At 45.8% G+C, this 144,179-nt stretch overlaps 1 protein-coding gene and 1 pseudogene across 1 annotated transcript; one reads left to right on the top strand and one right to left on the bottom strand.

Moving 5' to 3' along the window:
* Window positions 1–24,658: 24,658 nt before the first annotated feature.
* ZNF865 (zinc finger protein 865) lies at window positions 24,659–112,907 on the bottom strand. The gene is made up of 2 exons (XM_069606750.1): window positions 112,799–112,907; window positions 24,659–51,636 (listed from the first exon to the last, which is right to left on the bottom strand). The coding sequence occupies exon 2, from the start codon at window positions 51,615–51,617 to the stop codon at window positions 48,774–48,776; it is 2,844 nt and encodes a 947-aa protein (XP_069462851.1). The 5' UTR covers window positions 51,618–51,636; window positions 112,799–112,907; the 3' UTR covers window positions 24,659–48,773.
* A 4,349-nt stretch (window positions 112,908–117,256) lies between these two features.
* On the top strand, window positions 117,257–117,410 carry LOC138457192 (5.8S ribosomal RNA; annotated as a pseudogene).
* The last annotated feature ends 26,769 nt before the right edge of the window (window positions 117,411–144,179 follow it).

Below are 144,179 nucleotides of genomic sequence, written 5' to 3'. Positions count from 1 at the left end.
CATGCAGACCCAAAGACATTTGGGGCCCTTTTAGAGTTTATTTGTGCAACATGATTCCCGATGATGACATGTCTCTGTAACGTTGAATGTAGAAATGTACTAAACAATGTACCCTTGTTGTATACGTGAGATGAGTTGTGCAATGGTGCCATGTATCTTTTTGTGACCACTAATAAAAAGAGTTAAAAAAAATAATAATAAGGTTTTAGTGTGATTAATTTAATGTGATTTCGTGTTTATTGATTTATAGATAGAAATGTGTGTGTAATTGTAATTGCTATTCTAAATATTTTCTTGTATATTATCTTATGTAAAAAGTTGTATAAATTATATGCACTAACAAATAATAATAATACAAGGGCCAGACGTTCTAGGGGGTCATGTAAGGTCACGCCCCAGTAACAAGTCCAGCATATTAAGGCAGTATTCCGGCAGATACAAGGATAATACACCTTCTTCCCACAGACGGGACAGAGTGGCAGAGGTGCTTGATGGGGATCCGCTCACACTTGTGTTGAGGGTAGGTATTCTTCCTCTTTCTTTGACTCATGTACCAGTGGCGGGGGCGCCCCTGTTACTTTGTCCAAATTTGGTTGGAACTGTCCCAAGATCCATGGGTCTGATACAGTACAGGGTTATCACATGGAGTTCCTGGCAGAGCCCTTCCAAGCCCACCCACCCTCCACCCCCTACCCAGGTTCAGTTTGGAGCAGAGTAAGTCTGTCCAATGGGAAGTTGCACACCTGCTAAGAAAGGATGCAATTCAACCCTGTTTGACTGGATCGGTCGTCTTTATCAGCAATGTATTTTTAGTGCGCAAAAAGTACTGGATATTTCATCCCCTAGTCAATCTGCACGCTCTCTTCAGGTTTGTGGAGTATCGTCAGTTCAAGATGGAGACGATTGCATTGTTGAGGGACGTATTGAGGCCCAGCGATTGGTTAGCCATATTGTATCGCCCACCTGACCATCCCAGTAGCCCAGAAACACAGGACATTTTTAGGGTTTCATTGGCATAGACAAACATCAATTTTTCTCCCTCCCCTACGGCCTCTTGTTGGCCCGTTGGCGTTTTTCCAAGCTTCTTCGACTGGTGGTAGGCAATTTGCGCAGCAGGGGTATTTGGGTTGCTCATTTATCTGGATGATATTCTGGTTATGGTTCCTTCTCAGTTGCATCTCCAGGTACAGCTCCATCTTGCATCAACATATTGACCGCCTTAGGCTTTCTGATTATTTGGGACAAAATCAGAGGGGCACTCTTCCGAGATGGTTCAGCTTCTAGTCTTTACAGAGTAGATTGTGTCTCATCCACGTTGCGTCGGCCTATGGGGCGCATTCAGACTATCTAGAGGGCTTTTCATGCTTCAGGCCTTTCCCTTCATCAGTTGGTGAGAATGATAGGTTTTCTATCAGCATCGATTCATGCAATGTTTCCAGCCCCCCTCTCCAGAGATTAAAAATGTGGTGTCTGCAACAAGGCGCAGACTATGCTTCCTGGATGCACCTTTCTTCTGCAGCATGAAACAAATTACGATGATGGCTCTATCATATAGACACCTGGAATGGCAGGGCCATCCTTGTCATTGCCCCAAGTCTAGTCTTGGAGTCCGATGCCACCTCGGCGAGTGTGGGGCTAGTTGCGGTGGACATTCCACTGGTGGTTGGTGTCCAAAAGAGCCGTCCGAATTGCACTTTAATTGTTCAGATATGCTTGCAGGCTCCTTAGCAGTTCGGAGCTTTGTGACGGGCAAGCGGTGGTGTACCATCAATCTGCGCATGGACAAGAGGTCTCTGGTCCTATACCTCAGCAAACTGGGAGGTACGCAATCCTGGGATCTTATAGATCTGGCAAAGTTGTTTGAGGAGTTTTGTCCGTCACACCAATTTAAGGTCTAAGTGGTTTTTATTCCCCGGGTTTCCAACATGGTGGTGGATTGGTGCTCCTAGCACAGCAGGATCCCTGCAGACTGGGGCCTCCTCTCGCTAGTCTTTCATAGTTTACATGCTCTCTGGGGGCCATTTAAGGTGGACCGTGTTGCGTCCTATCTCACGGCACAACTCCCCTTGTTTTTCAGCTGGCGACCAGACCCCAGTGCATTGGCAAGTCTTTCTACAAACCTGGGTCCCCGGAGCTATGTATGCATTCCCTCGATTTGCTGATTCCCAGCGTTAATTTCTAGGCCCAGATTCAGGGTGCACGTCTGGTTCTAGTCATGCCCTCCTGGCCTTTCAAGGACTAGAATCCACTCATATTGGGAATGCTACTGGACCTTCCTACATATGCTTCTGGCTTTCCCCAATATCCTGCTTGACCCCGGCAGGATGAGACCTCTTCTTGTAACGGAGGGCACTGTCCCTCTCATAAGTTGTGGATCTCTGGAACAGATGGGCCCGCAAAGGCATTTTTCTGCCGGCTATAGCATTTATCCAGCAATCCAGGGATCGAGTACCCACCATTCCTATCGGTCACCATGGGAAGCATGGGTTTGTTGGTGTTATGGGAGGACTGGGATCTCTTTCATGCCCCTGCAGTGGGCATAGACAGTTTTCTGTTGGAACTGACTGGTTGAGCCTTGTATCAGACGTACATTTTTATCGGTCAGCTATTTCTACTTCTCACAATGCTGTGTATGGCTTTCCGATTCGGGAGCAGCCATTGGTTTGTAGGCTTTTGAAAGAGATACGGACGTCTGAGCCTCTGGCAGTATGCTATTCGAAGCTCTGGGACACTAATCTTGTTCTTCCCCTTATCAAAAATGGCCTCCATACGTCCAGTTGTCGGTAAAGCAGTTAGTTGTCTGCGAAGTTGGTAACTTTGAAGGGGGATTTAGGCAGGGTGGTGGATGTTCGTGCATTGTAAATTACCTGTCGAGTATACACTATTTTTGGGGTTTCTTTCTGTTTCAGGGTGATTGATTTCGGCTTTTCCGAAGAATCCTAAATGATGTGTGGTTCAATGTTTGAAGCAATATGAGCTGCCCGCAGTTGGTTTCAGAAGGTCCGCTGGTGTCTTATTTCTGTCAATCCGAAACCCTTTTCATAAGGTTTCTTCCCCCAGGCTTCCTAGATGGGTCATGGGCATCATGGCGGGGTCAGGGGTTCATACAGAATATTTTGATGCCCATTCCTGCAGGGGAGCCATGGTCTGTAAGGCATTCAGGGCAGGAGCCAGACTAGAGGATATTCTCAAATCGGTTGACTGAGAAAATGTTGATACCTTTTATGCATTTTACTGCAAGCCTGTTGTGCATGCTTCGATGGCCGTCTTGGCACAACTTTGAAGTACTGCATAATAGGAGCCTCTGTGCCATGCCTTAGCATGCCGATTAGTCCTGGGCTTACGACAATCGTGATTCCATAAATGGTTCGGAAGAGAGTATTATCCCTCCCATGCTCATTCCCTCCTCACTAGTGATATCTCATTGTTCTTTTTTAGAGGTGGGTTACCCAGAGGGGCAAATGTTTTTCTGAGCTTCTTGGTCGGACTCTCCAAAGATGGCAGACTTTCAGACGTCCTTGGTACATCCATTGATGAAGGTCACCAGCAGAAAAGAGGATGGCATGATATCGGTGGAAGGGGTTATGGGACATGCTGCACACAGATTGTTGGATAGAGAGGAGGCAGGACCAGAGCTGTGCCTGATAGGAGCAGTAGTTTTTTGTTTTTCTTGCTACTATTTTGTAAATAAAGAAAAGAGTAATACTCACCTCTATGCCATTCATAGAATTACAACTGTCTGTCGTAAGACTAGGACCAATCAGCATTATTGCCCTCTGGGCCAATTTGGTGCTGTGCAGGCTTTTTATACAGTTGTACTTAAATATGTCCCAAATACATACAAACTTCCCTTTTTCCAGAAACGAATGATGGAATGACCTTTTGTGGTGATGATCTTATCATATGTGGTGGCAATAGTTCTATCTTTGAATGCATCCTGGGTCAAACATCTGGCTTACATATGGGTTCAAAATAAATGCATTACTCACGAAGGCATGCAGCAAATTATACAATTTTTAGTGCCATCACCCCACATATCAGGAATATTTGTTCCTCTTACACAGTCAGTTTTTGCTTAATATTTGTATGGCCAGCAATGACTATCCATATAAATCTGAAACATCAGCACAGCTTAGTATACCCTCATCACCCAGCCAAGATTCAGGTTCACGGTTTTTCATAACCCTATGTGATGGACTTTTGATCAGAAGCTAATTGACCAATCAGAGTTTTGAAACCAATATTAACATAGATGCCACAAATCTACAGCTCCTCTAGGATACATTAAAATACTATTTTCAGTGTTTAATTACTTCTTAGGAGGCATTTAGCTTGTACCTGAAAACGTAGAGGCAATGAGGGAGTAAATTGACATCACAATAAATGAACTCTTAGCCAATATTCTGATGCAACATAAAACATTAAATAGAAAACCAAATTTGGTAAGCAATGGCTTATTTACTATATAAACATCAGGGACATCTGAAGTTACAGATGTTATATTATTGGGATTAATACCGCACACTTGCCATTTGCATCGTCTCCAGGAAATCTGGTGGATCTGAATTGAAGGTGGGTGAAGTAGGTTAGTGGAGAGAGATGAAAAATGCATGCTAGCATTGCTGCTATGTTGATGCATACAATTCAGAAGTACACAGGTATTGTATGCAGATCTGTTTCTAGGTGGTCTGTGCGTCAAGGGCAAAGAGGCATTTGTGTTCAGATGGGATTTGCATGTACCATAGGTACACGGATGAATTGGCTGGGACAGGGGGGATATAAATCGGTTGGAGAGGTGTAGCCTTTCATTGTTTGAGGTCTGTGGAGTTGGGCTCAGCTGGTCTCTAAATAATGTGCTTGGACGTGGAGAAGTGTGTGTTTGTTGGGGAAAACCATTGATTCTGTGGGCAAACAATCTAGGCTGCCAAGGAGTAAAATAAAGTAGGCAACAATTAAACTAAGGCAAACTTTTCATACAGTGCGAAGGAGCAGTTTAGAAGAGATGCAATCGGATTCCGAGCATTATCTGCCAGTTATTACGCCAACCTTGATACTGATGTAATCCCTGCATATTGTTAATGGGGGTTCTGAATGTGCTAGTCCTTCTTGAATTAACTGCTGCAGCTTTGGGTTCTCTAAGTGAAACCAACAATGTGTCTGCTATAGTAAAGCTATAGGGGCAGATGGTAAACAGATGGACGTATATAAGAGATACTGGGAGGTTTTAGCCAATATTATGCTAGTTATCAAGACCGTCAGAGTTTGGCAAGGCTCAGGAACTTTGGCAGCAGTCATATCATTGTTGTTCTGAAAAATAAGCTCCTGAATGTGCTTTCTATTGCCAAATAACATAGCCTAATGCAGACAGTATGATTTTTTCCCAAGGTCTTGGCCACATGGCTGTCAAATTATGTGTTGCTTAGTTCACACAAAGCAGCATGGGTCGATTCATGGGAAAGGGACCACAGACCATTGTGATGATTCACGTACTTGCATTACTTCTCCCCAGAGGGGAACGCCCTTTCTATGAGGCTAGGGTGGGTGAGCTCGCTACCCAATGGTAACCCTAGGGGTGGTTCAATGCGGGACGACCTCATGGGGAGGGACTTCCCCCCTCTAGGGATAACGACAATCACCTACCGTACAGCCCAATAAATATTGCCACTACCCCAACATTCCTTAGCCCTCTCTAATCTCCAGAGGCACTACATTGAGAACAAGCCTATGTATTGTTGTAACATAGGGCCAAAAGTACTAGGAAGAGGAAGAACAAGGGAGACATAAAGAGCTTTAACTGTGGTAACACTGTTACAAGGTGGCCCCACAGAGGCAGGAGTATCAGTCACGAAGAAATAATGAAGGACTTGTGCATTTCACATGGGAGGAACTGCATACAAAAGTATAAAAATTTACGAAGGACTGTTAGAAGAGAGGAGCCCGGCCATGAAGCCGAAGGCAGCTGTAACGAGAAGCACAGTGGTGGCAGGAACCACAGGATCCAAGCTTGTAGGGGAAAGCAGCTGGCACCCGAAGTCTCCAGCGCAGGAGATTCGAATGCCAACTGAAAGCTGTAGAGAAGCAGAAAGGAGCGAGAGGATGTGAAGGAAGTTCTCTGACTACTGAGTGAAGGCGGACTGCATCCCGAAGCCAGGAAGATGCTGCAAAGCCACAAGTGCACCATAGAGATGCCCACATAGCCGGAGAAGTGTGCCCCGGTCCCAGAAAGTCCCTGCATGGTACCAAAGCCCAGTGAGAGGTAAGGGTAGGTACATGGAAACTGGAGGGGACCTAGGGGTTGACACAGGGGCTAAGAGAAAATCTTCCTCGGCGCAGTAGTAGCGAGGAAACCACTGACCACCAGAGAAGGGTCTGGGACCCCAACAATGAGGAGAAAAGCATCAGAGGAAATCTTCCTTTACGCAATGGTAATGAGGAAACCATTGACCACCAAATAATGTTCTGGGACCCCAAGAGCGAAACGGAAAGTATCCAAGGAACTATTCCTCTACACAGTGTTAGTGAAGAAACCACTGGCCTCCCGGAAAGGCTTTGGAACCACAGAAATGAGAAATAACTGTATCAAACCATACCAGGAAAAGGGAGTCATTCTCTTGGTATCGGGCAAAGAACTTTGATAAAGATGCTAGGGGAAGGGAGTAATTCCCCCTGGCCATGTTGTGAATTGAACCAAACAACACCAGAAGGTAGTCATTCTCCTGCTACAGGTCCAAGACTTGTGTTAAAGATGTCAGGGGAATGGAATCATTCCCCCCTGGCCTTGTGGTGAACTGAGTGGGTTAAGACTTGTGCTGGAGACACCAGGGGAAGGTAGTCCGCCCCCCTGGTTCTAGTGGGAACACATACGTGTACATCAGGAGAAGGGAATAATTCTCCTGGACATTGGATAAAGACCGAGTGGAGCCAAATAAGGGAGGTATTCCCCCCTGGTATTTTCTGTTGAGATAAAACTATTGGACACTAGTTAAGAAGCAGGAGAATGGATCCATTCTCCTGTAGAAGGAACTTTGTTAGTTTACTCTTTATTTTTAGTGTGAGGGTACAAGTAGGATTTGATGTAGACCTATGGAATTTTGATTTGACGGACATACTGACAATTCCTTTAGTTTTAGTCTGGAGCAGGGAAACACCTCTTAGACATAGTGATAGTGAGGTCTTTTACCAAAGAAATAAAGGTTTACAACCAAAACCAAGCCACCTGTGTCAGCTTCCTTCTTTGACACCCTTACACCATACTCGATACTGCATTCCACACCAATCCTAGTGAAGATTCAAGTCAGGTCCCAGCTGGCCCCAATTTTTATAGATACTGGAAACGTTTTGTATAGGGTTAGCTGGCATCTCCTATGGGCCACCCCTCGGAATATGATTATTACATATATGCTTTATTGGGCACTATATGCATCCCTAACCACTAGGATACTGATGGGAGTATAGCTGCCCCTGCCAATTAAGATATGTGGCACTACACTGGGATGCCCCTCTCCTCCCTACTTTTTGCTTCTGTTAAGTTATGTTGATTTATACCGTGCACTGCTGCCATTTGCATAGTCTCCAAGTGCTCATGTGGCTCTGTAAGAAAAGTGGGTTGGGTTGGTTAGTGAGGGAGCGAGGGATAGGATAGAGGTTGTGCTCATCTGTTGATGTGTGCAGAACCAGGAGAAACTGGCATCTGTGCTGTCTGTGTGCTTTGAAATGTGCTCTGGACTTGTGCCCATAAGGGTGGCGCCCAGTGTCTGAATTGTCAGCAGATATTGGGTTTGTAGCTTGATTAGACAAGGGTGTGTGGTTTGTAGGTTTTGATGGGTTGTTTCTCTAGCCCTCTGCATGTATGTAGTACATGAATGTTGTGGGGGGGGTGCAAAAGAGAATGGGGTTGGTTAGTTGGCTTCTGGGGATCTCTGGGTGGTGAGAAGTTTTATTGTGTTTTTCATTCTGAATTGTCCCCGGTTTGCTTTGGTCGAGGAGTATGGCTTGTAGGGCACGCAATTATTTTTATCTCAATGAGTTGCACAGCCAGATTATTAGTGGTTTCCTCCCGACTGTTAGGTGGTCTTCTATCATTCTTATTTCCTTCAGTATAGAGTTCCATAGTTTCGCTATCGGGTAGGAGAAAGTGGTTCCTCTGAATTTCCTTTTCTGGTACTGTCTTATTTCGATTTGGAGGTAATTGATCAATCTTAAGTCTCTTGCTGGTTGATAACAGGTGATTTTTAGCTTGGAGGAATTTAGCTCCTTGTCCATGTAGTGATTTATGGCCAATGCAGAGGGCTTTGAAGTTAATGCGTTTCTTTACTGGCAGCCAGTGTAGACATCTCAGGGCCAGTGTGATGTGGTCTCTTCGGTTGTATTCTAATTGACCTTTTCACAATTGACCTCAGGAGAATTGACCTAATTTAGAAGGTCAATTATGACATATATGTTGGGGGGGGACCCCACATCCCACCCCCCAAGCCCCTTATATTAGTTAAAATCCAAAACCAACCCAATACATATATAAAATAATTAAAATAATATAAAGGTCAATTGTGCAGAAGGTCAATTAGGACCACTATAATTAGTTAAATTGTGCAAAAGGTCAATTTAGGTAATACCGTCTCTTCTATTTAGTCTCAGGTGTAGTCTAGCGGCTGTATTTTGGATGCATTGTAGTTTTTTGTCAGGTATTCTGAGAATCTGGAGGTAACCTTAGCGAGAACATACCCCTGAACATAGTCCATAAATCCTCCATCAACACTACACAAATGCACACCAACACAATAAAACACCCAACAGTCACCTGTGACTCTGGACCGCTCATGAGCGCCCAGAGACTGCCCTCAAATGGTAGCGGTGCACAGTAACATCTAGGCCAGACTGGTGAGCCCAGTGAAGCTCATGCTACTGGCAGTGTAATCAGCAGTAAAACCACTCACTGGTGAACCTGCGCACACTGCGTCAGAACCATATGCGGCCCTTCGCAGTTGCCTCATCTTTTGCAACTGAAACACCCCAAGTGAGGCACCACTGGCGCAACTATGCACTATATCTGTGCAGCAACCAGTGTATTCAACTAGGCCTATTCCCTGCTCCTTTCCAGTAGGGGTCGCAGAAGTTTAGGAAGTGCATAATGGGCAAAGGAGTAACAAGAATACCTGACTGCCAAAGATTAAAATGATCTTTTATGTACATGCAAGTTTTGTGTTTATTGCCAGAATGCAAGTCCTTTGTCAGAAATGTTCCTTACCCATTGAAAAGTCCACTTGAATACATTATCTTATAAGATATTGAGTGATCAGCATGCCCATATTTGTGAGCTGGTCAAAATTTTCGTAATCTGTCCAATTTGTAAAGATGCCAATTGCATAACAAACAGGCAACACTGTTTTTATACATCCTTTGTGTTCAATGCAACCATGCATAATATGGCAGAACTGCTCCATCCTCACTGCAGTATCAAGGTGAACGAATTGCCATTATATGGTATGATGCCCAAATGGAGAATTATCAAAGAGTGAAATGCATGTCAAATTGTTAATGATTGGATAACTTCCAATTAAAAACAATGAAGTTACTGGTTATGATTTGTAATTAAAATACCAATACTCCTCTGGATATCAAGGGTAGAACCTCCAGAATTCTGTAAAATGGTATGTTGCAAGTTGTGCCCATGTTACTGGCTTAACGTGTCTAGAAATATGCAATTTCTCAACAGATTCCCTAAAGTAGAAGGCCTAAAACGTACCTGTAAACTTTCTTTAAAAACGCCTAAATTGGAGAACATTGCCCCTATCTAGATGTACTTAAAATGCTCAATTTGCCACCAAATATTCAGAAGATGTCTTGTGGTGGGTGGGCGGTGTGAGAAACCAGAGGGTGTTTTCCCAGGTAGATCTCGGGAATCCCTTATTGAGGTGGCCTGGGGAGGGCTAGAGAAAAAGCTGAGAATTGAGTGGGCACTGCTAGTTAACTTAATTTCGAGATTCGTTTTTTGATGCAATAGTATTACTTCTGGGGTGCAGCCCACTAGCTTGTGCTACCGTGTTCAAGCACAAAGAAAATAGACGACGTACAAAAAGACCTAGACAATGTCGCGTGGGTATGGGCCGCACAACCTTATATCCCGACGGGATTCTTTAAATATTACAACATCTTAAAGGAATGGTTCGATCAGAAATTTTTATTGTCCCTACGGGTCGGCCATGTGTTTTTAAGCCTAAGTCGCTCGATATTCGAAAAATTTCCTATGGACCTTACCCGAGTTTTCGTCCATTAAACGCACGCGAAAACAGGCACCAGGGCGCTGCCATTTTGTGATAATCCTATCACTTGCCCCATCGCCCTGGGTGACCTGCTTTTGCGGCACTAAATCATATCCCCCGCCCCTGAGCCTGACATTATCAAAACATTCATATTACCCGCCTCTGTCTGTGACGTTACTGTGCTGTGTAGGCAAACGCGCCCAGTCGTCTTCTACGCGACTTCACACAGAACCCGTAAACCAACACAGATCAATTCACAACACAGCGCGCCACAATTCGGAATATGAAACTGTACTTTAAAATCAAACAGCAATACGGTACATTTGGTAAAGTACATTTATTTGACATTAAATGTTTAGAGAATATTCAGCAATTGGCATATTAAATCGGAATGGAATTTTTTTTCTTTGCTCTCGATCTGCAAATCCTCTAAAGTTTATCGTGAGTCACGCGCTGTTCCTTTATGGTACACAGGGTGTTGGTTTTCGTTAAAAGAAGCACTTTGGTTGCACGGTGAACCGCCAGGCTGTTCCATCAACTAGGCACTTGGCCACCGTAAAGGTTGACATGTTGCTTCTAGCCGCTAGTACTGCATAAGGGCATATGGGCCCTTGGCGATCGTCACATAAAATAGTTAATGTAGTGTAGTTGTTTACAAGAAGCTGTGCTGGCGATTGAAGAATCCGTCGGCCGGGGTCTGGAACAGATGACAGTCGCAGTAGAGTAGGATGTACCTGTTTTGAAAACATAAAAATTGAGATTAGTCTCACCAGCCGATCTTTATTACTATTATTAATTTAATTTATCACGGCCGAGTTGAAACTATTTGCTTGCGAGGATAGTGCAATGGAGTATGTTCGGCTCCAAAAGCAATGCGAAAACTGATGAAAGAAATCGAGGTTAACACACAATGTAATGATTTATTAGCGTTGAACCACTGCGAAACAACTGTTTGTCTACATGCGTGTCGAAGGGGCACATGCATGCCCATTTGCCCAGTAGAAAGACGAACCGACAAATGTTTTACTTGCTCTTCATTGTAATATGCCACACAGAACTAACAAGTACAACTTAACCTGCCTTTAACGGTATGCTATTGGTATTATATTCCGGTATAAATTAGTCTAAAGAGTTACTTACATTATATTTGCCATTTCCATTGTGTCGGCTTAACGCAGTCCGTAAATCACACTCTGTTTGTGCCAACGATTTTTCATATACTGAACTAACATGAAACTCGGTGTAGTTTCAGAATTTTCAGCCTTATCGTCTCTTACGTTATTGCACCCCTCCTTCAAATGAAGTCCTTTCGGCATGGTCCCTGTCTCTCAAGGTCAATAAACAATAGAACCTTATACTGCCAGTGCGAGTCGTGGGCCTCTTCAGCCCGCAAGCAAAAAATCAAAACCGCCGGCCTTCACTCTGCATGAGCATACATTCTTACTTTGCAACATCCCGTGTAAAGCCATCTGTGAGAACTTGAATTTTCGACTCCATCTTTGTACTAGGCCTCAATGTGCTAATGCGAACTGGCTTCTCTCCCATCTGCAACACCTGGCTTGGCGCGTTCTAAGGCCCCCAATTTTGTCCTCGTTGTCCGTGAGCTTTGCAGCCCTAGAGAACCATAACTATGGAGACATTGACTTTTTGGGGGACGGTCAGGAAAAGTATAAAGTACCCGAGGAGTTGAGTTAAAAGTGAGATTTATTGTTTGTTTTATTTTTTGCAATGCACAAGCCTCCCCTCAGTTAACAGTGCACAGCATTTACATGAGATTGCGAAGCTTAGTTACAGCAACAAAAATATATACATACACATATTGACAAGGTCAGCAATATGAGGTGAATAGAGAGAGAAGTCAAAGATGACACCCAGGTTGTTCGCCACCCAGGATGGTGGAGTTAGGGGTTAGGGTTAGCATACTTTGTATGTACACTGTACAATAACATTTTTTTTACAAAAAGACAATCAGATTACAATGATTTAACCCGGGATTTGTACTTCTCAACCAGCTCTGCTTTGGGTGGACATGGCACAGTGGCAATGTTTGGTAGCAATGCATCAGTGCTCTGCACAGAATCGCTTAAAATTCCATGTCTGTGCTTCTCTAGTACATTAACAATAAGGCCTTTAACAAAGTTGAACTCCATTTCCTCATATACTGGTTTCACCACCCATTTCTTACTTCTTTTTGCAAAGGCCGTAGCGAAGCATCCCTACATTTCCCGTAGTCCTAAATTGTTCACGGCACACATTCTCGTTATGGGCCAAGACCGCTTGTAGAGTCCTACGTTTCATGCCCTGTATGCCGAAATGCAATCGCTTTGGCCTGTACTTTAGGCACATATTGTGGAACACCTCCAAACCTACTGTGTGACAGAATTCTGTCAGTCCCCTCAAATCTCTTGATAGAGTTTTATCAAAAACAATCTTCTCAATGGCTTTGTCAGTCAAACAACTTTATTCGGCCTGGAAGGCCATCAAAGTGCATCCTAAAAAACAGTTCTAATACATGAACGCATGAAGAAGAAAAAAAAAAAAAAAAAGAAGAACGACAACACACCCATGTAGAGAACCAAACCCTCCATGAGTGCCCCCACACAGATCTCTAGGCCAATAAACAGGAACCCTCAACCACCTTCCCTCAGGTATCTCCCGCAGCGCCTCGGGCCCAGGGCGGTTAGATTTGCCCCTGAAAGAGGACTAAACCCAGAGGAGGCTCTTGCAGGGCACACAAGGGCAGGTATAGGGGGTGCGCTGACAGTGATACCACTTTTCCCTATCAGCCAATGGCCATTACATTTTTCCAATACGGCCCTTGCCAGATGGGCGCTCCCAAAAACTAGTTTGACGATGTCCGTTTTGGCTGAAGGATTGGACAGTCTGGTGCACTCCAACAAAGAGCCCATGGACACAAACTCACACTCCCCCACAGCCCGCAACCAATGTAGACATTTATTCCGCAGGGCGTCCCTTGGTTCTCTTGTGCCAAAAGTGGGTTTTAGAACACCATGAAGGAGGACCATGGAGCTACTACAGCCTTCATTAGTGTGGCGCCCCAACCTCGGCCTGCCCGGACCGGGGATTGAGGCACTTGCCCTCCTCCCCACAGGGTGCTGCATCAAAAGGGGCTTAGTCCTTGAGTCTAGAACAGTGGTTTCACTCCTTCGGGGTGACAGTGGGGGAAAACCTAGCTTTGGTCGGCTCCTCAGGGGCTGAGGAGACCTAGCCACGGAAGTAGCCAGGGACGGACAGGGGATCAGGGGATGTGACCCTTTATCAAAGGCATGGTTAGGACCCCTAGGGCCGGACCCTACTGCGCTCTCACCTTCCCTACCCGTACCCTCCTCCCCCCAGGTCCCCCGTGTCCCCTTGATCAACACTAACAAAAGATTTTTGATCTCGGCCATCTCTGATAACAGGAGGTTCCAGGGACAGCTAGGGAGGGTTGCAGAATCAAAGGAAGTTTGGGCTGGTAGAAAATGTTCACCATTTGGGATGGATTTAGAGGCCAGGGGAGCGCTAAGACGGGGCAAGAAGCCAACCCCTGGGGGAGCATCTGAGGTTGGCTTAGTACCAGATCTGGACGGATGGCAGGACTTCTCTCCCCTGCTCAAGTCGACTGGACCCAAGGCCTCAGGAGCCACAAACATGGGCACAGGGGAGGCGGCGGGATGGGCTTCAGCTTCAACATGAGTAAGAGGAACTATAACCTCATGGTTTCGGCCGGAAAATGGATGAAAAGGGGCCGGCGCCAGAGAAGGCAACAGAGGTGGGACCCTAGATGGGGCCAGCGACACATTCCCTTTGATCAGTTTTGAAAACCCTATTGAGATCCTCTCACATCCGTTGGCCAAAGTATCCAGAAGTCCGGCTGTAGCCACACAGTCAAGACCCCCTCCAGGGGTTAACAGGTTAACAGGGGTCCCAAGGTCATCCAGAAATGGGCTTAAATGTCCAGTTGTGAGAAGAGGGATTGAAACATGATCACAGGAGGTCCCAGAGAGACTAGGTAGGGGCCCCACCTGCAAGCTGGGGGGGCAGGGTGGCTTGTGCAAGGATTCTAACGAGGCTCCCTCTTTGGTGCAAGCAGTGACCGAGGGCAGTTGGACAGGAACTCCTTTCCCACAGAGGCTCCCAATGCCAGTTCCCTTTGCCTGCGAAGCCCCCAGTGCTTTACGCAACATACCTCCCCTCAGCCTTCTGCCCCTAATTGGCTTCCGATTCACCAGCGGGGCCAAGGGTCCCTGTAGACTCGATAGAAGAGAGGATTTAGAGAGGTGAAGTGGGGAAAAAGGAGAGGAAATGTCTCCACCTTCCGTGGCTCCATTGGCGATTTCCTGGGGAAGACCCGCCATAATATGACCTTGAGCGCCTGCAGGGGGGGGGTAGTAGAGGTCTGGCCCTCCACAATACACGCTATAGGCTTTATTGGCTTTGTTGGCCCTCCCCACAGTAAATGCCTCAGTCTCACCTCACAGTCCAGGTGCACCACCACGGGTCCGCAAACACCCTCCGCGGGACGCCAACACCCGCGCCCTTGTCCCCCGCGGGCTTCACCCTGGCGGGCCGAGAGGCGTCGGGAAAGTAGTGGAGGGGGCGTGGCCTGCAGCAATGGAGGCCCTCCTGGGCCAAAACACCCTCCGCGGGACGCCAACACCCGCGCCCTTGTCCCCCGCGGGCTTCACCCTGGCGGGCCGAGAGGCGTCGGGAAAGTAGTGGAGGGGGCGTGGCCTGCAGCAATGGAGGCCCTCCTGGGCCAAAACACCCTCCGCGGGACGCCAACACCCGCGCCCTTGTCCCCCGCGGGCTTCACCCTGGCGGGCCGAGAGGCGTCGGGAAAGTAGTGGAGGGGGCGTGGCCTGCAGCAATGGAGGCCCTCCTGGGCCAAAACACCCTCCGCGGGACGCCAACACCCGCGCCCTTGTCCCCCGCGGGCTTCACCCTGGCGGGCCGAGAGGCGTCGGGAAAGTAGTGGAGGGGGCGTGGCCTGCAGCAATGGAGGCCCTCCTGGGCCAAAACACCCTCCGCGGGACGCCAACACCCGCGCCCTTGTCCCCCGCGGGCTTCACCCTGGCGGGCCGAGAGGCGTCGGGAGAGTAGTGGAGGGGGCGTGGCCTGCAGCAATGGAGGCCCTCCTGGGCCAAAACACCCTCCGCGGGACGCCAACACCCGCGCCCAATGGCTTTGTGTGGAGGTGAAGATGGAACCAACCACTTCTTCTTCCGTGCCTCCTCTGGGAACAAAGGGTCATGTTCACATTGGTGGAAATGTAGGTTTTCTGTCCAACGGTGAACGTTGGTACAGTGGTGCATCAGTGACCGCCATTTTTCAAGTAGGATTTCCACTGACCCTTCACATGTTTTGGAGCTCCACCAAAGATGGTTGCTGTTAGACTGGGACCACTGTGAAATACTTTCCAAACCTTTTTTTTTTCCCCTGCAGCCGAGATTTTCTTACTAATTGATTTAGCAAGATGCTATACGTCAAATTGATGTTTAATATGTGGGAACTGCTCTCTCATTGTCTTGGCTATTGAAACGTGTCTGTCCGTGGCTATGAGGTCGATGTGCATTCCCCTCGATGTAGATATTCCAATGATTTTATAAATCCTAGTTTCTCCATGGCCACTGAGGATTTACATTGGGACACCTGCACGACCACCGAACTCACATTTTTCTTACTATCCATGTCCTGAAAGTGGTAGGTGCAGTACTTTGCAGAAAATCCAGGGCTGTCGCACTGTCCATCGCCGGCTAGCCTGAATCGTTTGCCTTCAAATGTACTTTTTAGAGACAATTGTTCAATTTTACAAGCATCACTAATGGCCGGAAATAGATAATCATGTTGGAATTTGTAGTACTGCGTTTTAGAAATGAAATGGAGTACCACAAACTGAAAGAAAGACTAACTTTCTAAAACTGGACCCACTAAAAAGTGAGGCAGCTGCACACAGTAGATTGCCTGCTAGCAGTTTCCCCCAGCATCGGTTGTGCAGACCATGAGAACGTATGATGTAATGTACAGGCGGCATGTATTTCGACGTTACTGCCTTGTGTTTGACGAGTCACATGAATCAATGGCTTCCCACATACTTCCCCTCTAACTGAATGCCCACATTTCAGCATACTTCAAAAGCAAACATAAATACAACGTTTTTAAAGCTGTGGTTTTATTTCTAAGTTTTCCGGGCTCCTCCAGCCCGGAAAACTTAGAAAAAAAACGCAGCCAGTGCTTATTTTTTTTAAAAAAATAAATAGCACTTACCGAGATTCAGCTGCAGGGTTCCTGCTCTTGTCTCCGGTCCCCGTCCTCCGTGTACAGCACCAATGAAGGAAAAGCCACCCAGTGGTGGCTTTTGTTTACTACAGCTGGCTGGCTTTCCCTTCATTAGTGCCACAAAAGCAAAAGCCAGCACAGGCGGGCATCCATTTCACAAAATGGATGCGCCCATGTGCTTGCTTTTGCGAATTTTGAGCTTGAATAGCTCAAAATTTTACATAGGAAGTTTAAAAATAAAAATAAGTGCTAGTATTATTTTTTAATGTTGTCTATCTATTTTTAAAATACATTTTTTTACTGGACTATCCCTTTAATAGTTCCTCCATAGTGTAAATGGTCTGGCAAGCAACATCTCTCATTTGCTTCACTGTCTGTGTATGTATAGTTCGTACACCCACAGGTAACTAGAGGACAGATTGGAAAAGGGGTGTTCAGTTTAAACACAAGATAAAGTATAGTACAATTGATGGAAAAAAAAACATAATATAGTCCACAGCACAAAACCATTTCTAAAAATATGACCAGTTTGTAACTAACCTGATTTTTGTTTCTTTTCTTTGCAACTTTCTTGACTCGAACTTCAACATCTGCACACTGTTGCTCCGATTCGTTTCCGCATGTCTTCCCTTCCTCTTGCGCTGTAACGACTATATTTTCTGGATCCGCATAGACAGCACGGAATGACGCTCCATTGACTCCCTGAAACATAGTACTTTCATTACTATGTATCACAATATTGAAAACAGAAAACGCACGTGAGGACGACCACACAGGAACATCTCAATAGCTAAACACGAATTAAACATTGTGTAGAACAATCAAACGACAAGTATTCGAGCTCTGATGATCTAGTTTGATGGAACTGTCAGTATCCATACCTCTTGCTCCGCATAGACTGCCATGAATGATTTTATGGGAGAGGGTGCCTCAGCAACTCCCTGAAACACAGTACTTGCATTAGTATGGTTTTCAATATTGGAAACATAACACACACTTGCTGTCGACGGCACAGGTACATATAAAGAGATAACCACAAATGATGCATTGTCTAAAAGAATTAATGGATATCTAAATATGATCCAATTTAATCGACTTATTTCTCTGATTTATTTACATCTGCATCATCTAAATGGGGTGTTGTGATTGCAGGGGAAGCTCCGTCGTCTCCCTGAAACACAGTACTTGCGTTAATAAGGAAGAAAGTATAGCAAATGGAATCACGTTATATAATCACGCTCGATGGAGCTGTCAGTATCCATAACTCGTGCTGCTGAAGAATATCTATGGATGTTGTAAATGTAGTGCGCCACTTCCGAAAGCTGTTGCGCCGATTCGTATACGCATGGTCCTGCTGCCACTCCCCCTGGAATTATTTGAATGTCAGGCTCTGCATCAAGTGCAGGGGTTGACGCTCCATCTACTGCCTGAAACATAGTACTTGCATTAGTAAGGATTACAATATTGAAAGCATAACACAGATTTGGGGTCGACCGCACAGGTACATATCAATGGCTAACCACGAATGAAACATTGTGTAGAACAATCAAATGACAAGTATTCCAGCTCTGATGATCTAGTTCGAGGAGCTGTCAGTATCCATACCTCGTGCTGCTGAAGAATATCTATGGATGTTGTCAATGTGTTGGACGCTTCAGCATCTCCCTGAAAGACAGTACTTGCACTAGTATGGATAACACTAATTATAACTGAAATCAAACACCAGGGGACGACAAATAAGGTGTATATCAATTGGAAAGCACTAACCAAACATTTGGTAAAATAATTACATGATACATAAAAACTATTACTTGACATGCATAAAACAAGTCTGTAGCAGAATAGCGAAGTAAGATTACCTGATTCGCGCTAGAAGTGGTTGATAACTGCGGGCACATCACGGATGTAGAATGTTCTGGCTTCAGATTCAGTGGATAGTCAAGCAGTTGTAAAGGTAAATTATTGTTTGATAATGAAATGCCAATATTAAAAATTGCCATGTAAGCCGACAGAATACTTGAGAATAATGCTATTGAAAATGCGCAATATAGCACATTTCCCTGTGCCCATAAATAGATTTCCTTTGGGGGTTAGAAAATCGAAAAATAATTTATTGATAAATGTCAATATTCAAAAAGCTATACGTTCATATCAATATCAAAAATATTACAAGGGACATAACACCTAAAATATCAATTAATCCATTCGGCTACCTACACACTACCGCAAGGCCTAAAGCTAAATCCGGGTGACTCACCAGTGGTGGAATGTGGACGAATAGAGTTGGAATAGCGTTTGCGAGCAATTTTTGTGTCGTTCGCCATTTATTCTTCTTTGTTACCCAAGATGTGGCGTACATGTTTGAAGAAAAGTGCTGGCTGCAGATGCAGTATCGATCACCCCTCTTGTCCTCAAAGACTTGTTGGATTCTACTTTCAAGCTTATCCAGTGGATATCTGCAATGTCTGACCCATTCTCTTATTCGATCAACAGTTTTAGGAAATACATGCATTGTAGTGCCTTCAGATTTTGCATGGGTCTTCGAAGGGCAACCGCTAATCGAACAGGCAGGCATTGCTGAAAATTCTGAAAAGTAAATATGAAGATCATTATAAAACCTTGATGAATAAAAATGTCATAAAAAAGTAAATGGACCATACCATGTTCAATGCAAGGTTTGTTTTGGTTGCCGGAACTATACCAGTTCATCAAGTGCTGCTTAGCATTTGCATTACTTTCACAAATTAAAATGATGGAACTAAACTCGGAACATGTGACTCGTCACTTGGATGTACTGTCTTGCACGAGAAGGAAACATGCTTACATTATAGACACGACCCGCGAAGGATGCAATTCGATGACAATTTACACAGATGAAAATAAATAGGTCTATTGATAGCATAACAATTGAAACTCAAGTCAATAGCAATGAGACCAATGAACATAGAACTATTGAGTACGCGCAAATAGATAGAAATTTAAAAATGACCGAAAAATAACTGATACATGGCTTTACCTTGACCAACAAACAGTTAGATTCAGCAAGCCCAGTAGTTTGTGGCAGGAGAACAGGTAAATGGCCACAGCTAGCACACTAACGAGTTTGCTCGAAGCGCTCACAGAAGTTCACAGATAGCACGACGACGAGCAGATTAGCATCAATCTCAGTGGTTCTCAGGTAGCACGTTCAGGAGTTGACTTGCAAAGCACAAAGAGGTTCTCATAAGACATATCAAGTGGTTTATAAAGTATTAGAAACAGGGGTGTGTTTGTGAATGAATGACGTGTATATGTTGTGGTATTATGTGGTTTGCCGGGGGGCGGTCAGCGTGAGGGGGGGATCCTCGCCGGAGTCACAGGGTCTGAGGAGGCCATGTGAGCAATGGCCCCTGGGCGTGGGATACCTTTTGAGGTGTACTTGCTGTTTGGCACCTTGGCCGTTTGCGCCCCTGACAGCCCCCCATGGCAGCGCACATCCACTGACACAAACCGCCTTTGATAGAGGGGGGTGGGATGGATGGGCCGGGGGCGTGCAGGCAAGGCACAGGAAGACTCTTGAATGGAGACACACTTGATTCATTTAAAAAATCGAAACAACCGTTGTTAAAATATATGTGGTGTTTTATTTTGTTTCTTATTTTGATGGCACAAAAATACAAAACTTTACACATTGTACAGGTCAGTTTGCAGCACAGCGAGGGAAAATCCCCTGTACTGACCGCTGTCACTGGGGAAAGTTTGTCTTATGGCAGCAACGGCACAGGCGGGTATTACTCTTCGAACGCGGTGTCCAAGCCACCCGTAAAGCCACCACGTAAAGGAACGATAGGCCACCAGCCTGTACCACCTGTGAAAAAGAATGATACAAACTGTTTTTAAATGACCAAGACACATTTCCCCCACCTGTCTGCCCCTGAGGCAGTCATTGTTGTGCCTTATTTGGCCTACCTCTTTGAGAGGTGGCTGATACGCACTTTTGCTGCCCTTGATGGTACTCCCTGCTGCGGTGGGAGGATTGGTAATTTCTCTTGTAGCCTAGAGAGTAGTATCCAGGTCTACTGGATTTTTTGTTGTCCCTTGAGGACGAGAATCTTGAATGACCGGAGGCTCCTTGAAAGGAGCTAAAGGACTGCCTGCCCTGTAAGCCAGTAAGTGAATTACCAGTGCCTGAGTCTGCTTTCATGGTTTTAAGGGCCATATCAATCTTGTCCCGAAACGGATTGTCCCCTTCACATGACATATCGATTACTATGTGCTGTACCTCCTGCCGGAAATCGGTGCCTGCCGGCGAAGGACTACCCCATTGCCAATCTGTTTGAACCCCGTTTCAGCGAGGTCTACAGCGATGCTAATGCTGTGATTCGAGGCTTCCTCCCCTTCACGCACTAGTGTCATGGCTTCCTTCCTCTGCTGCTTTGGCAAGTATTCCAATATAGAAGCCAACCGATGCCACATGTCTCAATCATATCAAGCAACTATTGCACGGACATTTACTGCTTTGACAGTTGTTGCCCCAATAGTGAGTTCAATTTTTCTGTTTTCATCGTCTGCCGCTGATAACACTGATTATGGAGCGTGTTGTGAGGTGAGGAATTTTGGTGTTGTGTCTGGTGCCTTAAAGCTTTTATCTAGCCTACCTTTAATTGCCGGCTCTGTAAATGGATGTTTCAGAGTACGGAGGCCCTCCTGCCAAACATGATCCAGGATAGATATGGAAAACACTGCCTTCCTGGATTTACCCATGTGGTCAAAGAGGAAGCAATCCTTTTCCTCTTCAGGAATTAAACCAAACTCTTGGCATGCTTTAGACATCATGGAGTGAAAAGCCCCAATGTCATCTGAAGGCGAAGGCTGAGCAGGTCTACTCTGCATATCTTGGTCAGAATCATCCGTGTCGAGACAAAGAGGTGGTGCAGCTTGTATCCCGTGGACCAGTGTCCTGGTCTTTGTCAACCAATTCTCCCTCTTCTTGCTCTCATGTACGTGGATTATGTCCTCGTGGAAGTGGAGGTCTAGGAGGTGTTTGAACTCTAGGAAGCTTATCTTGGTCTCTAAAGGAATGGCCTGGGCCCCTTTGACACTGCGGTGTAACTTGGTCTTCTCCGAATTGTCTGTGGCTGCGGGAGCGGAAGCCTGGCATCGAGCTGTCCCAATAGTGATTGTAGTGTTGTAAGCACTTCAAGGGAGAGCAAGGATTGCCGGTTTAGAAAGGGGTATTGTGGATTCATACCGCCCATTCCCAAAGGTGTTGATGGTAGAGTAGGTGTCTGATTTCCTAGAGGTATGTCTTCCCCTCTTGATGGTCCTTGGATAGGGGGCTGGGAAGTTCCTTCCACAGGATCGGAGTCAGGGACACCTGGTTCTTCTGGCGGAGGCTCAAAATCTGACGTGATTTCATGCTGCAAAATATCTTCTGGCATGATGTCTGGGTAACTTATAGGAGACATTCCTAGAGGAACCCAGCCATGTTCTACCACGTCTCCTTTAGGGGTTTTCAGAATACCTTTGGGGGGAAATATACTGTCCTGTACAGGTAATCCCAAAGTCTCAGTCGAGATAGCGGTCAAAAGTTGTGTAGGTTCAACTCCGGCCGATTTATGTTTTTTGGTCGTCAACGAGGTGGTCATCAACGAGGTATGGCCCGTTGAGGAAGTGGTCATTGTCGAAAGTTGTCTCATGGACGATTCATGCCCGGAGGAGGATCTGCAAAACTCTGATGACGAATAGTGTTTCTTTTTTATCGAAGATGAAGCGGAGGTCCTGTTAGCCGATTTTGATCTGTGTCTGACCGTCGTCAGAGCGGATCTCCTGGACAGGTCGGACGTGGGTTTTGTCGACGGGTGTGAACCTTTAACCCTTGGTTTTTCCGATGGTGTCTTCGTCGACGGGACTTTGGCCAAGTGCTTTGACCTATGATGGAACCCCTCACAACTACCTGGTGGTTTTTAACAGGAAAGGAATATTTGGCCTTATCGTGACCAGTGGAGGACTCTGTCTCACCTGTTTTTTCGCTACCCGTTCTTCAGACCTGGATATCTGACGTGATAGTGACCTCTTGTCAGAGGGAGTGGTAGCTCTCCCACTCTGTGACGAACCCACTTCCGACGCCGGGTACGCTCCCGCATTGAGCCAACAGATTAGGCAACAGTTTATGTCCTTAAGGTTTTTTTGTGAGAAACCCTGGCAGATGTCACATCCTTCCACGGAATTATTAGGTTAAAGGCAGTAAAGACATTCTGCATGTATATTGCCCTCATACACATTTTATAGGCCGCAGGGGTCTCCATGGTCGTAAACAGAACCCAGTACGTAGACGTCGGTTGCTCTGGATGGAGAAAGTTGAAGAAATATACATTTTGTGAAGAATGTCATTTTCTCTCAGGAGAGAAGAACGCAACGAATCCCACCAGCTCGAAAGATTCAAAGTGTCAGGTTTTTCTATAGGAAAATTACTAAATCAAGGTAACCGGGGATTCCCAGCCTGACAACGGGGAATATTCACAGCATGTGAATCCATGAAAGATACAATGCTGGAGAAAGACGGTGCATACCGAGAAGGTGACAAGGAAATAAGCGACCTTGCCCTTTCCGACCAAGGCCTGTGAAACCTTTGCAGATGGAATCATAAGACTGAACAATAGCCAGCGTGTGTTGCAGCAGATGTCAACGGTACACAAGACCCTCCTCTGCTGATTATCAAGCCGGGAGAGACGCGTGTCTCTGTGGTACCAACCTTGAGTTCAAAGAGGAAGAAAGCCATGCGGTTCATCATAGCTGGTGAGTCAAGGGGAGAGTCAATAAGAAACCAAACTCTGTTAAACGAAAAGTAGCAAACGGCTAATTTGAACTGTGAAAGGCTTGAAGAGCTATTGATGAAAAAGGGGAAAATCAGCAACAGAGAAGTCCGGCACCACGTAGGTGCTCACGCAGGAAACTCTGGTTGATTACCCGATGGTAGAAACTACCATAACCAGAAGGCCTTGTGAAAAGGCGAAAAAGAGGTCAAAAGTGGTCATACAGCGGTCTTGTAAAATCCTCTGTAAAAACCCTCAGTACCGTCGAAAGTCTTTCACCGACAGAAGAATGTGAAGCAAAGAGAAATGAGTCCAGCTTGGTGAAATTAGCGCATGAACAGTTTAGTAAAAGTTGGCAAGAATGAACCCGGAAGAGGGATGTTAACAAAAGGGGGCGAGGCCTGAAGTCCCTATGTACATTGTGTTGACAGGAGTGAACCCAACCGGGGATGTCCACAGTGAACTGTTTAGCAAAAGTTGGCAAGAGTGAACCCGGCAGAGGGAAGCCGACAAAAAGGGGCAAAGCCTAAAGAACTGTTTAAAAAGACATTAAGATTCGGGAATGCGAGATGAATAGTAAGACCAGGGGAAGCAGATTATCCCCCTTGGCATTTGGATCTGAGCCCGACCAAGGGAGATCCAGGGGTGAAAAGTCATCACCTAAAGTCCATTCGCATAGGAACTCTGTTTGTTTTGTTGTTGAATACATCAGGCCGTCGAAGGCAAGAGACTTTTTATTGAAAAGAGACTTAACTATCGAAGAACCTAATAGCTTGTATGGAACTGTTGGCTCGTGCTGGGAAAGCTGGAGTGTGTATTGTGCTCAGGAAATGCACCTTGTCCGGTGCTCAAAACATGGGGAAGGGAGACCCCCGACAATCCCATCCTGACTTATTATTTGTGAAAACTTCTTTCTTTATTGTAAACCCTATCCCACACTCTAATTAGTTGTAAGGATTTGGCTTTTTTTTTTTTAGAATAGGCCTTTTACTTCGACAAGACGCCACAAGGACTGCCTTATTCTTTTGTTTAATGGTCGAAGCTTGCTCCCATCTTAGATTTAGGTGAGCGTTTTTTTCAACCCTGCATTTACAGTTTAATAAACACCCTTGAACTGTGATCTCTGGTCTGTCTTTACTGTTGCCACCATGAGTTTCTTACAGCGGTTTGAAGCCCAAAATACCCTTTTAGTGTTTAGGATGTGTTTGTATAAATGAATAAACAAACAATATCCTTCCATGTTTTTGAACAATTTTACTGGTTTCATGTGCCAAAGAGATTGTTTACAAGAAAAGCATTACCTTTAAACATTAACTTAATGTCAAATGAAGTTAAAAACACATTTTTATTTTACTGGCACAAATAATAATAACTTCACATTAACATGTTCGGTTTGTAATATTACATTTATCATGGTTCTAAGTTTGGTTGTAATCATTTTGCAACAAGCTGAATGTCAATGTTCAGAAGAGGTACAGATGTTTCTCATCATTTTGTTCAACACATACATGTTCTGGACACTGGCCATAGAAAGGTTGATCTATGTTTTTGGTCCTCATTTGAGATGCTATCCAACTATCTATTAAACGCGAGATCTTTAAACACAACGTGCAGCCATAGCTTAACTCTATGAACGATCAAAACGAATTTTGCTGGATTAATGAATAATAAGTCATCTATGTACCATCATTTGGTTTCTCTGGACCTCTAGGCTTGAATCTTTAAGTGGGGTTATGTGGGTAAATGGCCAACAAGATCAATAGCATAAAAACACAATATGACAAGAAAAGTGCAAACAGTTTCATATTTAACAGGAAAGGACATTCTTAAGAATTAAAAAAAAAACATGTTTTCAATTATACAAATCAAACCTCTCACTCTTATCGAATACATCACATGCAAAAATAGGAGAAATTGTATTAGAACAATGGTGGAGTGCAGTAAATGGAGGATTACAGATGTAATTTTGCAGAGCCCCAGTGGCCATTAAGGTTTTCTATTCGAACATTATCAGCTGACATTTTCTCTCAGAAATTACTAAATGTGGATTCTGAGTGACAAGGGATCAGCACTGCGAGGGACAGAAGATGGCCTAGATTGTCAATGATTATAACAATATGACATTAAACTGAGCACTAGTATCACAATATATTGTTCTTTCAAGATATTTTCACTGGTCTGCAACAACATGGCCATATACAACTTTTGGCAGAGGACAAATTAGATCCCAGATACGCTGAAAGTCACCAAGTAATTCCAGGGCTTTAATCGCTCAGATCAGGAAGATGAACCAATTACCTACATTACGTAATGTTCATTTTGATGGATTAGTCATTGTTACAGACTCCTAATTTTAGAGATATCTTCCAGGCATCAGTCTGACTTCAGAAACTTGCAGCCAGGGGGCACACTGCACCTCAGCATAGTTGGCACACATGATTTCGGTTTAGGGGTCATGGGTAGCATACTTGGAGTCAGCTGCTTCCCATGATCTCGGTCTTCCTAGAAGTCAGCTGTTAAGGAACCGCAGAATGCAAAAGGCTTTGAAAGTTACATTGGAAGCACAAGGAGGAATAGGAAAGGACCAATCCATCAATCAGAACATTATCAAAGATAAGGAATGTTGTTCGTCCAATAGATTTCTTCCTCAGTCAGATTCCTCATCTAAGAAAAATTCCCAAAGCAGTACAGAACCTGGAGAAGGGAGGCGAGCAACCACCCCTTACAACCAGCTCTAGACCATAGCAAGCATCCTGACTCAACAAAGAATCCAACAAGCCATTTTTGGCAAATGGTGCAAAGAAAATCACATAATCGCTTCCCTGAAGTACACAACAGGGACACGCCTCTGCAAGGTAGAGGTTGCTGCAAGGCCTTTTAAAGAATTGGAAAGGGACATTCAGGCAATGCATATCCTTGTTTGTTATATCAGAGGATTTAGAAATGCAAAGGATGATCCACTGTACCGGGTCTGCTTGGTAACAGCCCAAGTACTAGCAAAGCTGACAGACAGCTGGTCATTCTTCTTGGCATCCTTCTGTCAAGCGACATAGTAGCCGAGAACCTACTAGGGGTAAAACCAATGAAAACTAACCTCGCTCTTAGACGGATGAGGTGGATGGTTGAAGACTGGACTTTCACTGGTCTCAGAAGATTGACACAACCTTGAAAAGGACAGACGGCCTCAACTTATAAAGTTACCCTTTCTTTAGAGAATACAAGGTAAGGAAGCTAACAGAGAGCTTGGAGATCAATCACCAGTCTTGCAGAAGTGATGGCAAGAAGAGAATCACCTCAATGCTCAGCAATCTTAAAGGTCACAAATACAAAGGCTCAAAGAGCCTCCCTCCAACAGGGTTCACAGATCAGGCAGGAAGAGAAAACTGCTGTAAAGGAAACTGGTTACTTAATAACCACAAAAACTGCATAACAGTGTGTCATGCCCGTCAGTCCTCACTTTCATCGTTTGCCTGCTTCTGCACGTAACTTCCCCAGGACGGTGGCACTGCCTTCCCATACTCCTTATAGAACAGCCAAACCATTCTACACTAGGTGGCGGCTGTTCAGCTCTTTGCCTGGGAAGCGTTCTTTTTTCCAATCACGTGCGTTTTGGTGTGGTACGCGAGTAGTCATGCGACCTGGACGTGTATATAGCAGGGCGTCTGATTCCGCTCGCTGCTTCTGATCGTCGATTCCTTGGCGTTCCGGAGCTGTCTCCTTGTCAATTTTGACTGCTTTTGTTCCTTCACAGCAGCATTTATTCTTCATTTGATTGATTCAGAACAGAGTTCTGCTCATAGACGGACTGACGGAATTTCCTCGCAGTCAGCGGGTGACTCCTGTCAGCACGCTCACGGAGTTGTCGGCTCTCAGTCTCAGCTGATTCACCTACCATTCAGTTCTCTATTCCGCGTGCCGATTCCCGTTCTGCAGAGTGGCAGAGTTGGTTGGTTCCCCTTCCCAGCGGGCTCCGATATCATCTATTCCCTGAAAACCAGAGTGTTGATACAATCAGCACTACCACGGAGCTGGGGGCTCCCTATTTAGAGCGGGTTCCGCTATATTCCATAGGTGGTTGTCTGTATTAGCAGAGATCTAGTATTCCTCTCTGCTAAGTTCTCCGGACACTCGACCCATCAGTGATTGACCCATCTGTGATGGTTGGATTCCTATCTACTTCATTAAGGGCTTTCAATTTCATTCCTCATTCATTTGAGACACTGAACAACAATTCCTTTTACCACCATTTGAACACCTCCTTAATCCTGTCTTCATTTTTGGATAAGTGCACCGGACTACATGGACGCTATCCTGAAATGCACAAATTCAACACTAGTGCGGCCCTCGTGCTGTTCGGGTCTAGCTTCCTCTACTAATTACCATAACCCTGTCGTCGTTTTTCTCATGGATTATCTGGTGTTCCTATGAAGACTTACCTGGGACTGCCTTGCAGGTTAGTGTGTTGCTGCATTCGCCCATACACAGCAGTTAAGCATTGGTTAGACACTAATGTAGTGTTCTTTTGATTTACAGTCTGACGAATTGTTGTTTATCCACACCCTTTCCACTGATTACTCCCGCTAGGTTGTCTGGTTTTACAGCCATAGAGTGGCATCAGTGGGAAGGTCTCATATTGACCGAACGTCATTCAACTGCAGATCAATCCACCCAATAGCTGAACGGCTTTGCACCCTGTATCCTTTAAAACCGTATCCTTTGCTGGGTGTATTTTACAGTAAGATCTGAGTTGATTTATGACACAGTGATCGATAATGGTAAAAATAAAAAGCACTGTTCATGATACTTTTGATTGCAGACAAAGCAGCCAAGTACCTTTTTACTGTGCCAGTGTCCAGACTCTCCAGTACTATCCAAGTCTGGCTAACCAGGGGGTGGACCGACCAGAACTGCCTCAGTCTCTTGATAAGGAGAACCAGATGGAACACAGAGAGATGTTCCAATCCACAATAAATGTGCCCCCCTGAAAACACCCACCGTGTAATAAATTCCCAGTAGCAGAACAACTCACACTGTCGGTTGACACCGACAGTGAAGAGGTTCATCTGAAGAGTCACCTATCAGGTGAGGTTCTGGTTTAAAACATCCTGAGAAAGCTCCCACTGGTGGGAGGAGATGACTGACATCTGCTGAATGTTCTGTGACAACCTTCTCTTTCCTGGCCAGATGGGCTTCATACAGGGACACTTAATTCTCTGGAGCCCAGAGCCACTGTTACATTGCTTCCCTGCACAGAGGCTGTGATCCACACGGCCTAATTTTGAGGTAATGCATGGCCACTGTGTTGTCCCTCAGAAACTGGACATGCTATCCAGTATAGGTGGATGGAAAAACCCTATCCAGACTGGTGGCCCAAAGTTCCAGTTTGATGTGCTCCCTCATGTCTACATGGATACCAGAACATAGTTCACCATAAGATTGCCCAGGTGAGCAGCCCAACCAACCCCTTCCATGAAGCATTGTGGCTACTGTCGGGTGTGGCCAAACATTGTTTAAAAAATACGTTATGTGATATTTTTAAGAGGCCTTCTGTTGCTCTGAATTATGAGATCACTGGAGAAACAGCATCCACTGGAGCAAGCTTTTGCAGAATCGGGCCTCTGTTACCAGTGTGGGGAAAAATATACATATGCTGCTATTCTTTTCCATGCCTTCCATGCCTTACTCGCAAAGCTACGTTCCATTTGCATTTGCCATACTGTGACGCACTGCCTCAAACTAACTAACCTTATGTTGTTGTGCACATGCCCTAGCCAAATGTACTCCAGGTAAGCTGCAAGAAGCAGCCCGCTGCCTCGCCTCTTATATATTTTGCCTTGGCTCAGACAAGCGAGTAATAGAACGCTGCCTCGCCCGGCGAAACGGCTGCAACATCATGTGGCTATCTTGAAGAGTTGGGAGCAGAAATGCAGGATTCATAACAGAGCATCGGCTAAGAGTAACATTGGTAGCAGAAATAAGAAGCTTTCATACTTGGCATTTTGGGAATTGGGAATTGGATATATGCAGAGTCTTTCCCTTGAGAAAGAAAGCCAGGACTATGTGTGGCCCTGAACCAATACAACAGCTCTGGTCACGGACACTGTGGTGGTCACCATTCCCAGGTGGAGTTTACTGGTGCTCCACACTTTTTCTCCCCAGATCAGTTATCAATAAACCTTGCCACACTACACCTTTATTCTCCAGCTACTGGCCTTTTGTGTTATAGAAGCCATGTTATACTATTCATGGTAAACAGTAAATGTCAGTATTACCTTTCAAAAAATACATGTGTGATCAATAATACTGCTACTGTTGCCCTTAACCCAGGTTTCTTTTTCATTGATTGCAGGTTTGCTGCCTATCATGGGATCTACATTATCTGTGAGGCCAAAGCTTATTTCAGGTGTCCCAGAATTTGGGGAGGACGTTGCTGTATGGGTTATAGCTGACCAGAAATTCACCACTCCACAACAAGCCCTTCTCCGGCCTGCCACAGAAGTTCCTGGTGGGAAAGTTTCATTAATGAGGTAGGATACCTCATCACGGGACAGGGTGTGAAATTGTACAGGATAAACAGTCCAGGCTGATAAAGGAGGTTCTCCATTCCACCTCTTCCTCGCTCTTTCTGCTGTCTCACGAGCAGGTTGACATCCGCACCACAGTACTCCAGAACCGTATGGCTTTAGACATCTTTATGAAAGGGGGCAGGTGCACTAGTGAAATTTGCAATTGCATACCAAATTCTGATAGGATTGTCACAGATTGTGTTGCCCACATCTGCCCGACAGTTGTTCCACTCCATGAAAATGAAAGCTCTTGTTGGTCCATGGTCTTGGCTTACCAATATTCTTGGTCCTGTGAACGCTGAGGACTCCAGGGGAGGAGGAAATTAGATTCATGTTGTAATAACACCATAAGGGCAAGGAGATGACTATGATCATAATGGATAATAAACCACAAAAAGGGAGGGGTCTGGGAATGGTGGTAGATTTCTGTAGCATTATTTTTTTTATTACATATGTGCCCAGGAGTTTATTTCTCTTTTTATCATAGCGAACAATGGATAGGGAAATCACCACTTACTGGATTTAGGAAATACTTGCCCAGAGAGCTATCCTTAAATGGAAATGCACTGCAGGACTGCTGAGGCAGCACTTTCAAAGACTCTTGTGTGCACAGAATGAAGGCCACCTGAGCCTCCATCTTGGTTTAGGTCATCTGAAACTGGCCAGGACAATAGGACCTTATTCTCAGACAGATGTGCGTCAAGGGGCGTTGCCTATGCTGGATATCGTCAGACTAGAGCAACTGACTTGGAAGTGGAGGATCACATGATAACAGGAGACGAGATGGAAGTGGAAGACGGGCTGCCACTGTACACAATTAACATTATGTCTTGGGGAGTCAAAAGGATATGAGCATTGTGAGGGGCCAGACAATATAAGAGGGAGGAGACTTGGAGGCGGGTTGGGTTAGTTTGGGCAGTGGGCTGATAGGGTGCTATATTGTTCATATGATTTGCAATGCAGCAATAAAGGATGTCTTGCTTTGTCCATTTCCAATACGACTCTGGAGTCCTTTTGTTTGCTTTTACGTTCTTAGATGGTGCCTGCAACTCGGACCGGTCACACAATGCTGCACAATGCCAGAAACCGAGGGCCTCCATAAAGATACCCCCAAGAGCGCCTAGGAGACCTACTTGAAAATCTCCATAAGGAGATTCTGGAGGAGGAGAACAGGGCTGGTGAGAGTGCATGCAAGGCCGCACGTAGAACCGAGGTGCCCGTTTGGGTCCAGGGAATGGACAACGTGGGATGAGATGTGTTTAGGGAATATGATAGAGATTTTGGTCTTGGTATGTAGTCGTTTTTGCTTGTGTTATAACCAACTCATTTAGTCCTTTCTCTCTTTTATGCAGATTCTTAACCTAGCAAAATATCAAGGTTGGTGACTGGCCCAGGTACAACTCACAGGTACTGGCTAAAAAGTGGGGAGTGCAGGCTAAAGACCACAAGCAATTAGGGTGAGTGCATGAGAGCCTGTATCCTTGTCGAGACCACTCTGCTGTGTCTTTGATTGTTCTGAACCCTTTTTCCTTTTCAGTACCTCAAAGGTGTGGAATTGAAACAACGCATGGAGCAGGGGCACCTGGGTAACGTGGCAAGTGACGAGTGAACATACAGTTAATTAGGGAAAGGAAAATAGGCAAATAAGTAATCAAAACAGGCGGAGGAACCCCCCCAAAGCGGTTGCCTGCCCATAATATGTTTAGGCAACTTGTGATTATTTAGACTCATGGTATTGTAATGAAACAGACAGATGCAATTCCCAATTGAGGAAACATTTAATATGGACACACTGAGCACTCTTAGAAGGGTGCTGGAGAAGGGACTAAAATACCAGAAGTACAGTGGGAGCATTCCCCGCGCAGCTGGAAGAAGCCACAGCTAGAAGCTGCAACAGAAAAGTTAGAGGACTGAGGGACACCAATTCCCAGCAAAGGGGACAAATGCCATTTTTGAGGGGTAGGAGAGCGATGGAGGGAGTTCGAAAATGCTCCCAGATGGTAAAGGAAGGGCTGATGGAGACAGAAAAGGAAAATCCGGATAGTGAGACATCCGAAGATGTACTTTCTTTTTTCACTAGAACGAGACGAAGTGCAGGTGTGAAACCGAAGGGGTCACTACTGGTAAATATGCCCCACCAGGTGTTGGTGGCTCCCGGGGTGTCTGGGCTGAGCGGATTGGGTTCTGTAGGGGCAGAAACACCCAGGGGAAAGCCACCATCCTACGACCCCTTGACAACAAGGGAATGTACGGTATACAGAAGGGATTCATACACTTTCCAAGCTTCACTCGGACAAATAACATCTGGTCATGTGGATGGAGAACAACAAGCATTAGTTACTATCCATGTGCCCTGGCCACCCAGAGACCCTAGGACATTGGCAAAGGAGTTCTCAATATAAGGGAAGAGCCCCAATGATTTGTACAGGAACTGCAAACACTAATGCAGTAACCATTGGTGGGCTGACATGAACCCACTTAGAAGAATAGTGATTCCACCAGAGGTAAGGCATCGACTAGTGAAAAGGAGGACTTAGCCAGCCGCCAACCCTGGGACAGGGGACGCCCTGGTACAGTCAAGTAAAGAATAGAGACAACGGTTGCAGAGGTGTGCCCTAGAAAAACTGGCAAAAAATATCGAACTGTAAACAAAATAAAGGCAAATCTCCCACTGATTACTTGGATAGAATGACTGGAGGTGATGTTCACTCAGCACTCTGATATTACAAAGCCGGAGGACACGGCCTAGGGTGCTATAGCAAACTCGTGTGTTGCAGGCTTACTTCTGAAGATACAGCTTAAGAATGTATGCATAGGCTGGCAGACTAAGCCGTTAGCAGAGATGGTTACTGTGGCGAATCATTGCTTTACTTGCCAGCAGACGAGGAAGGAAACGTTTGACAACAAACTAATGATGTTGCGGATGCAGAGTTTCTGGGACAGGTGCAGGCACAGCTCTAAGGAATGGCACAATATTCAGGGAATATGTCCTGTGGGGGCGGGGGGGTTTGACCAAGAGGCAGAAGTCCAATTGGTCCACATACTTATCAGACACAGCAGGGAGTATATGGGGGACAACAGCAACCGCGACAATGGGGACAGTTTGATCAACAGCATACATGGGGAACACAGGCTCAAAGGATGCAGGGCAATTGGAATATTTAGCAAGCTCTTACAGCCATGGCATCAACCCCTTCAATTTGCAACTATTGTAAACAGGAGGGCCATTGGAAAAATGAGTGCCCACTTTTTCTCATGTCTCTATATCAGGAAGACAGCAAGAGCGGTAGGCATATCAAATACGTACACCCAGTGACAGAGCCCCTTAACGTTACGTTGGGGCCCATTACCGATCAAAATGCTTTTCTTTTAAGTCCCACCTCACGCGCAAATTTACTGGGAAGAGACCGCCTGTGCAAAATGAGGTGCACCATTTATTGCACCCCTGATGGGGGTTTTTCTGAGTGTACCCTCAGATAATGCGGTACCAATGATGGCTACAAGAAGGAAAGACGGGGGAGAGTGGTTGGAGAATATATACGGGAATTGATTGATTCTGTACCAGGGGGTCTGTGGGCCACCCATGATAATGAGGTAGGATATATACACAATGCCAAACCTGTAAGAATAAAAGTAGATGCGCTTAAAAGATTGCCTCGCACACCCCAGTACATCCACCCTGAAACCTGAAGCAGAGGCAGGGATCACTCGAGTCAATTAATATTTCCTGAGTAAGGGAATAACGGTCCAGACCAGTAGCATATGCAATACTCCTATTTTTCCTATGAAGAAGCCAGGAAAGTAGGTATACTGTTTCGTCCAGGACCTATGTGCTATTAATGCCCTGGTGATAACTTCCTTTCCTGTGGTTCCAAATCCGGCTACCATACAGTCATGCATTCCACCGGGAGCCACACATTTTACAGTGGTCAACTTATATTCTGCTTTCTTCTCTGTTCCACAACATAAGGATAGTCAGTATCTGTTCACATTCTCGCATAAGTGGGTCCAGTAAATTTGGGCCAGTTTTCCCCAGGGTTATACAGAGTCCCCAACCCTCTTTTCACAACGATTTGGGTGATATAAAATTGCCAGGGAAGTCTGTATTGATACAATACATTGATGATGTGTTAATTTCCTCTCCCTCATACGAGGCTTGCAAAGAAGATACCAAGGCCCTGCATACAGCATTGACAGAGAATGGACATAAAGCTTCTAAGAAGCTACAGTTTTGCACCCCCCACTGTGCACTGCCTGGGACATGACATTACGAAGGGATGTCAGCTGATATTAGCTTCTTGAGAAAGACACTGTTTATAATATACCGAAACCTCACAATATAACGCAAATGCAAGCTTTCATAGGGGCAGTAGGCTACTGCCAGCAATGGATCAATGGATTGGCCAAAATAGTTAAACCACTTCACAACTATACCCGATTAAACACTATCAAACTACTGAGGTGGACGCCAGAAGCAGGCATTCACTAGAATAAAAAGTTTAGTGGAGGCACTTGGATTGGGCTTGCTCGATTAAAAAAAGGGATGTACCTTGTACTGCCATGAGAGAAAGGGGTTTGCTCCGGCTCTCCTTACCCAGAAGCATGAGATTCATCACAGACCCATAGCCTATTACAGCAAAGAGTTCGACCTGGTTGCAGCAGGAATGCTGCCCTGCCTACGATCAGTAGCTGCAGCAGCTCTGGTGGTGGAACAAAGTGCAAATATTGCATTGGGGTCACCTCTAGAGGTGGCTATTCCACATTCAGACTCAGCACATGTTGGTCTCACGAATTAGCAAATATGAAATACTTTCATTAAATTCTTCGAACATCACCTTGACCAGATAATCAGTCCTGACCCCAGCATCAGTTACCCACGCCCCAGGAGATCTATATAATTGTGTGTCGATGATGGACTGTCTGGTGATACCCCCAGGAAGACCTCTCCAACATATCACTTCCAGACCAGATCTCAAGTACTTCATTGACGGGTCAGGTTTTAGAAACCAGACTGGGCAGGTGGTCTCGGGGGAAGGTGGTATGTGACCCAGACAAATAGTGAAGAGTGGCAAATTACATCAAGTGACATCAACACAGGTGGCCAAATTAGTTGCCCATACACAAGTCTGCCGATTGGCGGCTCAGCAATCTGTTAACGTTTCTAACTATTCACAACTTTGGTCAATTTTGGAAGCAGAGAGTTTTCATGACTTCAACTGGTGCACCCATAAAAACAGCCAGTATGTATTAGGACTTTTAGATGCCACGTTACCCGAATGAATTGCTATCATCAAGTGTGCCGCCCACCAGGCATTTGATGACCCCATTAGTTGTGGAAACAATTTTGCTGAACAAACTGCCAAAATGGGTGCTACCTTATAGAGCAATGATGAGTACGTCTGGCCAGGGCAAACATTGCAGGAGACAACCCAGTATAAAACATTAGAAGACATTGTGCATATGCAGGAGAATGAGCTGCCTATTGAAAAGGAGAAAGTGATCTGAAAGGGGTGCCGGTGCCATGCTCTGTGTTGAGATGAACAGGGTTGGTTAGTGGCTCCAAAATACTAGTGTCACACCTAATCAGGATGTATCATTGGCAGGCATATATTGGAAGGGATGGCTTGACAATGTTAGTGGGGCAATCCCAGTTTGCACCAGAACATACCAGTATGGCTCAAGAACACTGCCAAAGATGTGTAATACGGTTACAGAATAACATGGGGGAAAAGTGTGCCAATTAGGCCAGAGGCACATCCTCCACCGTATTCGGTGCATTTCACAGAAGTGAAATGCACCATTGATCATTTAGACAACTTGAATATTTTAGAACTTGCTATTGGATTTCAGTAAGATACCGCATAATGCGACTCTGATTGGATGATACTATGAAATTGAATTACACTAGACAACATGACTGTAGAATTTATTTGAAACATGCCCCTGATGAAGAGAAAGAATATCCTGAAACGCGTTGGGCCTTAAGAATAAAACGTGTTGTATTAAGCACTAAGCGGTTTTCTTGAATACATATGGTGTTAAATAACCACAGATACGATTGAAATTCACTTTAAGACTAACTGCTGTACATGGATTGGGTTAGCTTGTTTCTAAAAAGTTTGGCTTATTTTTCAAGCCCAAGATAGTGTGCAGGGGACAGGAGTCCCCCCCACACTTGGGAACTTTGTTAGCTTGTTTCATTTGTTGTAACCCATATGCCAGGGTTGTCATTTTTTCTTCAGCACAACAATCACTATATTTTGAAATACCTATAACTATCAGCTGTATTATACACACTAAACAGGAGTGCAGTGTATATCGGTCTGGATTCTGATCTAATATATTATTGTCACTGTTCTTTTTAGTAGGATGAGAAGCAAAATGATTTCTAAAATCATCTATTGATATAAGCAATGGACAGGAACAACAGTGGTGACAGCACAAAGAGAATTTTGCGATAATGGAAGCATGGTTCCTGATTTGGTAACTTTGCCCATGGCTATGTACAGAGTGGTGGTGACAGGGCATTGTGAGATGGAAGATATCAGTGTGCGGTTGTAGGTAAAGCGAACGATAGGCCAGTGTGATTAAAGTTTTATTTATTAACAATACTGCATAGGAAGAATAGTACCAGATCATTGACTGTGTGGTTGAATTCTATGAATGCCCAGTGTCATTTTTCTAGACAGATAGAATGTGTACTACGCATCAGCATTCGCTATCACCGGTGATGGAGATAGCAGAATTTAATAATCAACGGTTGCGGTATTACAGTATTGAATCCAGATACATTTGGCCATGGTCTTGTTTACTGCTCCTTTGTCCACTTTCGAGGCGACTATCTATTAGCCTAACTGTAGGTGCAATTTGTTTGGCTAAGTAACAAGAGGAGTTGTCGGATCATCAGCAGAAAAGGGAAATATTAGATAAAATGTGGAGTGGTAAGAATACTGCACTTGCGTCCTGAGGTATAAAAGGCACACATATAGAGGCAGAGCGGACAGGTAGTGAGGCACGGATCGGTGAGCTACATGTGATAGGGTCCTTGAATCCACATACTAAAGGGTCCCTGCAGAAACTAATGGAAGGCATGCTGAAAGCAGGAAGAAACTAGGATTGGGAAGAGGTGCAAGATTATCTGAATACCCAACTGATATCGATCAAAGGAGAGGTGACACACAACAGCTGGCCACTGTTGTTCAAGAATAGGACTGGGATACATAAACACGCATGGCCATAGAGAAACCTTTGGTAGTACAGTAAATAACGTATAAATAACCTTTCATATCATACAGTGGTTGGCACTGCAATAATAAAGAGTGCTTATAGCACACATGCCAATGAAAGGATTCTGGGTGCTGGTCAGCAGAATACTGCCAGGACCGCGTGCAGGATGAAACTGGGAGTGGGTGATGCACAATTGAAGCTTGGGAAATCAAACTGCCCAACAATGTCTCTACATACGTGATCTCTGCCCCCAAGGGATGACACCTGATGTGGGGCTCAGTCTTCGGAGTTATGGCCTTTACAGCCCACAACGCTGCATTGCTTAAGCAAATTAAGCGAGGGTCAGATATTGTTGGTAGGAAATAGTGTGTGCTGGGAAGGTGAGGGAGCAGAATATAATTTTGTAGGGAGAAGGCTGTTTTGAGGAAAGGATCGACACGTAGACACGTAGAATTAATAGCTTCACCAGAATCGGATGTGCATTTCACTATTCATACAGGTTTTCTGACTGTTTTCTTTCTTTTTTTTTTACTTCTTTTTATTGGCAGAGTCATCAAAGTACAGTGGTTACAGTAGTCAATCAACATCTACCAGAGAGACAGAGATACATTACATTTAAACAACTTTGTTGCTTGTAGTGAGTGTGGCTACAATGACATTGACCATTGGGATGAGACAGTTAATTGCATTTACAATTTACACAAAGTCACTGGTCAGAAGGGAGGGCCGCCAGGTAGGATGGAAACTCGGCCCAGGCATTCCTGGCCGGGAGGTGGAAAGTAGGGAGCCCAAGTAAAGTTCCTCACAGCTCTGGCCTAAGTCAGTGCCAACAGCCAGGTTTTGGGACAGCGTGGGGAAATATGCTTCCATTTCAATAGTATGCATCTCTTGGCGATCATACATCCTGCGTTTACAAACGAGCGGAGACCTTTGTCCCAGAAGCCAAATAGGGCAAGACCATGGAGCGCTCGGGGAAAACATCTACCACATCTGAGAGGGTTTGTAGTATGGTTCTCCAGAACGTACCCATCTGGGTGCAGGAACATGTGTATGTGATCAGCTGGGAGAAGGCGGCACCTAGGGCATGACTGCTCCACTTCCGGGAGATCTTAAGTTTTTCTGGGGTCCAATATAGTTTAACAATTTGTATTGTATGCATCTGAATCTGAAATTCAAGGAGACCTGTCTAGTGTGTGCACACATACGTTCCCACTGGGTATGAGTAAGTACCATCCCCAAGTCCTCAGGCCAGCCATGGCGTATCGGGAGAGAGATGAAGTGGAATGGTTATTCACAAGCGTTTTGTAGAGCACTGGCAGGATGCAGCAACTCCCGCTGGAGTTGGCAATAAGTGCCAGCACGGCGGATTCAGGGGGCCCTGCAGGACATGTTGGCCATTGCGATTGCACGGCTGCTTGTAGTCTATAATATTGCATGATGGCACACCAATTTACCAGCCTTCTCATCACGTAGTCCTCTATGGCTCCATAATTGTCCTTCAGGATGGAGGATCTCGCGCCAGAGACCCATACTCCCAGGTATTTGATCCCGTTAGGAGACCACCGCAGAGGGAACCCCCCCTGAAGGTTGCCTAGTGCTACTGGTTAGTGAGAACATTACCGAATTAGAATGATTTATTGTGAACCCGGAGAACCGAATCAGCCAGACAATGTCCTGGAGGACTGTGTCCAGATTCATTTGGGGGTCCCTTATATATAAAAGCATCATCTGCATAGAGAGACTATTTCAGGTAGTCCGCTGAGGTGGATTCCCTCATGACCATGGCGAGCACGCATCTGCCATTGGTTCAATGACCATAGCGAAAAGAATCAGGGAGAGTGGGCATCCCTGACGAGTGCCTCTGCCAAGCCCGAAGGGTTCAGATTTGGAGGAGTTGACCAAGATTCTAGCGGAGGGATTTGTGTACAGTAGCTTTATATAGCATAGCATTTTCAGACCGATACCCATTTCTGCCAGCACCACCCACAGGTATTCCCAATAAACCATGTCTAACGCCTTCCGAGTGTCCAGTGCCACTGTCACAGCCTCAGCCGCCAGGTCCATTCTAGCCATGACATTGAGTAGGCACCTAATGTTCAAGGACGTTGATCTACCCGGGACAATGCCCCCCTGATCTTTGTGGGTCAAGTGAGGCATCACTGGGAGGAGCCTGTTAGCAAGAGCTTTGGCATATATTTTCATATCTACATTCATGAGGAACAGGGGTCTATAAAAGTCACATTCGTCACTCGGTTTGTCGGGCTTGAGTAGGATAGTAATGGTAGCCTCTCGTAACGACGGTGGCAGGATGGAGTTGTGCAGTGCTTCAACACTGACCTCCAGTAGTAGAGGAACGAGCAGGGACATGTGTTCTAGATAAAACTCAGACGCAAGTCCATCAGGGCCCGGAGCCTTGCCCTTGGGGAGGATGGAAACCGCTGCAAGGATCTCCTCCACGGACAGGGGTGCCTACTGGGCCTCCATGGCCTGGAAGCTTTTTCGCGACAGTGGCAGTCCCTCGAACAGTGATTGTATAGATTGAGTACTGTGTTGGTGGTCCGATGTATAAAGAGATTTATAGAAATCTGAGAATACTTTAAGGATCTCCTGATCAGCACCTGTGGGTTGGGGTGAGCGGAGTATTCCTGCTGCAGGGATTTGAGTTTGGCCTCCGAGTGTTGTAGGTCGTATCTGATTGATTTCCAAGACCCCAGCTTCTCTAGATATCGACATTCACCGGATAAATACCTTAAAGGCCTCCCATCTGATACCCGCGGATGTAGTTCCCGCCTCATTACATGCAAAATATGTCTCGATATCTACTCGGATCTCTGCTTTAAACACAATGTCCCCAAGTGCCTCAGACTTGAACCGCCAAGCATTACCCCATCCGGGAGATCTATATGTATTCAGAATAAGCATTACTGGAGAGTGGTCAGAGGGTACAGGAAATATTCTAGCATCCTCAACGCTACCCATCAAGGTTTTGGATATCAGAAACGTGTCAATTTGTGAGGCGCTGTCGCGCACGGATGAATAGAAAGTATATTGCTTCTCATGAGGTTTTAAGGTGCACCAGGCATCTCCCAATTCTAGGTTTTCCATATGAGCTCAAACTTGCTGAGTTTCCCGGGATCTGGCTCTGGGCGCCACACCAGATCTATCAATAGTGTGATCAAGGATTAGATTCATGCCCCCCCCCACACCCCTCAGATAACCAGGACCCCCAGGAAACCACCACGGATGGATGCTATTGTATTGAAGAATTCCGGTGAGTCTATGTTGGGGTCATACATGTTGACCAGCAGTTCAATGGAGCAGTGCAGACACATACCGCACTCCAGGATCTACATTTTTTTTTTTTTAAGGCTACATTTCACTGATTTATGATTAGTGTCACGACTCTCCCCCCCCCACCCTCACCTTAGATTGAGTTGAATACAAGGTAACAAATTTATTTGCCCCCCAACGTTGGTGCCATACCTCTGGATGTCCCCTCTTTTGCATGTGTCTCTTGCAGTAATAGAACATTCATTTTGTGCCTGTTGACATAGGCCATTATCTTACGTGATTTCATAAAGTTACCTAGCCCTCCTTATGTTCCAGCTCATCACTTTAAGGCCCATTATTAACAACAATCAAGTTTTCGGAGTGCATCTCAAATTTCCCAATATACAATCCATCTGTACCATAGTAGAGTTTTGCAACCCTGTACTCTTGCTGCCAATTCATTTTCAAGGTTTTCCCCCATAATCACTCCTTGAGCGCAACGGGCGCTCAAACTTTCAGTAAGACCTGTCACCAACGCAGATCTCAACCCCTCCCTTCCAACCCAGCACGCGTAGCCCCCCCAACTGGGACATAAATGCACAACATAACCCAACATATTTCAAGCAGTTGCTGCGGGGGTAACTGCTGCCACTCCGGTGCACACCACCGCTAGATTCGAGGACCGTATTGGATTGGGGGCTAGCAGGCTAGTGGTCTCTGGGGACGGGCACTCATGCCCGATGGCCCGGGTCTGATGCAGCAGGCGTCCGAAGAAGTCTGGGTTACAGGCGATGGTGCCGGTGCTGCTGGTGTGCGGGCCAGCCACGGCAGGGACACCGCCTTGTGCAGGGCCGTGGCCCGAGGATGCAAGAAGTGTCCGGAGCCAGTGCCTGTGGGTTGGGGATCGATCGCCGTAGCAGTCCGTGGCAGGCGGAGCACATCAATGCGCCCCCACGGGTCTAGTGAGGGTAGCGCAGGGGGCATGTGGCTGCCCGCTCGTGTGCGGTCAAGGCGCATACCGACCACAGCTGCTCCCACAGTCCGAAGCCCTCGGCAGCAGTACTAAGTGCAACAACGGGGGGTGGGGGGGTGGTCCATCTCGTTGCCTCAGCAAGATCCCAAGACGGTGCAGCAGGACTCCTGGGGTCCAAATCCGATCGAGGTTGGGGTCCCAGTGGGTCCCAGCAGGTCAAGTTATGAGGCGTAATTTGCTGTTTCACCGCCCCTTCGCTAAGGTTTTGCTGCAGTGTGCACAGAGCTCTTTTTTTTGCAGGCACCATGTTGGCTGCTCAGCAGCACCCCGTCCCCTTCATCTGACTGTTTTCTGACCAGCTACAGAGAGGATGCTGAAAGTCTATGTTAAATTTCTGAGGGGTGTGGCCAAAGCTTGTGCCACAGAGATAAAGGGATTTAGAGGAAGTAGAAGCAGCAGTAAGACATGTGACAGATGCGACCAAGAGTTTGCAGGTGTTAGTGATGGTGTACAATAGAGAAAAAGAAGCGTTTGAGGTGGCCCATCGATAGCCACAGTGTATATCGAGGGAGATGTCTGGCTGAATCATGTCTGGGGATGCTTGTGGTCTCGTGCAGAAGGGAAACAGCATAGCAGTACGAGCTGGACTGCCCCTTTTGGGGTGGGACCAAGCCTGATTTGCATATTGTCTTTCCCCTTCTGTAATGGCCGGGTAGGCAAAGAACGATGGTCTGGAAGGTTGCCCAGAAGTTAAGATTAATTCTAAAACTTCCAGCCATCCCCTCAGGGAAAGGATGTTACCCAGCTCTGGCAATGGAGATGATGCATTATGTGAGTGATCGTGACAATACAGTCCTCAGGAAACAAAGCCAGACCTGAGCACAGGAGGCACAGTGCGACTTTTTATATTTTTAGTTGAGGGAAAGGTTGTGCAGCCAAAAAGAAGAGAGTGGTATGGGTGGGCTGACCCTAGCTCTGGAGAGTTACTCAGGTAGGGAAAGACATGAATCAGTTTCTTCCTCAGGAAGCAGCCACAACAGCCACCACACATTGGTAAAAATGCTGTGGCTGAATAAAAGCAGAAGGGCAGAACCACAAACTGGTACCGAATATTGACAAAAATGTATCCAAGGTGCTTTCATTCCATGGGATGGATTGGTACTTGAACATAGCGTCCTGAAGCACCGAAAACACCAGCCAGTAAAGAAAGTCCAGATCCTGCCCTGCCATCTCGACCGTGTCCAAATACAAGTTAGAACAGCTGCCTGCCACACAATCCACACTGCCTGACCCATACTCCAAGATCTGTCAAGCAGCCTCATCACCATAGCTAACTAGAAAGGAGACCCATACTACCCCTCATTTCCAGGAAGCGGGTAGGGGACAATGGGTTGTTTGCTACCTCCTTCCCCACATTCCAGAAATGGAGTACCTTGCCAAGGTAGTCATTATTAGCAGTCCTGAATGTCAGATGCTAAAACTTTAAGACCAAGGGCATCAAGGTTCCTGATCTTCCTCTTAGGTGGCAAGAAGACTTAACTCCTGGCCGGGGAGGCCTGGATCACCAGGCTCTCTCTGGAGTGGGATGAGTGGAGACAAAATCAATGTCTGAAGTGGTTTAGCAGCGCTTGATGGCCTGACCTTTTCAATAACCAGGGCTGAGTCAGGCTTCAGCTAAACTGCCCTTATGGGTCCGAAATAGCATTGTTGGTAAGGTGGTACTATACCTTTGCTACCGAAGCAGCTCTCCAGACAGTCAACTGCTTTGACCACTGTCATCTAAAAGCACACATCGGGTTTCCCAAAAGACTGTCCTTTCACTGCTCCGGGGCAGAGAAGCTGTGGGGTGATGGAACTTGCACTAGAGTAGGATAGGGGATGATTCTTTTCAGACCAGATGGACTCTCCAACAGGAGTGGAGATGGAGCTTCCAGGGAAGTGCTGAGAGTGGTATCCAGCAACGTCAGTGGGACATTCTTAACACTCTCCCCGCAGGCGAAAGACTCCTTATGTTCTTTCAGCTTTAATTGGAAGAGTCCGGACCTTCGAAGTGGAAGGCACTGCCTCCAAGTAGTACTATCCAGTCATAATAATAATTTAGCATTTATATAACGCTACAAACCCTCAGGTATCTGAGCGCTGCTTATTGTTTCCCACGGTGTGTGGTGCTCATTTATCGACCTTGGAAGGATGAAAGGCAGAGTTTGGCCCTGCCGGGATTCGAACCTGAATCAGCAGCCTCTGCCCAGATGTGAAAGCAAGTGCTCTACTCGCTGTGCTATCGGACCGGCTATCAGGATCAAGTCTTCACAATATCTACAAAGACATACAAATGTAGTTTACATACATTTTATTTTAGCTATTCTGGCATTCCAAATGGATATAACTATGGTGGTCTGAGTCACAAAGTCTAATAGGATAGTATCCTGAGGTGCAAATGGAATATATTAATGAGATGAAGAAATACTGTTTGGGGGCAGGAGTTACACAAATAGAATGACTTTCATGGGGAGTGAGAAAGGGGGGTAGGGAGTTCAGTTAATGGCAACATGCTAGGTTTGATAGGTGTCCGGTCAAATGGTCGAAAATAAAAGATCGAATGACCATTTGATCGAAAGTCAAATGGTCGAAAAACAAATAATGGTCGAATTTTTAAATTTATTTATATATTTTAGTTTTGTTTGGTAAAAAAAAAATATATAGAAAAGGGGGGGGGGAGACCCCCCTCCCATAAAAATAATAAAAAAAAAAAAAATCCACCATTTTTTCGACCATTTCACTCTCGATAAAATGGCATTCGATCAGTTGATTTTCGACCAAATGACCTACAACCAGGTGATAACCTGCCAACCCTTACTATTACACTTCACTGTTAGGAATCTGTGCACCCACATGGAGGGGAATCACTTTTTCGCCCAATAAGGAAAGCCTGCACTGGAACAAAATCCTTAGTTTTTGAAAAGGAAAGCTCTGTAATAGAATGATGGTAAACTTAAACTTCTGGTCAATAGAAGGCAGTCTTACCTTCTGATACAATAATGGATCAGATGCCCCTCAACATGGAAAAAGAAAATCACAATGTAAATCAACGTAATCAAGATGAGGTCCAAGCTTTAGACTGCCTCTGATCTGGCATTGACTCAAGTGATTAGTCCAAGGGTTGACCATTTTTGGCTCTTCCGATGTTTGGGGAGTACAACTCCCCTCAGCCATAGCTAGCATAGTCAATGGTGTGGGATAATGGTAATCTTACACCAAAACATCTAGAGTGGCAGGTTGTAGACCCCTGGACTTTAGGTTTTTATCTAAACAGCAGCAATGCTCACTGTGCAAGCAATTGCACTTTGAAAGGTCTATATGCACCCTTGATTTGTCATTCATAGCAAAGTGGCCCAGTTGGTTTAAATCAACAAACAATTACAGGTGGGAGGAGACAAAAGGCTTAGGTATTCCTACTCATGGCAGGGCAGCACATCATTTACAGTGACTTAAAACATCTAGAATTCCCCAAGTGTCCAGTGCTTTCAATGCCTATGCCTGGCTTTAGATTACTGAACTACTGATAAAGTCATCTTTACTTTCAAATCAAAGAAATATTCCAAATCACTAAATCTTTATAACTGCAAAATCCCCAAATAGGAAATGGTGATCATGCTTTTTGTGTTTACATTGTTCAATAAGCATGGACCAGAGTCTCAATCTTGCAAGCTTTGCAATTGATTTCATAGCTGGCTTTGAAGGATATACGCAATAAATATGTTCCACACCTGCATAATAGGTTCTCCACAATATGCACATTGATCCCTAACAGGACATTTTCTGCAGTAATTAAGTTATTCTTAAGGCACCACACATGCAAAACTATGCTGTGTGCCCAAAATGCCCAACAGCACACCATGCTCTTATTCAAAGGCAAATCTACAACTTTTAAAATCATCTAAATGTGGATATACAATATTTTTGCTACCCTTGAAAACACTTGTGTTGTATAGTGCATGGGAATCATGTTGGCCACGGTTTCAGCAAATACTTAGACATAGCTGGTCTAAGCGGGAGGGTAGAGACTTTAAACACCATGAATGTAATTTTTCTTAAAATGGAGAATGGATTTCAAGGGTGTCATAGGTAGATGTGCAATTTTATTACATGGCTTGAAGATGGCATTCCTTGTTCAGCCACTAACAACATTCAGAAACGAAAGTTCAAGCATTTCTACTAGAGTCTACACGAAGATCCCAGCAAAATAAATACATTTTGGACACCAGCAGTGTAAGGGGTGTGTGGAAGGCTCAAATGAGCTAGAACTGAGAAAATGTTAGGTTTGCTATGGCACTTCATGTCAATATACTAATTTAATGATGCATCACTCTTAAGTGGAAATACGTTTGAAGGGTCGCGACTGTCAAATAAAGCTCACACGATGTCCTTTTCTCTTACCCAACTTGAATACTATACTCCCAAGTAACATGAACATTTTATTATTATGGTTGGTACTAAGGCGTCAAGTCTGTCAATGCCTCAAGTACAGGATGATGGCGTCAGCATCCATGTTACCTTCCCACCAAAATGTATGATGTATGCAAGACCTCAATCCACTGTCATGTACAAATAGTATACAGAGACTTGGGTTTATTGTAGGAATGTGGTCTTCCGTTTTTTTCATTTTGTGACTGGAGGCTGCTAGTGCAACAAAATCACGATTACAAAAGAGATAGAAATACCCATGTGCTTCCTTTACAATCTAATTTTGCAATTTCCCCACAGCACATGAACCACAGACACAAGAGTCTGAGTCATTTGTTTTGAGACGGTCGCATTTGTGGAATACAATGTCAAGCAATTCAACCAATATAGATTGATGAAACCCCCATTAATGATTCTATTGCTGCACTGGAAAACATCACAGCAGTAGATTGAAACATTGTAGCTTGGGTGAAAGTTGCACCATGGCAAATATTGTGCGATTCCATTCAACCAGACCCAAATGTTTTCTCTGCACGCACTATTTGTTGCTGTTAATTTACCCGATTTAATATTACTAAATTATAATCTTCTAAACTTTCTAAAGATGGTGCACACTAAGAAAAGAGATATTTAATCAAATCTGAAGTTTTCACGCCGGATTATGTCAAATATGTTGGAAAATACAATGTACTTTCTTTCCATACAAAGGGCCAGAACAATGAAGGGCACAGGGTATATATACATTTATCCTGACAATGAAAACATTTGAATAGGGACTTCACGGCGCAAGGAAACTATGAAGCAATCACTTCTGAAGCACCCATGTGGTCTACACATACAATGGCCAAAACAAAGGAAGAGGGCTTCTATCAATGCAAGATCCTTTAACTCCCTGCAAATGACAATGCAACGATAGGTAAAGTTTGAGGAAACGCCATCTTCTCATGGCTAAAAGCTACACATCATCTATACACGTATTAAGACAACAATCAGATGAGAAGAGCAGAGAGGAATGTTAGGCAACTGCATAGTGCACCAATCAAGTAGATTTCTTTCTTGGCAAGAAATGATAGAATTTTGAGACACTGCAGGAGGGATGGGCGGCCGACTTGTTGCACGGAGGAGATCTTGTTCTGAGGAATAGCTTCTATGTGACACTTAAAAAAAAACCAGTCCAAATAGATCCCGCTTGTGTAAACTCAGCCTGAGGTATAATTGTCTGCATGTGGACACAAATGCAGCTTTTCTGCACAATGTAAACAAAGCAGGTTTTGAGAAAGAAATAGAAAAAAACATAATTATGAAATGGGATATGGGAAAATCTCTCCCAAGCACCACATTTTGTTGACTTAGCCCAGCAAAAGAACATTCATGCATGAGATGCCCTAATAGTCCAAATGTCACTTGCAGCGCACTCTCTTGCACATAAATACATGACAATGGAACTGGGCAAACATGTGTTTTGCACAGAGCCTGGAACTGGGCAAAAATATGCGATTTGCACTGAGCCAAATGTTCAAGCAGAAGTTCCCTCCCACTTTCAGATCAGCCTTCTTCGCCATCGATTTGTCGCATCTGTGACCTAAACTATACTAAAGCGGAATGTCAGCAAACAAGTATCAGAGATGTAATTTTGGGACGTAATCTTTGTACATTGGAAGTAAGATGGGGCAAAGGAGAAACAGAAAGAGAGACAGTGCTGGAGAGATTTAGCACCGGTTTGTGGTAGCTTGACACCAACAGCTACCAGGAGCTATTTCGGACCCCAGGTCAACTGGTGTTGTACTGACAAATATGTCGCTGACATTAACTTTGCATTTGTGAATCTGTATACAAGATCATTAGGACACATCAATAATACATTTAATGGGTAATGGGCAATCTATAATAAACAAAAAGGTACTAGTTCGTCATTACCCAATGAACACTCTTGCTTGATGGTCGATAAACAGCAGATATTAGTTTCAGCTCATGGGGATCAATTTGTATGTTGGAATTCCGATTACTCATGCTTTACAGGTTGAACATTGTCGCCATTATTTCTTCAAGTTTACAGCGGTTTTCTTATTGTGAACTAGTTATCCAGCACTTCACAAAAGGTGCTGCCCGTATATTCTGTACCCTGCCCACCACTTTCGAAGAGTCTAGCACTTTCGTAGACAGAAGTAACATAATTAAAGAAATGTTTTTAAAGACCACCACCTGGCAAATAGAACAGGTGTATCCAAAATCCCCCACTTGGATGTTGTGCAACAAACCTATGTGAGGTCTGTTAGGTGAAAAGTACTTGGCCTGAATGTGGAAACAGTTTTCCTAATTTGCCAAAAGGGTGCAAGGCTCCCTTACGCATCACTCATTACACATGCTGTAAGTCACCCATTAATTTACATGATTGTTCCTCTGGTACAACAGACCCAACCCTCCTCCTTTGGAAATATTCCGACGATTTCAAACTTGAGAGTTGGGGGGTAGGAGGGAGCAGCGGTGGTAGGTGTGTGGAAAGCATTTGGGGGTAGGTGCTGGCTTGATTAGGTGTTTTAACCTAGCTCAACTGACTACTGGTTAGATTCTTCATGTGAATACATAAATATATACATACAGACATACATACATACATATAAATATATATCTACACACCATGAAGGGTGCTGATAAGCTTTAAAAAAAAAATCAACTTTAGATGCAAGCAGTTCCTTTCTGTCAAACTTCTGCAATGTCTACTGTTACGGGTTATCTTGACAGATTGCTTCGGAGACCTATTGAAAACGCCTGGCGGTACTGCTAATAGCCTTGCACCTCACTTTGGAATTAACTAAGAACAATGTCCTTGGGCAAAACCAGAGAATTGTAGGCTGTATAACAATTAGATTTCAAACGTATGTTACCAAAAACAGGTTGGGCAACTAAGAGGATTGACGGCTAAAAATGTAACCATGTTCCCTTAACATTTTTCACTGATCACAGGCATATGTGGTAGTGAAGCAGCCATTTCAGAGTTCTTGTTACCTACAACAATTGATGTTGCAACTGCCAACCTTTCAGTTTTATGGACTTGCCGATGTTTCTTTAGTCCATAGGTGTTACTGAAACCCTCCCCACAGGCACCACACTTGAAGGGCCTCCCCCCCTGGTGAGTCTGGAGATGTTTGCTAAAGTACTTGGGGTCCTTAAAAAGTTTGAAACAGCATGAGCAACGGAGATCGCGCTTGGCATCGTGCGCACGCTGATGTCTCAAAATAGAAGACAAGTAGAAAAAGCTTTTGCCACACAAGTCGCAACGATACATCTTTTCACCAAGGTGCACCCGTTGGTGCTCCATAAGATTGGAGCGATAGCGGAAAGTCTTGTTGCAGATTTGGCAGCGTTGAGGCCGGGCTACCACATGAAGGCGCTGGTGTTCCGCCAGGCTTGAGGATTGAGCAAAGCGCTTGTTGCAGAGGGCACACTTGTATGCTCGTTCTCCTGTATGGACTACCTTGTGTTGACGTAGGTACCAGGAGTATTGGAAGCCACGGCCGCAGACTGTGCAGCGGTATGGCCTTTCTTCTGTGTGGCATCGTTGGTGCCGCATCAGAAGGGTAGCCTCCCAGAAACGCTTTCCACAAACCGAGCAAATGAAGTGCCTCTTCTGCATGTGGGTACGACGATGAAGAAGTAGGTCGTAGGCCCTTGCAAAGCTCTGCCCACAGACGTTGCAGGATGGGGTCCTCCTTACTAGGTGGACATACTTGTGGATCACAAGTCCCAGAAAGTGCTTAAAGCTCTGACCACAGATGCTGCATGAGAACCGCTCGCCACTATGGATCATGGGATGTTCTTCCAATGTAGAGGCGCTCCCCGAAGCTGCAGTGGCAGCCACCACTAAGGGGACCATTTCATTTGAGTGCCCATTCTCCATGCTGTTGGTGTGCTGCGGTCCTGATGAATCCTGGCATGCCCCCACTGGTGGAAGAAGCCTCTCAGCCTCAGTCTGGTGAATGAGCTTGTGCCACAGTAAGTTCTCAATGAATCCAAAGCACTTTGAACAGACATCACAGGCATATGGTTTCTCGCCCATGTGCAGCTCTTTGTGGTTCATGAGGTGAAAGGAATCTGGGAACCGCTCACCGCATTCTAGACAGCCAAATGTGATACCCTCAGGCTGAAGAGTGCCAGAGGGCAGTGAGCATGGCAGTTGAAGTCGGTGGATCTGCTTGTGCCGGGTAAGACTCTGAGGGTAGCCAAACACCTTTCCGCACAGGTCACATTTATATGGTCTCTCCCTGGTGTGCACTACATGGTGTTTGGTGAGGTGGAAGGACTCCCGGAATCGCTTTCCGCAGATCGTGCACTGGTGAGGCTTTTCACCAGTGTGGATACGTTCATGACGTTTCAATGTCTCACGGCGGCCAAAACCACGCCCGCAGACACCACAGCAGTAGTTTTTGGTGCTGCCGGGTGCCCCAGAGTTGCTTCCTTGAAGTGCTGAGCCACCACTGTAGGTAACTGCTACATCCCTAGAATTTTCAGGGTCGCTGGACCCCCTTGGTTCCGTTTGGGAAGGGAGATGCATATCATCATAGTGGCCATGAGAATTGGACTCCTTGGCACTATCCCCGTGAACCTCTGGTCCTTGTAGCAGTGGAGTTGGCTGGGGGAGAATATGGGCTCTATGACTCTCATGCGTCTCTTTGTGTTTCAGTAAGCTTTGAAGGGCAACATAGCTCTTGCCGCACAAATCGCATTTGTAGTCTGGACGTTCACCAGTGTGAGTCACCTGGTGTTTTGTCAAGTAGGAAATATCACGAAACTCCTTGCCGCACACTTCGCATTGCACACGAAGGAGATCTGAATGTGTTCTTACATGTCGCTTCAGGCTTTCCCTGCGATTGAAGCTCTTTTCACAAACTGAACAGCTGAAGGGCTTTTCCCCGGTGTGGATGATTTGGTGCTGGTGCAGATGGCTTTGCTTCTTGAAAACTTTCCAACACTGGTTGCAGGTGAACGGGCCATCCTGTTGACCAAGAGTGACTTCTACTGCTTCAGACATGGGTGTGGTTACCAATGACCCTTCTTGAGCTTGTGGCACTGTGGGTTCTGCAGCAACCCCTTCCTCCTTGTGACAGCGGCGGTGTCTTATCAGGCTGGAGATGTGATTATAAGTACGCCCGCAAGTGGTGCACTCATAAGGTCGCTCTCCAGTGTGCACAAGCATGTGCTGCACCAGGTGCGACGACTGCTTGAAGGACTTCTGGCACACACTGCAAGGGAAGCGACGATCAATTAAATACTTTAGCTGTCTGAAGTAATTTTTGTCTTCTTTGTCCTGGACTTCAGACAGTGCAGGCTGGACTGGCACTGCTCGTTTCAAGTTCGTAAATAGATGCTGGTGACTGGAGAGATCCACAATGCCCCACTGTGAAGGGTTGAAAGTGCCTGTGCCGTCAAACAGTGGTTGCGTTGTTGGCAAAGACGGCGATACACTGTACTGCTGGGTAACGGCAGAGTCGCTCTTCTTTGTGGTGGAGGCACTCACATCTGTGGAATTGGCAATGGAGGAAGGAGCTTCTGCTTTAAATTCCTTAGCTTTAGACGAGCCAGCCCGGTCAAATTGGAGATGGTTAACTTGCGGCTGGTGACTGTAGTCGTATTGGGGTTGAGGGCAGGACAGGGATGCAACAGCCTTGGTGTGTTCTTGATGGCTGTAAATTTCCATAGGCTCAAATCGCTGGTGATTTAGGAACTCCAAGAAATCAAATGGGTAGCTTTGAAAGTGAATGCCATCCTCCCCCACATTAGCTTCCATTTCCCAGATCCAAGTTGTCCTACCAACAAAAAAAGAAAAAGACAGTGAGACAAAAAGTTATCCAACAAATCAAAGTAACGCTCTTTCAAAACTAAACACAGGTGACACTTGTTTACAAAAGGAAAAAAACATGATAATTAGAGGTACCTTGTGATAACACCATTAAGATCCAATGTTTCTTTTTACATATTTACACAAATCCATTTCCAAAAATGAAAGCAGGACCAAGAAAGGGACATGATGCTGAACATTAATTTGCCTAGTTGCATGGAGCTGCTTATAATGTATCCCTCAAAAATGTTTCCTCTGGAAAACTTTTTGGGTTTACTCAATGTGATGTGTGAGGAAAAGGAGAGCCCACACCTGCCCAATTGTGGTTTCAGTTCAAAACAACCAGGCCCATGAAGAATACACAGTCCAACGACAAGAGGATGGAAGCAACCATTTTTACCAGCCATTACCACATACACTTTGGTAACACCTTTGTCATGGCAGGGTTCGAAATTGAAGGGAGGTTGGAGCTATTTAGCTCTGCTTGTAGCCTAGAAGATCCTGGTTTGCTTGAAACCAATAGATTCAAGGAGCTAGATTTGGATCCCCAGGCCAACTAATGTGAACAGTCCAACTAATGTGAACAAACACACCTATGTGAATTTAACATTGTGCATTTGGAACAACCTATTAATAAACATTAAGACATATCCATATGCCATTTAAAGCATAAGGGGTCATACATAATGGACCAAATGATACGTTTGCATCTTATGTGGAAGTTCGATCATTCCCAAGTTGTAACTCCTGGCTACAGGTTAATTCTGAATAACGGGGTGCTGCTTTTAGTTCTTATTTTCCCAATGTTAATTTCGATCCCTACAAGGTAAAATGAAATAGTGGCATGCTTTAATCCTACGGGGCGAGACACACCTAAGTTGATATGACATTGTGAGTGGCACAAACTACTAGGAACGTTCTGCTTTGGAATCAAACATCAACTGATTTGGGTATGGGGCGGCATGCAGGTTTTAGAACAGGGGGCAAGACGAGAACTAGATTTTGCATTTGGTCATACATCGGGTATGATTTGGGAAGAGGGGGTGGAGTGCAGGCCAGATACCAGGTACATTTTGAATTAGATGTGGGGGAAGGTCCCATCAATTAAAATACCCCAAATCTGTACTTAAATAGGATTAAAGTCACACTTCAGGCAATCCCTGAATTGGTGCACAACAGACTTGTACATTTAAATCCCTGTGTGTCAACAAGAACTACTTGCGTATCCTTAACAGAGCCTCCCACCAGATGCTCAATGACATTGTAAATGTGCCACACAATGGAGTTTAGTGTTGCCCCACATATTTAGACTGATAATCCTTAACAATAGGGTTGAAATATTTGCATTTACTTGAAGGACTAACATGTTCCTTATTTTAAGTGTTGACTCAACCTCGCATTACTGTGGTTACATTGTAGGATAAGTCTAATGCCATATAAATATATGAAATATTTAAAACTCCAGATCTATTCTGATGCAATCATGTAGATTGATAGAAACTGCGTTCAAACCAAGATGGCGCTTCCAGGAGAAGGCATATTGGTCCCTGCTGATGGGGGCCATGTTTTGGCTAGCCTCACCCTTCTGACATTACATTTTCACCGGCAGCTGTTCCATCAGGTTTGGTTTGTGGGTGAGAATGTGTACCATACAATGCAGTTTGGATTGATTCAGACAAACTAGTTAGTAATAGGAATTCCCATTACTTGAGTAGTAGAAGTGCATTCTGATTTTATTAAAGACACAAGGCTGGTATTATGCTTCAAATTATTTACTTCTCTTTTTAGCAGCAAACAACTTCTTAATATTTAAATATGCAACCTGCAAACCTGGGGCTTTTCAGTAGTTTAGAAAAATGTGGCATTTTAGTCCCATTTTATGTCTGTATCGAATCCCTCTGCATCCTCTGTTATGACCTCAAGTCTTGCTTCAAACACACCCTCATACTCTCAGAAAACCACGCAGTGAAAGCAACAGGTTATCCCTGGCCTATCGGATCCAGTAAATGCATAAAATTAAAGGATTTTGAAAATATTATTTGTCTCCTTAGTGAACATTGTCACCATAACGGACACAGATTATCACTGCATCGGCTTTAATGAACCATCCCGATGATCCACCAAAGGGTGGTAAAACACGTGTTTGAGATGTTGCTTTATTTTGAATTATTGTTGTAATCTAAGACTAATATACACAATTTTGATTCATTCAAAAAGAAAAAGAAATCTTTTTGTAGATGAAGTCAAGAACTATAAAATAAACAACAAATCAAAATAAAAAATTTGAACCAAAACACATATATTCGGGTTCTTGAAAAGGTGAAATCTTCCCGATAGGCACTTTTCCCCATTCAGTAACTACACATCTTTCACAATGTTCATTACTTTTGGGCAGACATAAAAGTTGTAGTCAAAGGAAAAGCGACTTAGAAATGATGCATCAAGAGAATATTGCCTGGAGAAGTGCTTATCTGCACTCATCTATCATGGACACCCTCGTACTCTGGTTGGCCCACTAAAGGTTAGTAGATTGCTTAATGTCAGCCGGACAATGACACTTCTCTAACTGAAAACACCAACAAGTCCAGAAAGTCCAACATGTGAAAAATGCTCCAGGATCCACCATGAAGATTCCACAGTCAACTACAAGCCTTTAGCTTACAATCTGGTCAACAAGAGACACAGTCAGAAAAGGGCAGAGACAACCACCAATAAAACTGTACCAATGACAGTACATGTCCAATAAAACCCAGTGAGTAGGGCCTGCCAGTCTACGCTCCCTCAGATAAGGTCATTCAATTAGAGGTTTAACTTGGTTAAGTAATTAGTCCATTACAAAGTAAGTAGAGATGTAAACACAAGTGTTTATTCACAAAAGTGGATACTGCATGCCACGCCAACACGTGTTTCAGCCCTCTCCGGGCTGTCCTCAGGGCGTATTATCATTAAGATGGTAAGAAACTGTTAAGGAACATTTATGATCCATGTCCATTTACATTTAAACAAAAGGTAGCCACATTGTTGTGTTTTGCAAAGTAATATAAAAATAAATCCGTCAAAATTTGAATATAAACATGAGCCAGGTAAAATATACAATGTAAAGGAGGAGTGGAGGAAGAAGCAAACAAGGGAGAAGGGTCGGGGGAGAGAGGAGAGAAAATAATATTTTCAAATTAGATGTGAGTTGGTATTATACAATCGCTAGTTACTAGATTCCAAATTAAAACAGTCTAAAAAGCCAGTTATTAACAAAGCCAGGTTATTACACCTTATAGACAGAGTGGACAATCCATTAATATGGCGTACCTGATAATTGTAAATTGAGAGAGTAATAGCATCAGTCAATCTCCAATGAGTATTTTTTCTGGTACCTGTAAAAATATATATAAGTGCATGTTGTAGCCTTATGGATACTCTAAGTTCTGAGATATAATTGCAACTCCGAAATTCTCAAGTGACAGTCTAAGCAATACAATGGTGTTTGCTCGCTTACCTAAGGTTAGGTTACTTGATTAAAACTTGGTGAGAAGTAGTTTGCTGGATAATCCTAGCGTCTTGAGTGTGCGAGCGAAATCTGGTTTAACAGAAGAGATACATGGAGGAATGTTGTGAGATGTGCCGGGTAACACTTAATAATATGAGAAAAGTAACTGTTCACAGGAGCGCTCGTAGCGCTTACCTTTAAACGCCTGAATGCGTGTGCAGCACGGCGATTTCTGCCGGCTGCCTGCAACTCCCTGGAAGGAATGTGGGTGCGGCTGGGCTAGCCTATAGCTGCTCAGCCAGGCTGTTTAGTAGTTCCGGTCATGTGACCGTCCAGTTGCTGTTGCCTAGCAACCCTGTAGGTGTCAGAGGAGTGCTCGGGTTTGCAAGTACATATAGCGAAATCACTTTGAACGTGATTAATGCAGGTGCTCCTTTACTTGTGAAAGCTGGGAGACAGGAGTACATTTTGACAAAGTTGAACAGAACCAATTAAATTCTTACACTTGCAACGCTTCGTTAGTGTAATATGGGATTTAGGAATACGTACCCAATTTGAGTAGTAAAGAACCCCGACAACCTAGTGTTTGGGGGGCCATTAAATAAGGTTAGATGGTACAACATTGTACTTAAAGTAATTTTCAAAAACGGGGGACCGGATCTTAGTGGTTGGTGTTATAGGTACACCGAATATGTGTAGCCTGATAATATTAATTATATTGTGATCAGATTATTCCATAGTAAAACCAATATTGGTCAGAGGGCCAGGTTTGCGCATTAGTAGCGTTTATAGATAAAAACTAGTGAAGTAGAGTTAGTGTTGCATGTGAATTATTTAACAAAAGGAATATATGCGATTCAGATTAAAAGGATATATGCAAAATTAATATGTGGACTGAGACCATAAATTAGTTTTAAGCCATACTGAATGGGTTCTAAATGGTGATATTATTGTTGTCTGGTCAAATTGTTCAGAATTATGCGAACTATCTGCATTGGTGTAAAAACAGGGTGAGTTGGGGAAACCAGTGTTATTATTGAAAGAGTGAACGGTCAGGTGGCCAAGTTTGCACGTTGGTTGGCTATGAAAGCAATAGTAATGAGATATAGCTAATATTACATATGTAAATAAACCTGGATGATACAAGTTGTTAACAAGGTAATTGCTCAAGTAGAATAAGGTTTAGTGTTTGATAGGGTATAGTGAATCGAATTTCTATGCTGGTAGCATGTGTAGTGTATATGTTGGAGAAGGATTTTAGCATTAACCCCCCAATCTACTGGGTTGACATGAGAAGAGCAAGATACGGTTAATGAAAATAATGACTCGATTGGTAATGTATCATGATTGCAGTCCATAGGGATTGTCCACCCCTCTATAGTGTAATACCTGCCTCACAGAATAAGCTTAAATTTGAACATTGTGTCGAGATTAGACATATTATATCAAAGAAAAACATTCAGTTCATGCTCTTGATTGAGTCCAAGTTGAACACATCTTAGTTTGCATATCATCCGGGCTTCCGCTTGTCGCAGATACAGTTGTCGATCACCTCCTCTAGCATGTGGTTTGATGTGTTGCAGACCTACAAATCTGATTTCCTTTCTGTGCGCCATCTGGTGTTCTTTTTGCCAGTGTACTGCAAATGGTAATTTGATGTCTTGACTGTTGAGATTTGCTAGGTGTTCTCTGATTCTAACCCTCAGTTCCCTGATGATACTGCCAACGTAAACCTTCTTACAGACACAAATAATTCCATATATAATATATTTGGAGCGACAATTAATGAAATCCGTAATTTTGGTAGTCAAATTACCATGGCAGTTAAATACTTTGGTACGTGATAAGGCAAATTGACAAAAATTACAGGTCCCACACTTGTGGAATCCGCTAGGTTTAATGCTCTGCGTAAGCCAATTGGTCTGTCTTTCGGAACCAGGTTTCATAAAAGAGGGACACAGTAAGTTTCTAAGTGTAGGAGCTCTAGAAAAGATTATTCTTGGTTTTTCTGTAATGTAGGTCTCCAAGTCTGGATCCAAATGTAAGATATTCCAATGTTTGTTGAGAATGTGATAGATAAATTTAGAATCACTGCAGTACTTCGGTATGAAGTTCACATGTTGTGGAAATTCAGCAAGTTGTTTGTTTTTGGACTGGGTAAGTAGAGAAGATCGTGTGATTGTTTTCACGTTCCACAGTGCATGATTTATGATGGTTTTCATGTATCCTCTTTCTTGGAATCTGGTCCTTATAGACTTACATTCTGAAAGAAAAGTCATGTCTTCACTGCAATTTCTCCTAGCTCTAAGAAATTCTCCACGAGGGATATTGTTAATCACATTTCTTCTGTGGCTGCTTTTTGCATGCAAAATGGAGTTGCCTGCAGTTGTTTTTCGAAAGGTACAAGTTTGCAAAGTTTGGTTGACTACATAAATTCTAAGATCTAAAAACTCAATTTCAGTAGCATCAATATGGCCTGTGAATAGTATCCCAAATTGGTTGTGGTTAAGGAACTGCATAAAGTCCTTGAACTGATCAGGTGTGCCTGCCCATATTGAGAAAACATCATCAATATATCTTCTCCAGACTGGAATGAACTCGATGTATGGATTGTTGTGAAACACATGCCAGTCCTCAAAGAAAGCCATAAAGAGGTTTGCCAAGGCGGGAGCATACTTAGCTCCCATGGCAATTCCCTTGGTTTGGGTGTAGTACTCATCATTAAAGATAAACTGATTGTGGTTTAGAGTAAAATCAACAAGGTTCTTGAGCATTTGTACATGTGTTGCATGTGATGCTGAGTGTAGTCTGAAGGAGTAGTCCAATGTTTTAATAGCTAATGTGTGGTCAATTGAGGTGTACAGGGCAGTAACATCAAGGGTGACCAAATGGTAATGAGATTTCCATACGATATTGTTCAGAATCTGTAAGACATGAGTTGTGTCTTTCAGAAAAGCTGGTATTTTTGGAACTAAATCCTTAATGCATGAGTCAATGTAGGTTGCTAGGTTTTTGAAAATTACTTTAAGTACAATTGTTGTACCATCTAACCTTATTTAATGGCCCCCCAAACACTAGGTTGTCTGGGTTCTTTACTACTCAAATTTGGTACGTATTCCTTAATCCCATATTACACTAACGAAGCGTTGCAAGTGTAAGAATTTAATTAGTTCTGTTCAACTTTGTCAAAATGTACTCCTGTCTCCCAGCTTTCACAAGTAAAGGAGCACCTGCATTAATCACGTTCAAAGCGATTTCGCTATATGTACTTGCAAACCCGAGCACTCCTCTGACACCTACAAGGTTGCTAGGCAACAGCAACTGGACGGTCACATGACCGGAACTACTAAACAGCCTGGCTGAGCAGCTATAGGCTAGCCCAGCCGCACCCACATTCCTTCCAGGGAGTTGCAGGCAGCCGGCAGAAATCGCCGTGCTGCACACGCATTCAGGCGTTTAAAGGTAAGCGCTACGAGCGCTCCTGTGAACAGTTACTTTTCTCATATTATTAAGTGCTACCCAGCACATCTCACAACATTCCTCCATGTATCTCTTCTGTTAAACCAGATTTCGCTCGCACACTCAAGACGCTAGGATTATCCAGCAAACTACTTCTCAATGAGTTTTAATCAAGTAACCTAACCTTAGGTAAGCGAGCAAACACCATTGTATTGCTTAGACTGTCACTTGAGAATTTTGCAGTTATATCTCAGAATTTAGAGTACCCATAAGGCCACAACATGCACTTATATATATTTTTACAGGTACCAGAAAATATACTCATTGGAGATTGACTGATGCTATTACTCTCTCAATTTACAATGATCAGGTACGCCATATTAATGGATTGTCCACTCTGTCTATAAGGTGTAACAACCTGGCTTTGTTAATAACTGGCTTTTTAGACTGTTTTAGCAATCAGTAATTTGGAATCTAGTAACTAGCGATTGTATAATACCAACTCCCATCTAATTTGAAAATATTATTTTCTCTCCTCTCTCCCCCGACCCTTCTCCCTGGTTTGCTTCTTCCTTCACTCCTCCTTTACATTATATTTTACCTGGCTCATGTTTATATTCAAATTTTGACGGATTTATTTTTGTATTACTTTGCAAAACACAACAATGTGGCTACCTTTTGTTTAAATGTAAATGGACATGGATCATAAATGTTTAACAGTTACTTACCATCTTAATGATAATATGCCCTGAGGACGGCCCGGAGAGGGCTGAAACACGTGTTGGTGTGGCATGCAGTATCCACTTTTGTGAATAAACACTTGTGTTTTCATCTCTACTTACTTTGTAATGGACTAATTACTTAACCAAGTTAAACCTCTAATTGAATGACCTTATCTGAGGGAGCGTAGACTGGCAGGCCCTACTCACTTTGTTTATTCCGTTATGTAGAAGGGGGTACAGAGAATTTACCCTTCTACGCCTTGCCACTGCTGCAAACCTCTCCACACCATAGTACCAATATTTAACCAGTACGAGGGTTTGCGCACCTACCCACATTGGGGATAATTTCTCGGTGTCTTTACTATGACTCCATTAAAACCCAACACCAATTTGCTTACAATGGAGAGAAAAATAGCTTACACAAAGACAATTAATGAGAATTCCTAGAATGCCCAGTGGAGAGCATTATGCTTGCTCAAAGATTGCTTACCACAAAAGTGGATACCTCCCCAAAGGGCCTGAAACAAAACTCCTTACGGAGTACCCTGCCAAATCGTCTACTCTCAAGATAACTTCCAGTGTTGTCCCCCAACCCCAATGCAGAAGGTACTGGAAGCCATCACTCATCTTGTTACAAAGGAGACTAAAATCAACAGTTCAATGCCAGACTGCTCCATTATCCAGAGAGCCAGGTGGGAGCGGGTAAATGAGCAAAATGGCTTGCACAATACAAAATGGAGCTTTGTCTCCCCGTTGGATTGCAAATTCCTTAGACCTCCTAAGGCATTTTTATCACATGCAGAGTGGTATTCCGCTGAAAAAGATGGGGAAAAATAAAATAGACAGGTGTTAACAGGCTACCGCCATATAACACTTTTCGACAAGTAAACTAGTCTGGGAAAATCCAGTACCCTGATGTCCTTTTATGATAACAGGCACAAGTGCTTGGAAACTTTGCTTGATAAAAATGTGTCGGAAAGGAAATAAAATCACCAACCAAGAACCAGAGTGATAAAGTACTCTTGATGTTCCACAAGGAGGAGTATCTGTACTCCAGCGGCCTTGCAAAAAACAGACTTTTAGGAATTGGGATACCAGCGGATGCATGCTGACTGGGCTACCAGCCTACTAACTCATAACTGGACAAAATGCCAACCTATAGATGCCATCTGACAAGCCTGCTAGAGAATTGCTAGAGAATTGGCTACAGCAGCCCTGGCATACAGACCAGGCTCTTGGCAGTGGAGGAGACCCAGAAACACTGTGGACTCTAGCTGACTGTGAAATCCAAGGAGGGTCCAACACCCTCCTCTGCCAATACTTCCCTCCCTGAAACATTACAGGCTGCCAGCTCAATCTTCCCATTTAGTATTAACTGGCTGGTCTCTTCCAATGGATCGGATGAAAGATCAGGGGAAGTAGGATTAGAGAATAAGAGGCATGGTCCAGTAAATTCAGAAACCATGCCTAGGTCATCCAGATGGAAGAGTGAGGTCTAGGACCATCAGCACACCCTTCCTCCTCACTTTTGTGATTATTCCGAATCCATTCGAAAACTCATATCAAAAGGTGGGACCAGGAGTACTCTGCCCCTAGGCATTCAGGAATGCATCCCAAGTTATACCAAAGAGATACAGCTGAAGAGGTGGGAAAGTTGGGCATGGAGTCGAGAGGCAAAAGGGTCCAATTGAAAAGCCACCCAAGTGTCTTACAAATCTGTGGAGCATCCAGTCATTTAGGACTAGGAGCTACCACGAGTTCCAGTTCACCACTATATTAAACAGACATGACCAATACTCTGTGTAACCGAAAATTTAGAGTGTAAGCAATAATGCAAAAGAATTTTGAACTTCAGGTTGACAATGTCGGAGATGCTGTCCATCCTGATCAGAACGCACGCTTGACTCCAACTCAAGACCCAAGAGCAAATAAGTGTCTAGGAACTCCAGACAGTGGAAGCACAGCCTAAGCTCCTCCAAGAAGAACCAGCCCCCTATCTCCCCCAATGGAACAGGCATCAAACTAAAGATAACTGATCCATATCAGACTCCCATGTGGTCCAGCCACCACCGTCAGTGTGTCAAAGATTCCTGCTCCAGGGGGATTGTGTAGCTGCAGGAGACATTCTTCTAAAGCAGATGTATTTTCAGTCTCTGAAGAGCTATAATGTGGACCTGAGAAGGAAGCCAAAAGTTCTAGGAGTCGGGCTAAATTCCTGAGCGAAACCCTGCAGCAGGATAAGAGTGAAGCTTTCTTTTTACATTTTGGACTTTCCTGCTATGCAGTGGGAGGGGGGCGGGCACAAGTCCCCTAGAAAACCCAAAACCTTTGGGAACGGAGTGTAGCAGTTCGGATTTCTGCCAATTTATTAGGAATCCCAAGCTCTTAAGGAGACTGGCCACTAGCTCCATGTGGCAATGTAGGTGACAGAAGTCTTGAGAAACACAAACCATATTGCCTAAGTATATATAATCAGATGCATACCTCATGCTCATAGAAACCCGCCAGCAGCCTATGAGCTTCGCAAAGCGGCATTGGGGCTGTTCATCACTTGAAAGGATGGCTGCTGAATACCTACACCTGGATGGCCTCAATTGTTGATCTACGGTGGGTCGCACAAAAGATGGATGCTCTCTATTTTGAAGCGTTGATAAACCACCCAATTGTTGAATTTGCTAAAGTTTGTGACAGGCATCATCTTACCCTTTTGATAACTAGGAAAGGATTGGTGAGAAACTCCATGGGGTGAATAGTTGTCTGCACTATCCAAACAAGTGTACATTAGGTCCCCAACCTCTGTTTTGCACAGACAAAATAAAATATTGGTGCAGGAGGCTTCACATGGATTGAGTTATTGAAATCTAAACAACAACCATGGACAGATGACAGTTGCCATGCATCTTCTGAAATAAGTGCAAATATTGCACAAATTCGGCTCTGCGATCACCCGGCAACAGAGAGAGTGTGGAAAGTTTGCTCAGAGGTGATGGAAAGTTGCCTTATGATCCTTCAATCCCTGGCTATGGAGACATCGGATAAAGAAGAAAGTGTGGAGGGCAAGAATAACAGTACTTTATTCGTCTCTTCCTTAGGGCCCACTTTAATTGGCCTGGTAACAGCAGGACAAGTGACCACTTCACCACCCAGCCCTGTCAAAACTATAGTGGGGGGGAACACATTCCTTGCAGACACCGGAACTTTTTCTAGTACACTATTTGTGGTCACAAACCAGCAGAGCTCCTTGGTGAAAGGGGACTCTTGGATTTGGTGGCAGGATCTGCTTCTGTACCCGATAGCTAGTCCAACTTTTGAGTCAGTCTTAGTAAGACTGTGGCAGCGTTTAACAGATAAGGTACAATACAGACTGGCGAAGAGCCAAACTGCCTCTGCTCCTAGTCTGCTGGCCCAGTAGTTTGTCCTGACACCAGCACAAAGACCTTTGAGCTCACTGTAGCCTTCCAACATTAAGGTATGAATAAGCAGTCAACAGCCAGGGTCACAGATATAGCCCTTCAAGCAATAGCCTTGGGGCATTCCGCCTCGACTTCCTTGTCAATCGCCTTCCTCACTAAAGGTCCTATATTCAGCCAGCCTGGTTAACTGAAACTACTCGAAAGAGTCAGAGTGGAAAATCTTGTCAGGGTTAAACAGAAATACCACCATGCCTTTGGATGACTCCAGGTAGGCCAGGCTCACAATGGGTTTAGCGTTTTGTCAGTTGCCTTACTCAGAGTGATCCTCCGATTAAGCAGATTCCAGATGCTGCCCCTGCAGAATGTACAGGTCCCCTGTTGGTTCATCCCCGGTGGAAGGAGGTAGGGAGCCTGGCACCTTACCCTTTACAATAAGGCCGGCTTTAAGACTTTCAAAGCGGAATTGGCCCAGGAAACTGCAGCTTCCCACAGTTCACAAATGCTTATGGAGAGGAGGTGTAAAGAGGCAGGCATCTTCCAGGCTGCTGGTCTTCCCCCATGTGCAACCTCTTGGGCTTCAATTGGCCGACAATGTTTGACACAGGGTGCTTAGGGAAAAAGGTGGCAACTAGTGCGTTAGACGCAGGCTGCGATTGACAAAATAGCACTTCACTTGCGTCCAGCCTAGCTTGAAGACAGCTTAAGGCTATCTGATACAGTGCTCCTCAGTGTCCAATCCACGGAATTGCCCAACTTGATCGAATATTTTTATTCGAATGACACCTTTGACTCATTTTACTGTGTTTCCAATTTGCTCGCAAATCTAAAACGTTCCCTTGCAGTTCTTGCACTTTTGTCGCCTGCCTAATACACTTTCCTTTTACATTTCCATTACATTTTTAAATGCCTTCTTTCATGCCTGCCTTCTTTCTTTTATAATCTCTCAATCGTTTGGAATGTTGCACTTTGGCCGGCAAAGATGTCCCTGAGTGACTGAGCGTGCATTCCAGAAGAGGAGTGGCAACTTCTTGGGCTCTTCAGACGGGTGCCGGTGCAGGACATTTGCAGTGCTGCAGCCTGGCCTTTGCATGCCTTTACAAAACATTACTGCCTTCATTCTGCATCGGTTAAGGAGGATAGATTTGGTAAGGCTGTTCGTCACAGCATAAATCAAAAGTTAATTATTTTTTTTCCACCTCTTTCTGCTTACTGGAGTATTTAGTTGTATACCAGAAAGATTGTGCTTGTCCAGTTAGTCTTATCAATTTGTAACACCAACAATCTATTGTACATTAGTATGATATATTACAAATGTAGAGTAGAACAATGTAGTCCAAATGATTCTTTAATATGCTTCTTTTAAGTGATAACATTAATTTCCAAATCAAATGTGCCCAGCCAACGTGCATTTCGGCCTCTGGTCCTTATCAAGGCTTGTACCTGGGCTTTAAACAAATTAACAAAAATCCTCATTCTTCATGTTTCGATTAGGCAGGCTGATTGCACACAGCACTGATGCCAGTTTCAATATCCCTAATTCTCAGTTGGTAATCCAAAAGGTGTTGTCAGTATCAACTGACATCTGTAGTGAGCTCTGAATATATATTATGGCTGGTTCCAGTTAGCCCCCCACAATAATAATTCCTTCCGCATACTGCTATAGGAGTCTATCATAAATGAGGAATCTGTGGGAGGACATGACCCATTAGATGAAGAAATGACTTACCCCTGGCAATGTTTTTTCTGATGGATGTTCCTCCCACGGATTCTTCATCGCCCTCCCAGCCTAACCTTATCGTTGGCCTAGCCCACGGTTCGGAGAATTTCTATGGTGGACATCTTCCTCTCTTTCAACGTCTGGTTTCTGCAACCTTCAAGACGGCAGTGAATAAAGAGGGAGAAAAACATGAACTGAAGCAATGGGTGCGATGGGTTCTACTTATACCAGCATCAACGTCACGGCCGAGAACTGGATGGAAGCCGCTGAGGGACCACCAGTCGACGACGCACAGCGCCTCTGCTGTCAAAGTTTCTGAAACTGCAAGTAAGATATCGGATATATCAAAGATGAGGAATCTGTGGGAGGAACATCCATCAGAAAAAAGAACATTACCAGGGTTATGTAATTTGTTCTTCTATGCACCAGGAAATGACTGGTGTAAACTGTGTGAAAATCATCTTCTGATGCAGGCCTCAGCGTCCTGCGTGCATGTAGATATTAGAGGGGGAACGTATTTAATTATGCCTGGCTGGTTGCTGGAAATTTGTACTCCCGCTCTAATGGGTTAACATTTAGAATGATGATGGCCCAGCCAGTATTTTGCTTCAAACTCTTTGCATCTCTTTAAGCAGCAAGGCCCTTTTAAAACCTGAAAATATGGGGGCCTGGCCGAGCTGCAGAACATGGTGGACGGTTCCTCGTGAGCTCCGGGATGCCTAGGTTGTACGGACCCCTAACTCCCCTCAGGAGATGTGAAAGCGCTAGTGTCTCTGTGGCAATCCACCGCAATCTGAGTTCTAACATGTGCCTTACCTTTCTCACACTTGCAGTCAAAGCCACAATGTGGGGTATTAAAGCCCTCCAATAAGGGGGCACAGTGGTGTCCAAATGACACATTCGAATTCCAAGTAAGGGAGACTCCCCTAAACCTGAGGAGATCGGGAAGTGGGACAGCGACAACAAAAATGACAGGGAAAAATAAATGTCTTTGTGCCTCGTATTATGACTGTCCAGCAGCAAGGGCTGAAGGGATCAAGACCTCTGCTACCCCCGAATTCCTCCCCGCCCCCCACAAATTCAACAAAATGGCACAGAAGGTGGCACAGCTGGAATCTCAAACCTCTATCTTTGCGAAGAGGACCAATGAAGTCGACAAACGATGCGCCCAGCGATGCAACAGATGGGGAAAGACTTAGAAGGAACAATTAGTGGAAACCGAGTCATAGAAAGTAGGCTTGAGTGTCATGATCTCTGCTTCCAAAAGGTCAGGGTTTTCCCAACTCCCTTGGAAGCAGATTCATAACCCAGGTTCCGAGTGCCAACCAGTCCCAATTGGGACCTTTTGGACCCAGTCCTGGCGCCAGTGGCACCAGGCTCATAAATATGCCCAGTCCCAGCGCTGGAAGCGCCAGGCTCATAATGCTTGGGTGGACTTACCTGCAGCAGACCATGCTGCTTACTTGCCTGCCAGTTGAGCCTCTGATCCTCTTCTGTTTGGAACTACTTTTCCTGTTGGGTGGGGCAGGAGCCACTCCCTAGGTTCAGAACACTGGAACTCTTCTGGAAAGCAGGAACTCTTTTCTTACCTAGGCGTGGCTGTGGAAGGAGACACCTAAGCACTACAGGAGGCTATTTAAACCACACCCGATGGATGAATCTTGCTTTGCGTTATTCTGCATCCTCTGCAGCAGAACGCTCATCGTGTCTTCTGCATCTGATCCTGGGCCTAAGGAAAAAGGCTTACCATCCTGAATCCAGTCTTCAGCAACACCTATAAAGACAAGAAAGAACAGGTTAGCATTACGGTCTTCAGTGACAGCTCTTCACTTACCTGGGCCATCGGCTGTCACCAACGCCCCGCGCTGCATTCTGAAAGACAAAGGCTTACCTACTCTTCGTGCGCTCCGGAGGTCTTCACACTGCATTCCGGCATCTGAAAGACAAAAGCTTACCAACTCTTCGCACGCTCCGGAGGCCTTCGGCGCTGCATCCCGCATCTGAAAGACAAAACAAGGTGCGTTTAAAGACATTGGGGAACTTTAATACTCACGTGCCATTACTCCTTTCCACATCTAACCCAGTGGGTATTCCGGCACCCTGCAGCCGCTCCGAACTTGTACCTGCAAAATAAAAAGACAGTTAGAGCGCATCGTGAAGCAGGCAACAAGCGCTTACTTACGTGCTTCCAGGCGCTTCTATTCATCACACGGGCTCCATCTTCAACTCACTTCAGCCCGTCATCCACCATCGCCGGAACCCTGCAAAACAAGAGACATCATTACCAAAGACTTTAAAGACATTAGAATTACTCGAAACTTACAGTTCGTGCAGTAAACGACGGACAGCAGTCCTCTGAAGTCAAGAGGCCTGCTCCCCTTATCCAGTGAAGAAACTGGTTACAGCACCCTGCCCCGAGGCAGATGGAGAGCACGGCGTTCACTTACCTAAGGTGAGAGCGTTAACCTTCGGGGTTCTACAGGAGAAGAGAAAGGGAAGAAGAGAGAGACATTCAATAACCCAGTTCATTAATCCCATATTTTCTATCTGCAGACATCTTACCCTTCGAGTCAAACATACAGTGCACAGAGGTCCAGCCCAAAGAGCCAGCCGTGTGTTACACGTCACCTTTGAAGATACGGTATACGCCCAGTCAAGACCGGCGCCTCTACGGGAATCAGGTGAGCATTACATTGAGTACTTGGAGAATGAAATCTGAGCAAAACAAATCGGGGTCATATAGCTCTTCCCTGGTGCAGAAGGTGACGAGCCAGTGGACTTGGAAATAAAGGAGGACCCCATATGTTTTAAGTGTTATCGAATTAAGATGCCGTCTGCCCCCGGAATGAGTCGCGCTGGCGCAACCGACACTTATTGTTAAAATTCTCCATATCACACTTGTCAGAAGTTTATCAGCTGCAAAAGCTAAGGGGAATATTGTATTATGGCCAGCAGAGGATTTTCTTTTTCCCCAGACTTTGTGGCGGTGACATAGAAAAGAAGAAAGAGACTGAATGTTCTCAAGAAATCTTTCCTAGACCGAGGAGTACAGGCAGGATTACTGAGACCGGCTAAACTAAGTGACTTGGAAAGAAAAGGAATACATTTTCTAGGATGCTGAAAGAGTGGAGGACTTTTTTTTTTAAATCAATTCCCATAGTGGGGCCTGGAGACGATGACCAGTCTTGACTAGAACAGTTGTTGGCTGAGATTGTGCAAGAAGACAACTGCGCTGTCTTCATCCCCATTATGTGGTTGTTCTGAGTTGGTTTCAACATAGTCCTCTATCTTGAATTGCGTTTGTGGGTTTAAATATTTAGAGACAGTATCGCAGTGGAGATGCCTAGCTTTACGAGTGGTGTGGCTAGACCTACAGTTGTTTTGGAAGGGGGGGGGGGGGAGAGAGTCCTAGTTCAGGGAGTTAAACGACACACCAAGGGAGCACACCCATGACTACACTGAGTAGAGTGGAACAAAGAAAAAAGTATTTTCCATTTGTGTATTGTACAGGTTAATGCTGAAACCATTCCGACGTAGTTCTCGTGCTGAACCCCCCCCAGACCCTCACCCCCTCCCCATGATGACAATGAGTTTCAGGGATGACCCAAAATGGGTTTGGACATCCAAGATTGCCTGGGTGTACGAAGTGTTGGGACCTCCCAAGTTTTGTTTTGTTTTTTGTAATGTTTTACAAGGAAACGAAAATGTTAGCTCTGCATTTAATCCGTAGAAGCCTTCTGTTATAATCTCGCACCCTTCTTTGACCACACCCTCTTTCTTTGCTGCTCTTTAGCAGATTAGTACCTTTCAAATTTTCTTTTAAATGAATGTCAGTTTTAAAGATAAACATGAAGCATTGTCAAAATACACCTCAAAAGTAATGAGGCAGAGGGAAATTATCAATACTGCAGAAAAAAGTTAAGTAACATAAACGTATCCATACTTTCCAAACACGTCAAAAGAATTACCTTTCCTAACCTTGCAAATGTAAACAATAAAGCATATAACTTCAAGGGTCCGCCAATCCACAGGGGGAACAAGACGGACACAAAAACAACCGAATCAGAGGATAAGCATGGGAAGGGAAATAGGGCTGAGACAAACCATCAAAGCCCAACTCCAACGCAGACTATAAGGTAGCCAACAAATGTGGAACTAAGCATATAATGCATTGAAGATGTCCCATATCGACTGTTACTCTTCAATTGACTATCTTTTCGCATATGACACTTTTTCTCTAATTGACAAGAGTGGATCCAATCTTCAAGCTGAGGTTTCCCACTACTCTTCGATTTCTTAAGAATCTGCTTCTTGGCCAATAGTAAGTCTTTATATATCCAGATTGATTCCAGTGGAAAACTTCAAATCACTTGGAAATAGCTCCCGTATACAGAACGTCGGCGTGTGTGGTAAGGTAGATTGAATCACTAATCCCATTCGATATAGAACCTCATCCCAGTATTGACAGTCTTTTCCACAACACCAGAGCATGTGAGAGTTTGAGCCAACTTCTTTTTTTTTTTACAAGGCCAACACCTATCAGACTGCAGAAGTTTACAAACTTTCAAAAATGTCTCTAACCATCTTGTTTCATTTATCGTAACTAGTGATCATAAGTGTTACATTTACTGAAATGGTATTTAATACTAATTCTTCTGGGGTTCTGGTTCATTATGTACTTTAACGTGTGTATTTTTCAGGTGCATAGGTTTGTGCATTGATACTGCGCTCATATTGGCCTCTATAGCATAATTTGCCCTTGGATTAGCCCTTCCCTAAATCACGCTAATCTTGTGTAGTCTTCCTGCTGTTACATGTAGTAGTGTCACAGGCAACAGGTCGGGCACTGGGAGACTGGGAGAGACCATGGCAACTTAAGTACTGCGGAGCTGCCACACACATTACTTTATGGAAGCTCTCCCTGCCAGCACACCCAAAGCGCTGCAGGCTGAGAAAACCGACGTGCCATACACTAGTCAAGCCTCTGGCACACAAGCACTTTGGAAGCAGGTCTCATCCTCTCCTGCCCTGACAAATCCTTCCACCTTCATTGGCGCAAAGGACTTTAGACATCTACATATAATGTGTACGGCCAGCGCACAAAAGAAGTCGATGTGTGGTGGTTCAAGCTGGGTGAGACGGAAAACCATAAACTAATCCTGGCCTTGGGGAAAATGCTCCAAGAGGTCTTTCATACGGACCCAGGGACTGTATGATTTCAGAGTGAAACTCTATTGGTGACAAAGCTACAAATGTGAAATGCACGTAGCATCGAAATTAGTAAAAATCATTCACAGGAACCGTAGTGGCTCTTGTTGAACTATTAAGATTTACGTCAAACGTATTATAAAATTGTACACAATATACTGTATCAGACACATTGTATCTATAGTGTTGGCAAAGGTTTGTAAGAAACCATACGTCAAATAAAAATGTGTATAATTTGAAAATGTCCATCCCTATAGCATGATGTGGGTGATGCGCCAAGACCGTTAATATTATGAGATCCAAAGTTAACCAGACTGGGCTTTGGCCATTAGTTTCAGGGGTGTCCTTGCTACATCTGTGGATTGGGATTTGGGTTGTTTAATCAGGAAGGAAATACCGTTCTGTTGCGTGTTGCTCGTTAATAACAGACATGCTGATGTTGGCATTTTTAGCTTCCTAACGCTGAAAGTGAATTTAAGGTTCTGTAATAGTTTGTGTGGTATGATACATCTCTCTGAAAATGACATTTCACTCTGGCTGCTGAAATATTTTATTACGTGTCAAACTCTTGCGGCTAGGATCCGATATAAAACACACGTGCCTTTTAGCTTTGTGCGTGTCCCCATACAGAATTCTTTTTTTTTTTTTTGTTTTTTTTTTTGTCCAAGCAACAAATTGGGCTGTCGGTGTATTTGATTCTTCCGGAAGTTCCACTGCTCTGGTCTGCCTATCAGAATGCGGAGGGAAAAGCTGTGTCACCAGAACGCCTTTATCTTTGTGCGCTGGGACATTTCACGCAGCCGCGAGAGAATGTCTTGGAATTCTAGTCTTGGAATTGCAAATGTTGGATCAGCGTAGGTAATACGCAAATATTATCAGTACAGGTCTACCGATATTCATTTCTGAAAGATATTCTTTCAGGCAATAAACTACCAGTCTACATATTTACCCCCCTTCTCTAATGGCCAAGCCTCCCTGCTGTTCTGCTGCCTGACCTGACAAGACGAAACGGAAATCGAACACCAGCCCTCAACAGCGAAAAACATAAATACAACTGTGAGCTGAATTTAGATGAAATGTTAATTTAATCCTTTTAATTGAACTGCAACTCTGGAAATAGCTGCATGGAGTTGCGTTTCTATACATTGTATTGAGGGGAAAGGAACTACATCTGTTTCATCTTTATGCGCACAGATCACATGCACGTGCTGCAATACACAGCTTGGAGCAGCATTTAATTCATGCTAATAATTAAATGCACAAAACATGGGAAATTGTGGGGGGGAAAAAGAAGGAGTCAGGCCTCCTGTGCTGAAGCGGGACAAAAGAAGCAACAGAAAGCGGGAAGCTGAGGGGAGGGTGAGTCGCGAGACACGTTCTGCAAGAAGTGATCCCCCTGCTCCTTTTACTGCATTACCGGCCCTGTTCTGGCTGGGGGAGCCAGTCAGGTATACCAGTGGTGGACGGGCAGTGGTGGTGACCCCCACAATCCTTGGGATGGTGATACTTTGTGCCGGTGGCCCAAAAGGTGCACACCCGGGGCTTCTAGGGCACTGGGTAGCCCCCTGGAAAAGAAGCGACAAAGGGCCCCCCGAGGTCACGTGGCTCATCAGCAGGAGTTGGAATTGCAAGTGGGCACTCTGGTGGAGCCCGGCACTACTGCGGGTACGGCCTTACTTACAGGCTACGGCCTTACTTACAGGCGATCGGCGCAAGCGACATTTACGTTTCCCCATTCGTTTGGATCGGAAAGGGCTCTACACATAAATCTGTGGTGAAGAACCTGTGGTTTTAGAGGGTGCCTTTGGTTTCCTGTCTCCTCTGGGATATAAGGGGATAGATAGGCTTGGGGGCGCCCCCGCTGTTGCTAGCAGCATATGCCGGGAAATAAGAAAGCAGCCGCGGACAGGCGCACCCAACCTTCAAGTACCAAGGCTAATACCCCCTGCAAAAATACTGGACTGGGGGGGACCCAGGCTCCCCCAATACAGACTTAACAACAGGCACTCTTAACACAGAAATGGCGAGCTCCAAAGAAGATCTAGGGCAGTGCTTGCAAGACTTTGAAGGGAAATGTACTTCCACTTTCCAGTCCCAGTTTACCACTTTCACGACACAAATTAAACAAATGATGGAACTGAGTAAAGATCTTACGGCATTGGGGGAAAGAACAGATTCAAATGAGAGAGCGATACAAGAATTTATCCAGGATAATAAATCAGATGATAGGAACATTTGACTAGAACTACACAACCTTGAAACACACTGCAAAGACCTGGAGAATAGGTCCCAAGAGGTCGAATATACAAGTCAGGAATCTACCAGAAATGAAGTGATCACAAGTATATTTCCATTAGGGGGAAGATGGATCGATTAGGGGGAAGATGGGGACCGGAGCTACCCTTGGACAGAGTACACAGCAGGCCTGAGGAGACAAGAGCCAGGGGCGCACCACAGGGATGTGTTGGTGGCGTGTGCACAATGCTCCCAAAAGGAACAGATCCTCAGAGCAGCCAGAAAGGTGAACCCAATAAGTTATAATGGGGCAGAAATGCAACTCTAGCAAGATCTTTCACAATTGACTCTTCAAAAGCGCAGGGATATGCACAGCGTAGTAAAGACGCTACAAGCCCGCAATTTAAAATGCAAATGGACCTTCCCCTTTGGTTTGGTTTTCTCAATCGAGGGTAAACAACACAGGATTACCACTCCGGAGGAGGAAGTTTCCTTGCTCCAGTTAGAAGAGAAGAGGAGATCACCTACGGCAGGCGGGGGCGAAAGATCACACCAAATCCTGGTGATTAGATATTTGGAATGGTCGAGTGCAGCTCGCAGGAGTAGACGCGGCAGGGACTTATTCAAGGACTCGAGGAGCGTTCACCTTGAAGGCCCACCAGTGAAAGACAATGTATAGGGGATTGAAAGTGTTTACAGGAGATGCTGATGGACTCTAGTGATAACTGTTCTTCACAACTGGGGATGGAGCACGATTTTTGGAGTTTTGTAGAAGAGTTTAGTTCGGGGTTATAGGATACCCCACACTGGACCTTGTGTGAGCATGGTGTTCCACGACCGAAGGCCAGGGCCGGAGGACACACTAGGTATGGAGGTTCATTCCCAGGGTTGGAGGGGGTAGTTGGGGCTTGAAAGGGTAGTTGGGGAAGATTGGTTGGGGCGGAGGGGTGGGAGGGTACTTTGTTTGGGAAGGGGGGTGTTCTCCGCACAATGTCAAGGATGAGTGGTTACAGTCAATGAACAGAGGGTATGGGCCAAGGTATGGGGAGCAAATCTATACAGCCTGGTTTTCAAATGCTGAACGCTTAATATTCAGGGGTTGAATACCCCAGAAAAGCACCGGAAGTAAGATGGGTTTCTGTCTCATCAAAGACCAGACCGTTTGGCTCTTCAAGAAACCTAGATCAAGCGGCAGGGTAGACTCGATTGGGTCACTACTCACAAATATACCAAGCGAATCCACAGAGGAAAGTGGCGGGGATGCTCATAGCGATTAGGACTGGTATCCACACCAAAATTATTAATACGCAGGCTGATAAAGGGGGGAGGGTTCCTTTTTACATCCATGAAAATTAGGGCAATCACACTCACAGTAGCCGCAGTTTATGCCCCCAACACAGGGCAAGAGAGCTTTCTGAAATCTACTCTCACAGACCTGGAAAAGTTCACTTTGGAGGGCTGGGAGATTTTAATTTAGCTTTGGACCCACGGCAGCAGGCCTCCAGATAAGCTGCGTACAAGGCCTTTGTACGCATGAAAATCTTGTAAATATAACAGCTTTATTATTTTCCTGTGTACATTTACACTAACGTTTAGAGCAGAAGGCAGTGCAAAGGTCAGACACAAACCAGAATGCTTCTTTTGATTATCTCTATGGGTGCAAATTGCAACCCATTGATAAAAGCCTCTAAAAGAAGAATGTATTGCTCTGAAGCCTTTCAAAAAAAGAAAGTGCACACTGTGATTAAAGGATTGGTGTATTTCCATTCTGATTCTGCTGTGTTAATGCTCATGGAGCAAACAGAAGCACTGCGCATATTTATTTTCCTAGCATTTTAGGATTGTATAATTAATAAAATGGAAAAATAAGTTGCAATTGAGAATTAACATTTTGTAACAAATTATGCTATTTCACAATTGTATTTTTCAGAGTTATTGTGCTGTGTGCATAATCATGCGGAGGCATATCATTTTTACACTTATAATTTAATTTACACTCTAATAATAAAAACAGTGTAAAATGAGGACTATGCACGGTCAGGTTTACATCCATTCAACCTCCTTGCTGTCAATGTGGTACATTACTCTAAATGGTCACTGGCAGCAGAGTCTTTGTTCATGGGTGAGTGATTGCCATTACACCAATTACTGTTGTTCTAGCCTCTCAAATCCTCAAGACTACAATTAAAACATCCAAAACCTGACTCTCCGGGAAATGCAAGTGCCGTTAAAAAAACAAACAAATGAAAGTTACGTTTGGAATTGAAATAGAAACTCAGCGAAACCTGTCCCTGTGATAATCCAGATATTTTATGTAGCGCTTCATACATGGTGCATCCAAAATCTAGGCACGGTGATTATTATACCTCAGTTGATACTTAGTTAACCGACCTCAGAAGGATGTTAGCCAATAAGATAGCTCAGCTGGTTGAGCCCTCATTGCTGCGATCTGTAGGTTGCAGGAATCACACAGCAAGACCAACTCAGCATTTCATCCTTTCGAGGTCGATAAAGTACCAACTTCGGTTTGGTGATAATTGTGATATATATGCTCTATGTAAAGCGCTTTGCCAAAAGCGCTATATAAATACCCATTTGACCATTAGATTAGATATATAATTTAGCATGGAGTCCTTGCCTCCCTGCACTGTTGTATCATAACATTGGCATACCATTAGGTAGTAATAGCTTCAGGAAATGAGGACTTTCATTAAATACCAAAAGACAATTCTGCTATCAAACCTCAAAACACACAATACAATTTGTTTGCTTTACTATGTAATTGGCTAGGTTTTTGTGTTTTCAACATTTAAACATATACAGGAGAAATCAAATGGCCAGACCTTACAGAAATAATGAAAGGTGTATTCTGTCACAATGCAGAAAGCTGCCACCTAGTAAGGATTTTCATACAGTTTTTGCACACGTCGGCTGGATGTCACATACATTTTACTCTCTTGCAAAGGAGAAAAGTCATTTTTACTCTCTTAAAAATCACATTTACTCTGAAAGTTTAAAAATAGGGAGTAAAATACTCCCACCTCAAAATCTTATCTGGATCACTGCACGGCAGGGTAGGAGTTCTGTCACTCATTACCGGAATCTCCCCCCGTCTCAGGCACATACAAATATTTGACCAGCACTAAGCGATGTGTGGCATGCACTTAAGGGAACAGAGAAAGGCTACACCCATTACTCATATGTACATAGGTCATTCTCACGGATTGACTACATATATTCCTCCACCACTCTTCTGGGCAACGTGAGACATATTGATGATATTGAGACACTTCCAATCGCATTGGCAGATCATGCTCCGATTTCAATAGAAATTGACCTCCCACAAATAAAGCTAGGGATGTGGTCCTGGAAGTTCCCCGGGGAACTAATGAATGATCTGGGCATTAGGTATAAAATAGAGGGAAAATAATCAGTGATCATTTTGGTACCAATTCCATTGGGGAGGTTGCAGAACAAGTAGTATGGGATGCCTTTAACTCTATCAGGGGGGAATTGATAGCGGAAGGGGCCCTTCGACAAGAGGAAACTGGAATCCGATCTCAAAGAAGAGCTGAAGCAGATCATGGGTAAAATGGTAACGACTCAGGGTGGAAATTACCTCATAGGAATATCAAGGGTAAATTGAATCTCCTGCAGACAAAAAGGACAGAGAAAGGTTTGCTTTACACAAAACAAAGATACTATGTGCAGGCCAATAAAGCTGATCGCCTGTTAGCCATGCAGTTGAGACAGAAAGCCGCTTCTCAAGTAATCCAGGGCATTAAAGATTCCGAAGGAAAGTTAATTATAGCAACCCCCCAAATTGCAGTACAATTCCATGACTTCTCTTTGACCCTACACCAAAGAGATCGCCCAGACACCGAGCTACAAAGGGAATACATATAAACAGTTGAAATACTGAAACTGGCAGTGGCTGAAAGAGATAGGCTGGAGGCAGAGATAAGGCAAGAAGAGGTTCTATGGGTTATTAGAGACCTCCCACTGAACAAAGCCCCAGGCCCAGAGGGCCACACGTCCATATTCTATAAAACATATTGTAATATTTTGGTACCCCGACTAACTAAACTATTTAACCTCTTTGTGGATTCTGGGTGTATATGGAAGATGGAAGCAGTCAACATGGTCCTTTTCCAGAAACCCAATAAAGATGTGACTAATTGTGGGTCATATTGCCCTAATAAACCTAGATGCCAAAACTAACACAAAAATCCCTTCTTAGGTTCACCCAGACCAGTTGGGGTTCATAAAACATTGACAAACCCATGACAACAAAGGCGGGCCGGCCATTTGATGGAAAAAGTTGATATATATATATAAAAAACATTTTTTAAAAAATATAAAAAAAAATAAAAAAAATAAATAAACAAAAAAAAAAAAAAAGTACTCCCGGCAGTGTTCCCATCGCTTGACGCGGAAAAACCGGTTGACTGAGTTGAATGGTCCTTCCTTTTTTGAACTCTAGAGGCAATGGGGTTTGTCCCACAATATTTGGACAGACTCTGGGTGAATTATAATAACCCAAAAGTTAGAATCCTTATCAATGCTCAATAGACATTACCGATTTCATTACACCGCAGCACTAAACAAGGCTGCCCTTTGTCACCGCTTCTCTATGCCCTTCACCCTATGCCCTTCACCTTGAACCCTTACTAGCCTCAATTACACACACAGATTCCATTCAGGGGATTCCATTCAGGGGCGAGACACACAAGGTCATGGCATATGCCGATCACATGTTGCTTACAGTCTTAGACCCAGATTCATTACCAGCAGCTATGAAAGAGCTGGAAGTAGTCAGCAAAGTTGCAGGGTTGAAAATAAATATTACGAATTCGGAGGTATTAAATTTATCCCCATTACCTGTGGAGCTATAGAAGGTGAAAAGGATTTCGCAATTTACATGGAACCAAGGAAATATTAAATTGCTAGGGGTGAATCTTACACACACAGGATGCAGGGTTTGTAGAAGGCTCATTTTCCCCTGCTTTTAGATGACATTAAGTGTCAGTTAGCCAAATGGGGTCCACTTTCAGTGCCATGGCTTGGGACGATAAATCGGGTAAAATGGTGGTCCTTCCGAAAGTTCTATACTTGTTCCAAGCACTTCTGATTTTAGCGCCCAGGTTTTTCTTTCGCACACTACATGATTATATGGAATAACAAAACACCTTGTATAGCATTAAGGACGTGACTGATCCCAATGAGTAAAGAGGGACTGGGTCTCCCAGACTTGATCAAATATTATCAAGCAGCCCACTTGCGAGTATTATGAGACTGGACGGCAGCCAGCTCAGAAAAGATGTGGGTTCAGATCGAAAAGACAGTGGGAGGTCCATATTTAGGGGAGATAATGTGGATTCCAAGGCAAGACAGGCCCCCTCAATGTGCATGAAAGCCAGATAAAGTTTGAAAAGGTGTGGGACAAGGTGGTCCGCCGCCATCAATTTACAACTCTTCCTTCACCGTTTCCTCCAATATTTAATAATCCACAATTTACACTGGGGTTGGAGAGGTGTTCCTTTGTCAGGTGGAAGAGGGTGGGCTGCACTAAACTGTGTGATATGTTCCAAGGTGTGGATCCTAAAACATCCGATCAATGTAAAAAGAGTATTAGGCCTCATTACAAAAGATGGGCTGCAATATTATCAGGTCTGTCGCCGGATAATGGCCCCCTCGAATAGGAAAGCAGCCACTAGGCAGTTACTCCCTTTTGAGACATTTTTACTATCAAACCCTGGGGATAGGGCTCACGTTTCTAATATATAAGCTGCTATGTGATAAGGTTCCTGTGCGACAATTGGGATATCAACATAAATGGCAACAGATGATGGGGGCCCTGTTCTAGCGGATGAATAGGAAAGACTCTATGGGGACATACCTAAGCTCACCCGCTCGCTACAGATAAGGGAATTCTGGTATAAGACTATGATGCTGTGGCATTACACCCCAGATAAGTTGTGCAAGATGAAAGCGGTGGCCTCAGGCAGATGCTGGCGGGGTGCAGAGGTAAAGGAGACTGGATCCATATTTGGAAAAGCTGCCCGAAGCTGAAAGAGTATTGGGGGACGATTGATACTTATATGGCATGCATGTTTGACACCCATCCCCAGATACTTTTCAAAGATTGCTTACTAGGGTTTGCTATGAAGGAACATCAACGGTGGCCCAGACACAGCCGTAAAAGCTTATACTATTCTTCGAATTGCGGCAATTCTTGTGGTGAAAGCTAAGGAACCACCCCTAGGTCAAGACTGGTTTGTAAACATTTGAAACTTTGTGTTGTTGGAATGGATCACTTATGCCATACAGGGGGACCAGTCTAAATTTACAAGTGACAGGGAGCTGGTTTTGAAGATGCTTCATGAGGACAATAATAAACCCTTATGCTCCTACACGCTTAGACTATTGGGCATTGCGTGAACCGGTGCTGTCCTTGACTCAGCAACTGTGCGGCAGGGTGGGAAAGCTGTGGTGTGGGGTGTTAGGGGAGTTGATTTCATGTATAATTTTGAAATGCCAATAAAAAAGATTAAAACAAAAAAGAAAAACTCAACGCTCTCTTGGGGTCCAATTGATGAAGCTTAGCGTCTTCTTTGGAAGGATGACGAGGTGGATAAAAGGATGGCAAGACAATTTTTGTGCCAGGTGAAACTCCCGACACCACCTTAGGAAAAATAGAAAGGAGAGCCTTCAAAACAACCTTCTCCTTTAAAAAAGGTACTAAACAGTGGTTTGCAACTCAAAGCCTGAAGCTCGCTCACCCTGCAAGCCGAAGTGATCGCTGTCAGAAAGACTGTCTTCAGAGTCAACATCCTAAGAGGACACTAATGAAGAGGCTGAAAAGTAACCTCCCCTCCCCCATCAAGAATTTAAACACTTAATTAAGGTCCCAAACCAGAATTATAAACAGTAGTCAGTTTCAGGAACTGGATCACAAACAGTATTTTGAAATATGAGACTTGTTCAGGCGAGCGCTTGAAAACCGATAGCGCCACCTGATTTCGCAGTGGAAACCTGCATCCCTTGATGGGCCAGATGTAACAAGACAGACAACACCGATGATGTGTTGCAACTAAAAGGGTCAATATTTTTAGCTCTGCGACAGCAACAAAATCTGTTCCAACCTGAGCGGTATAAAGCCTTTGTTGTTGGCCTCATGGCCTAAAGCAACACCTTCATTACGTCCACTGTGAGATCCAAATCTTTGCATCTTAACCTCTCAGAAACCAGGCAAGGTTCAGGATTTTGATCTCTGGGTAGAGAAAGCAACCACCCTCCTGAGTGAGGTCTGCTCTCTGGGGGAAGAGTAACTGGAGGGCAGATGGACACGTCTAGAAAGTCCAGGTACCACGTCCTCATGGCTTAATACGGAGCAATCAGGACCATGGAATTCCCAAACTTCCTCAATCTCCTGATGACATGAGTAATGATGGGGACTGGTGGGAGCGCATAGAGGAGTGGAAATTCCCAGTCCACTATGAACTCAAGTCCTCTTTGAGGAAAGCCCCTGGAGCAGAATGGGTTACATTTCCTGATGATATTGGACACAAACAGGTCCACTTGAGGGGTTCCCCAAAGGGTAAAGATCTCTAGAAGGACTTTCTGAGCCAACTTCCACTTGTGAGAGAATGTGCTCTGCCTTCTCAGAGCGTCTGCTGCCGTTTTCGCTTTTGCGGCTAGGTGAATGGCAGCTAGAGACTCCTTCTTGAAGAAACCAAAACCACAGCTGCATAACCTCTCTGTACAGTAGTAGTGACCCTACACCACCTCTCTTGTTGAGGTAATGCATGGCCACTGTTTTGTCAGCCATTATCGGGACATTCTTCCCCTGCATAGAGGGCAGAAAGGCCATCAGCACCAGTCTGATTAACCTCAGCTCTAAAAGGCTTATGTGTAATTGTAATCTGGACTCCAAAGGAGATCAACGACCACCGACTTTCAGATCGTTTACAGGAGTTCTCCAACCGGTGAGGGAGGAGTCCGTAAACTATTGTATCTCCGGCCACGGTTGCCAAAAAGGTTCTCCTTTCATCTCATTCTCCTTGCGGCCCACCACAGGATATCCTGTGCGACCTTGCTCGGGACCTGAAGAAGGTCTGTCAATCTGCTGGAGAACTGTGACCATTAGGATCTGAGGCCCCACTGGAGGGATCTCATCCTTAGACAGGCCACTGGCATCAGGAAAATGCAGGATGCGACAGGACCAAGCAACCTCTGAAAATCGAAGGCAGGAAGATGTTGGGCATTTAGAAATTTCATGACCATCTGCTGAATATGCACAGCCCTCATCTTCCAATCAATTAATAAAATAGGAAGGAACGACGCGCCCTCCAAACTGGAGAGGCAAAATGGGTTTCCAGTGGTTGTCGAGCCGCTGCTCCCAGCGATTTTGCAGCTGTCTTGGAAGCCTGACCTTCTTCAAGCTTTCGTCGGCCTTAAAGCCAAACAGTTGTGAGACATCACAATGCATATCCAACAGCCTCACTTGAACACCACGGGGCAAAATCTGACCTGCGCAGCCACGCAAACCTTCTGGTTACATTGTTTGCTGCCATAGTGGGACTAAAAGACTTTGAAGAGTTCTGCCCCAATTGCACAGACTGGCATATACCATCCTTGCCATCCTGCACAATATTGAGGAAGTCTTCTGTTACTTATACCTCAGGAATATGTTCCGCTGCCATTGCCACAACCTCCCACACAGTGTCCGAATAATAGGCTAGGGAACACGTAGCATCAATAGCCTTAAGTGCCATGCTACTTGTCAAAAAAACCTGTTCCCAAGGTGTCAAATCTCTTGTCATCCCTATCTGGATGGATTGTGGAATCAGCAGCCGCCTTTGAGGTTGATGTTGCCGCCTGAACAACCAGACTTTCTGGAGTTTGATGTATAGATAAAACAATCTTGGTCTGTAACCGAAAGTCTGTACTTTGTTTCTGTCAAGTCCTTGTTTACTGCCGGTGTAGTGTCCGGCTTTTTCCAGTTTTCTTAGACTCTGTTCCTCAGTGCCGTATGAAAAAGCAATGCCAGATCTTTTAGAGAACCATTACCGAGAATGTCAGTGAGATCCCCCTGCTCATATTCTGCTACAGGTCTACTCCAGTCTAAATACTCTATAATCTTGCCTATGGCAGATCTATATGAGGTATGAGCATGCCCAGTCACATCTGGTGTGGCAACCTCCACTGCTAGAGAAGTATCTAGACCACCGGGCATCCTTCAAGGGGTCCACCAGGTCTTTTAACCATGACTCCTCAGAGATTAAATCTTCTGCAGCACCTTGAGTACCATAATCCAAGCCTAACTTTCTTCTCTCCTCCTCCACCTCTTCTTCATAAATCAAACTCATCGACCTGAAAAAGTCTCTTTGATAAGGGCTTATAAGTCTTCGACAAATCAGCTGAAGACGTAGATGGCTACGATGTCGATTCCTTCGACGGAGCACAGCAGGGAAGCTGTGGCTTTGTCTCATCTCGGTGTCGAATCCCTTGACGCCTCACGGGGAAACTTTGAGGACTTACTGCCCGGGGTCTTAGGTACGCGAGCAGTAGATTCTGACGGCACCCGGTCGGCCTCACAAGGTGTGATGGGGTCAGAAACCCTCTTCAGTTCACTCAAAGGGGTGGGTGTTTTGCGAACGCCTAACATTTGAGGCAAAAATCCTACCGTTCTCCTTTTGTAGCAGATTTACTAGGAAAACATAATGGTTTCCAATCCGGCGAGGAGTTGGAGGAAGTCTATCGGGATCGATAACGCAGCATCCTAGATCTCTTGGGAGAGGAAGTGTGTCAAGATTTGCTTCTCGATCTAGAGTGCCTAGTAGGTTTACTGCACTTTTTAGCCCTTTGAGGTGAAATATCCCTTTCGCTTTTCTCATTGTATGACCCAATTTTAGAAATGGTAGTCAAAGGGGATTAGGACAAAGACCTACCTAGGGCGAGCTTCTCCTTCCTCTCTTTCAAGGCCTTAAACGTCAGACTGGCATGAGCCATAGTCGCCGATCTTATGTCCCACCCCAGGACACCAGAGGCATATTCGGTGTGTATCTGTGATGGACATCTTTGACCCACAGGCCGAACACCTATTGAATGTGGTTTATGCTGATTTTGAAAAAACGCAGTAGAAAATAATTGCAGAGGCGAATGAACCGTTCAATGCGTGTAGTGCATGCAATAAACCCGGAACGGAGGCAACGGGCACAGTGCGCCAGCATCAACAACCACTAAGGGACCACAAGTCGATGATGCACAGCGCCCTCTGCTGTCGAAAGGTTTGCGAAACTGCAAGCAGGATATCGGTTATATCAAATATAAGGAATCTGTGGGAGGACAATGCATTACAATGCTGTATTTTTTACGGGTTGATGAAATTACTTTGTATTTGTCTACTAAAAGATGGTGGAGCTCTCAGTCCCGTTGACCGGCTCTGAAATGGAAAGGGTAAGACTTGAATAGAGTTTATTTAATACGATAGTGTTGATCTGAATTTTTTTTAAAATCACTTTAAGGTACCTTGAGTGGATGATTGGTACACAACTGCTGTATGCTCTGTTGGAAGATCAATTGTGGATGATCTAAAAAGTGTATGTACTGCTGTTTCTGACCTTTGAACTGGAATATGGCCTGAAGATAATTGCCTTAGAACTGAATAAACAATCTATGTATGGAGAATACACAATAGTAGCGTATTTTAGGATAGCAGTACTATATTGGAATTTACAGGATTAAATCCAATTATCAAGCACATGGCACATGCGTGTGCATAACCCACGATCTGAAAGACACCAGGTATTAGGATGGTATTCAGTCTATTGAAAAACATAATATGCTGCATAAATAAGGGCCTGAATCAGCCTATATTTAAATATAAATATCGGCATAGTGTGGATTTTGCATGAGTAGCAGTTCTAATCCAAACGGAAGCGAAGAATTTATGATCGTACATAGCAAAAAATGAGGTTGTAGCTTAAACATTTTTACCAGTCTAGAGAGAAATATGTAAAATGTGAAACAGAGGTTCCACGGTTCATTCTTACAGATAACAAATCTTCTATATTGACCGCACATTCCATAGATGTAATTGGAGTGGGTGAATTAAAAAAGCTTCTTAGCCTATATTTTATTCTGAAGATGGCAGAAGATTCAGTGCTGCGAAACAGTGGAGTCAAAAATATGGTTTAGTATTTAGCCTGGACCTGCGAGTTATATAGGTTACAATCTCCCTGGGTGTTCTAAGAGAAAGGACTGCTGCTACTGACATAGTCCCTAACCTTAGAAACAAGGCACTACCAGGGTATAAGTTCATACGTTGCACTTTAAATGTACATATATTATTTGTGGAAATACAGTTTAAGCATTCTTTATTTACTTTTTCACTAATAAAAGATATATTTCGTTACTATTAATTCTATGCTGTGGTTAATAGTGTTTAATGAAGATTAACGCCATTATTTGTGAGAGTGTGCACATTTTTGATTAATAGATTATGAAATGTTTTGGCTAAGATAGTTTGCTGTTGTAGAGGAACCATGGTTAAGTTTACAAGACACTATATATTGTCATGACCTACAGAACACGCCCCTTTTGGACTTCCTGGTCCTTGTCTCAACAGGGCTTACACTCCCTGGTACTCCCAACATGGCCGTCCACTGTGAAACACCTTCCTCGCTCTACACGTTGGACGTAGCGTGTTCTATTAATAGACCACACCTCCTGCAGCTCTGTGCGTCTCAATGCTATTGCGAAGTAGCGACCAGACGTGTGCTCCATAGCTCGCGGTATTGTTTTCCTTCCTTCTTTCCCAACCAACCCCATTTGTAGTCCCTTTCCTTCCTTTCTTGATTCCTGGACTCGTGTGCCGAGTAGTGCACTCTGTATATTTCCCAGATTCCTGGATCTTTGCATCCCGGGACTTTGAACGCACGCTGGAGTCGGAAGAGACTCGTACAGCCTTATTCAAGACCAGAACCGTCCGCAAAAAGGCATCGACCAAGAAATCCAGCAGAGATCGAACTCGGGTGAGAAGGGGGGGGGGAACTCCTTGACATATATAGAGTAAACTGAAGCACTCCACCGTGTTGACCTGGTTTAGGAACACTACAATATACAGTGCAATTTGGGTGAATTTCATTTAAGTGTTCAAAATATCAAAAACGGTGTCAAAATCCAAACATTTCAGGTTCACTTGTTGATCACTGACGTCATCAACATGAAAACAGACTGAAGGTACAGCAGCACTGTGCGGCACAGGAAAGTCAGTTAAAACACATCATTTACACCGGTGTAGAAACAAACACAGGTGCTAAGGTGAGAGCAAGCGGGGAAGGGGATCTGGCAACTGAGTCTGCTCAGAAAGTGGGCTTGTAGCATAGAATACAGATCACGTTCCGAGCATCCTGATTGGACAGCACCTCCTCCCAGGGTGTTAATGACAGATATAACTCTGTGGTTAGGGCTTGTAATGCTAGACGTGAGCATTTGTCTTCCCGGTTAGGTATCACAGAACTGAAGAACAGTGAGTGGGAATAGCCAAATTGTACTTTAAGTCCCCCTTGCTGCCACCCTTCTGGCATCCCTGTGCACAATACTAGGGATGTGAACCTGCAACTGAAGTCTCCCTGGTGATATCCCATCAAAACAGGCACTTGCACTATATCAAGGGTGAACTAACTGGGTGGGACAGATTGCATGATGTGGACATTTGCACTTGTATAAAGGAGTTCTCAAGAAGCAGTGGTGCTTAAAAGAAAAAAAATGCAGTTTGACAAGGCTCCACCTACACAACATCTGCTTGCATGAGATCCAAATTCCTGTCAATGCCCCAGAGTAAGAAAACACCCCAAGCAGCCAAACAGGCCCTACGGGTGCTACAGGCCCAGGCTTTGTGGATGAAGTTTGAAACTGCTGCTGAAACGCCCCATAGGGCTGGTAATTTCCAAAAAGACACCAGCCCATCATCTAAAGGGACCTGCTGAGAACAATTGGATGGGGCCCGAGCAGGACTGCTAAAATGCAGGTTCTTGTACACTGGTAAGAGAACTGGATAACCCTGAGCAAGCTTCAGAGAAAAAAAGTGTCGTTCGAAAAGGCAAGTCCAGAAAAACATAATATTATTGCTTCTAGGCATAAGAGTAAAGTCCTAGTAATCACTGTGAAAGGCGGAAAAGCCTAATGTCTGAAAAACAAAGAAAAAAAGAGAAAAGGTGTCTTCTGCAGCTGGGAACAGATCTTGTCTTCAGCAGAAAAACGTTGTTGTGCAGGTGTCGGGAGCACCAAGACAACACCAGGATGGCATGACAGATGAGACATTCCGCCTTAATCTTTAAGACAAAAGTCCCAAAATGCCACCTACCACCAGATCGAACTTCCTGCAAGACCTTTTACATCTCAGTTTATTGTTGTGCCTGACACATTGCACAACAGCAAATTCACAACACGCCCAGGCCGACCATTTGTTAAGTTTTGAACAGCAAATCAGCCTTCTAGCCTCTTTATACAACTGATGTAACAGGACACGGCACCTTCCCCCCCACCCTGAACCCACATTGAACCCCATCTTACGCTTCACCTTTTCCAGCTCACATCTGACTAAGTGTTGATCTGTTGCTGAAAGAAATAAAGCAGCCATTAGATTTGTCAGCCACCAAAATATTTCTGCCCTTGCTGCATCTGAAAGCAGCACACAACTCCAGTAGATTAACCCGCTTCTAAAGGCTTGCATTTTAAGTCTCTGGAGGGCCTGGCAAAAAGAAGAGTAGGAAACAAAATACCGCAATCAGTGAGAATAGAAGACATTACTCTCACTAGAATCCGGATGGAAATTACTAGAAGAGAAAGAGCCCTGCAAACCTCCCTGGAATTCAATCATACCAACGACTGGGGAAGCCATACGTTAGAGGTCCTACAATCTATCAGAAAGCCTAAAATGTGGACAGACTGTGACAAACAAATTAAGGACGTCTCCCAAATAACCCAAAACCTCAAATTGTACAGAAGCCAGACCATCAAACAAAGTTGGTTGGCAGCCTCCATCATTGACCTGCCATGATAAGGAAGTTTGTGATACACCAAAAGGCGTACATCCCTTATCCAGGAAAAGGCTGCCAATGTATGCAACAGCTTTGTAAGAACCACAGGGCAGACGACATAACGAAGGGAAGGACAAAAGAGTGGTAATGTATTCTCTTACAAGAGAACTGGAGATAATGTCTGTGCTCTGCAGAAACTGGCACCATGAAGTAGGCACCCTTCACATCCAGTTTGACAAGCCAATCTACTGAACACACTAGGTTCCTCAACTACACAATCATCTCCATTTTGAAGTTACAGTAAACCATAAATCTGTGGATGTGCCTTAGGTTCAGCACAGACTGAAAGCTCTTTCTGTTCTTGCGCAAAAAGAAAATGTAGCCAACCACTCCCCCAGCGAACAGACACCTCACTATGGCCCTTTTCTTAATAATTATCTCACCTCCTGGAAAATTAACACCTGCCCATCCTGGGAAACCTAAAACCTCCCTCTAGGATCTGCATACTGGAACAGGGTCTATAAACTCCAACCTGAAAGCGAAAACTGTCTGACCGACTCCAAGATCCTGAGAAACACTACCAAGTTTATGAAAAATCTGATGAATACGACCCAACGTAGCTGATAGAACCCCTGGTATAGTAACTTCAGATCTACCCTTAAAGAATTGATCTCATACTACTGGACCAGGTCTGTTCAAGATAAATTATGGCTGGGAAACCTATTTGAATCAAGTGGTGCCTTTTTACTCCAAATCCTTCTTTCCTGCGTTTTGCCTAGGTGTCCTTCCTGTGGCATTCTTCATCACAAAGTGTTTGCTGTGAATCTAACAAATTAGCTTATTGTCCCATGTACAGAGAAAATGTACTACTATTAGGAAATGTTGATTAAGAACCTGATTGCCAGTGGTATTAGGACCCCAAAGAAGGCATTCTTCGGCAAACTCCTGCATGCTCTCGAACTCCTGCATGTGGTCACATTGGTCTCCTAATTGAAACAAACCACACTAAAATCTGTTGCCCTTTCACCCCCAATACTCAATTAGGTTTGCACCAAGTCCCCATTTTAATAACATATATAAGCCGACTCATGCTACCATCTTTGCAATAGAATGAGTCTGCTGTGACTGTTGCTGCGGAAACGCCTAGAAGTTGCACAAAAACGGAAAAAAATCGAGGGGCCACAAGACTAAAACTGCAAAGTGCAGAATAATAATAAAACATTCTTCAAGGAAACTTCTGAGAAACCTTAAAATCCAGGAATCGCTGGCCAGATCGAATAAGCATAATTTAGTAGATTCCAACACCGACATGTTAACAACTAAGGTTATTGCTAATAGTTTCACAGAGAAAGAAGAGGAACTTATTGGAGTACGGATGCCCTCACATGTGAACAATATTGTTGAACGTGTGTTAGTTTAATATCAGCAACAGACTACTGGTTTACAATGTGATAGGTGGAAAGTCGATGAGTTTGGGCAATCCGCCTCAACCAATGGGTCCCCAAGGCAAGCCAGGTGGGCAAGAGGCAAGTTCTTAGGTTCCAGGTGGAACGCATTTTTTTAGGGAGAACAATCACCTAGCTCTCAATAGATCAACAATCCTAGCATTGTTTACGAGTTCCCACATCTAAGAGCAATTTCAACCAAAGAGATCGATAGTTGATTTTAATGACTCTTCTCGCACCAACTCAATTATATTGTATATTGACTAATGAAGAAGTTGTGATTTTTCTAAATCGAACAGCTTCAGTAAGGATAGGGAGATATTAATCACAGTCCCCATCCTTGACAGCGAAAGTAGATCTATAGACTTTGTTGATCCTCCAACTTCCGCCCATTGTGGGGAGCAAGATTGGTCATGGCTGTCAGGGGCCCCGACAGTTAATAAAAGTAATTCTACTGGGTCCAGCTTACTTTAGCAGATAGCTCACCCATGACCTTTCTGTCATAGAATTCAAGAGGGCATACCTCCTTGTTTACCAATCCACAGCTGGGTGCTATGCTGGGAAATGGTGCCATTATCTGCCTACAGGAGCATTGGCTGACTAAGTGACCAAGCCTGGACAGGTATGCTGCTTGTTTCCAGGCTGCACGCAAGGGAAAGTTGGTTCGGACTTCTGGGGGATTGTTGACACTGCTCAAGCCCGGCTCCGGAATAACAGTAGAGAAAGATTATGATATACAGACTGCAGAACTTGCTGTGGAATTGGTCATTGTGATGCTGGAAATGCATTGGAGGGACAGGGCCTCCTTGTCCTGTACTCCCTTATCATGTGTGTTCTTTGTTGTTTTATGGGCAGGAGTCCGTGTGGGACTCCTAGCAGTGCAGCCCTTTCTCTTTTTGGTTGTGGTGAACAGAGACCCTTGGGATACCCTTATGGCACCAATGGGTGGGGCTACAATCCTGTACCCCTAGTGTGTGTTTTTGGGCACCTGAGTGTGGCCCCACAAAGCAGGGTATGGGCTGGTGGCAGCTCCATGCTGAATTTGACAGGTGTTCGGAGTAGCCTCCATTTTGGGATACCCAGGCCCTGCCATAGGAATCACTGGATTCCTGATAGGAGGCAAGATGGCCCCTGTGGGCTCTTGGTTTCTATTCCCAGTTACCTTGTTTCCCCAAAGTCCTGGGAAGCTCCGATCTGTCCCTTCCCCTGACTGGCTGTTGGGTGGAAGAACCATATATGGTATTGTGGGGAAGTCCAGGCCAGACTGGCTGGGGCCTTCCCAGTGTCTGTATGTTGTGGGTACACCCTTGGTGTGGGGCATGGATGAATGGAGTGTGTGACCAATATGCACTTCATGTTATGGGTGTCTGGTCTCTGTGTGTGGGACACAAAGAATGAGACAGCCCTGCCCGAAACTGACATGAATGCAGTGTGGTATGCTGAAAAGCTAGGGGCTTGCCCCAAACCACATTCCTTTTTATGGGTGTCTGGATGGATGTGAATGGCCTGAATGCACTGTGAGCCTGATTGGCTGCCTGCCTGCATGAATGCCCTTCTGAATGATTGGTTGCCTGAGCTGGCTCAGCAGTGTGAATGAGACAGAAAAGTACATCTGGGAACTTCTCACTTACCAGAATTGTTCAGAAGCTGAAGTTGAAACTTGAAGCTGCTTATCCTTGAAACCCAGCTGGAAGAAGAACTGCTGCTGCTTTCCTTCGACCCAATCTGAAAGCTGCAGAGTCTGTCGAGGGCTAATCAAAGAGAGGACCTGTTTAGGAGACCTCTCCCCGAGCTACGCAGGAACATCATGCAGAAAGCTGATCTTCATCGAGGCACACTGGAAGCCAGTCCCGAAAGGCTGTCAACCGGAGACAGGGTCTGCTGAGGAATCTCGAAGTGAAGCACCCAGAAATCAAAGTCCATTGCCGTCGACCAGGGTGCAGAGGATCGCCGAAACCGCTGGAAGCCAGTCGAGTCGCGTTGCCCAGAAGCAGGGACAGCTTGACACTGTGCTGCTTGATGACCAGAGCTGCAATGCTCCACCTTTTGCCTAGGGCGAGCTTCTCCTTCCTCTCTTTCAAGGCCTTAAACGTCAGACTGGCATGAGCCATAGTCGCCGATCTTATGTCCCACCCCAGGACACCAGAGGCATATTCGGTGTGTATCTGTGATGGACATCTTTGACCCACAGGCCGAACACCTATTGAATGTGGTTTATGCTGATTTTGAAAAAACGCAGTAGAAAATAATTGCAGAGGCGAATGAACCGTTCAATGCGTGTAGTGCATGCAATAAACCCGGAACGGAGGCAACGGGCACAGTGCGCCAGCATCAACAACCACTAAGGGACCACAAGTCGATGATGCACAGCGCCCTCTGCTGTCGAAAGGTTTGCGAAACTGCAAGCAGGATATCGGTTATATCAAATATAAGGAATCTGTGGGAGGACAATGCATTACAATGCTGTATTTTTTACGGGTTGATGAAATTACTTTGTATTTGTCTACTAAAAGATGGTGGAGCTCTCAGTCCCGTTGACCGGCTCTGAAATGGAAAGGGTAAGACTTGAATAGAGTTTATTTAATACGATAGTGTTGATCTGAATTTTTTTTAAAATCACTTTAAGGTACCTTGAGTGGATGATTGGTACACAACTGCTGTATGCTCTGTTGGAAGATCAATTGTGGATGATCTAAAAAGTGTATGTACTGCTGTTTCTGACCTTTGAACTGGAATATGGCCTGAAGATAATTGCCTTAGAACTGAATAAACAATCTATGTATGGAGAATACACAATAGTAGCGTATTTTAGGATAGCAGTACTATATTGGAATTTACAGGATTAAATCCAATTATCAAGCACATGGCACATGCGTGTGCATAACCCACGATCTGAAAGACACCAGGTATTAGGATGGTATTCAGTCTATTGAAAAACATAATATGCTGCATAAATAAGGGCCTGAATCAGCCTATATTTAAATATAAATATCGGCATAGTGTGGATTTTGCATGAGTAGCAGTTCTAATCCAAACGGAAGCGAAGAATTTATGATCGTACATAGCAAAAAATGAGGTTGTAGCTTAAACATTTTTACCAGTCTAGAGAGAAATATGTAAAATGTGAAACAGAGGTTCCACGGTTCATTCTTACAGATAACAAATCTTCTATATTGACCGCACATTCCATAGATGTAATTGGAGTGGGTGAATTAAAAAAGCTTCTTAGCCTATATTTTATTCTGAAGATGGCAGAAGATTCAGTGCTGCGAAACAGTGGAGTCAAAAATATGGTTTAGTATTTAGCCTGGACCTGCGAGTTATATAGGTTACAATCTCCCTGGGTGTTCTAAGAGAAAGGACTGCTGCTACTGACATAGTCCCTAACCTTAGAAACAAGGCACTACCAGGGTATAAGTTCATACGTTGCACTTTAAATGTACATATATTATTTGTGGAAATACAGTTTAAGCATTCTTTATTTACTTTTTCACTAATAAAAGATATATTTTGTTACTATTAATTCTATGCTGTGGTTAATAGTGTTTAATGAAGATTAACGCCATTATTTGTGAGAGTGTGCACATTTTTGATTAATAGATTATGAAATGTTTTGGCTAAGATAGTTTGCTGTTGTAGAGGAACCATGGTTAAGTTTACAAGACACTATATATTGTCATGACCTACAGAACACGCCCCTTTTGGACTTCCTGGTCCTTGTCTCAACAGGGCTTACACTCCCTGGTACTCCCAACATGGCCGTCCACTGTGAAACACCTTCCTCGCTCTACACGTTGGACGTAGCGTGTTCTATTAATAGACCACACCTCCTGCAGCTCTGTGCATCTCAATGCTATTGCGAAGTAGCGACCAGACGTGTGCTCCATAGCTCGCGGTATTGTTTTCCTTCCTTCTTTCCCAACCAACCCCATTTGTAGTCCCTTTCCTTCCTTTCTTGATTCCTGGACTCGTGTGCCGAGTAGTGCACTCTGTATATTTCCCAGATTCCTGGATCTTTGCATCCCGGGACTTTGAACGCACGCTGGAGTCGGAAGAGACTCGTACAGCCTTATTCAAGACCAGAACCGTCCGCAAAAAGGCATCGACCAAGAAATCCAGCAGAGATCGAACTCGGGTGAGAAGGGGGGGGGGGGGGGAAACTCCTTGACATATATAGAGTAAACTGAAGCACTCCACCGTGTTGACCTGGTTTAGGAACACTACAATATACAGTGCAATTTGGGTGAATTTCATTTAAGTGTTCAAAATATCAAAAACGGTGTCAAAATCCAAACATTTCAGGTTCACTTGTTGATCACTGACGTCATCAACATGAAAACAGACTGAAGGTACAGCAGCACTGTGCGGCACAGGAAAGTCAGTTAAAACACATCATTTACACCGGTGTAGAAACAAACACAGGTGCTAAGGTGAGAGCAAGCGGGGAAGGGGATCTGGCAACTGAGTCTGCTCAGAAAGTGGGCTTGTAGCATAGAATACAGATCACGTTCCGAGCATCCTGATTGGACAGCACCTCCTCCCAGGGTGTTAATGACAGATATAACTCTGTGGTTAGGGCTTGTAATGCTAGACGTGAGCATTTGTCTTCCCGGTTAGGTATCACAGAACTGAAGAACAGTGAGTGGGAATAGCCAAATTGTACTTTAAGTCCCCCTTGCTGCCACCCTTCTGGCATCCCTGTGCACAATACTAGGGATGTGAACCTGCAACTGAAGTCTCCCTGGTGATATCCCATCAAAACAGGCACTTGCACTATATCAAGGGTGAACTAACTGGGTGGGACAGATTGCATGATGTGGACATTTGCACTTGTATAAAGGAGTTCTCAAGAAGCAGTGGTGCTTAAAAGAAAAAAAATGCAGTTTGACAAGGCTCCACCTACACAACATCTGCTTGCATGAGATCCAAATTCCTGTCAATGCCCCAGAGTAAGAAAACACCCCAAGCAGCCAAACAGGCCCTACGGGTGCTACAGGCCCAGGCTTTGTGGATGAAGTTTGAAACTGCTGCTGAAACGCCCCATAGGGCTGGTAATTTCCAAAAAGACACCAGCCCATCATCTAAAGGGACCTGCTGAGAACAATTGGATGGGGCCCGAGCAGGACTGCTAAAATGCAGGTTCTTGTACACTGGTAAGAGAACTGGATAACCCTGAGCAAGCTTCAGAGAAAAAAAGTGTCGTTCGAAAAGGCAAGTCCAGAAAAACATAATATTATTGCTTCTAGGCATAAGAGTAAAGTCCTAGTAATCACTGTGAAAGGCGGAAAAGCCTAATGTCTGAAAAACAAAGAAAAAAAGAGAAAAGGTGTCTTCTGCAGCTGGGAACAGATCTTGTCTTCAGCAGAAAAACGTTGTTGTGCAGGTGTCGGGAGCACCAAGACAACACCAGGATGGCATGACAGATGAGACATTCCGCCTTAATCTTTAAGACAAAAGTCCCAAAATGCCACCTACCACCAGATCGAACTTCCTGCAAGACCTTTTACATCTCAGTTTATTGTTGTGCCTGACACATTGCACAACAGCAAATTCACAACACGCCCAGGCCGACCATTTGTTAAGTTTTGAACAGCAAATCAGCCTTCTAGCCTCTTTATACAACTGATGTAACAGGACACGGCACCTTCCCCCCCACCCTGAACCCACATTGAACCCCATCTTACGCTTCACCTTTTCCAGCTCACATCTGACTAAGTGTTGATCTGTTGCTGAAAGAAATAAAGCAGCCATTAGATTTGTCAGCCACCAAAATATTTCTGCCCTTGCTGCATCTGAAAGCAGCACACAACTCCAGTAGATTAACCCGCTTCTAAAGGCTTGCATTTTAAGTCTCTGGAGGGCCTGGCAAAAAGAAGAGTAGGAAACAAAATACCGCAATCAGTGAGAATAGAAGACATTACTCTCACTAGAATCCGGATGGAAATTACTAGAAGAGAAAGAGCCCTGCAAACCTCCCTGGAATTCAATCATACCAACGACTGGGGAAGCCATACGTTAGAGGTCCTACAATCTATCAGAAAGCCTAAAATGTGGACAGACTGTGACAAACAAATTAAGGACGTCTCCCAAATAACCCAAAACCTCAAATTGTACAGAAGCCAGACCATCAAACAAAGTTGGTTGGCAGCCTCCATCATTGACCTGCCATGATAAGGAAGTTTGTGATACACCAAAAGGCGTACATCCCTTATCCAGGAAAAGGCTGCCAATGTATGCAACAGCTTTGTAAGAACCACAGGGCAGACGACATAACGAAGGGAAGGACAAAAGAGTGGTAATGTATTCTCTTACAAGAGAACTGGAGATAATGTCTGTGCTCTGCACAAACTGGCACCATGAAGTAGGCACCCTTCACATCCAGTTTGACAAGCCAATCTACTGAACACACTAGGTTCCTCAACTACACAATCATCTCCATTTTGAAGTTACAGTAAACCATAAATCTGTGGATGTGCCTTAGGTTCAGCACAGACTGAAAGCTCTTTCTGTTCTTGCGCAAAAAGAAAATGTAGCCAACCACTCCCCCAGCGAACAGACACCTCACTATGGCCCTTTTCTTAATAATTATCTCACCTCCTGGAAAATTAACACCTGCCCATCCTGGGAAACCTAAAACCTCCCTCTAGGATCTGCATACTGGAGCAGGGTCTATAAACTCCAACCTGAAAGCGAAAACTGTCTGACCGACTCCAAGATCCTGAGAAACACTACCAAGTTTATGAAAAATCTGATGAATACGACCCAACGTAGCTGATAGAACCCCTGGTATAGTAACTTCAGATCTACCCTTAAAGAATTGATCTCATACTACTGGACCAGGTCTGTTCAAGATAAATTATGGCTGGGAAACCTATTTGAATCAAGTGGTGCCTTTTTACTCCAAATCCTTCTTTCCTGCGTTTTGCCTAGGTGTCCTTCCTGTGGCATTCTTCATCACAAAGTGTTTGCTGTGAATCTAACAAATTAGCTTATTGTCCCATGTACAGAGAAAATGTACTACTATTAGGAAATGTTGATTAAGAACCTGATTGCCAGTGGTATTAGGACCCCAAAGAAGGCATTCTTCGGCAAACTCCTGCATGCTCTCGAACTCCTGCATGTGGTCACATTGGTCTCCTAATTGAAACAAACCACACTAAAATCTGTTGCCCTTTCACCCCCAATACTCAATTAGGTTTGCACCAAGTCCCCATTTTAATAACATATATAAGCCGACTCATGCTACCATCTTTGCAATAGAATGAGTCTGCTGTGACTGTTGCTGCGGAAACGCTTAGAAGTTGCACAAAAACGGAAAAAAATCGAGGGGCCACAAGACTAAAACTGCAAAGTGCAGAATAATAATAAAACATTCTTCAAGGAAACTTCTGAGAAACCTTAAAATCCAGGAATCGCTGGCCAGATCGAATAAGCATAATTTAGTAGATTCCAACACCGACATGTTAACAACTAAGGTTATTGCTAATAGTTTCACAGAGAAAGAAGAGGAACTTATTGGAGTACGGATGCCCTCACATGTGAACAATATTGTTGAACGTGTGTTAGTTTAATATCAGCAACAGACTACTGGTTTACAATGTGATAGGTGGAAAGTCGATGAGTTTGGGCAATCCGCCTCAACCAATGGGTCCCCAAGGCAAGCCAGGTGGGCAAGAGGCAAGTTCTTAGGTTCCAGGTGGAACACATTTTTTTAGGGAGAACAATCACCTAGCTCTCAATAGATCAACAATCCTAGCATTGTTTACGAGTTCCCACATCTAAGAGCAATTTCAACCAAAGAGATCGATAGTTGATTTTAATGACTCTTCTCGCACCAACTCAATTATATTGTATATTGACTAATGAAGAAGTTGTGATTTTTCTAAATCGAACAGCTTCAGTAAGGATAGGGAGATATTAATCACAGTCCCCATCCTTGACAGCGAAAGTAGATCTATAGACTTTGTTGATCCTCCAACTTCCGCCCATTGTGGGGAGCAAGATTGGTCATGGCTGTCAGGGGCCCCGACAGTTAATAAAAGTAATTCTACTGGGTCCAGCTTACTTTAGCAGATAGCTCACCCATGACCTTTCTGTCATAGAATTCAAGAGGGCATACCTCCTTGTTTACCAATCCACAGCTGGGTGCTATGCTGGGAAATGGTGCCATTATCTGCCTACAGGAGCATTGGCTGACTAAGTGACCAAGCCTGGACAGGTATGCTGCTTGTTTCCAGGCTGCACGCAAGGGAAAGTTGGTTCGGACTTCTGGGGGATTGTTGACACTGCTCAAGCCCGGCTCCGGAATAACAGTAGAGAAAGATTATGATATACAGACTGCAGAACTTGCTGTGGAATTGGTCATTGTGATGCTGGAAATGCATTGGAGGGACAGGGCCTCCTTGTCCTGTACTCCCTTATCATGTGTGTTCTTTGTTGTTTTATGGGCAGGAGTCCGTGTGGGACTCCTAGCAGTGCAGCCCTTTCTCTTTTTGGTTGTGGTGAACAGAGACCCTTGGGATACCCTTATGGCACCAATGGGTGGGGCTACAATCCTGTACCCCTAGTGTGTGTTTTTGGGCACCTGAGTGTGGCCCCACAAAGCAGGGTATGGGCTGGTGGCAGCTCCATGCTGAATTTGACAGGTGTTCGGAGTAGCCTCCATTTTGGGATACCCAGGCCCTGCCATAGGAATCACTGGATTCCTGATAGGAGGCAAGATGGCCCCTGTGGGCTCTTGGTTTCTATTCCCAGTTACCTTGTTTCCCCAAAGTCCTGGGAAGCTCCGATCTGTCCCTTCCCCTGACTGGCTGTTGGGTGGAAGAACCATATATGGTATTGTGGGGAAGTCCAGGCCAGACTGGCTGGGGCCTTCCCAGTGTCTGTATGTTGTGGGTACACCCTTGGTGTGGGGCATGGATGAATGGAGTGTGTGACCAATATGCACTTCATGTTATGGGTGTCTGGTCTCTGTGTGTGGGACACAAAGAATGAGACAGCCCTGCCCGAAACTGACATGAATGCAGTGTGGTATGCTGAAAAGCTAGGGGCTTGCCCCAAACCACATTCCTTTTTATGGGTGTCTGGATGGATGTGAATGGCCTGAATGCACTGTGAGCCTGATTGGCTGCCTGCCTGCATGAATGCCCTTCTGAATGATTGGTTGCCTGAGCTGGCTCAGCAGTGTGAATGAGACAGAAAAGTACATCTGGGAACTTCTCACTTACCAGAATTGTTCAGAAGCTGAAGTTGAAACTTGAAGCTGCTTATCCTTGAAACCCAGCTGGAAGAAGAACTGCTGCTGCTTTCCTTCGACCCAATCTGAAAGCTGCAGAGTCTGTCGAGGGCTAATCAAAGAGAGGACCTGTTTAGGAGACCTCTCCCCGAGCTACGCAGGAACATCATGCAGAAAGCTGATCTTCATCGAGGCACACTGGAAGCCAGTCCCGAAAGGCTGTCAACCGGAGACAGGGTCCGCTGAGGAATCTCGAAGTGAAGCACCCAGAAATCAAAGTCCATTGCCGTCGACCAGGGTGCAGAGGATTGCCGAAACCACTGGAAGCCAGTCGAGTCGCGTTGCCCAGAAGCAGGGACAGCTTGACACTGTGCTGCTTGATGACCAGAGCTGCAATGCTCCACCTTTTGCCTAAGACATTTGAAATCGAAGCACTCCCTTGCCATCACCGTCAACCGTTTTGTCCCGACGAACCGAGGAGAATCTGCCCGTGGGTTTCCCGCCACCCGAAATCCACAAAGACGCCGACGAAGATCCGAAAAACCAGCCGTGGTTGATTCCCGATCGTCGATGCCAACGCCGACACCCTCTGCCGGGCCTATGTTCTACATCGAGTCATCTCTGCGGCATCAAACTCTTTTCATCAAGGACTCTCGACAACAGTGTTCACCTTCCTCGAGGACTATCAACGCTCTGTGGCTCCTGCTTTAAAGGGAGTTCACACTCGAGGGATCAGTCGACGAACCCTCGAAAAAACTCTGCTAAACTCAGGTACATTGGGGTAGTAGATCATTTTAGCAGGAAACAAGACTATTTTAAACATATATGTTATGTTATTTTGCATTTATATAGCGCCTTGTATACCATTGGTATGGTCTGAAGGCGCTGGTAGGTTGAACGCCCTTGGGAACAGAAGTTCGGGTCAGTAGAGAGAGTCAAAGGTGCGTGTGCGCACCGGGTATGTGTGCAGCTGGGGCGGTATTCGTGTAGTAGCTGGTTCTTACCGGTAGGTGTGGTGGTTGAGAAATCAGGAGTAGGTGTTCGTTCTGGTAGGATTTATCCAGACCGAGGGTGGCTGCATTAGGCCTGAGGAGAACGCCTGGCGGGGGGGTGTGTAACCAGCAGTGTTTACTTAGAGTGATGGGGAGTGAGCGGGAGATGTTGATATGAGAACAGTTATACCGAATGGTGTCATAGTATCTCTGTGTTCTAGTTGAGTGGTGGTGTAAAGAAGAGAGTAAGCGCGGGGTATGGTATGATGGGATATATGCTCTTCCAAATGTTCCCTGCATTCCAAGCTATACTATGTACTTCATGCAATTCTATGCAATCAAGTCCTTTCTATGCACTTTTATTCATTTCATGCGTCCCCGTTTGCCCTACACACTCCGGTCTGCTCGAGAAACTCACACACTCCAGTCCGCCTCGCCTGCTCTAGTCCACCCCTCGCGCTCCAGTGTGCCCCACGCATGCTCACCTGTCTGCCCCACGCATGCACTCCTTTCCTCTACACGTGCTCCATTCCGTCACATGCGCTCTTGTCACCACCGCGCACTCGTCCCCACCGCGCTCGTCCCCTCTAGGCGCTCATCCCCTCTAGGAACCCATCTTTTCGTATGCACTTGTTCGCTGGACTCGTTCGTATGGACTGGACTTGTTAACGCACTTTAGTTACAGGTTGCCCAAGTGGAGGGGGAATCCTCACACAGAACTGTGACTTAGTGGCTAAAGTACTATTCTGCCATCGTTGAACCTAACTTGCGTTCCTTCCCATGTCTCATGTTGATTCATATTACTATTTGATATGTATGCCATTGGAACTGTCAACAGTTGGTGCATTTTAAGGGGGCCAAGAGTGAACTGTGGCACCACATAGACATTGTATGGTATATATTTACCATATCAGATTTGCCAAAGCACAAAGTGTGTTATATATATGTATATAAATATTGAACCTTATTTATATAAAGAACTGTGTTATCACATAACAGTGTGTGGACATTCCTTTGTGGGGGCTTGGGAACTACACTGTACTTAAGCTCTCAAGCCTTGATTTCTCATCCATTCTACTATATAGAGAATCTTGGCTGGGGTGCTCTGTGTTTCCACTGTACCATATAGAGGGCAGGAGTACAGATGGCCTCCACAAGTCTGTACAGTCATTATGACTCTAATAGAAAGCATTAGTATTCTGCTAGTTAATATATATTGGCACGAGGCGGTCAGACTGATGACACCTTTTTGGGCTGTTAAGACAAAGTGTTTGTAGTTGGATGGGAAAAAAGTTTTCTGGTCATGTTATAACTTTGGGGGGCTTTAATTCCACCTACCCTCTTCATGACAGTACCTCCATGGTTCAGTCTCTAACTTTATTTGATGGTTGTGCACAAAGAAAAGTTTGTAATGGGGCCAAATGGATGTACTGCTTGCGCTCATTGTCAGCCTTTGAGGGTTACGGGACTGCTAATTTTCTAAAAATACACAAGCAAAACAAAAGGTTTTTACCTTTTCCAAAAGGGGTCACTGGATGCTGAGCTGTGTCTCTCCTTCTCTCTTGTAATTTAACCTACTTGGGGTTTAATATTTCTAGTTTTCTGAGTCAGTTGAACATGAGGACCTAATCTCTCAGAGGATTTACATTAAGAACAAATACTGCAAGTACTCCATCATATCTATTATCAAATACTATATAGGGAAAGTAATCCCAAAATCTTACGGAGTGGAATCTATCCAGTGTATGTACTGAATGTCCTTGAGAAAATGGAAAACGTACTGTGACGAAATGTGTTGTGCATATCTAATGCTGTTTCAAATCCTGCCATTAGAGAAGACTTAGGCTTATGATCTATGAAGGCGAAGGGTCTGTGGAAAATGTTTTATTATTATAACTACTTGCTCCTTTCTCCCACTCTTTGTATTTAGAAGTGAGCGTGGTTCTGATCCCAAGTAAAGACAAGTTGGCGAATGCATATGCGGAGTACTGCGATAAAGTTCTGTCCGGTATTGGCAAAACTAAGAATGATCGGATTGCTGCCCCGGTAGGGTCAAGAGAGTCTTGTACCAAATGGACTGGTGTACTAGTTCTAAAAGTCGCCTATGCTTGAGCCACAAGCGCAAGCACAAAAAAGTCTATGTACACTTGCTGCGTTCTTTCCCAGTCCTTCTGCTAGACGAGACTTTGCACAATTTTGATGGAATCAATACTGTACATGCAAAATTATGCAAAGACGCAAGTAAATTCGTTTTGAATCAGCAAATTGCCTTTTTTATGACGTGCCAGGGGTAGTGGAAACTACTGTGCACTTTCATATTCAAATAGTACGGTTTATTTCAGCAATTACCTTAAATCACAAGAGATCTTAGATTATTCTACCTTTTGGAAGGACTGTTTACGTGGTAGTGATTTCTTTTTTTTTTTTTTTAAACAGTCTTTATCTTGCCCCTAGACGCACAGCTTCCTAGTAGGTACTCTTCTTGTTCCTTTAAAACATTTTTTTTTTTAACTGTTTCTATTAGTTTCTTCATACAAAACAAAAATCATTCAGCACACCTAGGTCCTCAACCCACATACTTCCCCCTGCCCATCCGACATTTGCATACGATCAACTACAGCCAAGAAGAGCATGAGGCAGAACAGATTCAACCATTAGAATCAAGTCAACAGTCAAACCCCCTACCCACAGTGTCACTGTTGCCATTTGACAGCACATATGCAATATACGGCCCCCAGATGTCCTTGGGTTTTGATGCAGGGTGTACCATGCTCAGTTTCCAATTCGTGACAGCGAGCTATATCAGTCTTCTATTGGCCATATTCAGGACGGCGGCCCCTCCTCCACACCATAGCCACCCTTCTTTGGCCAAAAGTAGCAACAAACCCAAAATGGACCTAAAGTGTTTCTGCAGCTCTTGTGTGTGGCCCAGCAGTACTACCACAGGGGAAGAAGCCACCCGTACTCCAGCAATTCTCCCAATCAATTCAAACACTCTTGTCCAGAAGGAGTGCATCAGGGGGTATTGCCAAGCCAGGTGTAGAAAGTTTGCGAGAGAGTCACTGCATCTATGACATGACTCTGGTCTCTCCGGGAAGAACCTGTGGATATCCTCTGGGGTCAGGTCAAACTGGTGCAAGTATTTAAAGTTAATAATCGCTACCCTGCAAGTCATTTTACAGCAATATCTCCAGACACCATCTATTAGTGGAACACCCATCGCCTCCTCCCATTTAGCCCGGGAGTCCTCTGCCCACCCCATGGACCTGTCGATTATAGCAGTGTATATTCTGGAAACCAGCTTGGACCTAGCCCCAGTGTTGATCATCTCGTGCAGTAAAGGGGCTACTGGAGGCTCCTGTGGGAAGTCCGTGAACCGATCCTGCAACCCGACTCGCAGCCTAAAATAAGTAAAAATGTCTAGTGCTGTCACTTCTCGCCTAGCTTTGAATTCTTATTGTGTTTAGAACTGCCCATTCGGAAAGAGATCTCTCCAACTAACTTAGCCCATTCAGTCCATACTTTGTACAAATCACTTCTCCGCTGTAAGGGGAATCCCCGGAACGTGCTTGATAATGAGTAGAGGGGCGTAAAGTAACTTGTACCTGGTCCTACCATCGACACGATTCCACGCACTGCATCAAAGTTCGACCATATTACGCGCTTTGATGACCAACTGGGGGGAGGACGGGGGAAGTGAAGACCACTGTGAAAGGGCCACAATTACCCTCTCAATCTGTACATAAACCCGGTTCGACCTCAGATCAAAACAGTGTGGCAAGAAGGATGCCTGTGCCGCCATCCAGCAGGCCTCCAGGTCGGGCAGGGCTAGCCCTCACCGTTCCAAAGGTGCGATCAGTTTCTCCCACCTCACTCTGGCCTGCTTCCCCTGCCATATAAACGACATCAAAACAGATTCAAGAATTTAAAGAATTTTGCTTGTACTTGTATAGGCACATTTAGGAAGGTGTACAAGAGTATAACCATTTTAAATAGCGAAATGCAGCCGAATATAGACAGAGGTACACTAATCCAACTCCCCAGCAGAGTCGTTGCGCGCTGAAACTTCACTTCATAATTCCCCGATAGAGTATTTCCGGAGATCTGGCCAAAGTCACACCTATGTAGCGTGTCTGGTCCGCGTGCCGCTGAAAATCAGACTCACCTTGAAGGCTGCCATGCCCCAACGGTCAGGGGAAACAGCACCAATTTGGAGGCGTTTATATTAAGCCCAGAGAACAGACCAAATGCCAAGACATCCCTCATAACGGGCACCAGATTTACTTCAGGGTCCTTAATAAATAATGCCAAGTCCTTCGCATAAAGCGAGATGATCAATTTATGCATTAACAACTGAACACCCCTGTCAATGTGCCGCCAACCAGGCCCTTATACAATAAAGGGAACATGCCTACAAAATCCTCACTCATCACCACAGCGAAGAGAAACAGCCACTCAACTGAATCGAATGCTTTTTCAGCGTCAAGAACGGCCGCCAGCAACGGGGTTTGTTGATCGAGAACCGACAAGAGACCAAATAATCTGCAAAGCCCATAGACGTGGATCGCCCAGGAATAAACCCTGCCTGGTCGGCCAGTACGCATCTCAGCATCAATGGTGAAAGTCTAGTGGGCAGCGCGCTCACTAGGATCTTATTGTCTAAATTTATCAGGGAAATGGGTGGTAGGAGGCACAGTTTTCAGCCTCCTTCCCGGGTTTCAGGAGGAAAGTGACCCCCCCCATATCGGGTTTCAGAAGGAGAGTGAAAGTGTAGGACTTGTAAAAGTCAGCTGAAAACCCATCTGGCCCGGCTGCCTTCCCAGCAGGTAGTGATCTGATTGCCTCACGAGCTCTTGCCCCGCTAAGAGGTTCCCCAGCCAGTCCCTTTCTTCCTGCGCCACCCAGTAGAGCAATCTGGCCCAAATATTCATCTAATGTAGCTTGTACCCCACTACACCTGGATGAGTACAATTCTGTGTAGAAGTCGACAAATGCCCCCATTATCTCCTCGTCTGTCTGCACGAGCAGGCCTGTGTGGCCTATTACTCAGTCAATGTGTGACTTGGACTTTTCTGATCGAATTAGGCACGCCGATGTGGACCCCGTCCTCTGGCCCTCCCCATATCTCCTCCCCATTGTCGATTGAAACCACACAACACCAACACAAAACACAACCACACACCTGAGGCATGGAATCTTACGCATACGGTTACAAAGCGCAAGGCAGCTCTCAAGTGACCACATGCAAAACACTCACAGACGCCAGTTCCTCCTGGTTTTGAACCTATCCTCTCACCCTTTTCCCCACTATCCCCCACCCCACTTTTTTGCAGCGCCACGTGAGTTCCTGGACACTGTCCCTTGGTGGAAGCGGTGCGGTACAAATCAACTTAACATAATGCCAGTAATTATACTATACGAGAACATGCCCACCATGGGTCTGCCACACACTGGTGTTGGCTTTTCTTTTAAATGTCTTGTCACAACAAGAAAACATGTCCAAACTGGCTGCACAATGCAGGCGAGACTAGATGCGTAATAATGCTTATCATGTTTGCTTTAACCTTGATATCCAGTGAAAAAAAGCCATGCCACAGTAAGAAATGGCTTGACTGGCTGCCCCAATTGCCAGTCTAGACACATAACACTCATCATGCTTGCTTTGTCATAGAAACCAAGTTTAAAAAAAGGTCATATCACAGCAAAGAATAGCTAGACTGGGTGCCCCAAAATGCCAGTGCAGCCACATAAAAGCACATATTATCCTTTCTATAAAAAAAAAAAAAATCTAAATTAAAACAGCATTTTGTACTGGCATCTATAATGGATAGCCATTAAAAAGTGCATTGCGATTGGGATTCCAAGATGGCCGCCAAGGGGAGAGCAGCGTGATCGTGGAGCTCTCACCCCCCGGGGCCAAAGACAAAGATAGATTAAAAGAGCCTTCCCCAGGCAGGGATTTATGAACGTAGGCTGCGGTGGTCGAGTGCAACAGCCCGGATTGCTGAGAGACTTCGGCAGAGGCAGGTGTGTGGCCTTTGTCTCCGTGGGGGCACTTCACCCGCGGCTGGTGCAGGCCAAGCTGAGAGACACGCTTGCAGACCACGAGCAAGAAGAACCACGCGCGTAGACCCAGGGCGGCCGAGGATCCAGTGCAGCTGCGAGGCAAGCAGCCGCTGTCAGACAATGGAGACGACTTGTCAGGAAGGTGCTGCCTGCGAAATTGGAGGCCCATCGGGGCTGGATTCGTGGCACGGGGCCTCCCCTGCTGGTGAGCAACAGCTGGAAGATCGAGGCGGGACTGAGCCGACCCTGCACCAGAGATTGGGAGGATTTGAAGGGTAATCGGAAATAGCTGGGGTCGTGACATGAACAAAGGGGATTGTGGGAATCATAGTGTTTTGTCTGATCAGGTTGGGAATGTGGAAAATGATAATCAGAGGAACGGAAATAAGAAGGATAGGGAGTATTGAAATGGAGACCAGTAAAACAAGGATTCTAAGAGTTATGCTTTTTGGGTTTAAATGGGTTTGGGACCTAGAGGATTGAATACGTATGGAAGGTTTGTTGGATCCAGGCCGGGGAGATCTAACAGGAGGAAGGGAGGCGGATGCAACACAACCCATGAAAGCTTCAGATATCTCTCCCTTCTCTCCTTCTCTGGCACAATACCGCGTCTCACCTGGGGTATTTCCCCGACCATAACCCAGGGATCCTCTATTCAGGTGATCCGCCCACTCTGGTCCACCCCCAGGAACTGGATCCAACAGTGATGGCCGTGTCCTGGTCACCTGAATAAGGGATTCGAGGTTTTCCTGACAGAATACCCTCAGGTTTCTTTCAGCCCCCAATACGGGGCAAGATAGGTTCTTGTGGGCGACAATGACTAAATTGGAGACTTTTGCCGAAGGGCAGATAATATTGGTAGACAACTTTAATCTGGCCTGGGATCCGAGAGAAGACAGGAACGCAAGGGTGTTCCACAACTATGTGGCACCATCTACCTTTTTGAATGAACACATGGCCCAACTGGTTTTGTTAGATGGCTGGAGGGAACTGAGGGGGTAAGGGGGGGCTAAACATTTTATTTGCCACGTTAATAGATCCTTCTCAAGGATCTCCTTGAGATTACTCCTGGATTTCGAGGTCAACTTTGGGTAGGGTCGCGGGGATAGAGCTAGGCGTGATCGCCCTGTCGGACAATGCGACCATCACGATTACCTTAAATATGGGGCAGCACGAACCAGGCCTATGGCGGTGGAAGTTCCCTAGCCGCATCCTTAAGGATGGAGTCCAATGTGAGAGTTCCATGTGTTATATTCCCTGCAAACATATCGCCATACAATAATAATCGCCATACTTTTGCGGCGAAATTAAGCCATGGAACCTGCAGTGACACCCCTGCAACCCCCAGCATTTTTTTTTTTTTTTTTTTTTTTTTTTTTTTTTTTTTTTTTAAATGGAGCGGGGAACACCCCCCACAACCCCTGGTCCCAATAACCCCATAAGTTATCCCCACTAATAATATTGCATATCGCCTTACCCCACAACCATATATATGGTGATATTATTGGTGTGGATATTACACAGTACCTATATGAGGACATAAAGAATAAAATCTTGGATTATTTTGCGCTTAACGCAACAGAGGGTATATGGGACCAGGTGGTGTGAGATATGTTTAAGGCTACATTGGGGTGGGGGGAGCTCATTGAGACAAAGTGACAAACAACTAGGTCTCTTACAGGGGGAATTGGAAACTTAAGTTAAATAAATAATGGCTCAAATGGCAAATACTGCTGGGAATATGCTGCAAAGGGAATATCGGCTGATTAGGGGCCAATTCGTTTTCATACTAGAGCTGCAGAGCGTTCTTTGCTCTACCTCGAACAGAGGTATTATATCAGCGAGGTTGATTAGGAAAAAATATGGAGATATGGCTGAAGTTTCTAGGGGAGACGAGGACTATGGGGTGGGGTTCTGAAACAGTGCAAGGGCCAGTACAACAGCTGGCGAAAGAGATGGCGACTCACAGAGCATTGGGAGCGGGAGCCATCTACATAGTTTATGGCCTTGGGAAGGGGGCGGAGGGCATGACTGGGTGCGTTGTTGCTTACATGTGTTGGGATGAAGGTGGGGACGAGAAGGGACGGGGGGGTTACATGTGTTCTTACTGTTGAAAATGCCAATAAAATGTAAAAAGTGCTTTATTACTGTGCTGCCCTCAACAGCCAAAATCAGCGCCCTGGCCCAAAACGAACACACCCACATTATTTGACTCAACATTCACTCACTCATTGCATGAGAGGATCAGAAGTGACCTACCCATACATTGTATATCCCCCTGCACCTGTTCCAAATAGGCACATGGACATTTTTGTTTTCCCTGTGCTTTGAAAAGTGCACCTATTTTGAAAATCGGGATTTATTTGGCAATGCCCAAAACCCTCTTTCCACCCTCTTCCTTTTGCAGTTGTGCATTTGGTGGGAAAAGAGCCCCTCAATGTGCACAACTATGATGCAGACATGTAAATGTCCTGTGTGCATGGTTCACCACCTTTTTGGCGCAAGTGAAGCGAATGAGCATCCCATCAGTTGCACCAAACACATTGTCAAAATTGTGACACGATGGTTTATCTCTACTGATCACTTATTTACACTAGAAGTTCATTTCAGAGAATGTGGTCCGAGGTGTCAGAGGCGAATTAGCAATGGGAAAGGACACAGGAGAAGGAAAGGGTGCATGGGGGTTTTACCGTTTCTGCAGTTATTAACCCCAAATTTGCTCATGAGTAGGTATCATGTGTGGTGTCGCCATTGTTTGTTCAGAGGATAAGTCCTCTGTTTGTTGCCATTAATCAGTGGGCTGCAACCCACGTGTGGAAGGGGCGGGGCTACCGCCAGAGAGGCAGTTCGAAGCTGATACGCATTAAGTAAAGAGGTGATGCACCCCAGCTCCTGTGTAGGTGTATCCTTGTGTGCATGAGGGTGACTGACTGGCAGTGTGAGGCGGTCCACTTACGAGATACTACATTGGCGACGAAGCGGACACGTGTCTTCCACCGTGCCCGCCACCTCAGGTCCAAAGGGCTCATGGTGTGCAGTGAGGCACCACTGGAGCCGCGGGACTTCTTCCGGTCAAGGACTCCCAGAGACAGCGGGTCGGAGCGAGAAGGCTCCCCACTGTCGAAACAAGACCCTGCGCAAGCTCCGTTAAGGCTCCAACGCGCACATCTTACACGGATGGAGCAGCTGCAGCAGCTCCACGCATAACATCTATCCGGGCGGGGGTGGGGAGGAGGGAAAACCTCTCCCGCCAACGGCAACGACGCCGGCAGGCGCATCCAATCACCTGCAGGTGGAGCAGCGGCTCCCTGCTCACATCTCCGGGCGGTTGAGGAACACTGGCCTACCGCCGACGGCAACGGCTGAAAAACAACTCCAAGAGGAGCGGCAGGGACACGGCCCTCCCGCTTTTCTCCACGAGGAAAATAAGGGTAAGCTCACAAACCCCAACGCGCGAAAAGGGAATTCGGACTCCCACGCCACAAGGCCTCAGGCCGTGCCACCAAAGCAAGGCCCCACAGGCCCGTCAACACGTGGCACAGCGCCCCCCTCTCCCCCTGGCGTCCAAGAACTGCTGCACACAGGACAGTAGGCCTCTCGAGCCACACACAGCTAGTACAGCGCCCTCACCAGACACAAAGGCCTCGCCACGCCAAGGACAAGGAAAGCCCACCTCAGCACGAAAAAGCGACAGGAGGAGCAGATAAGATCAGTCCATGAGTGGATCGGAAGGGGAGTCACTGACAATCCCAGTGACTCCAGCCAGACGAGAGCACAGAAAGATGACAGCCTCCTAGCGCAATTGCCAGCAAACTTTGACCTCACTGACACCGGCACCCTCGGATCAAGATGGAAAAGGTGGCTAAGGGATTTCGAAGTATGCCTAAAAGCGGCCGGACCACTAGAGGATGAACAAAAACTGAACCTCCTAAAACATGCCGTAGGATCTAACGTGCGAGACATCCTTGACGAAATACTGGAAAACACCATAGACACTTACGCCAAATTAAAGCTAACGCTCACAGAATACGTCACGCCCCACACAAATGTGGATTATGAACGGCATGTATTCCACACCACCAAGCAGAACAGAGGAGAAACCATAGACGCATTTGTCATGAAATTACGATCAAAAATGAAACACTGTGATTTCAACAATTACTCAAACGAGGAGGCCCTCAGGTCTCAAATCATAGTGGGGTGCGAAAGCGCTGACTTTCGCAAACGACTACTACAACAGCCGAGAAACCTAGAGGAAATCTTGCGTCTGGCACGATCAGATGCTGCCCTCGCGGCGCAAGTAGAGGGCCTGGATGAAATAAAAATCACGCACGGTAAGCACGAAAGTCTCAACAAGCTAGAAGGAACAGCGAGAACCAACAGTGATCCTTTCTGCTACCGGTGTGGACACGAGTACCCCCATGAAGGAACGTGCCCCGCTATGGCCATACATGCTCTGCATGTGGTGGTGACAACCACTACAAGACTGTGTGCTTGATATTCTGCAGCAAATGAGAGGGGCAGGAAGAAGTGAGAAGCCCACAACAGAACTGGAGCAAAACCTGCCCACGCAACACCACCGGGTAGCGCACCAACCCCACGAACAAGTGCGTCACAGACACTACGACGAACAACCGGAAAGAAGACAAGAGAAAAGGGGCTGGAGGGAGAGCAAAACCACACCATCTAAGACAAGGAGAAGACCCAGGAGATAAGTACGATGCCTCATAGAACAGTCATAATCGGACAGCGTGTCAAGTGCATCATCAGAAGAGAGAGAACGCAGACCGGAGAAACACCAAGAAACACCGCGAAAAAAGGGATATCTATACGCCCTTGGAAATAACACGGAAAAAGAACACAGCCCAATATTAAGAATACAAATCAATCAAACTGCTGCCGAGTTCTTGATAGACACGGGGGCAACCGTGAACGTAATCAGTGAGGAAATCTACGAAAGCATACCAAACGCCCCTCGCCTACAGCCAGCAAGAGCCCTCATCTATCCATACGGATCAAAAACACCCCTGGCATGCAAGGGATTCTTCATGGCATCATGCCGATACAAGGAACATGAGAAAAACATCCCCATGCATGTGCTAGAGGCTGCCACTGAGAGCGGGTGCATACTAAGCTATCAGGCAGCCATAGAGATGGGACTCATTCACATACTATACAGCCTCATGGTACATAAATACTTAGACCCGACGGCAAGCATTGACCAAGTTTTCCCATCATTATTCAAAGGCCTTGGAAAACTGAAGGACAGACAGAACTCCACATCAACGCCAGCGTCCCACCAGTAGCACAACACTACAGGGGTATCCCCATCAACATTCAAAAGAAAGTCGAGAATGAACTGACCAAATTCCTTGAGGCAGACATCATTGAGCCAGCAGAAGGCCCCACACCATGGGTCTCCCCCATAGTACCGGTGCCCAAAAGAGACTCCCCCGACATTCGGTATGTGTAGACATGAGAAGACCAAACAAAGCCAACCGGAGAGAACATCAAGCTCCTCGAATAACAGACATGGTGCATCTATTAAATGGAGCGACAGTATTCTCCAAATTGGACCTAAACAAAGGCTACCACCAGTTGGAACGCTGTAAGAGCTCGCGCTACATAACAATGTTTGCCACCCACCTAGGTTTGTTCCGTTACAAACGGCTCAGCTTTGGGGTATCTTCCGCAGCGGAAATCTTCCAAGCAGAAATCCACAATGTCATCAAACACGTGCCCAACTGCTTGAACTATAGCGATGACATCTTGGTCTTCGGCCAAACTCAAGAGCAACATGATGACACGCTAATGAGAGTCTGCATGGCCCTAGAAGAAGCCCTGCTCACCTTAAACAAGGAGAAGTGTGAGTTTTGCAAGAGGACACTCCGATTCTTTGGACACATATTTTCAGAGAAGGGAATGACGCAAGATCCGGAGAAAGTTAGCGCACTCTGAGAAGCTGAGCCACCCACCACCACCTCTGACCTCAGATCCTTCCTAGGACTTGCAAGCTATTGCACAAGATACATACGAGACTTCGCGTCCATCAGCGAACCTCTCAGAGCCCTGACCAAGCTGAACACCGAGTATGTCTGGTCACCCAAATGCCAAGAGGCATTCCAAATCATTGAGGACCGCATCTCCGATGCCCGAAACATAGCATACTTTGACCCGAAGAAAACCATGGAACTCATTGTTGACGCCAGTCCCGTCGGCCTAGGTGCCATTTTCACGCAACTGGACGACAGAGAAGGGAGTGGGAAGCACATAGTATCCTACGCCATTCGAAGCCTCTCCAAAACTGAGCAAGCCTACTCTCAGGCAGAGAAAGAAGGACTAGTGGTCGTCTGGTCCTGCGAGCACTTTCACCTCTTCCTGTATGGAAAGCCTTTCGTAGTAATAACAGACCACTAGGCACTCGTATTCATTTATGGCAACCCCCAGGCAAAAATGCCACCAAGAATAGCCAGGTGGGCACTTCGACTACAGGACTACCAGTTCACCATCACACACAGGCCAGGGAAAGAACAAAACCCTTCAGATTTTCTCTCCCGTCATCCAAGAGAAAAGTGTGGACCAGAACCACCCATAGCTGATCAGTATATAAGATACGTCATCCACAGCAGCACACCACAAGGGCTTGACATGGAGCAGATAACGCGTGAATCTAATACTGACCAAGGAATACAAATCATACTGAGATGCCTAGAAACAGGGAGATGGAAGCACGCAAAGCAGATCCGCGAAACAATGAATGATGACACGAAACAAGACATAGCATGCCTTCTAGCCGTAAAAGAAGAACTCGCAAAGTCGGAAGGACTACTACTAAAGGGGACCAAGCTCGTAGTCCCGCGAAGTTTGTGACAGAAAGTGCTAGAACTAGCACACAAAGGACACAGGGGCATTGTATCCACTAAAAAGGTGCTAAGACAAAGACTATGGTTCCCCCAACTAGACACATCAGTGGAAGAACTACTGCAGAACTGTTCTACGTGTGCCCTTGTGAAGCCGCACACATCACCTGAACCCCTGAGCATGACAGCGCTGCCCGAAGGAACATGGGAGGAAATAGCCATCGACCAATTTGGGCCCATGGAAAGGGGGGGGGGGGGGAGTACATACTGGTAGCTGTGGACGAATATTCAAGATACCCCGACCTGCAGATAGTCCCGTCCACCTCAGCACATCACACCATCCCAGCCCTAGATCGGATGTTTGCAACCTACAGCATACCTAAGGTAGTCAAGTCCAACAACGGACCTCCATTCACTGGACAAGATTTCCAAAGATTCGCCGAATATATGGGTTTTTGCCACAGAAAGGTGACACCCCTGTGGCCACAGGCAAACAGAACAGTAGAACGATTCGTGAGTAACATAAAACACACAACACAAATTGCGCGCCTCACAGGAGAACCTGTCGAAAAACTGCTATACCAACTCATGCGAGACTACAGAAATGCCCCACACAGCACCACTGGGAAGTCACCATCAGAGGTGATGTTCGGGCAAATGATCAGAACGTGGCTACCACATGTGGCAGCTGATGAAGACCAATGAGAATGACACTGAAATGAGAAAGAAAGATACGTTCATGAAAGAGAACATGAAGAGGAGAGCTAGCTGCCGATGCCACTCGCAGGGCCAAGGGAAGTGACCTGACACCAGGGGACCTGTTAGTGGTCCGACAACCTCAACAGCGCAAAAACGTAGCTCCATTCAATGAAGAACCACTCATCATTGTCAAGAAAAAGGGATCACTCATCACTGCGGAAGGAGACCGCAGGTTCATAACAAGAAACTCATCTCACTTCAGACGGATGCCTGGTACCCCATCCTCAGGTGACACAAACATGAATGACACTTTATCTCAATGGGACGCTCCCTATGAAGGAGACAGAGAAGACTCCGAAGGCGACACGGCACCAGAGACATGGACAGATCCATCAGCAAGAGTGGATTGTCGACCACAGAGAACAAGAAAGAAACCCCATCGCCTCATTGAAGAAATGAACTGAGAGCACGACTAAATGTTTAGTAACGGGAGGGTGTGGTGTCGCCATTGTTTGTTTGTTCAGAGGATAAGTCCTCTGTTTGTTGCCATTAATCAGTGGGCTGCGACCCACGTGTGGAAGGGGCGGGGCTACCGCCAGAGAGGCAGTTCGAAGCTGATACGCATACAACATCATGTTACATACCATTAGCTCCAGAGCACATACTGTGACTGGAATCGTTAGCCCCCGAGTACGTACTGTGCAGAGCAGGTATTGTGTCTGCAGTTATAAGCCCCAGGGCAAGGTATTCTGTCATATATAACGGATTAGCAGGTACTGTGTGTGGAATCCGTATCCCAGATCCGGTACTCTGTAATTATTTAATTATTTGCCCCAGGGCAGGTATTGATGTAGCTGATAAGCAGGTACAACGTACTGCATCCGAAGTCATTACCTCCAGAGCAGGTATTGTCTCTGAACTCATTGGCTCCATCCAGGGGGTGTGATTGACCTTTCCCATTAGCGCTAGAGAGGACAGTGTCTGCCGATGTTCATCAGGGTGTAGTTTCTGTGTCTGCAGCCACTAGAAATGGAACAAACACTGTGGCGGCAGTTATTATCCACAAAAGGGCCATTAGAACCAGAGAAAGTACCGGATCTGCAGCCATTAGCCCTGGTGAATCATTACTTTCAGAGAGTAGGAACCGGAGACAGTTCACGGCTGCAATAATTAGCCTGCGCATGTATTTATGTAGTCACTTAAACCAGAGCAGGGTCTGTGAAGTAGCTGCACAGCAGTTACTGCGCCTGCGAGCATTCCTGACCTATACCGTAAATGAGCTTCGCGGAAGCTCTGTGTCTACTATACCAACAGGCTGCCCTGTGCAATTTCAAAACCAGATGTTTAGATAGTCACGTACTTACAATGTTTAATTTCAACATGTGACAAGTACAATACAACGAATTACAGCTTCATCGTGCATTTCCAGAGGTTGAAAAAAGGCTCCTCTTGCCAATATAACTAAGAGGGGTAGAACATCTACGTTAATGGATGCTAAAAGAAATGTATATAAAATTCACTACAAGAGCAGGATCACAGGCACTCACCTGATGCTACCTGGAATCAGGACATGAGCGTTTCCTAAAGGGAGGCCTTATATTGCATTCATTATCAATCAAATCTTCAAAGTCCCTATGAGACCCGACAGCATTGTAAGTTTATTTAAAAGTTTGCCGATACTTTCAAAAACGCCTTTACTGCGTTATGACGTGTTTGCCTGTATTTCTATTAAGTCGTCGTGACGCCTTCACGTATGACGGCTACGTGCTTGGAGAGAGAGAGAATCACAGAGGAAGGAGCACTCCATGGGTAGTGTCTACTTCCCCTCCGAGAAACGGACCATAGCAACGGCCGCCTACTCTTCTTCACGTGACTTCGGAAGTCATCTTTGTCGGTGCACATCATCCTATAGGATGGGGAAGCGCCTGCGTGGGTCCGCCCACGCTTCTGATAATTAAGAAGAAGAAGGAAGTCATCTTTGTGATTTTCGTAAGCAATTTTATGGAGCGGGGAGGCTGCCTGTGCATGTGCAAGTGCAAACGGAATGTGCCGTTGGCTTGTAATTGCAGCAGTTAAGGTGGGCATTTTAACACTAGTTGGAACCGAACTCGGGGAGGCTCTTGCGGCCAGAGCAGCAGAAATCACGGTAACGCTTCGGCTGCCGGTGCAAGTGAAAATAAATAAAACGGAATCTGCGTGCTTTTGGCTTGCAGCGGTTACAGTGGGCATTTTCTTCGGAATACCGGGAACGTTTCAGACTTCGCCCTGTCCCTCCTCGTCGTGGGGAATGGTCTGGATGCAAGATCAGCAGCAGTGTGCTCCTGACTGGCTGATAGTACAATCTGTATTTTCTTTGGGATACCGCGAACGTCCCGTCAAGTCACCAGATTGAGATGGGGGAGCGGAACATTACATTTACGTTAAAAATCATGTTCAGCTATTTAACGTGAAAGGTATGGAGGTATTTAACGTGAAAGGTATAGAGGGCTAAGGAAAGGAACATTGAAAGTGGATGGTGGTGTTTAACTGATAAAATGGGGCTAATAGAGTGATTTAATGTTCGTTGGCTGTTACAGCCCCAGCCGACCCCCTCTATCTGCGTGTGGTTCGGGAGAGGCACATGGGCTTCTTGGTGTGGGTCTGCAAGGGGCAAAGGGCATCTTGCTGTGTGGAGGGAGGGATGGGGCATTTTGGTGGGGTCTAAATGGTTGAATTGGGGCACGCTGGTGTGGGACTGGCGGGATGGGGCACATTGGTGTGGGTCTGGAAGGAGGGATGCGGACACTGATGTGGGTCTGCGGGGAGAGATGGGGCATGATATGGCATTTATAATGCGCCTATACACAAGTGTTTCAAGGCGCGACGAGGCAAGGGAGTTTAACAGAGAGAAGACGGAGTCACCGATTTTACTAGGTCAGGTGACATTGAGATTGCACAAGTGCTGGGGAGGTGGGGGAAGGGGAAAAGTGCGAGGGGGGAGGGTAAGTTCATTACATATGAAACAGTAAATAAATAGGAACAATAAATAAGAAGTGCGGCCAGCTAGTGGCAGGTGCAAGGGTAAGCGCATTCTGGTTTGGGTTGGATGGGAACAACGGTGTGGGTCTGGAGGGAGGGGATGAGGGCACATTGGTGTCGGTTTGACAGGAGGGATGGGGCACATTGGTGTGTGTCTGCGGGGAGTTATGGGTCATACTGGTTTGGGTTGGATGGGGATAACCGTGTGGGTCTGGAGGGAGCCAATGGGGGCAACAAGTATGGGGCATCTAGGTGTGAGCTGGTATGGGGCATCTTGGTGTGGGTCTGCAGGGAGGGATGGGGCATCCTGGTTTGGGTTGGATGGGGGTATCAGTGTGGGCCTGGAGGGAGGTGATGGGGGCACATTGGTGTGGGTCTGGGGAGGAGAGGGGCATATTGGTGTGGGTCTGTTGTTCTGGAGGGTGGCATGAATCATCTAGGTGTCTCCTGGGAGGGTGGGATGGGGCATCTTGGTGTGGGTCTGAAGGGAGGGAATGGGGTACATTGGTGCGGGTTTGATGGGAGGGGCAGGGGACATTGGTCTGTCTCTGGGGAGGGGTGGAGGCATATTGTGGATCTAGGGGGGAAGGATGGTTCTTCTAGGTGTGGGTCTGGAGGGCAGGATGGGGGCATCTTGCTGTGTGGATGGAGGGATGATGGCATCTTGGGGTCTGCAATGGATGGGGCACATTGGTGTAGGTCTCAAAGTATGGGGCATGTTGGTCTGGAGGGTGGCATGGGGCATATAGGTGTGGGTCTGGAGGGAGGGATGGTGACATCTTGGTGGGGTCTGCAATGAATGGGGGCACATTGTTGTCAGTCTGAAACGGGTGGAGGACATCTGTTGGTCTGGAGGGTGGCATGGGGCATCTAGGTGTGGGCTGGGAGGGTGGTATGGGTCATGGTGTAGGTCTGTATGGAGGGGCTTGGGACACATTGGTGTGGGTTAAATGGGAAGGATGGGGACATTGGTCTGTGTCTGGGGTGGTTCATCTAGGTGTAGGTCTGGAGGGAGGGGATGGTAACATTGGTGTGGGTTTGATGGGAGGGACGGGGCACATTGGTGTGGGTTTGATGGGAGGGACAGGCACATTGGTCTGTGAGGCATCGGGGCACATTGGTGTGGGTCTGGAAGGTGGGATGGGGCATCTTGGTGTGTGGATGGAGGGATGGCGGCATCTTGGTGGGGACTGCAATGGATGTGGGCACATAGGCATCTGTCTGGCTCAGGTATGGGGCGTCTGGAAGGTGGGATGGGGGACATCTGTGTGCATCTGGAGCGTGGGATGGGGCATCTTGGTATGGCTCTGAAGGGAGTGATTGGAGGCACATTGGTGTGTGTTTGATGGGAGGGAGGGGCACATTGGTGTGGGTCTGGGGGAGGGATGGGGCATCCTCATTTGGGTGGGATGGGGACCTCAGTGTGGGTCTGGAGAGTGGGGATGGGGCACATTGGTTGGGGGAAAGATGGGGCATCTTGCTGTGTGGAGGGAGGATGGGGCATCATGGTATCTGTCTGGAGGAAGGGATGGGGCATCTTGGTGGAGCTCCGATCGGATGGGGGCATCGTGGATCTGGAATGGAGGGACAAGGCATATAATGGGGGGCATGTCGGGGAATGATGGAGCATGTAGGTCTGAGTGAGGGCTGGAGCACTATGGTGGGAAGGAAGGGGGGCATCTAGGTGTGAATGGAGGGATGGGGTATGTATGCCTGGAGAGAAGGATGTTGGTCTATGGGAGGGGTGGGAGCATGTGGTGTCGAAGAGATGGGGTAATCCAGGTGTGGGTATAGAGAGAGAGAGGGCAGATGGCGCCATCTGTGTGTGAGTCTGGAGAGACGGGTGGAGCATCTTGGTGTAGTTATGAAGGGATGGATGTTGGTGTCTGTGTGGGTTCAGAGGGATGGTGGCATCTGAATCTGGAAGGTGTTTGGAAGGAGAAATGGGGCATTTGAGTGTGAATTGCGACATGTAGAGCTGGGGGTATCTGCTTGTGAGTGGGGTAGGAAGGATCATTAACAGCGGAGCAGCCAGAGGGAAAGCCGTGGGCCAGACCTCAGTTGCATCCCAAATGCGCACACCCACAGCCCCGGGGCACCCCTCGTGCTACGGTCCAGCCAGCAGAGCGGTCTGGGCCACATGGGCAACCAGGCGCTAGGGAGCAGGATCCCCTTCCACAGTAGGGGGTCTGCGACCCAGCAGATGGACGGGGCGCCTGGAAGGGTTGAGGGTTGGGTTAACCTGCTGGGGATGTCCCCAACCATGCAACAGAGAGGGAACTCCGTGCAGCCTCACCGAGCCAGGCCGCTGCGCTGGCCGGGGGCACATGCTCCTTTCTCTTTCCCCGCCAGCGGGCAGGCATTGGTGGGCGCCTCTCGGTCAGCAGGGAAGCCCTGAGTGGGGGGAGCTGAGTGAAACCTGGCTGTTCTCGAGGTACGCCTCCCCAGGCGGACAGGGGCCTGGTGCGCCAGGCGCGAGCCATCGTGCAGTAGGCTTACTCGGCGGGTGGGCGTCAAGGTTCCAGCCACCCACATCTGTGGCCGAGTGATGTCCAGGCCTGCCGGTGCAATGGGCGACTTCCCTCTTGTCCCGGTACCTGGAGCTCGGCCCGTGCAACCGGGCTGGGGTTTGTAGACTCTAGCATCCCCACTGACCCCCACCCCTGCTTGTGCTTTCTCTGACCCGCCTCTCTGGCCCATCCCCCCCTATCCCCCTGAAAGAGGAGGGGGTTGGGGAAGGAGGAGTGGATCGGGCCGGCGGCAGAACAGCCTGCCTCCATCCCCATGGGAAGCGCTGTGCTGCTGCGGGCGGGCTTCCCTGGCTGAGCACCTGTATTTCTTTATTTTTTTTTTGTTTAAAAACCACAATGGTCTCAGCCAACTCCCAAGTGGGGAAGCTAGACGGGGCGCTGGGCTGCCCCCCTGCCCTCCGGCCTCTTGCACCGGCAAGGTCAGGCCGACATCTGGAAAAAAAAAAAGTTGGCTGCGACTCTTGGCAGTGGATCACTCGGCTCGCGCGCTGATGAAGAATGCAGCTAGCTGCAAGAATAAGTGTGAATTGCAGGACACATTGATCATCAACACCTCGAATGCACCTTACGGCCCTGGGTTCCTCCCGGATATGCGCCCGTCTGAGGATCGCTTGAAAATCAATCGCCCCGGGGTTCCCTCCCAGAGGCGCGACTGTGGCTGTTGCAGGGACCCGATTCCCTTAGTCCACCTAAGGACAGACCCTGATCAGCACCGTCACAGGATCCCTGGACCTGGCGCGCTGGTTCATTGCCGGCGCATCCTGGCCTCCCCGGTTTCCTCATCTTGTGCGAGTTTTGGGAGGGCCGGGTGCCTGACATGCCCCTGTGGTGGCAGCAGCGGGCCTTAAAAAAGCCTGGCACACTTTCACGCTACCCTGGGGCACCTGGCCATGCTGCGTGTGGCTGTCTGTGGTGAGGATGGCTCTGGAGTGCAGGCCTCCCAACCAGGAGGGCTTTGGCCGCAGATCGGGACAGCCCATTCTCAGCTGCACCAGATGCCCCCCCCCTGTACAGCCCAGAGGCCAACCACCCATCGAGCTTTCTGCTCCCCGACTACGACCTCAGATCAGACGTGGAGACCTGCTGAATTTAAGCATATTACTAAGCAGAGGAAAAGAAACTAACCAGAATTCCCCCAGTAACGGTGAGTGAAGAGCCCAGCAGTGAATCCCCATCCGGCGGCAGGCCCTGGAAATGTGGCGACGCTCACAGGGCCCAAGTCTTTCTGATCGAGACTCACCCTGCAGACGGTGTTAGGCCGGTAGGGGCCCCCGGCGCGCCGGTTCGGGTCTTCTCAGAGTCAGGGTGCTTTTGAATGTAGCCCAAAGTGGGTGAACTCAATCTAAGACTAAATACGGGCGCAAGACCGATAGCCAACAAGTACCGTAAGGGAAAGTTGAAAAGAACTTTGAAGAGAGAGTTTAAGAGGGTGGGAAACCACAGAGTGGTAAAGGGGTGGGGTCCGTGCAGTCCGCCTTGAGGAGTCAATACGGCAGGCAAGTCAGTATTCCCAGAACGGCGGATCCCCTCCTGGGACTGCCACCCGCGTGCACCCGGCCTTTGCCCCCTGACGGCTCTTGGTCGGCTGGGCAGGTGGCTCTCCGCTCCAGCGGAGAGTGTTACAGCCACCTGACAGCATTTTTTTCGTGGTGTCCGCGGGGCCAAGGGAGATTGACCGATGCTGCGCACTTCTCTGGCAACCGTCCCGGCCCCTCTAGGGGGCGACGACAGTGGACGTGGCTCCCGGTGCGACTGTTGACTCGGGTGGACTGTCCTCCGTGCGCCTGATCGTGCAGCCAGGCGGGGATGCCCACAAAGGGTGCCAGGGTTCTGCAGTGATGTCTGTAACCCACCCAACCCGTCTTGAAACACAGACAAGAGTCGAACATGTACGCGAGTCAGAGGGCCAAACAAAACCCTGTGGCGCAATGAAGGTGGGGGCTGGCGCGCACGGTCTGAGGTGTGATCCTATCACAGCGGTTGCACCACCGGCCTGTCTCGCCCGCTCTGTCGAGGAGGTGGAGCATGAGCATGTGTGATGAGGCCTGAAAGAGGGTGACCTATGCCTAGGCACGGCGAAGCCAGAGGAACCTCTGGTGCAGGTCCGTAGCGGTTTTGACATGCAATCGGTCATCTGACTTTTGTATAGGGGCGAAAGACTTATTGAACCATCTAGTAGCTGGTTCCCTCAGAAGTTTCCCTTAGGATAGCTGGTGCTCAGAAACCCCAGTTTTATCTGATAAAGCGAATGGTTAGAGGTCTTGGGGGCAAAAAGATCACAGCCTATTATCAAACTTTAAATGGGTAAGAAGCCCGGCTCGCTGGCATGGAGCTGGGCATTGAAAGCAAGTGCCTGTGTGCCACTTTTGATAAGCTGAACTGGTGCTGCGGGATGAACCGTATGCCTATTTAAGGCGCCCGATGCAGACGCTCATCAGACCCCAGAAAAGGTGTTGGTCAATATAGACAGCAGGACGGTGGCCATGGAAGTTGGAATCTGATAAGGAGTTTGTAACAACTCGCCTGCCAAATCAACTAGCCCTAAAAATGGATGGTGCTGGAGCATCTGTCCCATACCCGGCCGGAGCTGAGAGCCGCGGGGGCAAAGCCGCGACCAGTGGGAGGGTCGCTGGGGTGCGCACGGAAACCTGGGGCGCTGGCTCAGGTGGTGGCGCCTCAGGTGCACATCTTGGTGGTAGTAGCAAATATTCAAACGAGAACTTTGAAAGCCGAAGTGGAGAAGGGTTCCATGTGAGCAGCAGTTGAACATGGGTCAGTCGGTCCTAAGAGATGGGAGAGTGCTGTTCTGAAGGGACGGGCGATAGCCTCTGTTGCCCTCACCAGATCGAATGGGAGTCAGGTTCAGATCCCTGTACCCCGAGTGGCGGAGACAGTGCCGTTGGGGCGTCCAATGCCGTAACACAAACTATCGCGGAGAAGCCGGCGGGAGAACCCGGGAAGAGTTCTTTTCTTTGTGTAGAGCAGGGCACCCTGGAATGGGTTCGCCCCGAGAGCAGGGACCGAGCCTTGGAAAACATTGCGGTTCTTGCAGCGTCCAGTGAGCTCTTGCTGGCCCTCAATAATCTGGGGGAATCGGCGGGGAAAGAATACCCATTTGAGCTTGACTCTAGTCTGGCACTGTGAAGAGACATGAGACGTGTAAGGTAAGTGGGAGACCCTCGGGCCAGCTGGGAAATATCACTACTCTTATTGTTTTTTCATTTATCCAGTGAGGTGGGTGGGGAGCCCCGTGGGGCTCTCGCTTCTGTCTCCAAGTGCCTGGCACCACCCGCTCCGCGGACCGTGGCAGGTGGGGAGTTTGACTGGGGCGGTACACCTGTCAAACGTTAACGTAGGTGTCCTAAGGCGAGATCAGGGAGGACAGAAACCTCCCGCAGAGCAGAAGGGCAGACACTCGCTTGATCTCTATTTTCAGTATGAATACAGACCATGAAAGAAGGGCCTTGCGATCCTTCTTACTTTTTGGGTTTCAAGCAGGTGGTGTCAGAAAAGTTAACGCAGGGTAGTGGCAGCCAAGCGTTCATAGCAAGGTTGCTTTTTGTTTTTGATCCTTTCATGTCAGCTCTTCCTATCATTGTGAAGCAGAATTTAACAAGCGTTGGATTGTTCACCCACTAATGGGGAACGTGAGCTGGGTTTAGACCGTTGTGAGACAGGTTAGTTTTACCCTACTGATGATGTCTTTTTGCAATAGTGATCCTACTCCGTATGAGAAGAACCACAGGTTGAAGCATTTGATGTATGTGCTTGGCTGAGGAGCCAATGGGCGAAGCTACCATCTGTGGGATTATGACTGAATGCTTCCAAGTCAGAATCCTCCCTAACCATAACGATACCGCAGCGCTGTGGAGCCTCGGTTGGCCTGGGATAGCCGGCCTCTGAGCTGGTGCGTAGAGCCGCTTGCCTCGGGACTCGAGTGTGAACAGAAGGGTGCCACCTCTATCGCCCGTAGTGCACTGCTGTTTGTGTGGATCCTGGTGCTAAATCATTCATAGACTACCTGATTCTGGGTCAGGGTTTCGTAAGTAGCAGAGCAGCTACCTTGGTGCGATCTATTGAAAGTCGTCCTTTGAGCCAAGCTTTTGTCAAAAGGTGCCGCAGTGGTGCCGCAAGTGCCTCCATCCTTCCTCCCGCTGTGCGCACAGGAAACTCCCACCCACACTGGAGGCGCTCTCCTCCCTTCCCGGTCAGCCTGGCAGACCAGATGGCCCCGGCTGGCGACAGGCAGAGTGGCTCGACCCAGTCCTTGGGCGGCAGGTGGGGAAGAGGGGTGGCAGCTGAAGCCCCAGCACGCGGAGGCAGTAGTGCCTTAAACCATGGCCCCTGGACAGTGGTGTCAAGGGGAGTACGGCCTGACGGCCGCCGGGCCTTCTGGTTGGGGGCCCGACTGGCCATCTAGTGGAGGGGTGTGGGCAGTTGGACCAGGTGGCCCCAGTGGCGGCTGGCCCGGCTGACTCCTAAATTTTTCTCCAGTTGGGCACATAGTCTGTGTGCAAGCGACTCCCTGCAGGGCGGCGTTTGGCGCAGGCGGTAGACAGCTGCTCCGCACCTGGACAGGTGAACGATGCAGGGAAGAGTGTCTGTGCCTTAAGTCTCGGCCCCAGCATTGCTGTTTCCGAGTGCAGAACTTCCACCAAACGCACAGATGGACATCGGAAATGGAAATTCCGGCCCTTGTTTCAGACTAAAGTTTCAGCGGAGCTTAAGCACGTGCAAATAACTGAATTAGCAACACTGCGGGGTCCCCGTGCACAGGGCAGCCGTGCTCTCTCCCCGTCCTCGGGGTAATGCCACCCGTGTGTGACCAAGTCTGAAACACGATGTTGGTATCAAGGGGTGCCCCGAGCGGGCCCCTTTCCTCTGTGGGAGTAGAGCAGCTAAGAGCAGCCCGCTCTGAGTTCCATGGCATTAATGGGTTAGTCCCAGTCCCCGTGGCAAGTGTCACCCGTGTGCTATCTAGTCCCCAAGCCTAGCGGCGGTCGCAGGCAGCCCCTGCGCGGTCACCATGCCTCCCTGGAAGGAAAAGTTACCCTGCCTTGTGGGCAAGTGTCCTGTAAAATGATTTCAGAAAGTTGGCCACTCTATGGGCGGGAAAGCTCTTATGCGGCACGGTCAGAGCTCCAGGGGATCCGGGGGTGATGCACCTGTACTCTGGTGCTTGTCTCCCACATGTGTCCATTGTCCCCAAGCCTAGCAGCAGTCCCGGGAGCCCGGATGAAAAAGCTCTCAAGGCACCCCCTTTAGCTCTAGAGCTCCAGGGAGGTCTGGGCGAGAGCTAAAGGACGGCCGGGGTGGGGTGCTGCCGCCCCTGCCCGTGGACACCCACCAGTCACTTGCCAGTAGGGGCCAAAGGCCCTTCCTGTCCGGGCCCATTGCAAAGCATTGCACGGCCAGATGACCACTCTGCGAGCCCTGCCATCTGGTAGTTGGCCATAGGAATGAATGCATGGACCAGATGGCAGGGCTGCTCTGGAAGTCTGGATGGGCGTCAATTAGAAATGTTTCTCCAGTTGTGTCTATAAGGAGCCTGGATGCTTTTGTCAACCGGTCCCCTCTGTCACTCTTGGTACACGGATTACAAGAAAGCTTAGTCCCCTTCCTCCAGATTACTATAGACATGGTGTGACCTGTCTCCACCGCACTTGGTTCTCGCTGCCCAACCTGGTCTCCATGGCGAAACCACCCGCCCCATGCCGGCTGGAGGCTGTGCCCTACGCAGTGCCCCAGCAGAGACAGGCCTGTTGTGGACGCTTCATCTTGAAGGACTGTGTCCTCTGATTGGTCCTTTGGTCACACATGCTGTTAAATACTTTCTCGCAGGTCAGATCCCAGCTTCTCTCAAACACGCATTGGTTGTTCCACTTTTGAAAAAGCCTTCTTTAGACACTCTTGTCCTGGCTAATTTTCGTCCCGTTTTGCTTCTTCAATTTCTTATGAAGCTTTTTGAAACCTTAGTCTGCCCTCTCCTGAGTTCTTTTCTTGAGTAATATTTCTTCTTCCATGCTTCGCAATCCGTTTTTTGTCGATAATGTGGCACAGCTGATGTAGCTCGGCTGCACGACTCCGGTGGTGGCGGTGCTTTATTGCTACTTGACTTGTCTGCCGACTTTGATACCCTTGACCATGGCGTCTTGCTCGACCAGGCCGATTCAAGACCACTCGTATTGGGGACCGATCACCGTGGTCCACTTTTGGAATCCTATTCCCTGTGCTTTACGTGCCACTGAATACTTCTCTGATACTACAAATGTATCTTTCCTAGCTCTTTCCACCCTCATTCCGCTAGCTAGCACTAAGATGCCTTTAGGTGTACACTGCAGTTTACAAGTATTGGTAACATAATCTAATGCATGAAAGATATACAATTAAACCTGTGAGCCTCTGGTCACACTCTCAGACAGAGGGAATAGGTTGGCAGGAATTGCAGGGTTGAATGGAGGGAAGCAACCAGACTTTGCAAATGCCTTTTACCCATACCTGAGCAAGACCTTTGTGACAGACTCAAGTCTCTAAGGTTCAGGAGCCTAATGGGGCCATGGGAGGTACATGACCTTTATAGTTTGGAGGAACAGGCACACCATATAAATGTGCTAGCAATCTGACATTGAAGGCATTCTGCACCATCTTGCATGTCACCACTGCGTGTTGATCTACACTGATAACACAACAACAACCCAGTTTTATGTCAGCATGAGGTCTGCAACGCTTGAGATATGCCCACAAAGCCAAAGGGAGAAAAGTACACAAGAAGCAGAAGTACAAGGAGTCCTGCAGACAAGAAAGGATAGGCAACAGAGGCAGTGAACAGAAAGGAGCAGGGAATACAAGTAAAACAAACACGTCAGGTTTCTCTTGGGGTGTATGCAGAATGGGGGAAGAGTTTACCACAGAACCAGGGAAACTTCAGCCTTCTCAGCAGGTTACTATTACAGGGCCCCACTCTGAATGCTCATGGAAAGGAGCAACAGCAGTGGGTGTCTGTGCCTGTACCCTTAAGGCCCGAACAAAGTAACAATACTCACAAGACCAGCACACTGTTAACAATGACACAAGGTACAATACTGAAATGTGACAAAGGAAAGGGGCAAAGATTGCCTGCTGGAAATCCAGCAGCCAAACTCTGAACAAAGGAATTGCACAAAGCACAAGTGAAGACGAGAACTGTAACCGAAATATCCAGGGGAAAAAGGAAGTCAAAGTGAGCAAGGTTCAGGCCAGAGAACTGGAAGAAAGAAAAGCAAGGAAACTAGAATCTGAGTACAGGGCTAAGGGGACTGGAAACTGTAGACTGATAACAATGAACAGTAACTCTCGCCTAGAATAACAAGAGTAGGACTGCAGAGAGAAAATAAGGAAACTGTAGCTCTGAAGTGGGATACAAGGGCAGGACTGACGACCGATGACAAAGAAACTCTAGCTTTGAAGTGGGATAACAAGGGCAGGACGAAAGACTGTTAACAAGGAAGCTGCAGGTAGTGAACAAGATAATTAGTGTTAGAGAGCAAGGGGCTGTAGACAGGCAACATAGGACTGCGAGCAGGGGAACTGGGCTGCAGCATGTGAAGCACAGAGGTGCAGGGCAAAAGGCAGGGGTGTGAAGGCAAAGTAGCAGGGCTGCAAAGCAGGGAGCACAGGGCTCTGGAACAGGAGCAGATTCTGGAAACGGGACACTGCAGAAATCCAAGGATCAAAGCAACAAAGGTCTGGAAGTGAACTCAATGCAAGAGACCTCTGCTCCTGCAGGCAACTGCTTAAATACTGAGCTGTGCTGTGCTGAAGCAGGCTAATTATCAGTCCCTGGAGCAGCACGCCTGAAGGTAATTGGCCTTCTCCAACTCTGGTCCTGGGAAAGTGAAAGCTGCACTGATCTCAAAGGCTTCTGTGGATTGTAGTTCTAAGACTGCTGCATAGGAATAGCCAGGGAATGTGAACTGCCGAAAGGTGCATTATGGGACATGTAATTTGTGAAATTAAATAAGAAAGTTCCAAAGTCTTGCAAACGGAAAGTAACATATGAGTAGATATTGTCCAAGGAGTATTATGGAGATGAATGAATGAGTCCTAAATAGTCCACGGTGGGTGCCAATTGGTGAATCAGTGTCACAGTTGTGACAGCATGCCCCTCCCCAGGCCCCATGTAGATAGTCCAAAAAGAAGATTAAGGTCAAGGCCTGTCTCACAGTAGAAGGGTCTTATACTGTAATGGCACATCATGAAGATCCAGAACCTGTTTAAGGCGAGCGTCTTTAAAAGGGGAAACTTTTCCATCTTTTAGAACCTTGATGTTTGAATCCAGGAAAGACAAGGTTTCAGAGGAACAAAACACTGCAGTGCGTTCATGGACCGTGGAACTGTGAAGCTCTGCTGCATCCTCCGTGGTTTCCTCTTTTCTGAAAAAAAAGGTTTTCCTTGGGGCTGGCAATGGTACAGTACTGAATGGTGGAACCATGTCTACAGCTGAATTGGTTGCTTTAGGGAGGTCTTCCAAATCTTCAAATGTATTGATAGTCGGTGTGATTTCCATATTGAAAGGCAAATAAGGCAAGCCAGGAATTTCATTGGAAAGTGTAAACAGGGGTGTCTCTTTGTTCACAAATGTGTTATGCTCCCTGACTCCCACAGGGGCGTCGATCTGATGTTCAGTTGCTTCCTTAAAGGCATGTGTAATCGTAGCGTACAGATGGTCCACTGCGGGCATTTCTAAGTGTTGGGGTGAGTCAAGGTCTGAGGTTCGAGGATGGTGCCCATATAAGGTATAAAAGGGGCTTTGTCCAGTTCCAGAATGTACTGAATTATTGTATGCATATTCGGCGATCCAAAGAATGTCTTTCCAATTACTCTGTCTGATGTAACATACAACGCAGGTATTGTTCGAGAGTCTGGTTGATCCTTTCCGTTTGACCATCAGTTTGGGGGTGGTGACTGGTCGATAACCTCACATCGATTTGCGCCAATTGACATTTTTTCCAAAAATGTGAAATGAATTGACTGCCCCGGTCAGAGACCAATACAGATGGAAATATGTGTATGCAAACAATGTTTACGAGGAACTCTTTGGCCAGGATTGAAGCTGAAGGTAATTCCTTTAAAGGATTAAAGTGGGCCACCTTGGAAAAAAAGATCCACAATAACTAGAATGGTGTTAAATCCATTGCATGGGGGTAGATCAGTAATAAAGTCTAACGATAAGGTGTGCCATGGTGTAGGCGGAATGTCTAAAGGTTGTAAGAGTCCAGCTGGTTTTTTCTTTTGACTTTTGTTTTGGGCGCAAATGCCACAAGACATCACAAATGATTTAATATCCTTTCGCCAGGTGGGCCACCAGAATTGTCTCTTAATCTTAGGTTCAGTTTTTGCAATACCTGGGTGCCCCTCCATTAGGGTATCATGATAACGGGGATATTACTAGCTATTGTAGTTCCTTATGTGGCAGAAATAGCCGCCCTTGGTAATAAGGCAGGTCATTGGTGACAGAGTATTCCGGGCTTTTCTTTGCCCAGTCCTGCAGGGCTGTAGGATCAAAGAGTTGTTGGCTCTTTACCTGAATGTCCTCTAGTGTCTGTAGAGTTGTCATGCCAAGAATCCTTTGTTCAGAAATTATAGGTACTGGTTCGGGGTTCACTACTGCCTCTCCCATCCCTATTCGGGATAAGGCGTCTGCTTTACCATTCTTACAACCTGGTCGATAGGTTATAACAAAATCGAACTCGGCAAAGAACAATGCCCATCGGAGTTGGCGTGACGATTGGGCCTTGGCTGTCTTTAAATACTGTAAGTTTCGGTGATCACAGTAATGGTATGCCTGGCACCGAGAAGATAGTGCCGCCAAGCCTTGAAGGCGGATTTAATGGCTAATAACTCCTTGTCGGTAACTGCATAGTTTAACTCGGGTGCCGAGAACTTTCTGGACCAAAATGCTACCGGGTGAAGCTGGCCAGTTTCAGGGTCCTTTTGAGACAGGACAGCTCCCATGGCTAGACTGGATGCATCAGTTTCCACTATGTATGGAAGTTCAGGGCGCAGGTGCTTAATACAGGTGCAGACGTGAATTTCGCTTTCAGCTCTTGGAAGGCATTTTCAGCTTCTTCAGTCCACATAAAGCTTTTATTTTTTCGCAAGAGTGCTGTGATGGGATGTACAACATGTGAAAAATCCGGGATAAATCTGCGGTAGAAATTGGCAAAGCCAAGCATGCTTTGTACTCCTTTAACTGAACTTGGTGATGGCCACTTAAGAATTGCGTCCACCTTTCGTGAGTCCATTCAGACTCCTCTTGGGGTCAGGATAAACCCAAGGAATTCAACTTCTGTGTCATGAAAAATGCATTTTTCCAGTTTTGTGTATAGTTTGTGCTGGCGCAATTTCTCAAGGACTGCTCGGACATGCTTCACATGGTCAGATTCTGAAGAGGAGTACACTAGAATATCATCGATTATATACGACAACACAAACGTCAATGAGTTCACGAAGGACATTGTTCATGAAGTATTGGAAGGCTGCTGGTGCATTGCACAACCCGAAAGGCATCACCTGGTATTCGAATAACCCATACTTAGTGCGAAAAGCAGTCTTCCATTCATCGCCCTCTTTTACACGTACCAGATGGTATGCCCCCTGGAGATCTAGCTTAGTGTATATGCAAGCGTCCTTCACTTGGTCTAGCAGTTCAGGGATCAGAGGCAATGGGTATCGGTTCTTAACAGTTATCTGGTTCAATGTGCGGTAGTCTATGCACGTTCTGAGGTCACCTTCCTTTTTGGGCACGAAGAACAAAGCTGAAGATGCAGGGGACTTGGATGGGCATTAGCAAGGTACTGGTCTAAGTATTGTCGTAGGTGAAGGTTCTCAGGTTCCATAAGGGCGTAGATCCTGCTACAAGGGGGTTGTGCAGTGCACCGGGTATGAGATCGATTTGACAATCGTACGATCTGTGAGGTGGTAAGGTGCTTGCCTGTTCTTTTTGGAAGACATCCTGGAATTCTTGGTATTCTGGAGGTAGTTGCACGACTGCTGTGGTTACTGGGGCCAGGCCTGCGTTCAGATTTTTCTTTGGGTAACGGGTTTGTGCTCAATCCGGGAAGGTTATTCTCTTCTCTCGCCAATCAATACAAGGATTATGTGTTTCCAACCAAGGTATCCCCAGTATTATTTGGAACTGTGGAGCTTTGATTAGATTAAACACAATAGTCTCTTGATGCCCATGCTGACCCAATAGTGTCATCTCTGCGGTGGAATGAGTTACAGGCCCAGAGACAATTTCAGTTCCATCGACTGTGGTGATGACATCTGAGGTGGTTTTTTGGCAGAGAGGTAGATTCATCCTGGAAGCCAATTCGTAGTCCACATAGTTTCCTATGGCCCCGCTATCAATGTATGCCCTTACTGCGTGCATACGCGAGGGCTGCCTTGGATCTACGAGGACCATTGGTATGATGAAATGCAAGGTCTGAGTATCCTTCTTCAAGCTCGGCAAGCGGACCTCTACGCTTATCGGGCGTCGTTGTTTCCCCGAGTCTGACTCCATATGGCTTTTACCAGCAGCTCCTACCACCTCCTTGGGTGGTTTTACAGGGCAATCCCGTAGAAAATGCCCAGAAGTTCCACAATATAGACACAATTGCATTTGCCGTCTCCTTTCTCTTTCCTTCTGAGTTAAGGGTCCTTTAACCCCTCCGATTTGCATGGGTTCTGAAGCATCTGTTCCTTTGGGGTTAGCGTGGGTCTTCACCAACACCCGATTCTCAAACTTGGCTCGATCAGCCTTTCTGTTCTGAAGTCTATGATCTAACTGGACCACTAAGTCTATATATTCAGCGCAGTCTTGAGGTGGGTTCACGACTTGAGCCAAGACATCCTTGAGTTCTCCTCGAAGCCCTCGATGAAATAACATGATTCATTTTACCTCAGGCCATCCAGTTTCCACTATCAACCTATTAAAGGTTGCGATGAAGGATAGAAGGTCCTGGTTACCTTGTCATAGGGACAAAAGTTCGTTATCCAGGGCCTGTCCTTGGGATTCCCGGGCAAATAGTCTTTCCATGCTCATTTGAAAGCCCTGAAAATCTCGAAGAATTGGGTCATCCTGAGTAACTAGTGGAATTGACCAATCAGCTGCACTGCCGCTGAGATATGACAATACGAAGGCTACCTTGGCTTGATCGTTTGGGAAGGCTCCGGGTCTGCATAAAAAGTGCAAGCAGCATTGGTTCATAAACACAGAGAACCTTTTGGGATCTCCGGCAAAGCGTTCGGGCGGAGCTAATGGAATACTTCCTGGTAGGTTTATTTGCACAGGGTTACTCGATGATACAGGAGCTGGATTCCCCCCGGGACCTGGTAGGGGTGCTTGTCCAGCCTGGCTTTTCAGTATTTGCCTAGCAAGGTCATAAGTTTGCTCCTTTGACAAAATCAGTTCTCTCCTAAGTGCATTGGTTTCTTGACAGGCGGAATGCACTTCAGCCCTCAGTTCCCCTAGTAATTGGGCCAATTGGTCAGTTTCTGAGGTATCCATAACGCCCGGGTGGGAATTTGTGGGTAGACTTCAAGTTCTGTTACGCTCATCTGGCTCTCACAGGGGCGTCGATCTGAATTGGACAGCTGCGGCCTCCACCTATGTGACGCGTAGTGCCGAGATGACGGACTGGACTGGCCCACCTAGCTTCGTTTGCTTGGCCCGTAGGAATATTCTTCTGCAAATGGAGAAAGGGAATTAACCACCCGTGGAGTTGAGCATTAATCCTCCCCCACTCCCGCTGTTCTCCCCACTGATCACCTTTGATGTCCCCTCTTATAGACTCACCTGATGGTTTGGAAAGATGAGCTCTCCATCCTACATTGAGCGCAGGGGCGCGTTGATAACCAGTTGCTTCACTGGCTCGAAGGAATTGGGGAGTTCCAGAACAATATTGACTCTGAGATTCCCGGCAAGACGCCATAAGTATGTAGTTCGTAAGAGTTCAAATGTCTGACTTTCACTCTTGTCCGATTCCTTGCAGGTTGCAGCTTGACCCTAGCAAAGAGTTCCTCGTGGCAACCGGTAATATTCAGGTAAGGATTTGTATTATCCAACACAGTTGGATAAAATAATGTCAATATGTAACCTGTTGCTTTCTCCCTTATTCAGGCGCTGAGAGAAAATATGAAGTCTCGGAGAATAATGCCTCCGGCGGTAAAATCGGGTAAGTCTATTGTGGTGAGGAGGTTTCCCCTTGTTTGTCCCTTTTGTTTCCCCTTAGGGGCTGGGGTTTGGCGAGGATGCAGTGGAAACTGCGCCGACCAGTGAAGAGGAATAGTATCTCCGGTGGTAAAATCAGGTAAGTCTATGGGGGGTAACTAATATTGCCTCTGTGTATTCCCTTGGCTCACCTTGCTGTTCTTGTCTTCCTCTTAGGTGCCGGAGTGCGGGGGGAGCATGCAGAAGGTTGCGGTGGAATGTGAAGATGCTGCGAAGGCTGGTGAGTTCAGTGCGGCGCTGCTGCAGGCGAGGCTACGCGCATAAAATAACTTCTTTCTTCCAGCTCGAAGGCGCGATGGATCGGGAATTCAGGTAAGGATCAAAGGTATTGCTCTTGTTCTAACCTTTTCTCCTTCTCTCCCCTTTTTCTAGGACCTCCAGACTCGAGGCGGGCGTGGCAGAAGACTGGATGCAGACTTGCAGGCACGGTGAGCGTTATGCTGCTGGATGCAGAATAACGCAAAGCGTGTGCTGCTCTTTGGGCGTGGTTTAAATAGCCTCCAAAGTAGTCCCAGGTAAGTATTCCTCCCCAGCCCCACCCGAGTAAAAAATAGTCCCTTAGGTAAAGTAGTCCCTTCAAGCCTCCTGTGGCTTGGAGCACTTGCAGCATGGTCTGCATCAGGTGAGTTTGCAGCATGGTCTGCATCAGGTAAGTTTTAATCTATGAGCCTGGCGCCAATGGCGCCAGGACTGACTCTCCCTATGAGCCTGACGCCATAGGTGCCAGGTCTGCACCCAAATAGCCCCTAGCAGGGGTTGTTGGGTTTGCTTAGTATAACTTTATGCCTGTTTCTGGGGTTGCTGGACTTGGTCTGGGACCCCGTGGGTAGGCATCATGACAGCATGAACCTCCACTGGCATTCAGATACCTAGAAAGCTTCTTGAAAGGAACATTATCCACTAGACACTCAGTTGCCTCAGTAGATATAATTGAAACCGTCTCCACTGTAGGGTAATTTGAGGGATGTAGATCAGGATTCCCTTGAAGAGTTATACAGTCTTTGCAAACGGGAGGAAAGGCTTCAAGAAGCATGACACCAATGACTGTGCTTAACACTAGATCTTGGACAACTTTGTGTCTTCCCTGTTTAGGATAGTCTCAGGCAAGGGCAGGCGTTCTGGTGGCTGGCTTTGAGTGCTCAGGTTGGCTGATGTATCTGGGGTATTGACTGATGGCAAAACTGGACTCCATACAGGTATTGGGTTAAGTTCAGGATGGGTCTCAATGTCTGACTCATGGTCTGGTGCAGGAATATCTATAGAGGCAGAGTACATATCTGACTTGGTCACTTCAGTAGAGGCTGTAAGTGTGAGTAAAGGACTGACACCAAGGGCAGGAACTGGACAATCCTTTGACTCAGCAGGATCTTCACTTGGAAGAGTACACTTGGTTTGTGCTGTAATGGCAGTTTGAGCTGTTTTGCCAACAGGAGGAGTGAATTATTCACTAGCTGTACAACAGTCTGAGTTACTTTGGATGGTAAGTGAATGAGCTGTGTTAAGCTTTAGCTGGTATGTGTATGCCAAGTTCAGGTCTTCCATCTGCTCTGCATAGGTCTGTATCTTTTTCTGTGTTACTATTCCAGGCCTTATGTCGATATTTAAAGACAGAATGTCGGGTGTTTGGAATAGTGTCAAATGGTTTGGTAAATTGTGGCCCTTTGCTAGATTCTTATAATGCTAGTGGATAAACTCATCATAAAAAGGTCTTCAGTTTGTCTTTTAAGGCACAAGAGCTGTTTCAGTAACTTGTATGTTCCGGTGACATTTTCCAGACCTACACTGTTAGACTCTGGTGTAGCAGAAGAGCAAGATGTTGAAATGTGAAGACTGACTTTTGTGTTATCGTCGTTGGTAGTTATTGGGGAAGCATTAACAAATCCTATGGTCTGTATTGGTCTTTTGTACACAGGACCAGCTGCACTAACCTCGGGACACTGAATCCCTTGTCCTGTTTATTGAGTGTTAATAGCAATCTGGGGCGGTTGTGCAGCTAGCCAAGCTGATCTTTGTTAGGCAGAAACCTGTGCAGTTCCCCTCGGACCACTGCAAAAGATTTAGGACTACAGGTGTTTGGCAGCAAACCCACTTGGTAGCAGTCTGTACCACACAGATTCACTTGGTAGCTGTGGCTGAGTAGTCAGACTTCCCTCAAGAAGAGTTAGGCAGTATACAGAGTACTCACAATAGGTCAAGAGAACACAGTAGAACAAGTAAACACTGGCCAGGGCTTGGTGTAAAAGAGATATAATTATTTATTTAAAACCACATCTAGAGAAACACACAAGCACTAATAGTAAGCAATTCAAAAACACGGTCACTAAAAGACATACACTCCCTTAAAAGAATATTAGAAAAGTCTGAAGTAAAGCCCCACTTATTTTCAGACAGCGGTGAGCGCTTAACATAGATGGCACTCTAATAATTCGTTTTAAAAAGGGAGAGAAAAGCAGAGAATAAATTGAAACAGATCCCAACACTTTTTCACGAACACACAAGAGAGAACGGCAAAGTAACACCGTGAATTCAGAGTCAATAGGCTGGATCTGCTTTAAGAGGATCAAAACAAAATGTGGCCAAGGTCACACGGTTGCAGTGCACAAAAGTCTTGTAACGGTTCAAAAAAGAGTTGGACCAAGGAAAGGGACCAGTTAGAGGGTCAAGGCGGCCAGCCCAGTCCAGAAGGTTAAGGAGTTATTATTACCTTGTTGTAGTCTTTAGAAAGGGAGGCCTGGTGGACACGGTACCTTAAAGTGGTGAGAACGCTCAAGCGGGGCAGTTGTTCCTGGCAGCGGGTGCAAGTCGGTGCTTTGTCCGGGGGAAGAGAGGATCTCGTCGTGGAGGAAGACAGGAGTTTGTTGCACTGCCAGGGAAGAAACCAGCCGCGGAGTTTCTCAGGTACAAGGAGTGGTCCGGTGATTCGCAGTTCAGTGGTGAGTGGCTATCCGGCTGCCGGGGTGCTTGGCACAGGCAGTTTGACCACAAACCGGGCTGTGGTGCGAAGAAAGAAAGGTAAACTGCTTGTGCCCACCAGTCAGGGGAAGAATATCTCTCCAGTCGGGAGATCTTCTCTGTCTGTTGGAAGTGGCGAGTCGGTTCTGCAGGGCTCCACCAGTGGTGTCGTGGTAGGTCGGCTCCGCTTCTCCTTCGTCGGATTCGTAGGTCCTGTGGCGACTTCTGAAGTTCCAGTCCCCAAAGCCCTGCTTTTATGCAGAAAACCCCCATTCACTCAGCCTAGCTGTCACTCAAACATGGGCCAATCACACAAGAGTGTGACCTGAGTTACCAAGGGAACTCGGTCCAGGGTGCCTAAACCCCCTCCCACACCCCCTGTGGTACCCAGACAGAGTGGCACCACTTTTGGAGGCTTCTGTGGAGAAGCCCGCCAAAAAGTGGAACAAAGGGCTCAACTTGGGTTGGAGTCACAGAAGAGAACACAAACGCCATTTTAGAATAGAGTCTTGGCAAAAAATACCAACCGGAGAATTAATATTAATTAAATAAACCAGCGGTATGTTCGAGGCTATGAGAATTAAATAATTAAAGTTGGTAGCCTCGAACAATGGGAAAATCCCATAAGGACCCCATAGCCCATAAAACACATTACCAATCAAAGGAATGCCATTAAACAAGCCCAAGAGTGGGAGAAAAAGAGTCTCACTCTTGGCAGGAGGAAAAAAAACAAACTCCAAAAATCCAGCAAAGCTGCTGGGGGACTCACTAGGTTAGGAAATTCAGCCTAAAGAGAGAATTCTCCCTAACAATCTTGAGCAAATAACTTTGGCAACAGGGATCCCATTAATGTATTCTTTTGGCATGCCTTTGGAGATATGAGCAATGCCTGGAAAAGGAGCATCAAGTAGATTCAAATGGGGAGTAGTGTGCTCTGAGAGAGGCACAGTGGAATACAGGCTCTGAGAGGTAAGTGCATCATTGGCATGAGGGTCTGAATTGATATGTACATTGGCAGCACTAAACATATTATGGGGATTTTCCATGGGCTGTGCTAGTAATGTTTGTAAAAAGTGGTTCTCGTCTTGCAGTTCCTCTGTAAATAGTAGCTCAGGGTCGTTATCGCATATGTAATTGTAATCTAACATTGCTGGATCACTGAGCCACTGTGTTTGTTTGTTTGTTTATTTGTTTATTTTATTTATATTGCGCACCAGACCCTTAGGTTACCGGGCGCAGCAACAAGTATATGCGAAGCTTACAATGTTATATAAATGAATTTACAATATTACACCATATTTCACAAATTACAAGAATGTACAGATAAAGAGTTGCCGTATTTACATGAATGTACAGTTAACAATATACCGGATTAGCAGTAATAAACATAATGGTTGATGTCACGTCAGGGTGCATTAGGTAGGACTACACTTGTGAGTGTTCGGGTGTTAAGTCGTTGTTGGCGATAATGTGTTTGATAAGGTTCCTTCTGAAATGGGGGAAGGGTTGGTCAGCTCTTAGGTTAGGTGGCAGGGCGTTCCACAGGTTAGCAGCTTTCACAGGGAAGCAGACGCCACCAATTTTGGCAAGTCTGAATCTAGGTACTGCCAAACAATTGGAGTTGGCGAGTCTCATGGGTCTATTAGAAGTTATTCTTTTTATTTTGTCCATCAAGTAGCTGGGAGCAGCATTATTTAAGGCCTTATGGGTTAATGAGATCATTTTTAGCTGGATTTTATTCTCAGTAGAGAGCCATTTATGTTGCCGCCTAGTCGAGGAGATATGCTCCCTCTTTTTTATTCCTAATGCAGCTCTGAGAGCATTATTTTGTAGAGTTTGAAGTCTTAGGGTAGTAGCTTTATTGGCGCTACTGTATAGGGCATTGCAGTAGTCGAGTCGGGAAAGAATTAAGGCTCTAGCCAGGATTAGGCAGCTGGTATTGGACAGGAAGGGCTTGCCTGCTCTGATCAATTTACAGGTGTAAGCAGTGGTGGCGGCTAGGGAGTTTACCTGTTTAGTGAAGGACAGGGTAGAGTCGAGATAAAAACCAAGTGTTTTTACTTCCCTCGAGACTTTAATGGCATTTCCGTCTATGCTGAAGGCTGAGTAATCCGGGCCCAATTTGTTAATATTGGCTTGTGTGCCCAGAATGATCAACTCTGTCTTATCATCATTCAGGCAAAGACCGTGAGTGGCCATCCATGCCTGAATGATGAGATACACTCTATTCACCAACTCCTCATCCTCGCTGTGATCCCCAGAAAGTGGGAAGAGAATCTGTGTATCATCTGCATAGTTAGTGTAGGTGATACCGAGATTGTCCAGATCATCGAACAGAGGTTTGGTGAATATATTGTAAAGGGTCGGAGAGACGCAGGATCCCTGAGGGACTCCACAAGTAATGGGTATAGGGTCAGCTGCTGCCGAAGGGGAAAAGACTCTCATAGTTCTCTCACTCAGAAAGGATTCTATCCAACTGATAGCTTGGGTGGAGAAGTGAGCGGCAACGTCCAGGTGTTTGCAGAGGACTTTGTGGTCCACAAGATCAAACGCAGCTGAGAGATCTAGTAGGAGGAGGAGGGCTGTCTTACCCTGATCTCTCAGTTCGTCTATTTGGGCCTTTAAGTCAATCAGGGCTGTTTCCGTTCCGTGTAGTGGGCAGAAGCCAGATTGTCTAGATCCTAGTAGTTTGTGCTGTTCAAGGTAGTTTTGAATCTGTATATAGGCCACTTTGTCCAGGATCTTTAGCAGAAACGGAACTGTGGTGATTGGGCGGTAATTGGTGGGGATGAGAGGATCTAAAGTTTGCTTTTTAAGCAACGGGAGCACCCAGTCTATAGTGTATAATAAGCAACACACAAAAAGTCATTCTCTTGAATATATGTCTCACTAAGACTAGCAGTTCTCTTGGGAAAGGTGTGTGAACCTGCAGTCTTGCGCATGGGTTTCTTTTTCAGGTATAAAGACACCTTAGGCTTAAGTGTGCCTACCCTTACAGGGAAAGCAAAATAGTGTGGCTCTTGCATTCTGTCAAAGGGGCTTGCGGGTAGGGAAATGCCCACTAAGCCAAAGGGAGAAAAGTACACAAGAAGCAGGAGTACAAGGAGTCCTGCGGACAAGAATGGATAGGCAACAGAGGCAGTGAACAGAAAGTGGCAGGGAGTACAAGTAAAACAAGCACGTTAGGTTCCCTCTTGCGGTGTACGCTGAATGGGGGAAGAGTTTCCCACAGAACCAGGGAAACTTCAGCCTTCTGAGCAGGTTACTATTACAGGGCCCCACTCTGAATGCTCATGGCAAGGAGCAACAGCAGTGGGTGTCTGTGTCTGGACCCTAAGGCACGAACGAGGTAACAGTACTCACAAGACTGAAGCCTGTAGGGATCCAGCAGGAACTGAACAATGACTGCCTCCTGAAACAGGAACCAGCACATCGTTAACAATGACACAAGGTACAATACTGAAACGCAACAAAGGAAAAGGGCAAAGATTGTCTGCTGGAAACCCAGCATCCAAACTCTGAACAAAGGAATTACACAAGGCACAAGTGAAGACAAGAACTGTAACAGAAATATCCAGTGGAAAAGGGAAGTCAAAGTGAACAAGGTTCAGGACAGAGAATCGGAAGAAAGAAGAAAAGCAAGGAAACTAGAAACTGAATTCAGGGGTAAGGAAACTGGAAACTGTAGACTGATAACAATGAACAGTAACTCTGGACTGGAACAAGAATAGGACTGCAGAGAGAAAGCAAGGGAACTGTAGCTCTGAAGTGGGGATAACAAGGGCAGGACTGAAGACTCATAACAAAGAAACTATCTCTGAGGTGGGATAACAAGGGCAGGACTGAAGACTATTAACAAGGAAACTGCAGGTAGGGAACAAGATAATTAGTGTTAGAGAGCAAGGGCTATACACAGAACATAGGACTGCAAGCAGGGGAGCTTGGCTGCAGTATAGGAAGTGCAGGGCAAAAGGCAGGGGTGTGAAGGCAGAGTAGCAGGGCTGCAAGGCAGGGAACAGAGGGCTCTGGAACAGGAGCAGGTTCTGGAAACTACAGGACACAGCAGAAATCCAAGGATCAATGCAACAAAGGGCTGGAAGTGAGCTCAATGCAATAGACCTGTGCTCCTGCAAGCAGCTGCTTAAATACTAAGCTGCTCTGTGCAGAAGCAGGCTAATTAGCAGCACCTGGAGTAGCACACCCAATGGTAATTGGCCTCCTCCCTCTATGGGCCTGGGAAAGTGAAAGCTGCTCTGATCTCTATGGCTTCTGGGTATTCTAATTCTAAGACTGCTGCATAGGAATAGCCAAGGAATGGGAACTGCCACAAGGTGCATTATGGGACATGTAGTTTGTGAAATTAAATAAGAAAGTTCCAAAGTCTTGCAAACGGAAAGTAAAGACAAAAATATGAATATGTATTGTCCAAGGAGTATTATGGAGATAAGAGTCCCAAATAGTCCATGATGGGTGCCAATTGGTGCGCCAGTGGCACAGTCGTGACAGCTGACTCGGAAGAACAAAGTGTACTCCTCACTTGAGATGGCCGGACTCTTTGCACCAGTCGGATTAACCTCAGGGGAGCCTTATTTTTACCCTTCCCTCTAGTGCCCTGCACAAATTGAAGCACAGATGCAACTACCATCTAATCCTGATGTCACCAAACTGGCTCAAGAGGTTGTGGTATTCCAACCAGAAAGTGCTGAGTTTGTAAGCCCTGTGGAGCTTACTAGTCAGGTTGGATCTTCTCAAACAGTAAAAGTGGGCAGGGGTGGTCTTCTACCCAAGCATACATTTTTCCTTGATGACCTGGACCCGGAGGACTGTGGTGACCTGGAATGAACAGTCTGGCCAAAAGCAGACATGGTTTTGGTTATAAACATTATTTATGGGTACCAGTATGCACAACCTATCTTGCCCCTAACTAGAGGTGGTTCCCTACCTCAACAAAACTAAAACTTGTGCCTGACAATCTGTTGTGTTAAAAAGAAAGTATTACATCCTAGTCAAACTCCTAAAATATCCCTGTTACTACAAAATAAACAACTAAGCTAACCAAAGAGTTATCATCACAACCCAGGAGAGTAAGTCTCATAATGTTCTGTGTTCACAAAGTTGCAGACTTGAAAATAAAATGTGTAGAATAGCTCCCTTATATCTAATGTCCAGCTTACGCAGATTCTTCTTAAGTATACTTCAGCATGAAATCCTCCATCTACATGTTAAATTCCTTCCAATGCTTTGGTGTTCTCTTTACTTGAACATTGTCTTTCAATTTAGCCCCACTTGGACGAGGAGGCTCCTCGAGTCTTCCTCAACTACTCAATAACAGTCTTATGGAACTGACTAGGGAATTGCTTCACAAAATGGTTTACTTCTTTTTGTCTCTGTTTCCAGTTCATAAGTTGCCCTGGCCCCCTCCTGGACTTATCACTGTTCTGTTTACCTTCTCTCACGGAATACTTCAACGGTTTTGCCAGGGGTCATGGGTTTGATGGTCTACTTTCATCTTCCACTCTTCTTTGGCTGGCTAAACTTTTCGGCCTCTCACTCTCTTCTTCTGTCCACTCGACTTTGTGGTCTTTCACTCTCTTCTTTGGCCCGCTCAACTTTGCGGTCCGTCACTCGCTTGTATTACTCTTCTTCGGCCCACTTGACTTTGTGGCCCGTTATGATTGGTGATCAGAGCGCAAGTTTTCCGACAAACAGTCCACCCATTACAGGTCTCGCAACCACGACAGTTTCTCGTACTTCGCACGTGGCTCTGCAGTAGGATAGTTCTAATTGTCAGGGTGTTCTTGGATCGTATGATCCACCCACTATAGGTAACCCCACCACCGCACTGACTTTCGACTTCAGGTTTTCTGGCTCTCCACTGATTGATGAGATGGTGCCCTTGCGCCCCTTGGTGCAACTCAAGCACTTCAGACGGCTGTGTCGCTACAGCCTCAGAATGTGGGTGTTTTGTCAGCGTCCTTCTTGTCGGACTCTCCTCCCAGAGGTAGCTCTCTCTTCGGAGGTGGTTGTCCTAGTTCTTCTTTACTGTTTGTCTTAAGTAGCTGGGACTGCCCTAGCGTAATGTCATTCCGATTGAGAGCAGCTAGTTGAATACCTCATACTTGAATGTAGTGTTCTTGGTTTCTTCGTCCCATTCCTTATAACAGGAAGACTTTCTGACACATTACAGTAAAATATTGTCTCTGATTTGATAATGTGTAAGGAAGAGTTGGGTGTAATTACACCTTGTGATTGGAGTTAAGGGTACCGTATCCCAAACTCTCATCCTTATCCCCAGGCAGGGAGTTCCACCCTCATGCTACCACCTCTAGGGGGACTGTTGGTTAGCGGCCTCACCCCTCTAAACTCCAAGAAAGAGTCTCCCCCTGGTGAGAAGTGACAGCATCTGAAGTATCGTTACAGGACCTAGGTTACAGTCACCTGGGACCCTCTCAAAAGAACATGGAGTATTAGGGGCACTAGAAAGTATTCCAGAAGGTCACAGTACACAAGTGAATGGAGGTATTATTTTTTTTTAAATGTAGTATAGCTCAAACTAAGGCTGTCTACGTGTTGTTGCCACTGGTGTTTGGGGAGTAACAAAAACCCACTGCAGGTAAGACTGGATGATTCTTCATCACACAGTGGAAAGTGGTGCGTGTGTGGTCTCTTGTATAACCTATTTGGCAGCGATGGGGACATATAGCTGACTGCAGATGCTGTCATTTGTAAATCAAATAATTTGGAGTCATGTTAACGGTCTACATAGCCTGCCACAGAGAATACTGCACAACCAGTGGGACCTCAATGTGGTTCTGTCGGTGCTCATGTGAAAACTGTTTGAACAGCCAATTGTCAATGGTTGCCCTTAAAGGTGGACTTTTTGGTTGCTGTCCCACAGGCCTGCCGGATAAGTGAGCTTCCAGTGCTCCTCGCAGAACAGCCTTCTATTATCTTCTACAGGGGAAAAGGTGGTCCCAATTTATTACCAAAGGTGGATTTCCCCTTTCACATCAATGAAGAAATGGCACTACCAATGTCTGCAAAATCTCACTGTCTGCTATGCAGCAACAAATCGCAATACACAAAGAACTTCATGGGTATAGACTCACTAATTGACTAAATAAACATTACTAGCTTTAATGAAATCTGCAATAATTGTTGCTAAACAATAAATTGATATACTGAGTCAAAAATAAAAGCATATGGCAGCAAAATATATGCAGGTGCTTCATAATGTAGAAATACCTACCTCTCATTTTACCTGCTCACAATGACTTATTGCAAAACACTAACCGCATACCTAGAGCTCATCAAAAAAAGAGAATACATATCAAAACACATAAATGCATGACTGTACATACAAATCCATTATACATCCATATAAAAGTGATGAGTGCAAAATGCGTCAAAGTCAATGCAGAACCACATTGCTTCACCAAGGCAAATCGTAAATATTGGAAATGCCTGACTAAAGTTCAGAGTATAACAGATTCAAAGTGCCGGGTGCGCTTCGAAAAGTGTCAAGTGTTTCTGAGTTCCTTCCACTCTAATCAAATTTTTTATTTTCAGGCAATGTGAGTTGCTTTTCATGTTATTTTAACTAGCTGTCATATAAATGCATATTTTGAGGGACATTTTTAACTTGGAAATGTTCTTTCTGAGATCTTTAGTTGTCTATAGTTTACCCGTACTTGTTCAAACTACAGCACCATTATGCAATTTATAGATTGATAATTGCGTCACAAACCTCTGGCACTGTGTATTAGCTTGCCCCTGCTGAAGGTGTGAAGTTGTGATATCTGTTGATCCCTTACAGGAAATATTGTGACAAAAGATTGTGAACATTTGCTCAAATTCTTGCAGATTTTCATGTGCAGTTATGAGAACCGGTTTTCCACAAATGTTTCACTATTAGGCTTTTTTTCTTCCAATCCCCCCAGGTAAAGCAGGTTCACTCCATATGGTGCCACCAATTCGAACTTTGGTTTTAAAAAGGCAATTGCCAAATATACTGTTTAATGTATAGTATGTAGCCAGTCTACACATGTATATGTACTATTTGTTGCTTTACGTTTTAAGCACTTGTCAAAATAAAAACACTTCATTACCCAATTGTGTATTTATTTCTTTAATCTAATGTTTATTCTTTTTTCAAGTTGTGTAGATTTTCATTAAGAATAATAGTGAACGTAACACCAGTTAACAGTATCATTATAGGTTTATGCATTTTGGTTGATTATCCCCCCCTCTCAATTTCTTTCAATTTTGATACCATCAAAGATATGGTGGGTTGGGGTCAGGCCATATTGGATTGTTTAACAGGTGGTGAGAAGGGTGGGTGCTGGAGGGGCGACCTACACCACATTCTGAAATGTAAAGAAATTTGGTACAAAAGATTTGGAAAAAAATGCTACTAGTTCAGGTTCAATTAGAACACATAGAACCATACTATGCCAGTGGATAACCTATCTTATACTTCGGTCCAATTAAATGGTTATAAATCTTGAATATGATAAATATGTGAGAACCAGGAACTGATAACTGAAAATAAGGCCTACTTAAACAATATGAATACTTTCATGGAATATAAATGACTGAAAATAAGAAACCATCAATGAAAAGAATTACATATTGAGTACAACAATGAACTGAGTAACAGCATAAAAAAAGGAGAAAACTGACCGTGTTTCTCGCTGGACACATGGTAATGGAGCTACGAGACCCAGGGGGGGGGGGGGGGGGGATCGGGAAGCGTACCTTCAGAAAGTTAATAGCCAGCATGTGAGGTATTCCCAAGGCATCTACCCTATCCACTTTCTCCTTTGCCAGGTGCCAGTCTGTAATTCAAGACTAGGTAGAGTTTTGAAGAATGGACTACTCTGCATTGGAAGGCCCAAAGGTCTGTGGGTATCGTCTTTCATCAAACTAAAAGTACATTTGAATATACAGTCTGCAGGGTGGACTGTGAAAAAGACATACTTGAACTTGAGAGTATGCAATGATGTTGGCAGATGAGGTTAAAGGTTGGCAGAGTTATTGTGCAGCTGCCTGCATGAGGCACCATGGTGGGGCCAGGCAGCTACCATGACAGTGCTACTTTACTTCAAGTTGGCAGCTGACAATGAAGATTGCTAAAGCGCATAGCGCAGGAAGTCTTGATTCTATTAAAGACACGGAGGCGAGCATTATGCTTTCACTCCTTTAATACTGCCAAATCACAGCATTTCAAATATCTTTTAAAACCATAAAGTATCTTAATTTTTTAAAAAACATTACAAAAAATAGAACTTTAACCAAACACTGTCCATAACCCGCTCTGGTAGTCTCACTACAACTCCCATGAGGCTCCAGGGGCCCAGTAGTCCTATCCTCGATCTCATCCTCCAATGAATATGTCCCTGTAGGTATAAAACAGTCTAAACACTGGGTCCCTTCCTCTTCTTTTCTGTGGAACTGGTAACTTCTCTGCCTTTAATTCTCTCATGAAGTGTATGAGCGCCTCTGCTGTTCCTATCTGCCTCTTGGTTATTCCCTGGAGTTCTTCTGTTCTTCCCCTTGAATCAAAGAGAACGAGAACATTAGGGTGGGAATTCGCTGGTCTCTACAACATCTTATGCATATACAAACACATAACCTGACAATTCTTTTCTCACAGCGATATTCATTCTTGGAGGGATAATGCTCGCCTCCGTGTCTTTAATAGAATCAAGACTTCCTGCGCTATGCGCTTTGGCAATCTTCATTCTATGACAAGACCGGAGGCGAGCATTATGCTTGTTCAAAGCTTTGTACAACTGTCATTGCCTTGTTTGCTACTGGCTTAAAATAGAAGGTTCTGAAAACTGAGTCACTATACCAGTCTGCTGCCTTCAAGATCTCCTGCAGCGGAAAGCCAGCTGCAAAAGCTCTGGAGGCCATAGATCCTCTGGTTGAATGAGCTCCGAAAACGGAAATGTCTATGCCAGCTTGTTCCATGTGTTCTTTCACCCATCTCGCTATAGTGGCAGATTTCACTGCTTTAAAAGGTTTCCTGCGCGCTATGAGTAACTGGGTCACATTTTGTGGCCGAACTCTTGCTGTCGCTGCCTCATAACATTTAATACATTTTGCTGCGCAGAGATTGCTGTTATCCGGGAAACAGGGATAAGAGATTACTTTGGAATTTGTCTTAGTACGCTGCGCTATGTTAAATGCTATACTCTCTGGATAGAAAATCTTTCTGTCGATCTCTAGCGCTTTCACATCCGACACTCTTCCACATGAAACTTAACAGAGTAAAGTAGTTAACTTTCCTGATAGATGTCTTCCTGACAATAGGTCGTTCCTAGGTCATTGCTCAAAAAGCTGCAATATATTGTTGACGTCCCAGAGAACTGAGTATCTAGGTAGTGGAGGTTTCATGACTTGAATCCCTTTAAGCAGTCGGGAGACCGCTGGGTGTTCTCCTACTGGAGCTCCCTCTACTAGATTATGACCTGCCGAAATGGCTGACCTATATACTCCCACTGTCCTGAATGTCTTCCCACTAGTGGTTATGGATGCTAAAAAATTAAATATATGCTCTATAGGGGCTGAAATGGGAGAAACGCCCCTCTCTCTGTACCACAACTCCCAGGCTTGCCAAGCGGAATTATAGCTCCGAACTGTGGATGGGGCCCATGATACTTTGATGAGCTTTGTAGCTTCCTCTGAAAGGCCTGGCAAACACCATCTGCACCCGAAATTCTACAAGCTATCAGGTTCAGAGTGTTGCTCTGGATCAGAAGATGAGGATCACCCTTCGGATCTACTGGTAGGTCTGGTCTGTGATCAATCCCCTGAGGGAAATCCATAGAAAGTTCCATCAGAACTGGAAACCAGGCTTGTGATTTCCACTCTGGTGTCACTAGGACTATGTCTGCTTTCTCTTTACGGACCTTTGCTAGTGCCCTCACCAGCATCGCAAAGGGGGGAAACGCATAATGCGTGTGGGATTTCCAGCTGTGCAGAAATGCATCTGTTCCTGCCACTCCTGGATCTAGTCTCCAACTGAAGTACTTTGGCAGTTGGGTGTTTAGTCTTGAAGCAAAAATATCTGTGTTGAACAGACCCCACTTTTGTAGTAACTTCTTGAATACAAATGCGTGTAGCATCCAGTCGCTCGAGTCTGTCAGATACCTGGAGTTCCAGTCC

The sequence above is a fragment of the Ambystoma mexicanum genome, chromosome 1p (genome assembly GCF_040938575.1).
Source record: "Ambystoma mexicanum isolate Mex_15411 chromosome 1p, UKY_AmexF1_1, whole genome shotgun sequence".
Classification (NCBI taxonomy): Eukaryota; Metazoa; Chordata; class Amphibia; order Caudata; family Ambystomatidae; genus Ambystoma; species Ambystoma mexicanum.
The sequence above is the reverse complement of the archived record's forward strand: the minus strand, read 5'-3'. Positions and strand labels throughout refer to the sequence as shown.

Coding starts and splice junctions, on each gene's coding strand:
- ZNF865 (XM_069606750.1), bottom strand. CDS start 51,617: ATGGAAGCTAATGTGGGGGAGGATGGCATTCACTTTCAAAGCTACCCA.